This window comes from Onthophagus taurus, chromosome 6, assembly GCF_036711975.1.
Source record: "Onthophagus taurus isolate NC chromosome 6, IU_Otau_3.0, whole genome shotgun sequence".
In the NCBI taxonomy this organism is placed as follows: domain Eukaryota; kingdom Metazoa; phylum Arthropoda; class Insecta; order Coleoptera; family Scarabaeidae; genus Onthophagus; species Onthophagus taurus.
This window is the reverse complement of record NC_091971.1, coordinates 20213028-20319476: the sequence shown is the minus strand read 5'-3', so window position 1 is coordinate 20319476 and position 106449 is coordinate 20213028. Positions and strand designations below refer to the sequence as shown.

The following is a 106449-nucleotide window of genomic DNA, read 5'->3' as shown; positions in this document are numbered from 1 at the left end:
CTTGAACACTAAAAAGGGTCACAAAAGAAGAGAATTTCAATCAGCTAGCAAAAGAAGTGATTAGCACTGAAAATCGTTGAGAAAAAGCGTCCATGTCACAAAAGTATCTTCAAGAAAACCGTTGCTCAAAATGAGGTAGATGTTGGAATTGCCGAAGGGTAACAGACAGAAAGTATTTAATGGCATGTAAAAATTATAATCGGTTTGTTTGTAATAATCATTAACTAATTACTTAATTGTTATAGAATATAATTATTAATCATTATAATTACATTTATAATATGTATTGTTATTAAATGTAAATTAATTATTCACAATAAAATTGTAAATTTCTAGTAAGTATAATATTATCATATCTCCTATACTAGAATATACGAAGAAATTTATGGCATAATAAGTCACAAAAAATGTCCATAGGTGGCAAAACCAATATTCCTCGGGTGATACTGATTTATGGATTTTTATAGTAATCATCACTACGTCTTTAAGATTTAACTTTTCATTAAACCAGAAAATTTAAGAGTTACTACATTACAACTGAATCGTTTGGTAAATAATAAAATTGAAAAAAAAATGTTAGTACTGTCTTGTCCTACAACTCTAGGTGTTTCCCGACCAATGAAGGTTGTTTTGATAATATCCTATCCAAAAAAAATATAACTGATTCAGATATGAAGAATATGGTGAAAGATAGAGGTCATTTAACACCAAACATATCATTCTCGCAACTAAATAGCAGGGTTTCGTCTTGGTTGCAACTGTTTTACTAGACATCTGAATCTCACTAATCACTAAGGACAGTAGATGAGGGATGTGTCACTGCACTTACCTTATTGGACTTTACAAAAACATTTCGTTACAAAACTATTATTTTTGTAATTGGTTTCAATACGTGAACTATAATGGTTCATTCTCACTTAATTTATACGTCCAATCTTTGTTCCTACTTAAATTAGTGTCATTTTATTGCGATATAGAAATGCATGAGTTTAAAACGCATTTACTCGATCGACTAAGCGGAGTTTCCCGCAAACAACCATAATTTGTATGAACCATGGCTCTATGTTGTTGAAATCATCTGCAACCTCGTTTATTGGAGGGTTTCAGATTCAGGACAGAATAAAGTTCATCGGTCAGAATTCACAGTAAGTATATGTTCGTTTTCTTCGAAAAATAAAGATCTATACTCGCTTCTACGGTACATAGATAAACTGAAGAAGAAGATGCATGTCAAAACGTTCATATATTTTACTTTTATTATGCATAAAACGTATTCAGTCAGTTCTTGCATGGCCAACTTATTTCTATACAAGAAGAATTTGCCTTATAAATGACCAGAAGCTATTGGTATTTACACTTCCTGGCATATCTTCGAATCAAGTTAGCCCCATCTTCTGCCTAACACATCTCACTCGTCCTTTACGACTTCCTGTTCAAATTAGTATCGTTTACAGCACCTTATCCTCAAGTAACCATGGCTGAGATGTATTGGGATATAACTAGAGATTATTTATATGCCAAATATTAAATATACAAGTAAAAGAAAAGTAACTCTGAATGTCGAAGTTTTATGTTAGCTGTGCAAAAAATCGCATGGGATGTGACGTCATGCTAACAACTTATCTGGAGCCATAACACTTTCAAGTAACGTCCGTATTTCACAATCGAAGGCTTTTTCTAGGTCGAGGTATAGTAGGGCGGTGTGAGAGTTCGAGTTAAAAGTTGTTAGTATATATAATAATACGAAGAAGTTTTCAACGATTTTTAATGATGAAGATTTAGATGTTAGGCAGCAGCTGGATAGTATGGCGAACTTTAAGCGGTCTCAGCGTAATTTAGAACGAAGATTGCATAATTTCGATTAAATTGCTACCACATACTCTGCCGCAAGTAAACTTGTGGATGCAGGTTGTGTGATTCCATCCAATCAAGTCGAGGTCGCATGATGGCTTAGTTTTTCGGGTAAAAGTTTCCAGAAATTCCAGAAATGTTTCTTGTCATTTCCCGATATATGCTCTAGAGTCTAGACAAAGTATATGAGGATTTCGTACTCCTTCAACTGTTCAAAAACTAACTGCAAGTGTGATGAGGATTGCATTTACCTCGGAGGAAGCACCTAGAATAAGTGTGCTGCAAAAAGCTTTAGCAGTTTTTAGGAAAGATTTTCTTTGAAACTCACAAAGTCCAAATTTAAAAAAAATTAAATGATTAGTAAATATTTTAATTGCATTTCATAAATCTTCTAGCAATAACATTGAACATGACGAAAACACTCATTCATCATCGCGTCACTTGTAACCTCAAGTTTACAATCAGAAAATCGCTGCTACTTTCAAAAATAATTCGGATTCTATCTTTTTTTTTGCATAATGTATATATGGAAATGTGTATATAGTTTAATGATTTGCGTGTAGATATAATTTTTCATAAATTGATCTTTACGATTTTTAATTTTTGTTTAAGAAACACCCATTTACTTTTCTAGATAATTAAGCAGAGATATTTTAAATTCCACTCGTCGCCGTAATCTGTTGTATTCAAATCTGTTTAGGTGAGTCAGTTGGGTGAGAAGTTGTGCAAACTATGCCTGAGTTAAGAAACTGTTTGCGAAGATGAATCCGAATGTGCGAATAGCACTTGCTGACATTTAAACAGAAATGTTAACCGCTTGTTTTATTAGATACTTCACCATTAGCGAGTATCCAATAAACTTCCTCTTTATAATCATTAAATCATTATCAGCTTTTTAAAATCTCATTTTTCCATATATACACATTTTTAAATTCTTCTAAAGTCAATAAGACATAGAAAATAAAAGAACGGTGAATTATAAATTTTAATTCAATCGAGTTTATTCCAGAAGGATATCGTTTCCTTCTGGTTCTTTCTTTGTACTTAAATGGCATAGCAATGGGCCGTTATTTTTAAAACTCTTTCCGTTGAACACTTACCTTACCTTTTTCAGTTTCTAACCAGTACGTTTCTAGAATTTTAATCAATTAAAATTACTAAAAGAATCTTTTTTTTTAATTAATCCAAATCTTATCTCGAAGTTTCTAAGTATTAATAATTAATAGATCAAGGTATTAACAAACCCAAGGCAAAACGTTGACGGCTTCAATGAAACATTGATATATATTAAGATGTGATTAGTTCTGCTACTGGATTTACCTTCGTATTTAATCTTACAAAACACTCCTTATAATTATTTTATTTCTTATAATTCTTAAATCTATTTTTATATAAATCATAACTTTCACTTTTCAAATAAAGACTCATCAAGCTATTTCTTTGTTAGCGTTAATAAATTTAAGTCGATTGTTGCGTTACAATCCAAATAGCCACCGGACGGTTCCAAGATCTTAAATGCAGATATTAAAATGAAGTAGAAAGCTTTACCGAACCGGATTTCACGGCTCCGTTATTTATAATGCGAGAAGTTGATTGAAGAAATAAAATAGAGATTGATCGAAATTAATTTTTGATTTTATTTATTTATATATTAATTTTGTTTTAAAATAAATTTATTTTTATTTTTGTTTAAAGTTTATGTCTAACAAATTTTTTTGGGTAATATTAAATTTGATTTAGATGCATTTTTGCTCTAATCGAAAAAATGAAAGTAGAAAAATCGTCAAAAAGTGAAAGTAAACGGAGAAAGTTGCTTACATACCCGTTTTAAGTTAAAAAAAAGATCGGAGACGTCTTCAGTTTCGTAATTGTGAAAAAGATTTAAATAAAACGCTAAAAGTTTTGTATTAAATATATTTCTTTATTTAATATTTAATATCGTAGGGGTTTTCTTACAAAAAAAGAGTGTTTTTCTACTTACTATTATATCTGCACAACCTAAAAGATAAAGTACTAATTTCAAAAAATCAAATAACTACATAGTAACTTTCTATTTTGAGGCATAAATTTTTTTAAAGGATTTTTTTTTATAAAACAGTCTGGTTGATGGTCTTTTTTTTAAAAAAGAACGTTTATTACACAAAAATTAACAATTAAAATCACGCACACAGTCGATGATATTGATAATAAATACATTAAGACATAGTTGGTAGCTGATTTTTCGTCTACTCAACAGCGCTTTTAATTAATTGAGTGAAAAGATAAGACCTTTTCGTATAAAAGGTAATAAAAAAAAAATTTAATCGCAGTCCGATATAATTCACTTATTTACACTTGTACATGACTTAGAAGAAACCATCTCCGGTAGGATCATTTACCCACGGATAGTTATTGGGGCACCTCACGCACGTTTGCAAATTAATGGTTTCCCCGGGCACTTCTTTCGATGTCAATTTACAAGAATGTGGTACCCAACAAGCAGGAATACCATCGACGACGCACTTTTCCCTCCATGGTTCGAAATTTTTCGCTTCAGAAATTGTCCTTGGATTTTGAATCCATTGAATTACTTGGGTCATCGTTACAAAATAAACGTCGTTGTGATTGCTTAAAATTTCGTCAATCCAATAAAGGAAAGCGTCCAAAAATTCGGGATTATTTTTTAACCAAGCCGCATGGAAATATAATCCAAGAGGGGCGCGATTTTCTTCGTAATGCCTATCGAAATTGTGATTCAAGAAGTTATAAAATTGATCTCCGGTTAAAATGTTTGAGCAAGAATCAACCATAGCACAACCGGGGAGATATTCATCGTTGGTTGGATCTTCTCTTCGATCTAATTCATTTAAAATCATCTCCCAAACTGCGTGACTTCTTGTTGGGCAACTTTGAAGATTACCGTGACATCTATGCGGCATTCTGAAATACATGGTGTAAGGCCATAATGGTGGGTTACTTAATGGTGCGGTAATTGTTGAATCATATAAGAAAGCTTGTTCTTCCATCATCGTAAATTGATTATTTCCACCAACTCTTAAATAAGGAGCTCTTACTCCTACAACGCTGTTATCGGTTAAATTCGCGAATTTCTCGGTTATTATTCTCATTCCAGCCATTTCTTTCGCCCAATCATCAACGGTTGCATTACTCCAGAAACGCTCCTCATCGTTATGACTGTAAAAGAATAGTTATAAAGAATAGATACAAAGATAAAATAAATTAATTAAGCTTATTTGGTATTTTAACCTTCATTAATGTTTACTTGTGGTTACTTCAAGGAAATTATTTAAGATTGCAGCATTCTAATACGTAACGTGATTTAACGACTTCCTTGTTAGCGTTGAAAATGTTTAAAAGGTATTAAAAAGTTTGTTGATTCAAATCAAAAGAAATCTTCATTGATTATGTAATTAATGAACTTTTGATTTAGGAAATGATGGTTATGATTTTTTTTTAATTAATTTATTCCCTTTTCTTGTTAATTTTAGATTCGTAATGCTTTCAATTATAGCCTTGATAAATAAAATTTGTTTTAACCTTGTTTTTAAATTGTACATTTTTAAGAAAATAATTAAGGTCATTAAAATTTCACTTTTGAAATAATAATTAACTCTAATTATCCTTTAATTTATAAAATAACTAAAGATAATCAATTTTTATCACTTACGTAATCGAATGGACAGCAATTTCGTGTCCTTTTCTATGCATTTCTTGAACCGCGGAATAATTAGTGTATTTATGAGAAACGAAGAAGGTCGATTTGATATCACAACCGTTCGGGTTTTTGCGATTTCCATTAAAAATTTCTTTGTATAACTCAATGTTATTGTTGTTGATAGCATCGTCGAAAGTAATCGTAATCATTTGAGGAACTTCTTTAGCGGGTAAATCCCCGGGAACTTGGGTTCCATCTTCGGAACAGAAACAATCCGGTAGTACACAAACGGCTGGATCACAAGGTGGCGCTCTATTCGGGTCATTATCAATATCTAAATAATTACAAAAACAGAAAAAAAAATTGTTGATAAAAATCTTTTCGAATTGAAATCTCGTTATGTAACAACTTCTCGGCAGAGAGGTTATATTGAGAGAAGTGAGAGTTGCTTTCCCCGATTCGAGACGAGGAAAGTGAAACCGAGGTCGAGACTTGAAAAACCAGCAGAAGGTTTTAGGGCTCCGCAAGGTCACATTCCGCGAACGCCAGAATTTAACCGTGCACGTTGAATCTCTTTTATATAATGTAACATTTTTTTAACACTTACCACAAGTGTTTTCATCTGAACCATCGGCACAATCCTTTTCTCCGTTACAAAATAGACCCCTATCTATACAGCTACCATCTCCACAAGCTAATTGGCCATCTTGACAAAGAGGTTCATCGGTGAAAAGTAAAGGCTTTACTTTTCGCTCTTTATTTTTCAACTTGCAATTTTTTACGGAATCTTTCCAATCACAAGTTTGTTTTTCAATATCAAAGTAAAGACCGGCTGGGCAACGAATTGCTTGAAGACCCTGAAGATGAGATGAGTTGAAAATTTAAGTTTCATTATTTTTTTTTTGATGGAATAAACTTACTGAGGATGTACATTGGATAACATCTCTGCAATTATCTCCTTCACCCGCTACTAATCTAAACCATTCTCCCGCATCTTTATCTTTACAAAGTTCCGTTTCAAAACTATCCTCTTTTTTTGCTGCCGTTTCTTCCTGGGCGCCTTAAAAAAGTTTTTATTCATACATAATTATGTAATTAAATTTCCTTGATACATTTAATCCGATTCTGATTCAAGTATCAATTTCAATTAGTATTGAAAATTATTCACATAATAGCTACAAGGTAAGAATATCTAGAAATTGGTCACTCCAAGTGTTATAGGCGCGTAGGTATGCTCGTGAAAGTGGTTTACCTTGCAATTTTCACTTGTGGCTATGTGGTCACGTGCGATTATCAGACATTTGACAAGTTCTTTAGAAGACATAAATTTTTATTGAAAACAAGAATTTATTATTATTTTTATCGTTAAATTAAGCAATACCGATACATTAAATTAACCACAAAAAGCTTCGAATTCAATCTTTTAATTTAAAACAAAAGTAAACAATATTAAAAAGAAAGTTTCTTTCTTAACTGCTTATTGATATCGCCTTAAATTAAAACCGACAAATTAATTTTAAAATTAATTAATAACCACAAGAAAAATCTAATAAACAAATCTAAATTTCTCTCGAGTAAAACTAACGTTGATATAAAAGTGAATGGTAACTTTCAATTTTAAACATATGTTGCACGATATCCAATACGAAAACGTTAAATAACCAAAAATGTTTAATCCATTTTAAAAAAAATTAATATTACATTTCCGATTGATTAAAAAAGGTTAATATATTTCTTTTAGTAACTTACCGGTAATGGCGGCCAGTGAAATTAAAAATAGCGCACTGTAAAAGCGCGCCATCACAAAGAACTTAACAACGGCACAGCTTCGCACTTGACAGGCTTTCTTGGATGTGGCAGTCGGCTTTTATAGTCGTCCTACATCGGCTGGTAAGTCGTACGTAGTACGAAAGAAACGACGTGGGTCTCTATGGCAGGTGACCCAATGTTCATTTGAAAACGAATCGGCCGAAGGTACCCGAAGAAACGATCTTCACCAACTCTACCAAAAAATCGTTGAGGTGCTCTCTGCTGCTTCTTATTCGAAGAGAGACGGTAGAGTATTGGAATGGATTTTCTTCGGCACACTGGTTTTGATACTATTCAGTTTAAGAAAAAATGTCTCACGGTGTTGAAAATTTCAATTCTCTTATAACCACCTCACTTGAATAACTCGAAAGAATTAAATTCTTTTTAAGAAATTTTCATTAAACGTAAATTACAAAATAACTTTCTCTTTGACTCATCATTTTACAAGAATAATTAAGTATTAGAAAATAAATTCGAAATCTTTTCAACATTACTTATTTTTTATCACAAAAAAAATTCAACAAAGACTATCCCATTTTCTAGTACCTGTTCATGTAAAACTCTTCGAGATGCTTCGAGTCTTCGACCACCTTGAACTTTGGATTAATACGCCTCCTGTTGCACACAATAAATTCCGCGTATTTAAATCACGCCGGTTGTTTTTCAAGCGAACGTTCCCTTTTCATTGTAAATTTTAATTTGAAAAACGTTATTATACGATGGAAATGAAAAATCTTTGTGATATAAATGATTTAAATCGTTACAATCTCCACACATCATGAATTGGCAAAATATTCTGCATGCAACCTCAAGAAAATTTGAATTAATAAGAAAATTGATTAAACAACTTAGATAACTGTAGAGGATTTCATTGAAAAGGTGAAGAATTCTTTCATCATCAGATTTAATTATATAGAAATGATGGGAAATAACAAAATTCAATGTCAACATTATATAAATGAATCAAATGAATAAACAATTTAATTAATATTATTGATTATTACTCAATGCAACGAATATTATTATATAGCTTGTGGAATATAAGCTTCAGTGTTGAATAATCAGAAATAAGAATTCAACAAGATATCGAGTCTAAATATTGTACCTTGAAAAGTAAAAAATGGTTGCCATTTAACGCAAAAAAAAAGCTACAAATCCTATACAACAATTATGAGCAATTATGAACTTTAGCTTAGGTAAAAATTAAGTAATTTAGTGCACTAGTAATATGTTAAATGCTACGTGATGTTGACATTCAAACTTGAGTTTCCAAGGTACAATAAATCATTATCAGAATTTCTTGTGAACGATTCCAACAATAATTATGTTATTTATAAGATCGAATACATTTTCAAATCATTTAAATTACTAGTAGAGTAAATAATGGAACCGTCAAAAATCTCTTCTTTTTGTGAATAAGATCTTGAAAAATTACCAGTACTTACAATAAAGGTTAAGATACAAAACTTAAAATGCGCGTGAAGACAACCAACAATAACACAAAACTGTAATTAATAAATTTAAGAATCAGAAAAGATGATAAAAACCATAGCGAAACCAAAGCTCAGGGGTATATTGCTAATTCAGAGCCACCAACATAATAATAATAATGTTTATTGCCTCAAAAACAAAAATTTACATAAATATATACATTCATAACAAATATAGACATCAAGGCAAACGGATCAATTTATCGCAATAAGCGATATCTTCCAAAAGACCCAACTGGTAACAGTGTATATGTAATTTTAAATAAATAATTATGGCTACCAAAAAAGTAATACTAAATGATGTGCTAATAAGGCTGAGCGAATGAGCATATTTGAGTTATGTAACGGATCGACAGTCAGTTACTACAGGGAAGGAAATAGACACAAAAAAAGTGCAGTAAAAGATAGATGATAGGCAGACTAGAGAAGAAAACAAACACGTATAAATCAAGAAGAAGATAGTTGAAGAGATAGCAGATGGCGCCTCAAGGCATTTTTAAAACTTATTAAACTAGCTGCATTGCGAACAACGGCAGGCAAGTGTAAAAGATCTGTGGTAGATTTCAGTACTATGGACTGGAAACATGAGTGTAGAGTCCGACATTGATCGAATGGGCAAGTCATGTGATGCTAAAAAGTGAAAGGCATCAAACAAATAAGCAGAAGTGCGGGTATGGACAGTTTTGTACAACATAGTAAGCATACGAAATGATGTACGACTCTGGCAAGTCATCATCTGCATGTTGCTACGATATGAAGTAATGTGCTGAAACTTTCCTAAGTGAAAAATTTACTGTATACAGTTGTTCTGAAGTCTTTCCAGTTTACCCCGAAGGGCTGCGGACAGGTCTGGATACGCAGCATCGGCATAATCAATGAGTGGGAAAATGAGAGAATAACAAAGATTACGACGTACAACAGGAGGAAGGTAGCAGCAAAGTTTTTTCAAAGTATGGAACAGAAGTAAACCCTCTTACAGACTCCCTGAACTTGTGGCCGCCAAGACATTGCCGAATCCATTACCACGCCAAGATTTTTGACCATATTAGAAAACGGAATAACGGTATCGCCAAGCCTCAAGTGAAGGGTAGTTAAGGAATTAAATTGTGCCAACAAGGAGCGAGTGCCAAATGCAATGGCTTGCGTTTTACCTGGATTCAGGTTAATATACCAGTCAAGCACGCTAGAGAGATCGTTGTCAAGATGCAACAACGCATCTGGGAGGTCATCTGCATACAAATGTTAGTTACACGAGATACCATCACTAATACTATTTATGAAAATTGAGAAGAGTGAAGGACCCAGCACACTGCCCTTAGGAACGGAACTTCACAGTTGATCTCAACAGGAGAAGAGAGTACAGATTTCACGCAGACCCGTAAAGACCGATAGGAAAGGTAGGACTGGAACCAAGATACACAAGAAGAGGTAAAACCAATAGCAAAAAGCCTAGTTAACAGGAGGGCATGGTCCATAGAATCAAAGGCCTTACTAAAATCAAGTAACACTAGCAAGGTAACACAACGCTTATCACAAGCAGATCTAATATCATCGGTGATCTTAATCAGTGCTGTAGTAGTACCATGCCCTTCACGAAAACCAGACTAGAACTTGTTAATCAGATTAAACTCCTCAAGATATTAAATAATTAACGAGGGTTAGAAAAAAAACCATTAACCGAAACAAGCAGGCATATCTCCTTCAGATAGGAAGCAAGCCATTGCAAAAGTTTCTCCTGAACACCAAACTTCATTAGTTTAAACAGAAGTAAGTTGTGATCTACCATGTAGAAAGCTTTACTACAATCCGTATAAACTGAATCAACGTGACAAGAATCATCCAGAGAAGATAAGATATACTGGATATATTCAAGCAAGTTACTCTCAATCGAGCGACCAGCAAAAAAAAACATGTTGTCTACAATTGATTTTAGACTTAAGGGCAAAGAATAGACGTGCATGAACTACTTTCTCAAACACTTTCCCAAATGCTGGCAAAATATATATGGGGTGGTAATCCGATATAACACCACGGTCCCCAGATTTAAAAATGGGAAGAACAAAAGCCCGCTTCCACAATAAAGGAGAGACTTAATGAAGCATTAAATAAAATAGTTAAATTAAGGATGGATTGATGGAATACCATCAGTACTAATACTGTCTGTAACCCTGACGCCCGTCAGGCCCTCCTCAACCTCAATTCTGTCAAACTGCATCTGACTCAAAGGAAGGGCATCCAATTTTACACAATCCATATTTTGCTGGATTGGAGCAGGATCAACAAAAACCGAAGAAAAGAAATCAGCGAACAATGAGCATACTCCGACACCGTTGCTGACAACAGTTCCATTCCATGACATCGTAGAAGGAATGACATCCGCACGCTTGTTAGACTTAGTAAAAGCCCAAAACACCTTTGGGTCAGATTGGATATTGCTTTCAGCTCTTCTAACATACACCATGTAATTGTGATGGATTAGATACTTTACACGACTCCTTAGAATTGAAAAAGTGAGGTAGTCAAGTCGGTTGCCAAAACGCTTCCATTTACAGTGCGCACTCCTTTTCTTTCGAATTACTTTAATGGTATTATATCAAAACCAAGTGGGAAAACCCTTGATAGCTTTGCGTTTTAAAGGGACAAATTCACGTCTAGCAGTATTAACATATAAGCACGAAGGCTTTCACAGCCGGTGTTAATTGAAACAAAAGTAATAACATAGTTATAAAAAAATTGAACAGCGTCGTTGATATCTCGACCAGCGAGTTTTGATTCGCAGTCGATTTCATTAAAGTACTCATTTAATTCAGGAACCCGGGTTTTTCCAAAACAAAAGACATCACCATCAAAAAATGAATTGAGCAGGAAAACTTTAAAGTGGAGTGCGCACTGTCCTCAGGAAGCAATGGATAGCTACAATGGATAACTACAAAGACAGATTTGATATACATCGGTAGAATTAGTAATAACAAGATAAAGTGTGTTTAAAGAAGAATTTTTATGATAATTTAGTTGGTTAAGTCCGCAAAGGGAATGAACATCCAGAAATTGACTGGAGCGTGGTAAATAATTTGCGTTCATTGTTTACTCGAGTGAATACTTCTTTATTTATTAAACTTGCAGTCCAAGAGAGTATACTTTTCATTGCACTTGTTTTGAAGGTCCACCCATGCACTCCATACTGAAACGCTGACCATTCGTAACATGTTGCCAACCTCAATCTCCAGTTTAGGTCGAGGTCTGAGCAGCTGAATTCGCTTCTAAATTTTTGAAATGTTTGCACAGCTAGTTCTATATGACTTTTAATTTCGTAATCCGAGCTACGTCCCCAGCTATTTGGATTTGTCTACTCTTTCTATTCGTGTATTATTGCTTGTTAGTTAGGCATCTTCGAATGCGCTCAGGTTCCTTACTATTACCATGAATTTCGTCTTCTATTCTATTAGATTTTCATTATGTTTATATTCATGCCCATTGATCTACTGGTTTCTCCCACTACATCGATTAACCGTTGTAATCCTTCCAAGTTGTTCCAAGGAATCAAGATCGTGTCATCGGCGTATCGGGTGTTGTTAATCTAAATCACATGACTTTAATACCAATCTCAGCATCATTAAATGCTTCTCGATATACTGCCTCTGAATGGAGATTAAACAGGACATCCTTTGCGTACTCCCATTCTAATCGAAATGCTGTTGGAAAGATTATGGTCAAATTTTACCCGGGTAATCTGATGCCAATAAAGGTTTTCTATGCATCTAATGTCCTTCTGGTGTATGTCCAGATTCTTGAGAAGCTGTATGAATTTGTGATGTTTTACTCACAAACGGTGAAATGCTTTTTTGTAGTCGAGGAAACCGTTCGCAATGTTAACTTGCGCATCAAACCGTGTGAACTATATTATTGTGTGCCACAATTTATGGAAGTATCGATATGTACATGAGGTGGTATAATCATATGTTCTTCCATTCCTTCAGCAGTTGGAAGATCCACTTTTCCAGCAGGCTAATGCCCGTTCTCAAATTGCAAGACTAAGAAGAGAACTAAAGAACTTGATCTATTCAAGTTGATCAGAAGAGGAAACCTGCTAGACACGAATGTGTAACCTATAAAATTACGTTTATATTTTGTTCTTCTTCTTTCAAATTTTAATAGTGTAAATTGCTTAGTGTTGCTATGTTCTATGTCATTATGTATACAATTAACATTTGCTTAACCTTTGAAATTTTTGCTGTCCCCGAAAGATTTAATTTATCGAGATTAAAATAGAAATAACCAAAAAGCTTTACACATTTTCTAAAAAGAAACTCGATAATCTATAGTTGCTAAAAATGTAAAGCCGTAAATTTTAGTAATAGCCTAAGAATAACTGTCTCCTATAAATACATTAAACTATATATTACTCTAATCAGTACATTTTTTCGCATTAATAGTCTATTAAATGGATTAATAGACTATTAATGATGCATTCTGATTCCAATCACAAATAATTTGAAATTATATTGATAGGGAATGAATTAGTAATAATGACACATATTCATTATTTCTTGTGTCTAACATTACTTAATATTCATATAATTATAAATTTTTCTCGAGAAAACCTCACTTGATTGAAAAAGTAAAGAACTCAAATAACAGTAATTTCATCTTGTGGAAAATTTTAAAAGAAAACGTGTCTGAAAGCTTTCTTCTTCACATTTATAGAGAGCCAATTAGAAATTCTTGGAAACATTCCAAAGTATTGTTGTTGGCGTGGTTCGAATTCCGATAATATGCTTCTCTTCTCCTCTCATCTTTGTCGTTTTACCGCTATATCGTTATTGTTGTTGTTATTGCGACGTCTTAAGAACTTTAAACGTTGAATGTCAGCTGCTTGGTTATCCCATTTAGAAGAGGGCACAGGCGTGACCAACCCGTGACACAATCTTTAAACGATTATTCCAGCATATAGGTGTGCGTGGAGTATTTGTTTAAACAAATCAAAAGAGACGATTTATTTAATTTTTGTTCTTTTGAGCTTTTATGGTTTGTCGTAACAGTTTCCGCACAGTATCACATCTATGTCAATTGCACACCACATAATTTACTTCCAACGCAGAAAACAATGCGTTGCAGCAATCTGGATAATAGCGCGTACTTAATCGGTATTTACACGCAAGGTGACTACTTCCATGGACGTTTATTGTAAAGTCTCTCTAATTTTTATTTTTAACTAAAAAGAGTAATAAAAAATTTCTATTTCTGGAAATTTGTTTGAAAAAAGTAGGATTTATGTACAAATAAGGAAAGTATTATTCACTAAACGTAGTCATAATATACGCATTCCGATCACATACAAAGCGGAACTACCCACAACCAAAGCCAAAGAAAGAGTCAAGTTTATTGAACTCAAAAGAAACATTCATATACAGAGACTTGAATAATTTGTTTGTCAGGTGCAAAGTGAAGAAGAGATGTGTTTGAACTTTCATGAGTTTATTTTAAAAATTATTAAGAACCTAAATACAACCCATTAAAATCATTTTAATAAAAAGAAAATAATTATAAAATTTTTCTTATAATATTAATAAACTTTAATGGATTACAATTTAAAATACTAACGAATACGAATACAATGTGTGCCTCTTTAAGTTGGGTTTTTTTCAAGTCCTGTTGAAAACAGTAATAAAAAAGTAAAAGGTCTTCTTCTTCGGCGGTCGTTCAAGGAGAACCGCAACGTTTATATTTAGAAAATGCAGATGCGTTAAATGGTACTTTTAACATATATGGGCATTTTTATTGAACTGATTATGTAATTAATTACCTCGGAAGTAAAATAACAGATTTATTTATTAAGATATTTATTAGTATTCAATATTTAATCCGTCGATATAAAAATCTACATCGAATTTGACTTTTGGCAAATTTACATTCATAATTATGCCCTAGTAGATTAATTAAGAGATTGAGAGTGCTTTTCGTGCATCCACTCTTGTATAGGTTTAATGTATCGATCTCTCGAGGCCACTCCAGCCAGTTTGTCAGCTTTATCATTGCCATTCTATGTTCTGGTGACCTGGCACCCGTGATAAAGCAACTTTATTTTTGTTAACCAGTTTCGCAAGGTTTTGATAGCATTCCTAAGTAGACTGGAATTAAATTTATTGTTATTAAGAACTCTTAAATTGCTTTACTGCCGCAGTAAATTAAAATGTGTGTCCCTGGGTAGTATTAGTGCGACAAGTCCATAATTTTATCTAATCAAGTAGAGTTATGTTTATTTGTCATTATATCACATTTTATATAGTTAAGATATTTATATTTTAGCATACAGTATAGCATATAGCTCTTCTAGATCAGTTACTCGAAAATATATTGACGAGATCATTGAAAATATATCTGATTTAGACGTTAAATTAGATATTTAAGAAGAAGAAGCAGTAATAGGAGACTTTAGAAATTATTGTGATAGCGATTCAGACAACAAAGAAGATTTTAATTTGCTCCAAAAACTAGAAGCATAATGTCGAAGTGATACAGTTGGAACAACAGTTTAATAATGTGAACATTAAACGGATTCAAGTGAAGTGGTAATCCAGGAGAAATGACATTTCGAATTATTGCTCGAAACTAAGTTTAACATCGTCCTGGAAATAAAGGGTATGCTCGTGATGTATCTAGTGGACTAGAAGTATGGTCTTCAGATTAATCTGGTATAAAAGTTTTTAGATGCGAAAACCTTACCTTTTAAATGCTGAGGTGTATGATTGTAAGGCTCAATTCCAGAAAGAATTCCTTTTGCTGAATATTATTCATTTAATCTTACTAAAACTATTTATGATACTGCAATGCTGCCATGAATAATTGGTTCACATCAACCGATACTGTTAGAAAGCTTGATGATCAACATTCTACAACCATAGTTATAGAATAGAACCTTATAGAAGAAAAATAAAACTGACATGTCACAGTCATTCGTTCAGGTTAACACAAGGATTGAGAATTGGGCTATGTTTGCTTTTAGAAGATTTAATGCTATACTTTCTTACTGTCATCCAAAACCAAAGAAAAAAAGAGGTTGTTCTGCTGTTATCTACGATGTACCACGAAGGTGATAAACGTAATTCGTCACATCTTAAGTTACAATAAGACTCATCGTTATATCGTTGCAATCAAAACAGTGTCTTGATGAGCGAGATGTTTTACAACTTTTTAGATTTAGTTGGAATTAATAACATAGTCTTTGTAAATGTTCTAGTGCTAAAGTACACGAAAACACATCGATCAGAACAATGTATTTGAAGAAATTGGAAATATGAGTGTTACTGAAACCTAACATATCTAAACTGCCATCGTCTGGTAGATATTAATTCTGTCCTAAAAAAAATTGATTGCTAATGGGGGTTTCACATATCTTTAGAGTATGGAACTAAAGTTTGCTATTTTTTGATAGGTAGTATTCCTTGGTTTCTATCACTATGATGGAATAGGTGTGAGTGTACGACCTCTTCGTCAAGGTTCATTTGTATGTCGATGTTGTTTATCGATCATTGTTGATTGTTTTGCATGAAAACTATTGAGATTTTGTGGGCGGTGTTATTAAGATCGTCATCGTTGTGGTTGGTGACTTCAAAATCGTTACCTTCTTTCAACAACCTCCTTTTCTGAACTAAGGTTAGAATTACATTACATTTGACTTGTATAGTTTCAGCATTTATATCATATTCTTTTAAATTGATGTATAGAATATCACATTTGCTCAATTTTTGTAGAAACAGTTGACCAAGACAGTTGTCCAAGATCAGTAGTCCAAGACAACACAGGACAGAAAGGAATTTATCTTGGGTAATGTTGTGTCTATTGCGATGGTTTGAACCTTAAATTTCCTTCCGGCGTTTAAGAATGCTGACGATTTATCCTTTGATCGATGTTTATCTCCATAAAAACACTCAATCGATTAGGTTGACTTACGATGTGTAGAGCGATATCGGTCTTTGATAAATGTACAAATCATCTAAGAGATCCTGAAAAACATGACCAGTACATTGCGTCCCATTATCAGTAATTACAGTTTTATGGCAACCAAACTTCGCGATAACGTCTTTATATACTACGCCAAAGTAGCCATTTCTCAGTTTGATATCCTTAACACAATGCTTTGAAAACAGATTTGAGATTTTCTCGACATCTTTTCTTTTCCGGTTATCATTTATATTTTGCGTCTGGATTCATGATGCGTAAGTACAGACATTGTTTGTACATAATGGTGTTTTTGACAAATTATCTACAACTTTGTTTCACTTCGAAATATTGTGGTACAAATAGTGGAGGAGCAGATGTTAGGTCATCTTCGATAATGAAAGAGGATTTGCAGCAGATTTTGATAAAAGATTCGGTTAAATGAACAGCAAATATCAATACTTTACAACACTAGAGAAGTCTAATAGAGTGATTTCTCTATTTCAGGAGTTGCTGATTCAGAATGAGATGAATTGAGTAGATGGAGAAACTGAAATATAAAGTGAATTGTTTGCTCAGAGGGCACCATGTTTATCTTATGCGTGGGTGATGGTTTTTAGGATAAATCCTCATAAAGAAGATCGGAAGAAATGAATAATTGCGACTTTTAATGATATATGATAACAATTAAGATGATGGGTTTAAGGAAGATTATGGATAACGAAGTCTAAAAACGGGCTGTTGTTTATGATGTTGACAAGTATGTAAGTACCGAGGAATCTAAGGAGGAATTGCAAAAGGGGAGCTTGGGGGGAATTGGGAACGAAGTTAGAGGAGGTCAATGACAAAGGAGAGATATGAGACGAAATGTGAATAGGGATAGGAGTAACGTGGTTTTGGAGATGTAAAAAGGATTTGAAGGGAAGTTGGATGATATTGTAAGAAGAAAGGTGTAATACGGATTTGTCCTTTGTCAGCATTGCAATGATTAGTAAAGAAGAAGCAATATGTAGTAGGTTTTGCCGGCATGTGCCTCAGCATTTTAAAAGGGAACACTGGGCACAGTCGCCATCAAATTGTACAGTTCTTAACAGAAGGAGTAGACACTCGGTCCTGGATGTGGATTACCCGGAGTTCTAAAAATGTATAAAAACATTGATAATGAACAGGTGGACGGCTATAGAGGTGAATTGTAGAGAAGCGAGGATGGTGATGTGTGAGGTGTTGAGAGGTTAAGGAACCACTTGTGGGTGAGGGAAGGTTAGGAAGTTATGGATATGTTGGATCAGCGCTGGTCATGTTTGATCGAAAGTGGACGGCAGGATAAATAAAAGCTGTTTATGCGTTAACTCAACACCTATATCCTGCTGTGTTCGATAGGTCGAACCTGCAACAACTAGGTGGAAGCATTAGGGAAGTCGCAATTCATTTATCGCGAGAATACGGCCTTACAGTGGTCGGAGCGTAATAGCAAAAAAGACAACTACTTGTTTGATCTGGCATAAGTAACAAAATGCAATAAAAATGTCATGTAAGCAGGCTTAAGATATGAAACGCATATGGTAATGAAACCTTGTTGTTTTCGAATATCAACATCAATAAAAGTACTCATCAAAAGTACTTTTGGATCGTCCAATAGCCGTAAGGACAGAGGTTTCTGATTGTATCTACGACCAGATCTCTGCTTCGCCTATAGCAGAAAGAGAAAATCCGTTTAAATTAGCGTAATGAATAAATTGGTGGTTTAATATTATTAATGAATGAGTTATACAGAACGGTTTCGATCAATTCCCTGAAACAAAACAATGGAAAATATACTAGACGAAGAAGATCCTGAAGTGGCAGACTCACCAAGACAACTTGAAGAGGGAAAGAACTAAGCATCCAAACTGAATTAGGTTGGAAAATATGTGCAGAAGAAGTTAAGTGAGCTATACAAATTTATTCAACTGGAAGGTGCTTGGACTCAAAAACTGCAAATATCGGATTAAATAATTTGTTATTGTATGTGTATGCATAGCAAGACAGTACACATGCTTGTTTGAGAATCCTGCAAAAAAATTAGTCACATTCTGTCTTTGTCATAACGATTCATAAGAAGATCGAGAGAAAATCTACAAACACATAGAAATAAACAAATTACTAGATAAAAAGTACTAAGTGCATAAGAAGGCATGAAGAGGATATCGGTACCTACCAATTCATTAGTGAATCAATAGTTTTAGTTTAATTTTTAACAACACCGTCCGAGAAACTAAGAACTTAATTACCAATAGATTTATTACAATCTACATGAAAAGAATGAACAATTCTCTACATTGCATAATTAGAAGGCCACATTTTACCCAATTTCTACCGTACATGATGATGTTATTGAGCACAAATTTGGTGTCGTGAAGTTGACATTCAGAAGTCAAAAGCCAGAAAATTTAACATTTGTGTAGGAACACATCGATAGTAACTTAACAATGGAATCCTTCTGGATTACCTAAAGGTATAAAACCTCAGTGTTATAGGGATACCAAAACTAATATAGAATTAAAAAAGATTACCAATCAGACATTCTCTGACGATACGGCATTGTCTAGATACCGCAGTTATCTTATATAAGATGTTCAAAACTTTAATTCGTCTTCAAATTAGATAAGGGAGAATATTTATGACGCCCAATGAATATATTTCTTGCAAACTATATAAAATGTATCAAAAACATGTCAATTAGGAGACAAATTTTGGAACTGTGTTTGTAGTAGTAGTAAAGTGGAAATGAAGTGAGTGAAAAGACGAAGGTTACTCATTCATCCCGCTTAAAATTCGAACGGGTGATGGATGTCAAGAGGGTGAAACTGAGATGGGTTGCAAGAAATGACATTGGAATGAGAAAAGTGGACAAAACGGATGAGAATAGAGGGGAAAATAGGAAATAATTGAATGTTAGCAAAGCAAGGGGACTTGTTAGGAGAATGGGGTGATGTGTTAAGGAGGAATTGTACATAGATTGAGAGGTAGGAATATGTTTTGTTATAGTATAGTTATAAGGACGAGTAAGAGTATAATATGATTTTTACTTGCATAATGATGGGAGTATCATTTGGTTAACCGCGTCCATTTTAAAAACTGTTAGAAATATCTACTTAATTATAAAAGCAAAAATTATTGGAAATTTCTTCATCTAAGTATTACTTCCTTGAAAAAAACAAATATTGTACATCACAACGACGATTGGTAATGGTATTATTTGTTGTATAATGCATTTGTTACATCTTAAGTATCCTTAATTAATGTGGTAAAACATTTTTTCCTAAGTCAGTTTCGTTGACGAAAAAGCGGTTTAGAGCACTTAGTCAGCTATAAGTGGTTTTCTGAGTTTGGTGTCCCAACAGCACCGTATTCAAGAATAGTGCACATTGTAGATTCTTATAAAAGACTTCACTTCCATTTGCGTCGCTGAAAATAACCTATTGTGTTGAAATACAGCACATATTTTAGTATATGTGTAATGATAAATATTAATGGAGAAAAGGTTAATAGAAAGGTAACGTGTTCCATTAAAACTCTACAGTTAATAAGTTACTAAGTAGATAGATAGATTTTCCATTAATTACTATTCATTATACCGTGTAATAAAGACTTCCATTTAATATTACGTTTTCTACGGACAAAATATGTGGGCTTTAGCAACTCTTTCTTCATGTAAGAGTCATACCCAGCTGCGTTGTACAGATAACATGGTTTTTTTTCAACACCCCTTTGGAGTTTAATTAAAACTTCGATCACTTTAAAGTCCCTCAATTGCCCACTTATACTTTTCGTATTTCAAGAGGTTTTATACGAAAAAGTGCTCGAAATACGCTATTGGAAAAGACGGATGTAAGCTGTGTAGTAAAGTTTTTTTAGGGTTTATGAACCAGCTGTTGGTGAAAAGGCGCCACTTTTCTGGATTAAACCTATTTATTTTACGTCTATTCTAAGTATTTTACATCATGGCAGTACCAGATACTATTTTGTAATATCAAAATATCAGGTTTTAATCTTTAATTGTGCCTTTTTGATTGCTACTTTTCTATACCGCATATAATTTATTGTTTAATGGTTGGAGAGAATTAAAAAACATTTATACTTTAACAGATATCTATTCATTAATTATGCTCTCTGTCTCTTGCACACTCGACTGTCATTGCATTTCTTTTTTTATGTTATGCGCTTTTAACTTATTATTAGGACATGATTTCAGTGTCCCCGTTTTAGTGGCGCGTCGTGATTATAATTTTGTTCAGCAATTAGACCAAGTTTTCTTTATATTCGTATTATTATAACTACTACATTTCCATTTAAGTTTTCATGGAATACTTGTAAGATATGTACTTCTTTCTAACAGATTTTCTGATAATATTAAACTGTTGTACAAAATATTATAGAGTGTTCTGCAAAAATTCCAATATGGTTGAATTCATTCTATAACTATTTTGCTAGATACAGATGGACGCTGCCAATTCAAAATGCCATAAATGGCATTTACTTGATTTTTCAGGTAACACAAAAAACTGTCATCACATTTTATTCAAATAGGCAATTGCACAAACTTTAAACCAATATAGTAGCGATTGAAGTTTGATTGCGAGTATGTCGCTTTAGCTGTTGGATGCAGATTTAAAAATCCTGTTTAACGGTGTAGCTAAGTAAAAAGTGACCAATTTGGCTTTTATGCCGTTTTGGCTTGGCAGTGTTGAGATGTTATTTATAGGTAAATGTTTTGTAAACTTATTGCAAGCATTGACACCATTGCGATGCCTCTTATTGTGTATATATATTACAGGTAAAACCTGTCTTGTAAATAATGTATTTAAGTCTATTTTGTACATTCAGTATAATCATTTCAAATTTTTTGGCGTTATTATCAAATCTAGCTAATTTTGAATCCATCTAACTAATATTTTCATATAGAGAGAGTGGAGAACACAGAGTTTACAAACGTAGGTTTCAGTGTCAGCACTTCCCCACTGTTTTTGGCAACGTGTCAAAAAAATTGCAACACCGAAAAAGATGAGTCACCAAATTGGAATCTTAACAAAACAACTGGATGAATGTAAAAAGTCGGTGATAAACACATCGTTGTGTATGGTATTTTGCTGTGAAACCATCGATCTCTAACAGGAAAGTTAGAAACTGCATCAGGAAGTAAATGCCTTTTGGTGGGTGAACTTCTTCGATTGTTAACAATGCGTAGAAGGGGTAAACGGACAATTATCTGACTTTGAAAGAGGGCGAATTGTCTGCACGAGACAGTTGCAACATCATCATCCTGGAAGCGGATGTCCACGAGCGATTAACGAACGTGAAGACCATCGCCTTAGGCCAAAGAGTCTTAGAGACAGATTTCGTTCTTCGGCTGTAGTTGGTGTTAACTGGATGAGAGATCTGATTCAGATAGTGTTGCGGAGAACTGTGTAGCGACGAATTTCATCTTTTAATCTCCACTCATACCGACAGTTACGACGTCTTCCTTTGACACAACTTCACAAAAGAGCCAGACTTCTATAGTACCAAGAAAAAGACAACGTTGAATAAATCACAACACATCTGTCAGAACTTCCTACACGAAGAAGGAGTAGGAATTCTCCCCTTTCCTGCTCGCTCTACGCATTAAATCCGATCGAATATGTGATGGGTCGCTATACAAGGCGTTTACCACAAGCAGCAAACACGTTGCAGGAACTTTGTTGTCATCTACAGTAAGCTTGGAATGAGATTCTACAAGACACCATTGATCATCTCATTCCAAGCATGCCTCGCAGAGTTAGCTAGTAGAGGGTATGTCAAGAAGAGTTGAGTCTATATATATATGGCAAACAACTGGCACTATTTTTGTGAAAATTTGCATACATGGGTTGTCTGAGGAGCTTGTTTCAGCTAAAATATTTTCAGTTTTCTACAACTTTCGGTTATACCGGAAATGGACCAATTTTTATTGAATTTTAAATAGCAGCCCCACTTTTTTTCTTTCACCAGCGTATTGTATGCTGAAAAATAAGGAAACTTTGTCATTACATCCCTATATTTAAAATGTATGGTTTTTGTAGAAACTTGGGAAAAACGAAATATCGTAGTTATTGAAAAATTTTAAATTAGCAGTTGCCTTTGGTTTGAAGGAAGTGATATAAAACAGAAACTATTCTACGCTGGAAAGTAAGGAGACTTTGTGATTAACAAAATAACAATATGATGTTTTTATAATTAAAGTTGGTGGATGCGGAATTCGTATATTTCTGAATACGGATGTTTTCCGCCAATTGTTCCTAAACTGTTTGGCAAGTGCAAAAAAAATATTTGCTATTTGTTTCCATCTATCCTTATTAGTAACATCATATACTGACTAGGTAAAATACATTTTAAAATCGATTGGTTTGCGGAACTTTAGGCGTATAAGAAGCGTCGCTGCATGACACTTATAATACGCGTCTATGACTAGTCTATGTCTTCGTATACAGAAGGCCTAAGGGAACTCCAGAATCAGTATTTAACCATTGTTCTTCATTAGAGTTCATTTTTGCAATCTACACAGCATTCAAGAGAAACAAACCTGTTTCTCTTTAATGAGATTTATTATGTTTTAATTATACTATAACAAAATTTAAGAATATTCTGTTCGTATTGCCCCTCACAGTGTTACAAGCTGGTCCCACTATTTGCGGTGAATTTTCTTGTAAGACAGTTATTTTGAAATCGAAAGAGATAACTTTTTATAACTTTTTGGAGAGAATATGTATGACCACATAGTTACTAATGTATTTGTGCTGAAATTAGAGTGAACTTGCCGAATACTAAAATAACTTTATAATGGGCCAGTCCAAGGGATTTTACCCACACCGCAATATACATAACACACCTGCATACAAACAACAAAGAATCTAAAGTCCATAACAGACTACACAATAACAAGACAAATCTAAATTTACTGAACGTGAGAGTGCATACATTAACAACCACCATACGGTGGACACCATCTGTTAAGTGCAAATATAGTATTCTGAAGAAATTCGAAATTTGGACAGCTTAGTTGATGAAAGTATCAAAAAACTTAGACGAAAACAACGAAGAGCACTAAAACCTTATAAAGATGTGCAATAAGAAACAAAAGAAAAAAAAACATAACACTTGCGATCAAAATCAATGAAAACATGGGGAAAGAAATGCAGTATAATATATATATATATATATATATATATAAGCGGACAAAAAAATAATGAAAAATCCCAGCGATCCTGAAATTTCTAAGACATAGCAAGGTAGGAGACATAATATCATCAATAACTTACTAACAGAAGATAAATCGAACTTCCTAAAGCAGTAAGAGAAGGAAGAAAGTATACGTATAACTGCATTTCCAATCTGAATAACCATGAAGGTTCTAACAAAAGCTTGTAACTATTTGAAAAATTAGTGCTTATAAAATGTGTATTTGAGACACTAGTCCAGAACTGAATTAACGGTAAACCAATTCCAGAAGTTTCATTCTAGTCAGCCTTTATATCCACCACACATAAAAAGGGAGAGAGATAAAACTGTGATAATGACAGAGTATAGCATGGTATATGACAAAATGTATAAGCTATATGGCTGTACGGTATATGGCAAAATCTTGGTCAGCAAAATAGACCTAGAGTACAGAGATATGGAAGCAGAGGAGTAAGCAGAAATCCGGGGTGGAAGAGCAACAGACCACTTCTTTTTGTGTCTCCCAGTTAGTGAAAAAAAGCAGGGCTGCTTAAGCCCATCAAATTAACGAACATCAGTGCGATCATAATAAAGACAGTAAAAAATTTATGCAACAGCTAAAATCAAGATGTGATATGTCTGTCCACAACCGTTTTCAAAATATATCTACATACTATGTTTCGCCAACAACCAGATAGTAGTTGCAGAGAACCAGCATTTTAGGGAATATATGAATAACAAGCTCATAGAGGAATACAGTTAATGGGGACTGGAAGTTGATATACAAAAAACGGCGAAGCGATGAAGTCCATAAAATATACCAGTTAATGCCAATATTTGGGAGCACAAATAACCAACAAATAACTCTACAGTGCACCATAAAGGTTAAAAACAAACAAAGTAGAAGAGCAATAATTGTGGGATCATTTCGAACAAGAATAAGTATCAAATCTATAACACTCTAGTAAAGAGCGTTATTATTATTATTGCTGCCTCTATTATTGCTCGTCACCGCGACCTATAATATCTATTGTAACTTTATGCCGGTAGAGTTAAGCGAACTTTATCGAAAATTTTGTGCCTTAGGCGGTCTCTGGCGACGCATTCGCACAGTATATGTTCAGCAGTTTCTGACTCGTCATTGCAAAGTCGACAAGTTTGATCCTCAACTTGTCCAATGTGGAGGAGGTGGTATTTTAGTAGTTTTTAGTAGTGGTATTGTTGTCCAATGCCTGAGAGCCACCTTAGATCCAATTTGGTGAGGCTCTTTGGTTTTGGTTTGTGGCAGAGTTATCATATTCTTCACCTGTCTGTGACCTTGATGTTTTTTTCAGCGTAAGGCTACTTTGAAGCCTCCCAAGTATTGGTTACTTGTTTTAAGTGGCTTTCTTGTAGTCCACAGCCTGGTTGGGGTCCAATAAAGGGCGTCCTTTTTGCCTCTTTGGCCAGCTTGTCTACCTTTTCATTGCCCTCAATGTCTTTGTGACCTGGAACTCTCTCTGATCAGTGTATTCACACGTGTAGCCCTGAATTGCCTTTAGGGTGGCCCGAATGTCCGTGAAAATGTTTATTGATGCACCTTTCTGTCTTTTTTCTAGGTTCCAACGAGCATAATAACGTATAGTAGCAATGTATGACACAACATACATGTTGCGCTGATTCAGGAGCCATATGTATATGGAGGAATAGTCAGAAGACTATCAACAAAAGCAGGTAAGTTATTTTATCGCAGAGGAGAGTGCCCTGCGAGAGCAGCGATACTCGCTAAATCCTCTTTAAACTGCCTACCTTTAACCCAGTTTATCTCTAGGGACCTGGTTGCAATGTCAGCGGTACTGCCGACGCCGGGAGGTAAGCAAGAGGCGATTATAGCCTCGGCATACTTCCCCGGTGAATCGGACGATCCACCGCCACAAGAGGTGAAAGACCTCATCCGCTATTGCAATAAGGGGGGGAAACAACTCTTCCTGGGCTGCGATGCGAACCCACATCATCTCGCATGGAACAGTTCAGACAAAAACAAAAGGGGTGAGTATCTTTACCAATACCTTCAAACTACAAATTTAGATATCCTCAACAGAGGTAACGAACCGACTTTTGTTACCAAGAGTCGACAAGAGGTGCTAGACATAAGCCTAGCCACGCCTCGCCTTAGTTCGCAAATCGCAAACTGGCATGTTTCACGTGAAATCACTTTAGCGGATCACAAGCATATTCGCTTTGTCATTGTAGCAGACATGACAAAACAAACAGAATTCAGAATCCCCTCACTCACTGATTGGTGCTCTTTTTGTAGACACATCAGCGAAGAGGTTGATGAAATCAAAACAAAGATTGAAAGCAGAGAGGATCTCGAAATAGCCTCTTTTCAACTAAACAATCTCATACATAGTGCGTATGAATCAAGCTGTCCAATAAAACACAAAAGAGCACAATCCAATGTGCCTTGGTGGAATAAGGACCTTGAAAACTAGCGAGTCATGGTTAGAAGACTATATAATAAAGTCAGGAATTCCAAACTCGAGCAAACATGGGATCTCTATAGAAAAGCCCTAACGGAATATAACTTGGCTATCCGCAAAGCCAAAAGAAAAACCTGGCGCAGCTTCTGTGAAGGCATAGACAATACGCCTACAGTTGCTCGTCTGCATAAGATCCTGGCAAAAGATCACAACACTGATCTAGGCCACCTATGCAAACAAGATGGTAAATATACAGAGGATGCTAAGGAATCGTTGGAGCTCCTACTAAGTACACACTTTCCTTCCTCAAAAGTCTGCCCCCATGCAGATGCCGACCCTGAAGTAATGGACATAACCCGTCCATCAGGTAGGGTTCGCAGCACAGCTGGGAATATTTTCACACCCAACAGAGTAAGGTGGGCTATCTTGAATTTCAAGCCCCAAAAATCGCCTGGAGGAAACGGAATTCTGCCTATCTTTCTGCAAAAAGGCTTAGAAGACCTTCTCCCAATAATAATATCCCTATATATAGCTAAGCTTTAGCTATATACCCACTCTATGGAGGAAAGTAAAGGTGGTCTTCATACATAAAGGTGGTAGGCGTTCAAACGCGGACCCCAAGGCGTACAGACCAATTAGCCTAACTTCATTTCTCCTCAAAGGGATGGAAAAGGTAATCGATCAATACCTAAGGAATGGAGTGCTTGTCACAAATCCACTCCACCCTAGCCAACATGCTTACCAGAAAGCAAAATCAACAATTACCGCTCTCCATGCTTTGACTAACACCTTAGAGGAGGCAATTGCAACCATAGGCCTTTGTGCTTTCATAGATATAGAGGGTGCGTTTGATAACACCTCATATGAATCCATAGAGAAGGCTCTAAACGTAAAAGACGACAATCAAGTGGTGTATAGCCATGTTGAAAAGTCGGCAGATCACAGCCAGTCTGGGAGGCGAGTCGCTGACTATAAAGGCGCTAAGAGGATGTCCCCAAGGGGGAGTGCTATCACCTCTATTATGGTGCCTGGTAGTTGATGACTTGATGAACACCCTATCTAAAAACGGATTTAAGATACAAGGGTATGCTGATTACCTCGGATTGGTAATCGCAATCCGAGGTAAATATGATTCAATCATAAGTCAGCTAATGCAGAAAGCCCTACTACTCACCAGTACTTGGTGCAGAAGCAATGGGCTCAGCATCAATCCCAATAAAATCGAAATAGTCCCTTTCACTCGGAGAAGGAAGCTACAAATAAAAGCACCCTCCATTGAAAGCAGAACTATTAACCTCAAAACAGAAACTAAATACCTAGGGGTAATACTTGACAGTAAACTAAACTGGAACTCACACTTAGATAAGGTGAGGAAAAAGGCCATCATGGCAAACCAGATCTGCCGCAGGCTCCTAGGAAGGAACTGGGGTCTCAAACCACGAATGGCTCATTGGGCCTACGTAGCAATAATCAGACCCATGGTCGCCTACGCCTCATTGGTTTGGTGGCCAAAAACAAAACATAAGACAGCTCAACAACAGCTGGCACAAATCCAGCGGTTAGCATGTCTTAACATAACTGGTGCAATGAGATCCTGTCCGACGGCTGCTTTGGAAGCCCTACTCGGTCTCACACCGCTCCACATATATATACAAAAGGAGGCAGCCTTAAGTGCCTTATCACTGAAAACAGTTTCTTCACTCAAGTTGAGCAGGGTAACCTCAGAGGACACCTCGATATCCTCAAGGACCCATGTCTAAATCACCTGATTGAAATTAAAACGGACCTCATACCGACGGAATACAATTTCAACCAACCGTATAAGGTCATATTTAGTAGCAGGGATGATAGGGCGAAGGGAGGGCCTCAACTAAAAAGAGGAGCCCTAGCCTGGTACACCAATGCTTCAAAGACAGTAAGATCTGGAGTAGGCATGGGCATCAGTGGATCAAATAGCCACATCAAATTGCCCCTCAGCTCGGACTTAACAATTTTCCAAGCAGAAGTTCTTGCTATAAACTTCTGCACCGCTTTGAACCTACAGAAGGGACAAAAAGGTGCATCCATAAACATTTTCACAGACAGTCGGGCCGCCTTAAAGGCAATTCAGGCCTACACGTGTAGCTCCGCACTGATCAGAGAGTGTACCAACAACCTGAGAGAACTCGCTAGGGACAATGATGTTACCCTATGGTGGGTTCCAGATCACAGCAACATTGAGGGCAATGAGAAGGCCGACAAGCTGGCCAAAGAGGCAGCAAACACACCCTTCATTGGACGCCAACCTGTATGTGGACTACAAAAAAGCCACCTAAAACAAATAATCAACAACTGGGAGGCTTCAAAGATAGCCTTAGCTGGAAAGAACTTCCAGGTCACAGACAAGCGAAGAGTATGATAACTCCGTCGCAAAATAAAACCAAAGAGGTTTTATGCCTCAGCAAAGGGGATCTAAGAACGCTCTCAGGCTACCTAACCGGCCATGTGCCCCTAAAATACCACCTCTTCCACATTGGACAAGCTGAGGATCAAACTTGTCGACTATGCAACGACGAGTCAGAAACTACTGAACATATACTGTGCAATTGCGTCGCCAGGGGCCGTCTAAGGCACAACGTCTTCGGTAAAACTCCCCTGTTACCTACCGACATAAAGGTTCAAGACCTCAGGACAATACTAAGGTTCATTAAGGACCTACATTTGCTCTAAACCTTTGGAGGGCTAAAGTTACAATAGATCTTATAGGTCGCGGTAACGAGAGGGGCCGCTCTCTTCAGCCCGGCAGCAATAATAATAATAATGACACTTAAAGGAATAACACAAAAAAATTGTGACGACAACAGAAATGGATTACAAGTGAAGAGAGCACGCTAAATCATAAATGGATACAATCACCAATGGCAGAATACGCGATATTATGGAAGTAACATACACCATAATAGAAGACATAATAGTAAACCACCTATGAGTAAGGATGCGATGGACGCCCAAAGGAAGAAGAAGACCAAGAATAAGTTGGAGAAAAGGAATAGATAAAGAACTTGATGAAATGGAAATAGAAGTACATCTTTGGGTGGAAAGAGAAAACTGACATATGTATACGTACAAAGCAATGGATAGGGCAAACAGCCATTGAACGAGTCCAGTTAAGAAAAATATTTGAGTTAGTTAATACGCGTAGCGTGAAACGACGTAGTAGATCTTCATATAATAGATAATCTAAGGTTAAAACAATCACGACTTTGAACGATTAATATTTCACCTAGAGTAGTAAAACCGCTACAATAATAAAGTGCCGTTGGAAAATGTTGATAAAGTTCTAATTTTATTAGAACTAATGTCACAAAACAAGTTACCCTTGGTGTTTTCAAACCCTACCTATAAATAAAATTACAAAGTATCCCTGTAGCTATAAGTTTCTTCAGAGGACATCGGTTGCTCGTTAGGAATGTTGAAGGTTAATTTGTGCTACCTTTAACATTGTTTCCACCAAGTTGCCGCTTGAACCGACAGCCTTGAATCTTACATGTTGGAAAGCAAGGTGGCGTTTAATCCGATGCCAATGTATTTGATGCACACTATAGGTAGAGAATGAGGATAAAAGTATTTTGAAATTTTTTTTTACAATATGGAGAATTTTTTTGGCGTAATTAAAATAAGTTAAATATGATAAGGTAATTGTTTAAGCATAGTCATCAATTTTAAGAGTGGCGCTATACTCAAAACTTTCTAAATTTAACATTACCAAGACGACAGGAAAGGAATTTGAAAATGAAAGTTCATTTTTTAACGGTTTGACTTTTAGGATATGACCTTTCACATATGAGACGCGTTACATAAAATCGACAGTGAGGCGTCAAGGTATGCTAATTGAAGTTCTTGGCAAAAAAAATGAAAGTTATCTACTTTATTAACAATCAAACGAAAAGCGGAATTCGCAATTTAAGCACCAAGTTAAGTTTGATATCCAAATAAAAATTATTAAAAAATCGTTGTTTAATTCAAAATTTGTAATTTAAGTTACATTAAATTGTTTTGAAGATAAAAATTTAAATAAAATTGTTTATTTAATGATTAATATATAACCAAATTCGTTTTGTTGCAGATTGAGTTGCCTATGAAACATTTTTTTAAACTTAAAAATTTTTTATTAATAAAAACGGGTAAAAATAAAAAAAATATTATTAATAATATATTTTTAAGTCCCCCTATAAATATTTATTATTATAAAATCTCTCATATATAATAAAATTTTATCTCCCCATGAAATCATTTTAAATAATAATTTTATATCTAGTTGTAAAATCGAAATTTAACCACCCCGTTGCGATGTGCATCACGTGACGGCATTTAACATTGAACCTTGACCCGTGCGGAAGAGAGGGTCATGCTACAACATGCGCGCGACGCCTACTCACCCAGCACCAGCAACGTACTATTAGGCGTCGCGACGCTCTGCGTTTTCAACTCACCTCAGTTAACAACTGTTGCTGGTCGCGAAAACTCGTCGGAGAAATTCAAATCGCGCGTTTTACAATCAAATTTAATTGTGTGCGCACATCGAATACTTTTATTTTCAATATTAATCCAAAAACAACCCCTCTCAAATCATTGCAAAAATAAAACTTTCTCTTTGCATTGTCCTTCCACTGATATCTTTTTTACAAATTGTTATAAACGACGACGAAAATCTATTGATCTACAAAGCTTTAAACGCAGCGTTGAGGTGAAAAATTAATTAACAAAATAAATTTTTGTTGTTAATTGTTGTAAAGAAACGTGAGGGTGATTATTATTATTTTTTTGTTATTTCTGTATGTTTTTAATTTTTTAGATTGAATGAGATTGAAAGAGTATGTGAATGAGAGCATTTAAATAAGAAATGTGGGAGGTAAGACGTGTTTTATTAAAATATAGCCGCAATTTCCAAAATTAAACTTTTGCCGCAATGAACACCTGTTGTCTCTGGTTTTAATAACAGCCGCAGTATTCACGATAGGCTGCCGCATCAAATAAATTCTCATCAACTACAACTTTTTTTAACTTAATATCTGTTTGAAAAGAACATGTCTTTGTTCTCATAAAAATCGATAACATTTCTTTTTTAAGACAAACTCAACAGGTAGTTTAAAACTATTCAATTAAAACTAATCTAGTTCAAAACTCCTTTAAAAATCATGAAACATTTTTGTGAATTATAATTACACCGAACACTCTCCCTTATGGTTACCCCCAGGTGTAAGGGAGATCTATCGATTTCATTAATTATTCATCATGAATGTGAGTGGGTTTTATTGACAAATCCAGTTTGCAACAAAAAATTCAAAAAAGATTAACAGTATTTGTTCATGTTATTTTATTTTATTTAACTATAAAATCTTTTTCTAAACTTTTAATCACCCTCTTCGTTTGGTAATCTAAAAGTTTACTTAATGACAATTAATTTGTTCTAGGATCGATTCAAAAACGATTACGTAATTAAAAGCTTCCATTAGAGAAACGATAATTTATCGGCCACTTCTGAAACCCTTCAATTAATAAAGAAGTTGATTGGTTGATAAAAATTCCTACTTGTAAGGGTGGGTTTAAAAAGGGAATGTACCCAAACCATGCAGGTAAGTTAATTATCTTTTTTTTTTGCACATAAAATTTTTAAATCAAGTTAAGTTAGTTAAAGTGTTAAATCATTTGTGGTTTATATGAAAAAGTGTGACTTGGAATTAATTGGTACATATCAAATATTATGAATGCATATAATAAATTAAAAAAAATTGAATTTCACATCATGTTTTTTCGTAAACAATTTTTTTTTGCGATTAGATTACATCGTCATATAATACCTTGAAAAATTTATAACTTAACGAGTTTACTGTGTAGGAAATCTTAAAGCAGACAAGTAATGTCTTTACATCATTTTCCTGTCACGCCTCCATAGCGATGCTGAGAACTAGTGGTTGAAGGTTCAATGTGGTTACACAGAAAAGTCTTAACAAGATAAATCGACAAGCACAATGTGGGTATTTCCTGGCTCATTTAATTTAACACAAGTTACATACGAATTCTCCATATACATTTATAATAATGTTCGCTACATACACCCACAACATTTATGTCTTCCTTTATTCGTATGATCTAATTTAATACACCTAAAACAACATGCGTACTTCATAACAATTTACTCATTTCAATCATTCAGAAAATCAGCAAAAACAAATCTTCCAATGGATTCATTTTTATCTCCAATCGCATTGTCCGATTAATATTACATCCGAAAAAAATTTCGTGGCTTAACCCGAAAGTTTCTAGTTCTACTTAATTAACACCGGCCGTGAAAGCCTTCATACTTTAATTATTATTCTGTTATTGTTATATATCCCCAAGACATTTTATAACCATTCCAAAAATGTTGTCATCTACATACACTTAGCGCATTTTTTGGAATTACCTTGTTTTCAATAACATGATTTATTTGATAAAGTTACATTGTGGGTTTGTGATAGGTGTCTTGACATTGAATTGCGTTCCATAATAAGTAATATGATCGAGAACGTTACTTAATTTTTAGTGTGATCTACACTTTTTCTTCTTTCTAATATGGAAATCCTTATTGGTAGGCTACCGCCTGTTCATTGCCAACACGTCTTCTCCAGGAGGTGAGGTATAGCATGCTCGCTATCCGTTTTGTGGTCTTCCCTATGATCTTTTTCCTACTGGGTTATTAATTTTTGCGTTTTTAACGAATCTGTCCCAGAATCTTTGTCTCTCTCACCCATCTTCCTAAGTCCTTTATTGCGCATTGTCATCTACTCTCTTCGTTCCGTATTTTGTCATATAGAGTTTTGCCATGTATATTTCTTGGTTTTTTCATCTCGTCTATTCTCATCATTTGTAAGTCCTGAAAGTATTTGGTCTTGTCTATGTCGCGTATGCTATGATGGGTTTTGTTGTCGTTTTATATATCTTGATTTTGCTTTCGGTATCAGTCTCGCAGAAATCCAAAAATGTAAGCTGCTTTCATTGTTTGCTCTCTCACTTGGCTAAAAAGATTTCCGTGACTCGTTATTTTAGCAGTCCTATATTTCAAACGTCTCCAAGTTTTGAAACTAGGCTAGAAAATTTTGTCTCATATCTGGCACAAATCAAATACCGAGCTGAAAAAAGAAAATTTAAAAGCGACAGTCAAGTATGGTGGCGGCTGCGTGATGATTTTGGCCTGTATGTCCTCAACAGTGACTATCGTCGGAATTACAAATAAAAATATATATTTCCAAATTCTACATCAAACTTTACTTGAAAATGTTGATAATCACGGCATGACAAGTAATTTACACTTTTATTAAGATAACGTATTGAATCACGTCATGAATCGTGCAGTGTTAGCTTATTTGAAACTGTACTCACTTGCGGACAGACACCTAACATGAATCCAGTTGAAAATTGATGGGCATTGTATCAAAATGTATGCAAGTTTAAGGTATAAAACAAAGAACATTTTAAAAAGATGTTGTTCAAAAACTAGCAGAAAATTTCGCCGCGGCTAACAAAAAGCACTTGTAGACTCGATACTAAAGTGGCTCAAGGTAGTTATAAACGCTACAGCCATACTAAATACTAAAATAATTAAAAATTATAAGTATATGTATCAAATAAGCTTTGACGTAAGAGTTAACCAGTATTTTTAGTTTTCTAATTTATGTGTTTATGTGTCCCTAGAATTCAAAACGTGTAGTATATTAAATAAGCTGTCAATACTCACGAGTAGAAACCTACAATCTATAGACTTTATTTTATATAATATATATCTATATTATGTATACAGTGTCCCAAAATTTGGTGGACATGATAAGACTAAAATAAATCGATGGAATATAACTTTCTCATTATATCAAATTGCTTTCTTTAGCTGCTATTACCCTTTAGTATTGAACAAATAAAATACTTATTCCGAATTTCCTCAAAAGATTTAAATCAAACCATACATAATAATAATAATGGTACCACATAAAATGTCATAGCTAATAGAATATATCATAACTCATAGATAAATGATAATAAAGAAATGTGTGTGTTCTATTATATGTGTTATGATTAAACAAACTTGTATAACCTGTATAGCCTTTTTGTACAGTAATTGTTTTATTGATTATTAATTATGTTCCATAATTTTGTCCGATTAGATATACACTAATTGTGAGTCCTACATGGAAAGCATCAATAAAATAAATCATTGATTATTTAGTACACTCATTTGTGGTGGATTTTTAGAGAAATATGTTAAGATGTAAAGACCTAATTAACATTAATCCCTAGAAAGTAATAATGCTAAATTATGAAATATAATTTTTATTTCATAAAATAACCGTGGTCAATGTCGTACTTGTTTTATTGAGTTTACTGAACTTTTAATGCATATAAGTCCTGTAAACTTGTTTCATCATAGTTGAAAACGTTGCAAGCTGATAGCTTAATATTTGTCGCGACATTTTGGCTTATCTTGTTATCATCATTCCTAACATGTATAGGACTCTCTCTTTACTTGGAAAATTTGAACTAAATTTATCTATAATCTCGTCTTGTCTATAACAAGATTTAATTCTGTACAGCATTTCACTTTTACACAACTCAATAATTAAAAATATTATTTTTTAATGAAGGGCAGCGAAATAACTTTAGAATGCGAATTCGTGAAAGTTCTCGTGATTTGTTAAATTAAAGAGTATTTGCTCATTATCTTCAATCAGCTAAAAACCAAAGGATTAAATATTGTTCTCACTACAAGTTGCGCTGCCGTCAGTTTCAATATTTTTCAATGCTTTGATAATTTTTTCCATCTTTAGAATAGATGATCAAATCACTACAAGTTGAATGTCATGAGTAAAACATAGTTATTGTAGTGAGTGGATTAATTTTCTCAATTTCACCATTATGCTTGCTGCATCCATTGTGACTGAAACAAAACTTTAAATTAGTTAATCATGTATTTATTTATTTCATATTGTATTTATTCCACGTGTTTCTTTTAATGTTATTAATTGACCACAAGTAGTTGAAGGGGCCACAAGTAGTTGAAGGTCGCCACAAACAAGCACAGACCACAAGCTAGTAACAACTCAAAGCATCACAGGACATATATTTATTAACTCAAGAATAGATAAATTCAACGATCTGATAAATAATGCAAGTTACGACTTCTAACTCGTTCTAAAACCGGTGGATAGTGATTCCCGTATCAATTTAAGTATTTCACCGGGAACGAGAACTGTTTCGTCTCGAGGTTAATGATTTAGCTTATGACATGTTAGTTATGGTCGTTGTTAATATTGTTCTAATTATATTTTCGGAATTTCGAGAATTTTTATATCCCCCTTTCCTACATTTTCTACGCACAACCCCGGGACCATTCCGGAGCCAAATATTGTTACTGGACACCCTAGGACTAGGGATTGCAATTCCAGGCAAGTTTTACAATCCCGAGATTTTGGAATTATACATATAGGTTGTGTGATTTACGAATACATTAAATGTTAGTCCGTGTAAATCTGTTATACGGGCCAGTGTTTCGTCTAATGTGGATTTTTTTTTCAATATAAAATAATTGTCAATTTTCATTTCATAGGAGGCTGATAATTATGTTCTTGACTAGCGCTAGGCAAATTTTGGTCAGCTGAATGTACTTTTAAATTGTGCTTTGTTAATAAATGCGTATGAAGGCCTTTTGTAGAACCACCCACTTTTGTAGATTTAGGATAGATCCACATTTCTTACATTTTACAGTTTTATTGCCACTCGACTTCATCTTTATTATGTAAAATAAAAGATGGTTCTTTTTCAGGCACGTTTCCAAGGATATTTTTTTAAACACAAGTGCAATCAAATTAATTTGACTAAATATACAGGCAGAATGAACTCAGAACACATGTTGCCAAATGTGTTTTTCATGAAGATATGATAATGAAAAAATTTTAAAAACGAACTTTAAAGCTAAAGAAAATAACGTTAACAAAAGAACTAGTTTTTTATTCTAAATTACAGCTTATTTATCAACAGATACTGAATATTTTCGCTTTAGAATCGAACGAAGAATGTCGCTACGTGTAGATTATCCGCCAATTTCTGAACATTCTGTATATCAATTAATATTACTTTTAAAATGCATTTAAACACCATTTCATGTAGTGAATATCGTGTCGGTTCACGTACTGATACTGACTGATACGACTCGTGTGTCAGACTCTAACACACGAGTCGTATCAGTCAGTATATAGGCCACTACGTGGCTGAAAGAAACTGATTGATTTTTACAGAATAAGTTAATTATTTCAATCTTCTTATAATCTCGAAAATCCCGGGATTCAGCTTTAAAAATTCCGGGATTTTCGAGTCCAAAAATCATCCGGGATCCCGGGAATGCATTCCCTATCTAGGACTGGTATCATTGTCCGTCATGAAAGATTGTTTTTTCTAAAAAAAAAGGTACGGGAGTAATGGATTTATCATCTAAAATTTATCGCATTTTTCTACATTTTAATATTCCATTATCTATCTATGGACGTTAACGTTGTTAGTCTGTCAGCGGTATATAATAATGAGAGGAAGCTGACTGAAGACCTCTATAGTTATTTTAACAACCCAACATTAACAACCATAAAACGACAGGGCTGCAGGTCGTTTTAATTATCACCGCAGGACCTTTTCACCTCATAATTATTGGAAAAATAATAAGAAAGAATATGATATTAAAAACTTAAATAAATAGGAAAAAGGTAGTTTTAATTTCTTGATATGATGGGAATAATTCTCGAAAAGTTATCAAAAATCCAGTGAGGTTTAATAACTAATAAACGATTAATGTTTTTGTTTAACCACTACTATAAGAAAAATAATCTCCATTTACCAATCACTAATCGTATCTTTAAGAATTTAGTTCGATTATTTAAAAAAATCTATTTTTATGTATTATATTTACGCGAGAATTTACCTTGAGATTTTGATGGATCTACACAAATTTGAACCTTATTTTGCAATGAATCGTAGCGGGTGTTAGTGACATGGATCAAATTGTGTGAAATCACGCATATTTTTTTAATTTCTTTTTTAATCAGCAGCGTTTGCATATAAAATGAGCATTAATTTTAAACAAACAAAAACATTTTTACCTGTTTGTTCACGATATCTTTAGCCATTTTCCAGATATTTGCCATTGTATGTTGTAATGCATGACATATCAATAATCTCATAAAAATAATGCTTTAGAAAAAGGTCTGACGGTTCCTAAGCAGTACATTAAAAATACTTTTCATTTAAAAGTTGTAATTTAAATTATACATTTCGATAGAAGATATTACGACTTAAATCGTTACATTTTGTTATCTACCATTTCACTCTCTAATGCAAAGATTCTGATACGAAAATCAAAATAAAACATATCGCTAGTCTAGTGTTAACCTGCCAAGTCAATTTTCAACATAATTTTAAATTATTGGGCCATTTGAAAGCTGGAGGCGCATTTCACAGTTCTGTTCACCAGCCAAGTCACATTAAACAAAAAAACCATAATCTCGCGTGATTTGAAAAATTGCTATCTAAGCGAACTCAAGTCGTAAAGGTAAATGCTGCTGAATACTTAGCGACACGTGTAGATGTGTTTAGACTTCAGACGGCCTCAGATTGTTTTTGAGATTAATGTTTAATAATAAATTTTTGAATAAATCGTTCAATGTGAAACATATTTAACAATAATTACGTTAAAGCATATTTTTACATCTTTCCTTTAAATAAAATAAAATATAAAGTGGTAAAATCGGTTAGTTCTCTTGATTGTAGGACATTTAATGATCTTTGCGAAAATCAGCCGACACTAGATGATCAAAGTTTATTATTTCATGAAGCAAGAAATTATGAAAATAGTTCTCGTCTTTGTTGATCCACTCTTCGCAAAAGATATTGTCCCCAACTGAGACACGGTGTCGAATCATTAGTTTTTAATAATATTTGAATAAAAATATATCTGATGGAAGTGACTTCGATATTGATATTGATTCCTGCCACTCCACTAAATATCTAACAAAAAGTAAAATAGAAAGAAACGTTTCCAAGTTGCAGAATTGATATAATTTACTCATAGAAATAAAAAAAAATTCGAGAAACTGGAAAAGAATCTTGGAAGAGGGAGAAAAGAAGGAAATAGAACTATGAAGGACAACGAAAAGCTCGCATTATGAAATCTAATGCAAGAAAACAACAGGAATGATAAAATGTTTTTCGTTAGAAGAAGATGACAGACAGTAGATATTTGAAGGATTATGGAGAATTATGTATGTAAATAGTCATGTGGTTTCTCTATTCAGTGAAAGAGCCAAAAATCGGCTCTGCAGAAACTTAATGAAAAGTTAATGACAAAAAAAAATGTGTTCACAGTAGATTTATAAGCGGTACTAAGGCCCCGAAATCTAATGTGAGCATTCTTTATTATAGAACAAAACATCAATTGCATAACCTTTGTTTTTATAATACAGAGTTACTACAAAAGATTCATTCTATGATTTGACTAAGGCTTTCGATTGTGTTTCTCATGATCTGTTGTCAAACAAACTTCATAAACTAAAATTTTGGAATTAAAGCGTAAATCTCATTAAACCCTATTTATCTGACTATTAACTTTATCATTTAATGATAAAGTTTCCAACTCAGTCTTCAATAAACATGGGGTATCTCAAGGTTCTGTATTGCGTCCCATATTATTCTTAATCTTTATCAATGATCTATCAAAAAGTATGCCAACGTAGATAAAAAGTATTCTTTTTGCTGATGATACTAGGACTATATAGCATTTGAAAAATGGTTTTCCATGAATCAACTTATCTCTCTTTGTCAACTTGATTCAAATTATCAATCTGAACCTATTAAATACCTCGGTATCTATTTAGATTCGAAGCTAACATGGCATGAACACGTTTTTCGCATAATATAAAAATTAAACAAGAGCATTGAGGTAATAATATATGCCTATTATGGCTGTTTTTATCCTCAGTTGTCTTATGCGATCCTGTGCTGGGGGCATTCTGCTCATGCGGTACGATTATTCCGAACTCAGAGGGGATGTGTCAGGGTGATGGCTGGCATAGGTTTTGCTGAGTGTTGAGGAGGAAGTTTGTTGATTACAAACTTTTGACACTGCCTTGCCTGTATATCTATACTCACTTGTGTGATGCACGTTAGGAAAAATCTGCCTTCTTACTTAAAAACAATGACTGTCACAATTACAATACCCGAAATAAGAATGATCTTATTATAAATTACAGCCAAACGGCTAGGGCGAGAGATGGACTGAATTATTATGGTATTAAATTTTGCAATGTGTTACCTTCTAACATTCAAACAATACCAACTCTACCTTTTAGACGTACGGTTGCAGCATTCTTGACCGCCAGTGCCTTTTATAATTTTGACGAATTTTTTAGTGCTGATTTTAGTTCTATTGGCCAGACTGCTACGTAGACCATTATCGATCGTTCACCTACCAGCAAGTCTTCTTGTCCAGTATTTTTTCTTTTTTGTATTTATTTAGTACTTGTGTTTACTTTTTTGTAAAGAAATATGTAATTGTATCCTTTTATGACATGTGAAAATACTTAATGTATGAAAATCACGAATAAATTATTATTATTATTCGTTTTTAAAACGCTATATACTCAAAACTAGGTAGAATAGTTTTAAGTACAGACATGACCGGTATATCAAAATAATCGTAAACTCTCCAAATATTGATTTGTCTCTGGTGATATTATCTGAGATCACTATCTGTCAGTATTTTCCAATATGACAAGAAAGCATAAAAAATGTGTTTGTATCTTACACTATGCAAGTTATTCGTCTATATCATAACCGTCATAATTAAACTAAAACTAGCACTAGACCTAAAAACATTCGCGTTAAGCCATGCATATTTTGAAAAATTGTTTGATGTTTCGTACGCCATGTTGCAATCTTCTTCAGAAACAGGTTTGAAGTGACGAAATGGATTAAAGTTTGACAATAAATACATGAAAAGATATCAATAACTAATTAATGTCTTATTGTCAACTAAGTTGTTTTTGTCAAATCATTGTGGAGAAGGTTTTGTTGAGTTAACTAGCATTTTCCATGTGTGGCTGAGTTCCCAGGCGTCTTCTTTAGTTCATGTTATTCACATGTCGATGAATCTCAATCCAACCCATCATTCTTTGGAAATAATGTCCGGTTCTTGCTGGTACTTTGGTTTTCTCGAACTCTCTGGTCTGTTCTCCTTTGTGGCAATGCATAATGTCGTCATAATGCCGTCATACTGTTATTTATTGCGATTCTGAGATACTGAAAATCCATATGATACCACAGTTGATGATTTGCCAAAATCGAATGTTTCTTGTGCTGTTTCTAATACAAAAGTGTATGGTTCATATTTCTTCTGCAACAGCATAGTGACATAGTACAAGTTACTTGGATATGTTGTGGTGGTGATTGCTTCCACAAATGACTGCAGATTCTAGAGATTTTGTAATCCAGCAGGACGGGACACTGCCTCATTGGAGTATGCAAGTTTGCAGATTCTTGAATGACGCACTTCTGCATGATCCACCTTTATTTCATTGTTCACCTAGGTCACCTGACTTAACGCCCTTTAATTCCATTTCTTAGGGGACATTAAGGACACATCTTATATACAAGCCCCTACTACTAAACATATTAAAAGAACTCAACGAAAAAATTAATGCTGTAGTGATGACAATTGATCGGATGAAGCTACACAATGTGTGGAACGAATTGTCGTGTGCTCCGGGCGGCCCACATTGAAATTGTGTCATTGCCAATACTTTATTCAGTTTAACAATAAGCTATAATGTAATTCAAGAACAACAATTTCTGGAAGTTGGCCATACACAGTAGATTTAGTTAATTCCGCAATAGAAAAATTAAAATATAAAACATGCCGATTTTATTGACGTACGTCGGCGAGTAAGAAAGAATAAATCTCTATTTGTTGTAACTTACTTGATGTTTGACTTATTCAAAAAATTTGATTCAGTTCAGTTTTATAAAATTGATATTCGGCCAGAACAAACAAAGGAAGGGTGATGCAAAAGTTACCGACATTCGTGCCATTCAATATACATAGACTAGACGGAAATATTTACTGTATAATGAATTTTGGAGAGGAATGGAATGGCCTCCTCGAAGAAAATCATTAAACGCGCATGAAATAAATGTAAAAAGTAAACTTCTCCATGAATAAATTTGAAAAATCTAACAAATCATCAATTCTACAAATTATATATTTTAAATTTCATAGTGTACTGAATATGTAAATATTTCTGAATGCCATGCAGACAATTGTAGTTGCTTTTTTTCAACATTATTCAAAATGGATTATAATTTGGGCTAACTATTTCATAACACCGTATATATGACAATCAATATTGAAATTGTTAATATTCCTATAATGACGTGCAATTGTTCTCTAAATGTATAGGCGTATTTAACGTACAAAACAAAGGGATGTAACTGTATTATTTGTGATAAAACGAGACCATTTGTTACTTGTTACATTTGTCACTTGCAAAAACTTATACTTGTGTCTGTATCCGGATGTTCTTGCATGTGTTAACACAGGAATACAAATTATGCTCCTTTAACGTGCGGAAAGTAGTTGCTTTGAATAAATCCAATTATACCACTAATTAACCTACTTTACCTCTTTATCCAAATGTGGTTGTGTATTAAAATTTTAAATGTATCACACGCAGTATACATTTATTAATTAGAAGAATATTTGTAAAGGATTTTTTTTAATAATGCGTATTATATTCTGGTGAACCATGACCAATGAGTAACTCAAACCTAACTTAACATACTAAAGATGATAAAAATCAAGGTATACTCATTATACTCCAGACTTTTATTTTTAACGTGTGCTTTACAGTGGATTAAATAAAATCCAAAAATGTTTTTACTACTGATTTTATTTTTAAAATTCTTTTAATTTAACCTGACATGTGCTGACATGTGAAAATGTAAATAAATCCCTTTATGCAAGCAAAGTAAAGGGATTTATATTTAGATTCTACTCACAATAAATACAGTTTAATATTTAATATGCTCGTATATTTATTTGTTTGACGATACCTCCGATGATGATCTTTAGATCAAAATATGTCAGGTTAAATCAAAAGAATTTGAAAAATAAAACCAGTAGTAAAAACATTTTTAAATTTTATCTAATCGTTATACTGGTTAAACTATGGATCTACATTTTCTACTTTACAGTGGAGCTTTGCATTAACCGTATATATACCTAGGTATTTCGCAATGTACATTTTGTTTCATATAATCTGATTTTCCATTTTTTAGTTCAGTTATCTTGCCTATTTCGTCCTGGCGCTAATATAGCTGTGATATCAGCTATTGTTTTCTATTTGTGGTATATTTCCAGAGGTTTTAGTTCCCAGTAACCATCTTCTTGCTTTATTGTGTAATATGTCTTAGATATTCTAGAACACGCTGATTTTTCTTCTAATATTCTCTCTATTACGTTTATCGTTCTGTGCACCTGGTCAATAGAAGAGTGTTTATTACTATAACAAAATTGATGATTTGGGATTAATGCCTGATCTTCAATTATGTAACGATATCGATCTGTAAGATATTACTTCGAGAGGACGCTTTCCTGGATAGAGTATCGTTATGACTTCAGTCCTCTTCCATAATTTGGGAACACATCTTTATCTAATTACACAATTAATTTAATATGTTAACTTTCGTATGGAGCCATCTTTGGTCTGCCGAATCTCTCTTTCTAAATACTTAGTCACTTTAATTATATAGACTTATCTTCGGGATTTCTTGACTGTTGCCATTTCCTTCTAAGTTTTCTTTGTTCTATGATTAATTAGAACTATTTCCTTTAGAGTGGTTATTTCCTGCTACTATAAGGTGTAGTCCAGAAGCGCATTCCCATGCCGCGGTTTCAATATGCTTACCTAATATCTCTTCTTCTTCTACTAATCGCATTGCATTATTGAATAGTACTGCTAGGTTTATTTTCTCCTCGAAGCTAAACTTGAATCTTTTCCAAGGTGTTAATTTGTTTATCAACTAGGTGGTATCACACAGGTTTTCTATTATTTTCGTTAGTTTTTGTGGTACCATTAATTATTGTTCTACACACTTCCATATAATACTACGGTTAACCTTGTCAAAAGCTGCTTTTAGGTCCAAGAATATTAGGTATAGTTCATTGCCCGTCTCTATTTTCCTTTCAATGTTATTTCGGATTATATGTATATTCATTCGTTTGTTTGCTTGCTCTGTATGCTGCTTGTGCATCTTCCAGTTTATTTTCCACTACTTTTCTTAGTCTTTTTTCTATTATATTTGTGTATAATTGGTAACTTGTAGATGATAGGCTACAAGTAATGACTCTATAATTTTCACAACTCGAGTAGCTTCTTTTTTTATGTATTGGTAAGATGATATTATCTTCCCAATCTTTCGGGATTGTTTCCGACTCCCATGCGATTTTATATGTATATACTTAGAAACCACTCCTTCCCTTTTATTTCCAAGTATTTTATCATCCCCGAATCTATGTTGTCTTTGCCGCAAGCCTTGTCTGTTTTCATCTTCATCATTGCCGCTCCGAATTCTTGTATTATTATCTCTTCAGTTGCTATGGCTGTAGTGCATCCCTTATTTCATCTTCTCTTCCCTCTTCCACTGTTTGTGTTCGTCTTCCATCCCTGAACTTCTCTGCAAACAAATCCACCCATATGTCCAGAATTTCCCTTGTGGTCTTTATTTCGTTGTTTTTATCTTTGACGGCTTTTATTTGTTTCCTTTGATCTCCCTTCAGTTTTCTTATTTGATTCCACAATTTCCTGTTATTCGATCCGTAAGTTTAACTTAAGCTTGTTCCGAACTCTTCCCAACTTTTCTTTTTCGCCTCCCTTACCATATTATTAGCTGCATCTCTGTTCGTTCTGTAGTTTGGTCTGTCCTCTTCCGAATTCGCTGACACTCATTCTTCCCTGACTTTTCCTTCTTCTTGATTATCTGTCGGACCTCTTCTATCCACCAGTGTGTTTTCTTTGTCTGGTTATTATATTTTTTCATTCCACACATGTCCATAGCTTTATTTCGTATTATCTCTTTAAACATTCCCCATCTCTCCTCCCGTGTTAAATTCTCTGTTTGTCTTAGTTTATGAATGTTTATTTTCCTGTAGGTTGTCATTTGTTGGCTATGTTATTAGTTATTATACAGTTACTGTGGTTGGTTCCCATTTCTGCTTCTGCTGCAGTCTTTACCTCCTCGATTCTGTTTTGGAGATTTCGGGTATATGTGATGTAATCAATAATACTCTTAGCATTTCTTTCTTCCGCCACAAACGTATTTATCTTGCCTCCTCTGACTCCACATCGTGTTTCCAATAAATAAATCGTTTATCTGACAAAATTCCAGCATTCTTTGCCTATTTCCATTCATCACTGCTTCTTCCTGATCCCCATATTCTCCTGTACTTCCTCCCCCTTGCGTATATCATTACCTATTCTCGCATTTCAGTCTCCCATTATAATTACTTGCTCTCCTTGTTCTCTAGATTTATCGAAGGTTTTCTGCAGGTTTGAGTAAAAATTTAGTATATCTACCTTCTTCTTCTGTTCTTTCCATTGGTCCTGAAAAGTATAGACTATATTTGTTTGATAATTGTCTCCCGTTCCCTTCTTTTTCGCATCACTAATTCCCATTATTTCTATCCCAAACCTCTCTATCTCCTCCATTATTTCCCTTTCCTTTCCTGTTAAAGTTATAATATTCCACGTCCCCATCTTTATAACTTCCTTATTTTCTCCTTGCTTTTCCTTGTGCTTATCCAACTTCTTGCCATTTTCATCCTCAGTAAAGTCTCCTCCTCTTTCTACCCTTAGTTTTTTGAATTTATCGGGCGTTTCCTTTTTTCTTGTTCCATATCGTCCGGTGATCTTTCCGAAACTGAACGTTTATTATTCCTGCCAGTCTACTCATCCACTATCTTCCCTTCGTCATTTGCTTCACCCTTTACAATTATTTTGTTGTATTGTAAATGAGCTTTAACTCCTTTCCTCCTGAGTTTCCTTAGTTCAGTCATCAAATCATATCTCTCTCTCTGAATTTTCTCGGAGTAGTCTCCATCTATATATTCGCTCATTTTAGCTCTTTAGCTTTTTTTATATTATCACGTAATGTTATTAATATTGGTAAGAGATCAGAATTTATATCCCAATCTTCTTCAATTTTATAATATCTGTAAGATATTTTTTTGATACTATAAAAGTCGATAAGATTCAATAGTTTGTTTTGGTCTGTTGCCTACTAGGTGGGTTTGGAAATTAATAAATGTTCGCATTTATTTTCTTTGATTGCTTCTGGTAATTCCTTTTCTTTGGTTGTGGTTAATCTTGAACTCCAGTTGAGATGTTTCGCATTACTCTGAAAATGTAAATACCGATGTTTCTTGAAGAACAAAGTTGACAAAGTTTTATGAAAAATTAGCACACATAAAATAAAGTGTCTAAGAAGAGATAGGATCTAACTCAGAGGCATAGATCATAAAGCAACAGTAGATAAGCTAATAGTATGGATCCGTAGGGGAAAATGCATAGCCTAGGATCATAGCCATAACAACATAGAAAAAATGTCGATATGAGGTGAAATGACATGAAAAAATCATCCAGGAAGTCAGCATATTGACAAGACAGAGGGATAAATACAGGAATATGAACATTAGGAAGAAAAATCGGTCAATTTACTCCAACTTATTCAAATCTCAAAAGAACATACATTTATTATCAACCGTGCTATATTCGTGCTTTATACTCAATAAATATAAGCTTTAGTGGTGTACCATCAAAATATAGGTTACAAAATTGTCATGAACTAAAGTCTACTATTGTAATTAAAAGTCGATAAAACACAAAGAAGAACTTTCTGTTGCTCGTCATCCCACCCATACTCTCATGCCACATCATATCACATTTTGGGATTTTCGTGAAATCGGCAAACCGCTATAGTGCAGTTAATGTCTAATAATCAGTGATTATTCTGCTATATGGAACATTTCATTCCAATGTACAAACAATGAATCACAATCTTTGTAGACGCCGTTATGGAGATCTAATAAGCTTTTATTTGTACGCATCCTGATGTAGCTTTTATCTCCTCAGTCTTATATTTAAGTTCTTGACGATGCAAAATATTGTCTAAAATGATGACAGTACTACCTTCTTTCACAGCGATATCAGCGTGCATACTATGATATAGCCTTTAAATTTGATACATGATTGATTGATAAAAAGAGTTTTTGGTATTAAGCACACGCCAATCTAATCGTCTCATGTTTAGGGCTGATGTTTGCAGGTTTTGAACATTTATGTTTATTCATTTAGCTACCAGAGACTACTTGACCGTAGCCTTAGTATAACTTTTATCTGTAATCTTAGTCTTAAATGATCCAATCTTATACGATTTCTGAGTGCTTACTTGTTGATTGTTGGTTCTTGTTGGTTTCATAGGTAAACTATAGGTAACTTCATGGCAGCTCAGCTTTGCATAGTTTTTTAGCTACAATACATCTACGATAACTGATGATAACGGATGATTTTTATCTCAGTTAACACATTTTAGTTACACATTCTGTGGCTTCTTACATTCTTTTGTAAGATAATTTGCGGCAAGCTTTATCGATCTGGTCTCTTTAGCACAATAACCTTGTGTGTAACCAAATGCTTGACAGCATTGCATTGTGGGATTGGCTTTGATCATTTAAGCGACTGAATTGCCACTTTACTTTCCAAAATGTTAGTTCTAAACATTTAAACTTTTCTAAATATTCGATATTTCTAACTCTACTTTCAACTTGAATCCTATTGTTGTAAAGTGTCTGTTTATTATTTGATCTTACAAAATTTTCTTGAAATAAGACATTGCTTTGTTGCACATCATTTTCATTATTCTAATGTTTTATTTATTTTTATTTAGGATAAATTTCTTTTGCCAACGATCAAATAAAAACAACTCCTATGTTTATATTAACACTTTAAACGTTTCTTAAGTTACTTAACAAAATCTCACTCTAAATTTGTAAGTTAAACATTTTTTTAACCAATATTTTCAGGACCATTTATTATCTTTAAAAATGTATTTTAGATCAATTTTTTTCTTAAAATATTCTTTCTCAATCCAGTTTTCAAATAAATTGTTTATTCACACTTTCGATATTCGTGAAAATATAAAGATATTGACGTTGTCTTTAACAAAAATATTTACACAACCGGGAATAGTTGTGAGGGAATTTTATTGAAAGATCTCAAAATAGAATCGTTTAATGGAATAGTTGTTGTCTTGAATAGAAACACAATCTGAAATTAAAAGATTTGTTTTTCTTTTCCATTTCCGCAACGAAATCACGTTTACTTAAATTCATTTTAGGAATTATTTCAATTTTTGTGTTTTCCCCTTCGTTGCATTTTTAACGTTTCAATTCGAACGAACACGGTTCAAAATATTCCGCGTTTATTCATAAGGGAGCGATTTCGCACCGGTTTTTAGCTGAAGGGGTACGGTTTGAATTGTTGTTTAATAAAAAAATACTAGTGCAAAATTGGTTTTCTTTGTTATAAAATCAATAGACGTTTAATGAAAATTTAATGTATAATGTAAATGTAAAGGAAGTTTGGATGAGGGAAAATTTACGAAGATTCTCGAAACCTAGAGAAACCTTCTATCTCGGAGTAGACTAGAGGAGGTAAATGGAACTTCACCTATTTCCCTTCTACTCTAATCCTAATTAAAGATAACACTAACAGTTGACTTAGGTCAATTTGATTTACCAAATTAAATTTCTAGTAGACGAGAAATTCTCTTGTACAAATATAATTTGATTAAAAGCGCCTTTTTTTAGGATTTACCATTTCGCTACAATGAATAATCATAGCACATACGGACACATAAATATCAATTAATCTTGCTAAGTAGGTACGTTATAATGCAGAGTTTCGTGGCTTGGAATTCAAGCGTAAACCCATAAATTTAAAATTATGAACAGCTCGTTGAGAGAAGGGTAGGCAATGGGGAATTTCATCGTATTGATTTAATAATTTATCATCCACAAACAACCATTTCTACAAGATTTTTAGATTTTATATAAGGGAAAGATGAACTTTTCTGTTTTTCTTTCTTTAACGCCCGGTTTCGTTCTTTTAAATGGAGCGGGGTCGAGAAAACAACAAAACGGAAAAAGCTTTCGGATCTATTAATTCTTACTTACCCTTGAGATTTGATAAAGTATCACGTAACAAATTGTCCGGTCCCGAAGGCCTCCGGTGAGGTCAACAATACCGCCTTCGATCGGTCTCAGGGTAAATAACGATTACACGCGATATTGAAAAATCCATCCTTGACCTCACACTTCTTCACCATTCTCCAGGGTTTTTTGATAAAATAGTCGCTTAAAGTTTTACAAAGAATCCTATAAAAGAAGTAGATACAAAGAGAAAATTTCAGTTGAAAGGAAATTTAATCAATTTTGTAATAAACTTCAAACAATTTTTAAATAATTTTAAATGTTGTATTTCTTTTTATACAATATTTGACATGGTTCAGATTATTCACTGTGTTTTAATGAACATGTATAAGTTTTAAATAATTATTCATTCCTCATTTTTGTGTATATGTTGTAAAATTTTTACTTACAACGCGTTGTGGGTAAGCTTAACTGATTACAACGCGTTCTGAGCAATTTCTTCGGTCATTGAGTAGACTCCAAAAAGTATCCACAACGCGATGTGAGTATTTGACGGTTACTCACAACACGTTGTGGCTATTCAATGTTTACTCAATTTGTAAAAGTGGTCTTTCTGATCTCTTATTGAATTATAGCGATATGTCAAATTTCTATTTCTCTAAGAAAAGAAAATTTTAAATGTTCTGATGAGGCTACTCCTTGAAGAGTTAGCTCCACAAGAAAAAATAAGAAGATTACAAAGAAAAGGTTTATCGCTACAAAAGCTTCTACAAAAATATGTTAGTAAATCTTATTATTAGTGAAATGGTTATGAAAAAGAATTTTTGATGAAAATAGATTATATGGAGGAGTGAACCTTAGCAGTAATTATAATAGTGACCACATTTCATTGGCAAAGAATGCTTTGATTTTTATAGAACGGCAGCTGGAAAGTACCAGTTGCTTATTTTCTTATTAAAAACCTGACAGGCGCAAAAAGTGTCAATTTATTAAAAACAGCATTGAAACTATTGCATGATAGTTAATCAATTCTGTTATATTCATTAATTTGAACAATTTTTAATTTTTCGAACAGTTTATGTTTAGTAATCTATAACAAGGAAGTATATTTATTTTTTGACGCGTTGTCATTTAAGCATCATTTAAGCTTACCCACAACGCGTTGTAGGTAAAAATTTCGGACAATGCCCGAATTCGGATATTGCGAGTTACATATACATATATTAGGTCACCTTTCAAAACTATTTTTTCTCCTGGTTTTTAATTTTTGACTTTTTGTGCAGAGCTTGCTGGAAGTCGTTCTGGCGCTTTTGAGTGTTCGTTTGCAATATCTGGCAATCCTTGGTAGTCTATTCCGTGTTCATTCAAGAGTCTCCTTCATTTTGCGCCCATTCATTTTACCACATCTTCTGTTTTGCATTCTTTCTGAATTTCCTTCTTACTTCTTTTTTAATCTCAGAGCGTGTTTTCAGTACTTTCAAAATTGCCATCTCGTTGGTAAGCACCATCCTGTATAGATTGTCTTTTCCCATTTTGTCTCCGTGTTTTAACTTACGCACTTGTTCTATGATCTCGTCCATTAAGATGTTAAAGAACACCAGGCTGAGTATGTCATGCTCCTTCACGCAGTGTACTTGTCTCTGTTATGTATGCGTTACTCCCTTAAGATTCAACTCTCTTATAAACTCCGATACTCGTATCCTGTCGAAAGCTTTTCAAATCTATAGAGCATAACAATGCTGGTTTGTAATATTTTCTTGCTTTCTCCCCTTATACGCGATAGGAAAATCGCGGTTTAGTATAATACGGTTATGTCGAAAACGGATGGGTTGGGTGGATTTATGGTTTTAATCAAAATATGTCAAATAATTACATTTATCGAATTCCGTTATTTGTTTATCAAAGTTATGTCTCTCTATTTTTTTTAGAGCGATTTACGTGAATTGCAAATTAAAAAGAAACAGTAATAAGACGTGCGCGGAGAGAGGGGTTCCATTCAATCGGAAAAGATGGCACTGGTGTGTGTTCCAGACACGACGGCGCGCCTTTATTTCTTTATGTAGATAAAATAAAGGCGCGACGTCCTGTCTGGAACGCACTATCTTTTTTTGAAAAAAAATCGCTAAGTGGACAAAGAACTACTAAAAATCAAGTACCTGTTTCATTTACCTCGGTATAAAAAGAAAACTGCGGAGCCGAAAATTTTCAAATTCATATGTTGCGTAGAAATGTACAGTAATTACAACAAACTTTACGGCAATTTTTTTTATTGAGCGGTTGCGAAGATATCGTTCTCTAAATTAAGGGGCCTTGACTTTTGGTACGGATAGTATAGTCTTTGTACATCTGCGGAGGTACATTAAGTTTTCTGATACAGACATTGAGTGGCTGGTTTACTTGTCTGCTCATATATTATTTAGATCCATTAACATAGAACCTCCTAATGTTCTCTCTTTATCTCCCTTATTCTGTTGCTTGCTCAGTTCCTTGTGTTTATGTAGTTTTTTGCTACCTTGTTGGACGGGTCTCTTTTTTCTTGGACTAGTAGTTTAACTTCTAAAGGTTTGTTTTTCCTATAAGCAGTATCAGCATTGCTTCTTGTGCCTTGCGCCCAGTGTTTCCGCTGCAGCTTGATTTATGTAATTTTTTAATACTTTCTAAGCATTATTTACTGTGTTATACTCCTGGATTAGTGTACCTTTATTGTTTTGGGGAAATACGCCAATTATATAACTCCCGTAGTCAGAGCAGTTCGGAGCGAGTCGATGTTGTGCTTTTTAAGGGATATTTTGGTTATTTGTTTATATTAATGGTCTTCTCATTGTAATTTTTCCGAACTCTAGATTGTGGTCTGATCCATTTGTTTGACCCTTTTTCGACTCAATTATTGCATAAATGCCTAACTTGTGATTAAGAAAATTTTCTGATCCATCGCACTAAATCACCAGCATCGCAGTCTCAACTCGTTCTCCCGTCGGTTTCCTCTAAAGCTTCCTTGCCTTTACTTGTTTCGTTATCGTTAGCTCTATTTGAATTATGTGCTCTAATATACTCTATTACGAAGGAAAGCAGATTTTTACGTGTTCTATACTCAGAGTTTAGGGACAAGAACCTCAAATCTCTGTCGGAAATCTTTCACAATAATTGATTTTCACGTTTACCTTTTAGTAGAGTTAATTTGTCTACTAAATACTTTCCATTCGACTTGTTCTTTCCCAATTGGATTGGTCTGTGACATCCAGATGATGAAGATCCTCCTACTTTATCAAGGGTTATGAAGCTTTCTTTCATACCAGATCTAACTGATTATCCCATTTAGATGTTCTAAGATGACTCTGAAATTTGCAAAATATTGCTTAACACATGTACAGGATTTAACTAGTGCGGCTAGTGTGTTTCAACTAGTGCGTTCTCTATCTTCAATCAAACTTTCTATTCCAAGTTCGATTGAAGATTTGGTTGCAGATGACCAGATTATGTACACTGAGTACACTTGACACTTTTTTGTGTCAAAAAATTCATTCTTGCGTCAATAATTTATAATACTCAAATGAAGAATTATACAAGATTGTTGTTACATGAATAAGCTTTCTAAAAAGAAAGACACGTTATTCTTGACTTAAGAAATCTATTCTCGATATGAAAATGGGATTGTTGACGGAACACTAAGATACTCTTTTTCAAGATTATTGATTTACTTTCACTAAGAATTCGTTTTCTTGAGAATCAAGAATATTTGTATACTTGCTTTGAAAGTATGCGGTTTTTCTTCACTCAACAAAATGATCTTCTTGTTGATATACAAGAATATAATAAGCTTGAGCCAAGAGTAATAATCTTCGTTCAAGAATATATTTCATTCAGTGTAGATACAATTTTCTAGTATCATTTTTAATGAAGATATATCATATTTATCCCCTCTATTTTATATAACGAACTGAATAATATTTATGTTTTATTTAATTAAGTTGTCCAGAAAAAATTTAATGATTTATGTGTTATTGACCAGTCCTTTGGAACAATTTGGTTCTGATGATTTCGGATTGCTGCATTGTCGGCTTCTGCCGTTATCGACGTTACTACATATCCTTTTTATTAGGTTTAAATATTTTTCAGCTGGCATTTTGCGACCATTTTCTTTGACCTTATAATTTTATTTTGAAAATTATTTTTGCTATTTCTATGGCATAGTATTTAAGCAACAATATTTAAAACTTGCGCAGGCCTTCTACATCTATTATGTTTCATATAAATTGTAATAATTTTTCTAATGAGAATTATCATAATCATTATGTTAGCATCTCTCCCTCCTGTCCAATCATTTGATGATTTATTCTATGTTTGAGGTATGTTACTTATTCACTTTTAATAACGGCTTCTCTTTTAATTTGCGGCATGATGAAGATTATAAATAAATAATCAATTTATGTTTAGGTTTTAACGCTTTTCTTATTCTTTTTACCATTGCTATTTTTAATATTTTAATAATCGATTGGATCAAAATTTGTAACAATTACAACGTTGACTACGTTTCCAGTATTAGATTAATCTCGGAATTTGAATCTAATGCATCATATTTAGAGTTATCTAAATAAATCTTTAAAAAAAAACTACTTATTTAATTTTTCCAAATTATGGATCACATGGTAACTTATACAATTAATTCTATTTATGGAAATAGTAAGTTTATGAATTGTGAATTCGATTACTAACGTCATTATTATTGAATATTCAACGAATTGTGTCCACAACATTTGCAAAAGTGTTACAAGCCTTCTTTCCACTGCGTATTGTGCTTAAAAGTTTGGAGAACCATTTGAGTTAATTCGAGAATATAATCCTCTATAACAGTAGATACTTCAGATGATATTTATTTGTAGTCTGGTTATAAGCAAGACTGGTTTTCACCATCCGTTTTTTAATGGTCTAAATATTGAAACATCGAATGGCTGCAAAAAGATTGTAGCCTTTGGCAAGAGGTAATATAAGTTGATTTGATTGTTTTGAAAGTTAAACAATTTGATGTGGTGTTTATGTCATTCGAAACCTCATTCTTATAAATATTAGACTCGTTATAAATTAGACTTCACTAATTTATGCTTTTGACATTACTTCAGTTAATTTGTTTTGACCTCAAATTTTCTGTATAACATTTTTTTTTCAATTTGTCAATTATGGTAAATGTTTTTTGGTATAACGGATTTGTATTTTATTATAAAGTACAAAAACAAAAAATTGTTTTAGTTCTTTATATTTTTATCAACATCGACGTAACATTTGTTGGTTTATTAAACGCATTGGTTGTTGCAACTCCTACGTGCCTGAAACACAAGCCATTTTATGCAATAAAAGCAGACTAAATATTATGTCTGGTGGGCGTTTAATGGAATGTATGCAAAATTATGAAACACACGTAATAGTTTGACATTTAAATTGACAAATTGTCAAGTTCTGAACCCACGTTACTTCAACTGAAATATAACTTCATTTTCACTTTCATTCAATTTTAACGTATTTTATTTACAAAAAAAATGAAGTCTGCAATTTGATTTCTCTATAAAACAGAATTTCACAAAAACATGTGATTTTACAAAATAACAAAATTGTAACGCTTTGTTTCTTTGTCAGGGCAAAGTTTAACCAACTGAAATTTTTACAGCTAAAAATAATTTAATAATAAATGAATTACGGTGATAGTGTGGATAAAATTTTGCTGAAAGCTAATCTTTTCGTATGTCCTTATATCGAAAATAACATAACAGCCGTTTAGGGTTTGACACAAAATAATAAATCTCCAGGCGATCACCAACCTTTTAAGATAATTTATGTGATACGTTTCTGGATTTAGTAACAACACCGCCACAATCAGTTTTCGCGCACGTATAAAAGACTTTTCTAGGTCAGAGCGAAGTAATTGAAGATTTTGCTCAGGATGTTAGGATATAAAATCCGGAATTATATATTGATCTTCGTGAAATCACTGTGATGATATTGCGACAAACTCTATAGTAGCTTGTTCACTACAGAGAGCCTCACTTTGTCGTAATTAACTGCTTGAACGAGTTTTGGTGCTCCATGATCGGGTGATCCTCGAAATGAAAGCAGTTTGAATCGTGTAAATCATTCTTCTCTTAGGATGGTACAGGGAGGTAGAGAAGTAACTACAAAAAATTCGTCTTCCAACTGGATATTCTGGATCCGATTGAATTACAATGTCGACTTGGAGCTTTTATTAGTTTGCTTCCATGAAAACTATTCGACATACATACAACCAGCATCGAACACTTTATGTACTTCAAGAACCACATCTACTACTCCTTCTGAACACAATTTTCTTTCAGATACGCCGTCCCCAAGAACCAAATATCTGATCCAGTATCCTACTACCTAATACTTTTATTAAATCTCTTCTCCGATATTTAGCTTTGCTTGGAAAGCTTGGTCACATACAAAATCTACTTCTCAATTTAGTATACATTCTTATATTAGAATCAATACAAATAATTGCAGCAGAAGCTGATTTTCTTCGTCACTCGTTTTCAGGTATAACTGAAAGTAAATGGAATCGCGTATAAACGCAATAATTTTTACAAAGCCAGTCAGCTTTTCCGATCGGTATAACCAATATGCTCTTTAAGTCACAATTTGTCACATATATGAGGTCTTTTTTATTCTCTCGTGTACGAAGTGTATAAAAGAGAAAGTATTGGAATCGTGCAATAATTTCATTTCGATATTTTGTAATTATTCTTTTGTGATTATGTCTGTGTCTAAGTTATAACCGTCAGTTATATATCTACACCAATCTCGGTTTAGATTCTAGACTATTGTTTTTCTTTTAATATTACGTTGGTTATGATCACCACCATTTATTATTCGTTTAGCTTTTATGTAATTATGGATATGTAATGGTTTATGTCATATTTGATATGATTAATTGATTCGCAGAGATTGACTTCGAACAAAAAACCAACCTAAGTGTTTTTTTATTTCTTAACAAAAAGTACTTTATTTATAGGGTCATCTTGCACAATATAATTCACACAAATTACAATTTTTCGGTGAAAAATTAGCAGGTAACGTAGAACATTACAGATTCAACAGTTCAAACGGCCATTGTTTAAAATAGTAGAGTTAGGTTGAGTTATCTTTAGGCGTGAGTTTTTTCGTTTTAAACAAACTTGATTTCTAGACGTAGATGGATTCCGTCGATATTTATAACAGTTGCAACATTGAAAAGAAATAGAAAACTTCTTCGATGAATTTAAATAACTAATATTTTGATTCCGTGATTTAATTTCAGAAACGTTTAATTGATATTTTCTTTTCCTGAAGCGATAAGACCCACTAACTAATATCTTAGCAAATCATTTGAAATTCGCATAACGAGAGCTGTTACCTCTATAATCCGATAATCCGATTTGAGTTTCGAGAGGACTTACAAGGATACCATATGTTACAGAGATAAATGCACCTTAATTTATGTAACATGAAAAACAAGAGTTTGTAGTAGTAGTAACGAAATTATTAAAATTAAAATAATTTCTATTACAATTACTGCATCTTAAATAAGAATTTATAAAAAAAATAAGATTTCGCAATTGTTTACTTTCCATTGCTAATTATGGACGAAAACAGTTTTAAATATATATCTAACCAACACGTCAATAAGCAGATGCTACATCATGTAATAGTTCAACTCCGTTAATTTTTTTCTCAGTGCAACCATTATATGTGCGTTATACTGTGCGTGAATTACACTTGCATGTGCTAGTTTTCTCTTATCGATTTTCGGTCCCTTTTCTCTCTATTTATCAGGGCGAAGATATGATGAAACATGGTTCCCTGATAACAAAACTATATTTAGGCTTTACTTAAAAAAGAATTCTGAATTACTGCCATAAACAGAATAATTCAAAGCAGCTATTACTGTTTCTTTCTATTTCTGCACTCAAAAAAGTTCCTTCTTTCCCGTGTTCAGCGTAATAAGAAATTACATTATTTGATGTGGACAGTGTCTATCACACGCTATTCAATTTGTAGATATTGGGATGTATGTTGTGAAAAATTAAATTGTAGAGCTACTTGTTTCGATTACGCTCCTTCAGACGTTATTTTCAGAAGATGAGGCAAAGAGAAGACCATTAAGCTGCAAAGATCCTAAACTACTTTTTCAGTCTATCAAACACTTGCCCATCGTATTAAATATAACAAATCGCGACTGATTTTTCACTGCAGATGCTCTTTATCAAAAATTCTATTACAGTTCAGAATCTTCTATCATCTAATTTGATGTTACCATTAAAGATAGCATTCAGTGTGTGTTCATTTCATCTAACAGATAAACAAATCTTATCTAAAGTATTTTTTGATATGAGAAATCACATCGAGTTACTTTGAATAGAACAAAAATATCAACCTCATCCCCTCATATCTCACGAATAAGAGAATTATTGACGTTATGCAATCAATTACTACAAATATTGAATCAAACACGCGAGGTTCACCGATGAGGTGGTTTTAGTTACCATCATTATTTCCAGCAACGAAAATGCTCTACATCCAATTTTAGAATAATTTCCACTGCCCATTAAGCAATTTGAATAAAATTCTATACAAGAATGTTTATCATGATTATAAAGGTTTATGCAATATTTGAATAATTTGTCTTAACAAAAAACTCTTTTATTTGTACATACTCTTTTCCTGTTCTTGTTGCAAGATTGTCTGTTTCTTTAACATTTATTTATTTTGTCAAGTGGGTACAGAAACAGGTCGAACCCAATAATACTGTACCACAAAGAACCAGTTGTTTACAATAATAATGAGAAACTAATAATAACGGTACAAAAGTGAGTTGAATAAAAAACTAAGACTAGGTGATGTACACATCAAATATCAAAAGAACGGATCTAGCCATTCTCAATAAAGGAGAGTTTTAGGAAGAGTTGGTTCTAGGAATAGGTGTTATAAATAGTGACAAGTTCACAAAAATATAACATATCTCCACAAAAGCGACGCTGGCTGAGTTTTAGCATACGAAAAGAGGTGCAGGTTGAATCGTAATCAATGTATTGAACGGAAAATTTAAAACAAAGGTTCTTGAGGAATTTAGATTGAATACGCTCAATTCCAGATTTATACGAGCGATACGAGGATTCCAAACGACGCTGCAAATGTTAAGTGTGCTATAGACAAAAGCAAAATAGAAATTTCTAATTAAATCAATGTTAGAAAAAGGTACCGTGGATCTCATCTATCAATATGTTTAACAAATAATAATTTGCAATCAAATGCAACTTCCATCAGCGAGACACGTTGCAACTTCTCGCCAGCGCAGCGACACTATAATTGTAGTGGATTATGTTTACCCTCCTAGAGAAGGAGATAAGATTACACTTTGATTAGTTTAATGATAGGTGATTAGTTAAGCAAAATGCATGAAGATTATTTAAATCAGATTGCAATCTAAAATAATCGAAGGTGAGGAAATACGGAGAAAGAGTTTTAAATCATCAGCATATATTAAATATTGGGCATAATAAACGACGTCAAATAGGAGCCCGCTTCCACAATGAAGGATAGACGCCCATTACACTGGTCTACAGTGGTTTTGTTGCTCTAGATATAAGATTGATTTTGGATATATTTATGCACACAATTCATGAAACTATTAATGATTTTGTAAGATTTGCTCTCGTTTTTTTTTAAACCTTTATTTTCATTTTACATTACAAAAATCGGAAACAAGAAACAAAATAACAAATATATTTATAATGCCAGTTTTGTTTTGAAAAATAAGGATACATCGAAGTAAATAGAGAGGAAAATGTTGAAAACATATTTCCATAAAACACCTTTTATGAGCTTTTCTTTTATAATTTTTCAGGGGACAATCTCTTTTTAAAGACCAGCAGTAATATCCCATCATGTGACAATCCCATCGGCCCTGATACCTTTCCTCCATCACTTTTAGATCCTGGTGGAACCGCTCTCTCTGTTCCTCACTATAACTTCCTAAATTATCTGGATATTTATCCAGATGATTGCAGAGATAGTGTAACTTAATTACTCATATTTGCTCCTAGAGCCTGAAAGTTTGTCAGCATATTTTGTACAATTTCTTAATAATTTAGTGCTTTATGGTTATCTAGGAAATTTTCGACTACCAACACAAAACTTTTTCAATTGCCGTATTTGAGAACCATCAAATATTCCACCTCTCAACTTTTCCATACTAATCTTCAGAAATTTTCTACAAATGTAATTAAAACAATCTCCTTCCTTGTCCAACGCTTTTACAAATTGCTTTATCATTCCTAACTTAATATGTAATGGTGGAAGTATGATTTTGTCTCTGCTCACCAACGGCTCCCTTATTACATTGGCTTTACCGACAGTTAAAGAATTTCTTACGGGCCAAACAACTTGTTCCCAATGAAGTTGCTTTGCTCTAATGTCTCACATACAAATGAAGCAAGGGTATTTCGTGTATCCACTTTGTTGACCAAGTAAAAAATTAACCCTTTTCAAATGCACACAGATCGGCCATTGATGCCCCGAGTAATTAATTTTTTCTAAAATTAATTTTACATTTTCATATTCTTCTTTCAATGTGGCAATTGGAATTGATGCAAATTTATTTCCATTGTGCAGTAAGACGTATTTTAAACTTCTTTTACAACTGTCAATAAAGAGGCGCCACTCAGTAGGTTTGTATTCTTTTAAATCAATGTCTAGAAGCAGCTTCGCGATATCATTACAGTACACCAGTCCTTCATTTTCACTAAAAAATTGTAATAACTCACTTTCTCGCGTTCTGTATGCTGTAATTGTTACTGTTGGAGCCAATACATTTTTTTCTGTCAATCTTGAGGCTAACAGTTCTGATCCTTGTTTTGATAAATTGAGATCACGTATTAAATCACTGAATCATTTTGAGAAAATAACTTCGACGTAGATGTTTCACCCTCCCATTCATTTTCACTGGTAGAGTGTCCCGATTTTTGTGAATTTGGCAACATCATTGTTTCCGAGGGCATGCGAATTACTTTTGAAACGTAAATAGGCCGAGGGAGATTTTCACTGTGTAGAACAGGACATTTTGTAGTCTGTAAGCCTGGATATCTCCACGTTTGATTTAGATTAAAACCTTTAGCATCTAAGTAACAATCATCGAAATGATTGTTAGGCTCCATCTAGATCATAGGAATACCAAAGTCTAATCCAGCACGTTCTCCTTTTTTCCACAACCGTAAAGATTCAACACAGGACTTACAAACATTATGAGGAACCCATGATTTATCTAATTTGTCCAATTTAAAACCGAAATATTCAACATATGTCTCGTCGGTAAAGTCTGTAATATTTCTTTTTTGTTATATAACAAAATAAATCACTACTATATTTACACTTTCTTCGTGACGAACTCATGTTTTAAAAGACAAGACAAATATATTAGAATGGACATTCAGTAATTGAAACAAAATATTAACCCATGACAACTTATACAGATTCACGTGTAAGTACTTCAATATTGTCAAATAACTGAGATCTCAGCTGTTCTGCGGAGCAAGGGGTCTGAGAGTGGAGATCACGTGATGTTTGTATGCGTGAAAAAGTTACGCAGAAGCCTAATCATGACGAGAAAAATAAATTTTATTACTAACAAGCCGATAATTGTTCAAAATATAAGATATGTAAAAATCATAAAAAACAAAAGAGCACATTCAGTACTTTAATGAATATATTCGTAATCTGGGCACTTGAAAACATAAAAATTTGCAAAGATATCAGGGCAACAAAAAAAATTTGTTTTGTTTTAGAGCTGTGTTATCAATGAGGTATTCAATAAAATGGTTAAAAGAAAGGCCAGAGAGTATGAACATTCTTTGATTAAAATTGATGGAAACCTGATACTTATCAGGATCTCCTCATTTTCAATCCAGTCGAATTGCATCTGACTCAAAGGAAACTGGATCCCCCCACTACCACAGTCTACATTGCTGGATTGAAGAAGGATCAACAAAATCCAAAGAAAAAAAATCTATGACCAACAGCTATAAACTAGAGCGGTCGATATTTCTCTACTGTGATCGATATTATAATAATGGCATTCCCTTTCTACAGATGACAAGTTTAAAATTTATTCGGAAAAGCAAACGTTCTGCATAGTCGGAAGACAACATGCAACGCGTCATAGAATTTGTCAAAAACAAAACCTTATCAATACGAAAATCTGCGCAAATGCTTGATGTGCTTTACGGAATCTTGCAAGATCGCTTAAGAGGTCGTTTTTCTGTAAAAAAGTACAAGCTAGAAAGAAAACCAGTTTTTAGTGTAGAACATGAGTCAGAGCTAGCAAGTCACATTATTAATCTTTCTAAAGTATTTTATGGATTAACTGCTAAATTAATCCGGGAACTCTGGAATCCAACTTTAACCTTTCGTAAACCTAAGGCTACCAGTCTAAACCGCATCTTAGCTTTCAACAAAAAAGAGGAGACTATTTTTTACGACAATTTGGATAAACTTTACAGCTAACATAAATTTGGAGCTCATGGTATTTTTAATGTTGATGAGACAGGGATAAGTAATGTGCACAATCCTAGCCTCATTGTTGCCAATAAAGGGCAGAAGTAAGTGGGCGCAGTTACAAGTGGAGAAAGAGATCAGTTAGTGACTGTCGTTACCGCTATGAGCGCTGCTAGCTTCTTCATTCCCCCAATGTTTATTTTCAAAAGGGAGAGAATGAAAGAAGCGCTAGAAAGAAATTGACCAACAAGAGTGTTTTCACTGAATTGATCAAGCATTTTGCTAGGTTCACAAAACGTACCAAAGAAGATCCAGTTTTACTAGTTTTGGAAAATCATTCTACTCATTCTAACTTAGCTACATACAATTTCTGCAGAGATTGAGGTTGTTTCAATTCCGCCCCACACATCTCACAAACTTCAGCCACTAGACGTTTTTCTCTTTTGGCCCACTAAAGGTTGAAGAATGTGATAGGTATATAAAAGCCAAGCAACACAAAAAAATCTTGCAAACTGCGGGGCTAATGCTTTGATAGTAGCAAGAGGAAAACCAAATGTCTTCAACAACAAAATTTTATTTACAATAAGGAAAACAATAATAACAAAAGTGCAGAGGCGTGTCGAAAAGGGTTGCCGATCAAAACTACAACGCGAACGGTAAGACGGTACTGATCTCTTCGAGCCGATCCTTGTTCCTTTTATCTCCGAATCTAGTAACATCCCCGGTGAAAGTTTTTTGGGAGTCCTTGTCTGCACCAAAAGGATCTGCGGCCCAGATGGCCGCAGAGAGTTCTTCTGAATAGTTTCGATAGCTTTCTGGCGTCCAGATGTTCGCCACGAGGAGCGTCCAGTAACATCTCCGGTGAAAGCTTTCCGGGAACCCTTTGCCTGGACCAAAAGGGTACCTTGCCCAGATGGCCGGAGAGAGTTTTTTTTTTGAAAGGTTTGGGAAATTCTCTGGCGTCCAGATGTTCGCCACACAAACCAACATCGCAGAATTATACAGGAATACTAATAATAGAGTAGCAACGGTGGAGAAAAGAGTAAAGGCTTTCCAAGTGACCGGAATATTCTCTTTCAATCGTTTTGTATTTAGTGATGATGAATTTACTGATATCCCAGCCATAGAAATTTCATTTTGTACGACACATCCTACATCGGTTGCAGACACATAAAGCAATAATAATGTTCAGCCACACAAAAATTTGGACAGATCACCTTCTTCTATCCTTGAGCCATCCACTTCTGAACTAAATTCACAAGAGTTTCTTTCTAAACCTAAACGCCTTCGAAAGTCGACAGACTGAGAATCTTCCTCAGATTTAGATTCAGAAGAAGTTTTAGAGGATGAGATGACAAGACTGTGCAATCCAAGAAAGACAACGTAAGTTTTATAGATCTTTTACTATTCCCGACAGTGAACACTAGTACAATGAAACATTCTTCAGTTATACTGACATCAACGCCAGTCAAAGAAGAACTTGAAAAGAAGGAAAAAACAAGGAAAATGAAGAAAAAGCCCGCGAAGAGAGTTATGCGGTGTCTAGGTCAACAAAAGAAGATTTCCAATGAAGATGAAACGTGAAGGATATGTCAAGATTTTGGAAGAAACAATGAATTATGCTGGAGACACACGCTGATTGTACCTACGTTAAGAAGGTGCAACTATATTTGCAACAAATGTTAATTGTTTTCAGTTTCCTTTTTTAAAATAAAAAATATTCTTTACATTCCAAAGCGTTTCCATTTACAGTACGCCTTCCTTTTCTCTTGAATTACTTTAATGGTATTATATAAAAACCATATAAGAAAACCCTTGTTAGCTTTGCGTTTTACAAATTCGCCTTATTCAATACATGCCTCTTCCTTTTTAGTTTATTGAACCTCTATACATCTTACCTGATTACAAAATGATGACCCAAATCAGCAAAATACCACAAAAGACTACGAATTATATCACCTGTTGCTGAAATAGTATCGTATTGTTTACATTGTCCCATATGCACTACTCAATGCGAACATTCCTTTTCGGCAACCCATTCAGTACATCGACTCACCAGTGGATGGAGGATCACATTTACGGAATATTATTGTTCTTCCACTCAACAATATTTTAAATATCCGCTTAAGCTTGATATAGCAGAATATTATCGTTCATGCGCTCAAAGATGGCTATTTCATTTTAAAATGGCGTATACTTTGAAATCTTATTTTCCTTCTCACCCATTCATCGTATATGTAAGAACCTAGATCTATTGAAATTATTTTGGGTGGGTCGCTCATCTTTGTAATTTTGAAAAATTCAGAAAATGTACATTCGAATCGATCAATTCAACCCTCCACAAAGACTGCATATACATCCATCTCAACTTAACACTTTCAACGGAAACTTTGCATCCAATACTTCTACAGTATTTCAAATGTTCGATTGCATCAAGAATTCCATTGGGAATTACCGCAACGATCCAGAAGCTTTTAAGTTGTTTCCACTCGCAGTTTGATATTCAACTATTACCCTAAAAGTAATATTATATGGTTGCCAAGAATTTTGTTCTTACTGTTCTCATATATCCTATTATAATGCATTTCAATTCAATTAATTCTCAACAAAGCATATATTTTCTGTCCAAGTTATATTCTTATTTTGTATTTTGAAAGTATGAGTTAATAATAAATTCGTATTTATTTAATGAATTTTATTTTTACCAATTTTAAACAATTTAATTGCATTAAATACTTTTTTAAATTGAAAATGAACACAAAATATTACATTTCCCCAACGGGTATTCTACTTAATATGATACTTCCTGTCTCAATTATGTCAAAATGTTCTAAAAATAACGTCTATCTAAAGAATATAAACTTCTTTATTCTATAACAAGGTAGTACACGTAATGTGATAGTGAACAGCACCAGGTGGCTCCGGGAAGCTTACAAAGCGGGTTATCGCACAGCTTGCTAAAAGGCTGTAAATAGAAACTTCATACCTTACTTTTTATTTTCTTTATCTTTATTATAACTTATTTTTGACCAAAAAAAATTTAAATATCTTTTTTTTGTTTCAGAAATCACTTCGGGAATCCGGTTTAAAACGTTTCTGGTCGGCTGTGAAATCTTCAACCACGAACAGTTCAAGTTCTCAATGCGACCAAGACACCACCGAATCATCTGTGGAAGAAGCAAAACCTCTATCAAATTGTTCCTTACCACTTCTTCAGGTTAAAAAAATCATTTAATTACGTAAAAAATATCAATTAAATTATTTTTTAGGTTTGGCCTAGTTCCGATTCTCCGCGAGGTGAAGCAGACGGCCAAAGCTTTGTTTTTCCACCTTGTGCAGATGATGCATTATCTCAACATTCAATTTGTTGTGAAAATGGCCTTCGAACGCATCACAGCGATTCCGGAATCGAATCTAGTCAGGTAAACAATTAAATAAAAAAAATAAAATGCATTCGTAACGTGATTTTATTTCTTTTAATAGGTTTCACCTTCACCTTGTACAACTTATCCACGTGCCCCATCTCCCATAACGTCCTCTCCAACAACAAGCGTTCGAAGACCAAGCAGTGCCCTTCTCCATCCAGATCATGCAAGAATTTTCCGACCATCTCAACCCATCCCATCACCGGATCAAACTTCAATCGAAGATGTCTCCGATAATGGTCATGGTTCACCTTCATCCAGTACAACATCTTCATTAACTTCAATAGCAGCTCCTCCAACGGGGTCTAGATCGTCAAGATCAGATCCTTCTGATAGTAGAAGACGTTCGTCGAGCGTAACTGTAAGATATTCACTTTTCGACGCGTTAGATTTAGAATACGCCCTCTTAAGAGCTGCTGCTAGAGGGAGTGTAGGACCTTATTCATTAAGTGAAAGTCTGCATAAATTAACGTTCACTCAAAGTTTAGCTTTTCCCGCATTGGCCAGAGGATTAGCAAATAAACGGAGTAGATCTCAACAAAATAATAGTAGCAGACCTTTGAATCCGTCTGAAAGCGGTTTAAACACGTTCGCTAAAGTGGTAACGGCTTTAGTGTTGGTGTTGGTTAGTGTATTGGTTTTTGCGGTCGTTTACAAGTTTGTGAGGACGTGAGGATTACTTTTGGCTCCATGGGGAGCTGGTTATGGTAATAGGTTTTTAGTGTCGAAAGGATTAACGTCGTATAAAAATGTAAACAGTACGTGAAATTAAAAAAATGTTTAAAAAAAAATTATAAAAAAAATATCATCATGCTACTGCCATGTAGATGTTTTTTTGAAAAAAAGTATAATTGTAAATCGCCTGATTAGAAATGAGAATAATATTTTTCTATAAACGTAAAAGTTTAATAGAAATACAGGATGTTTCTAAAGTGCTATGCTTTTAATTCTCAACTTAATTAGAAAATTGAATTAGAATTGTTAACTGTATGAGTTTGGCAGGAAACTTTGAAACATTCTCTATTCCTACTTCATCAAATAGGGGTGATAAATGAATATATTTATAATAAAATAAATAAAAATTATCTAATCGATTTAAAATTAAAGACAACGTATACATTCAAAAACAAAGAATAATTCGCTTTTTTGTGATATTGCTAACCTATATTAGGTTACGCTTAAATAAATAACTTTTATTGCTAAAATTATTTAATAAAGAAAATATGTTATTTAAGTAGAGTAAAAGAGATCGCTAAGAATTTACTTCTACTAACATAAGAAAGTTACATAAGGTAACTAATTTTTAAATATTTAAGAAGAAACTTTTAATAGAAACGCTATAAATTTTTATTAATAAAAATGAGATATATCAAAAATAAGATATTATTCTTGTTACATGACAATCAACCGAAAGTGTATAACGTTAAGAACAATAGGAAAAAGCTTATTATTACAAGAAATTAAGAATAAAATAAAATAAATCAAACAACTTTACTCTCTATAGGCGTATATTTTCTTTTCATACCTTTTACAAAGAAAAAATAATCTATTTAAACAAATTCAACCTAAAACTAAAACCAATCCATTAATAACTTTTAAAATATATATATATCTGTATACATATTGTTTTGTAAGTAAGAGGCCTGAAAATCCTGAAATAGACAAATACCTAAAATTAATCTACTAAAATAATCTAAGAATTATTTTTTTTATTGATCCCGTTCCAACTATAAGTTACTTTTTCCCATTTTTTTCTTAAATTTGAAATATACAATCATCCAAAAATTACCACGTTCCATTTATTTATGAAAGAATTTCTTTTTGTTACTAAATAGGGGTTTTAGTTTCACTCGGCAAGTTTAAAACGTCGATCTCTAAGTTACTTTTACTAAAAAAACGACACGATCGTTAAATTACAAGCGTATTCTTTCAGATAAAGTCAAAAAAGAGAGTCTTTCTTTATGGTGTTCCGCATTGAGTTTCAAATTAAAATATCAAAACCTAAGAAAATTATTAATTATAACACATGTTTACAAACACGTTTTTGGACACGAAAAGGTTTTTTTATTTTTTGTTATTAATAAATTATTTAATCGTTGTAAACTAATCCAATAAATGTGCACGTTTTAATATTTCGTTGTGTATATTAAGTACTGATTTCTAGTTGATCAATTTTTTATTAATTTTAATGCAGAAAATGATATTTCCACAGTCACGTCTTTATAGAATTTTAATCTTTGTAAGTTGTTTGGGGCGCATACACTATTTCACGCAATGTCGTAGCTGAATTCCCAACACAATACAACAAATTCGGTCGTTTTTAACGAAAGAATTTTCTATATATCATGATTTTGGTGCTGACCCTCCATTTGGAATCTGTGAGACATGCAAGTACTGTGGAGATGTTTTATTATATCGACATTCTGTCGATATGAAATTCTTTTGTGTGTCCATCATTTCATTGTAAAAAGAAATTTTTGTACATAGCAGGGAGTAAAAATGTAACCAAAAGCAATTTGCTGTCAAAGGAGCGGATAAAGATGAAGTTTTGCCTAAAAGTCAACGAAGTAATACGCAAAAACTAGATAAAAGTTTGAGGAATTTAGGTGTTTATTGAAAACAACAATGTTACTAGTGCTTCATTACACATATTTTTGTGTGATCGTGTAATATGTGAAGCAAAAGATAAGGAAAGTCGTGAAATTAGTGAAGTACAGAGAAAAAACATATTCAGTGATTTTATTGCACTCGTGACTGTCACATGGAACGTAAATTTCTAATAAAACATATTAAAGTTTCAAATAAGTCTCGAACAACTATGCAAATAAACATGCACTTAGTTGCTCACTTCATCATAGTTGCATTCAGTGACTCGTTCAGGTCGAGATACATCATGTGATAACATCAATATAATGATATACAACGATGTCTTATCGCATAGATATCTTATGCGAAATAGCTTCGAATATTAAATGTTAAAATATCACAAAATTAAACATGATAATATATTTATTTTAATTATTCACCTTGCATAAGCTTACGGCTGCATTCACTTGAAACGTTTACTCCATGACTCTATAGAATTCTTTGTAGCTGCTCTGAACAAATATTTTAACAAAGAAATTTGATGATTTTGTTGCGATGTGTAGAGTATCATTTGTGTATATTTCTGAACATGACAAGAAAAGAAATCTATTTATACATTGTATGGAGACCAACAAAGAAAGTAATTCATTCAAACAACAACGTGACGTAATTCAAAACTCTTCCAAAAAGTTGTTTGATGAATTCAGTTTGAATATCGAAAAGATGTCATATCGTGGTACAATAATAAAAACGGTTATAAGATGTTATAATGGACTACAACCAAATGTTTCTTTAGAATCAGTTTTGGCCTTGACGATTAGTACTAACTTAAGAACTTATTACCATAATATAAAACATCGGCAGACTGGCACAGGATTGCAAAAACTATTGTGGTGTTTATTGCTAAGCACTGCTATGAAAGTATTGGAGAAAATAATAGAAAAACAATTGACAGACAAAGTAGAGAAAAAGCAAGAGGAGCACAAATCCTGTTTAGGATCGGAAGGTATGCGCAAGATCACATGTTTACGATAACACAAAACACATAGAAGACAATTTGTGGTATAAAGGAAAGTATTTGTAGCGTTTCTAGATTATGAAAAGGCTTTCTATAGTAATCCCAGGAAAAGACTATGGAAAATTTTAATGGAAAGAGGAGTTGAGAAACCGTTGCTGTTCATCAAAGAAAGTAGGATTGGAAAAGAGTGGTATGACAGTGAATAGAGTAAGAGCACAACTAAGGTAATGATGATTGGGGAAGAGAATAACTAGTGGATTATTTTTAATACCTAGTATATCACCGAATATTTAAAGGCAATAATCTATACTACGCAATGAAGAGTAAATTTATAAACAACGGATATTACCAGGGATACCAAAAAGATAATTTATTAAATAGTGTACCGACCAATACTCACATTTGGCTGCGAAACTTGGGCTTTAACAGAACAACTGAAGAGTTGTTCTGTTAAAGCAGTAACAGTAAGAGGAGTAACGAAGAGCAATAAAATGAGGAATGTGGATATCAGGTGTAATCTGGCAATACAATCTATATTGGTATACATTGAAAGAGACCCTTGCAGAGGATGCGTGAGGAAGTAGTAGTTAAAAAAGTATAGGAGGGTAAAAATATAAAAAGACAGTAGGAAAGCCAGACCAAGGAAAACGTGGGATATGGAAATAAATAGGAAAGATTTATTAAATGGTAGAAGGGTTCTTAGATTATATATTAACAATATATGAAATTAAGATAGATAGATGAAGTATAAAAAACCTGAACATGATAAAATGATAATGTTTGGATGGTACCGATTTTGAGTATTAAATATCCATCATCAGCGGAATTGTTAAGTTCGAATACAACACGGCTAAAATAGTATTAACGGAGACGTTGATATTCGTGATGTAAGAAACTGACCACAAAATTATTGCTCCAGTGAGACGGAATATACTGGAGCTTATTCACGAACTATTCTATGATCAGAAACGTGATCACTGTAGGTGTGTGTCCACCCGTTTGGAAAGCCAAGCTTGCCGCTTTACAAGATATGAAAATCTTCCTCCTGTGGTAGAAAATTTTAAATGGTATTGCCGGATTATCTACATTTTTTTAGAGGAAATGAGAAAGGCTTTCCGAATACGACAGTTCTTGTCCATAGCATCCACCCACATAATTGAACAAAGATTCGGAAAGCAACCAAACAGCGGAGCAGCTCAAATCGATAATGTATGGTTTTTTGTATGTCATGGCAGCCCACAAAATCATCAACTTGCATGGAAATGGATACCCGCACTCGGATTTTAATTCTACAAATACCAAATTTAGTTCAACGTTAAATTATACAGTATAAGAATCAAGAGGTTGGTTTACTTAATTTTCTTGGTCAACGACTCATCAAAAAGAAATCTTATTATAACCCGAAAATCCCGGAATACGTTAAAGTTATGTTGAACGAGATGCTGTATCGGATATAGATGTATGCTTTGCCATGCTGCAGTAATAAGATTTTTTATTTCGTGAACGATCCATAAAAACCATTAGCAATCACATCATCATCTACAAGAACCACCGTTTTCATCGTTTTCAGTTGATATAATGAGATAATTTTGCCGAAGTCGTTCTCAACAGTTTCTATTGAATGAAAAGTAATCAACGAGGCGATGAAGGAGATCTAGCAGAATCCCTGGCCTTTTAGCTCCATATTTTGCAGACTTATATGGTACACAAAATAAAAACAAAGGATGTTCTCAAGACCAAAAATTTTAAAATAAGACTGCGAATTATACGATTAGATCGCATTCTAACGATGATAGTACACTAAAGAAAGTTAAAAAAATTAAAGAGATTCATTGACTTGGAAAAAGCGTTTGATATGGTACTGAGACAAAAACTATGGGAAATATTACGAGAAAGACGTATTAATGGGAAGATTTTTGAATATTTTAAAAGTGGTGTATGAGAACACTGTTAATACAGTGATTTATAAAAACTGAAAGTCAAATGAATTCATGATTAAAGTAGGTTTCAGACAAGGCAGAGCATTGAACTCAACCTTATTCAAAACGTACATGGACGAGATAATAAAAAAGTTTAAAATGGGGGTAAAGAAATTCCTTGTCTGTTATAGAAATACGCAAACGGCCGAAGTACTACAAGGAACATTCGCGGATGACGTGGTTATTACAGCTAGAGCCGAAAAAGAGCTAAATGTTACTTTAAGTAAATGGAATGAGACTAGAAAGGAGTATGGAATGAAGATGAACAAGTCAAAAACTAAAGTAATTATTGAAAGAGTTATCCATGTTGCAAGATTAATGATCAAATAAAAATCATGTAAAAACTTCTAACTTGTAGACTGGAAATCAAATGAAAGTAAAGCATTTTAATATCTGGTGGATAAACAAAATGAAGATAAAAGATGAAATAGGAATGGCGACGTTAAAAGGTGTGGGATGTTAAAAAATTAGAAAATCGAGTAAATCTGAGATGAGACGAGACAGTCTCGCCTCATCTCATCCCACCAACACATCTTTAATACGATCTTAAAGATTTACTCGATTTTCTAATTTTTAACTTTCATTTGATTTCCAGTCTACACCTATTTAGTTGTAGACCCTATATGATCATATATGACCCTATATGATCATAAGGTCATTAGTTACCCTATATGATAGGGTAACCCGAAAGTACTACGACTTTATATAAATAAATGCAAGTTAGAAGTTTTTACATGGTTTTTATTTAAAGTAATTATGATAGGTAGTAATGAATGGTTAAAAATTAGTGATTGGTGGAACGGATATTGAACAAGTTAAGCATTTCAAGTACGTCAGGATCGAAATAAATAACCACGGAAACCAAGAATAACAGAAATACAAGAATAGATAAGATGCTGAAAGAAATAACAAAAAAGAATTAACGAGGAAGACGAAAATAAACATATACAAAGAGATTTACAGACCTATCTTAACTTTCGGTTGTGAAACGTGGTTGCTAACGAAAACGAAAAAGAGCAGATTACAGGCTGTAGAGATGAAAGACCTGAGAAGAATAAAGGGAGGCAAGATTAGGAATGATGACAAAAGGAAGGAGGTAAAAATTGAGGGTTTGGTCGATGTTATAGAAAAAATTAAACTCAATTTTTGTACTTTTCAATGAATTTTTATTTTGTATTTTAGGTTCGACCGGTTTCGATTTAATTTAAATCAACTTCAGGAACCACGTCATAATGACACAACCATGAATACAATACAATTTTCTTCATTTCAATGTTGTGTTAAAATATGCAACTGAAAAACTTTACTTCTGGTTATTACAACTCTAAATAACTTTAACAAATTAATGTGGTTCAATGGCTGTTATTATCTTCAGCCGCCATTTTAAATGGAAACACAAATAAATGTATTTGTTAAATCGAAACCGGTCGAACCTAAAATACAAAATAAAAATCCATTGAAAAGTGCAAAAATTGAGTTTCTTTGAAAGCAAGGGATTAGAAAGAGAGAAAGACCGTGAGACACTTGGAATAAGGCAATAAATAAGATAATCATCAAAAGCGGAGAAACTGTACAAGAAGCAAATCAAATGTTAACATTTGACGGTATTTAACATCTTGTAATATTTAAGTCAATTATTGTAATTTATTCCTTAAATTTTTTTAGTCGTGCCTGAAGGCAGCATCGATATTTGAAATAAATTGTCATCGTTTTATGCAAACACTTGTGTTTTATTCTTTATATACGAAAAACGATGACCTCCAAGTTCAAATAAGTATCGCTAAGAAGCCAGAAGTTTTGCGAGAAAGAAGAAAATATGGGCAAAATTCGTGCACGGCGAAAGATGACCAGAAAACATTTAATTGTAAAAACTAGATAGGGGCGTACGCATACACTGAAAGGCAAATCCTTTGAAAGAACAAACCTTTGAAAGTAATTGCAACTATTATAACTAAATTTAAAACAAGAAACATTTCTTTGAAAATTATTAAAGTTACTGTTAGCCTCCATAATATATCTTCGATCATTTAAATTAATTTTCTCAACTTGTTATCCACACCAATCCGGCTTTTATTATTGTCATTAGACGTGCATTATTATAAATTTTATTTTTTAACTATCATTACATTTACAGTTTAATTTTAGTCGTGCATCAAGACCGGCAGTAAATAGCCAAAAAAATGAAATCATCGTTTGTAGTTTTTACTGTAATGTTTGTTATAAACTTAAACGTTGAATTTAGATCTTTTTATTGGGATATATGCGTGGTCTACCCGTGTACATATATCACCCCTTTGAGGATAGCATTTTTATTAGCATTTTGTACACTTCATTTAACCAATATTCAATTTGAAAATCTCCTACATAGTCCACACAATATACACGGTCTCCGCTTTTTACATTGGTACTCTTTTGATATACAAATACATTGAGCCAAAGAATGTATATTTCTGTTAGTTGCAATTTCATTTTATTTTCTTTTTGTTCAATGCTCCATTATAACTTCACAAAATCGTTACTAAAAAATTGCAAAAAATTGTTTGTCGATTTCTTGATATCCATTCCTAAAGCAATTTTTATCATTTACTCTATGTTTGCAAATTCAAATCTCATAACAAAAATCTATCGAAGATTCGTAATTATAATTTTGCATAAATTTATAACAAGCTTTTTCGTGTCCAAAACACGGCCAATATTTTGTATTATTTGTAAACCAGTGTTATTACTCGAATGTGCGTTTTAATAATAATAATTTTTTGTAACTTCTTCAATTATCACTATTTCTTTCTACAATTTTTTTAAATTTTTAGTTATTTTAACTCTATATTGTTCTTATATTTGTATTTTCTCTCACATCACTACTTACAATAATAAGTATGTATTTATTTTAGTTGCTAGCGTTTTTATTTGAAGAAGAATGATGGAACAAGTACCGTTCGAATTATTTATTTTGTTTATTTAGATGTGAAATTAAAAAATAGTGATTGCTTTCACGATATAGAAAAAACTATTTCTTTAAGTTATTTCTTGCATTATTTCTTTAGTTCGTTTTGATATGGCGTATAAAAAAAGTAGAAGATAACTTTAGATCATTTTTTTTAGTTTTGTGTATTAGTAACATTGATTGTAATTAATTTATTTTCTCTGGTTTAATTTTTTTTTGTTATTTTTAATTTTTTTACGAATCACTTAATAAAAGTGTGTTTTCACACGACTCCTTTATTAAAATCTCATCGATTATTAAAGGTTGCGTCCCCTGAACGACATCCATATCGTTCACAAAAACATCGTCATCACTTCTATTTCCATTTGAACATTCAATAACCGTTTTTTCGTCACTTTTGGATATTGGGCTACCATTACTTTCTTCTTCTTCGGTTACTGTTTCCATTGTATTAAGAATTCCACCTATTGGTGAAACAGGAACTGTGGGTGGTGTTATTTTTCCAGCTTTCCCAAGGAGATAATAAGTCATTAATTGCCCTTTTCCTTTTACAGCAACTAATCCACGTTGTTCAAATTGATAACCAAAGTGTTGTAAAATTTCACAAGTTTCTTCGGTTACCTTAATTTTAGAAAATTAAATTAAATTAATTGAACTAACACAGATATAATGGACCTCGTTAGAACGAACAAAATATTTTTGAGTCATACTATTGGTATTATCTATTTAATAGATTAGTATATTTAAATATGAATGTTAACGCACATAGATAGAATCCAACTTAGGTTATTCCTTAAGTTGTTGTATTCCATGTTCATAGATAAACTCGGGGAATCCCCCGAGTTTTCTGTACGATGTATAGGAGGGTAGTTCTAATTTTAATTGTTATATTACTCTACCGATTGAAATTGACTGTTTCTAGTTAGTTCTACCTGTTAGTTCTAGTTTTAGTTATTATTCAGCACTAGATTGTTGTATACCTATTTTTCCATGAACTAAATCTGTAACTAACACAAAATCTAGAACTAGAAACATTCTGGTTTAGACGTACGTCTCTTATGGCGGCTAAAGACGAATGTTTCTAGTTCTAGGTTTAGTGTTAGTTCTAGTTTTAATTGTTGTTCAGCGTTAGATTGTTGTATATTTTTATTGAACTAAAAATATACAACATATATTAGTTCTGTTTACACTAATTGTCTCATGACTTGGTCGTTGTACTAGCAGAACGTGCATGGCTTATAATCAAAGACTTCACGGAAATTTATCTTAACGATTCTGTCTACAATGAAGAGTTTCTTTGCGACAAGTATGTTATATATCGACGTAGATAGATCTTCTTCAATTTCACTCAAAGCTGATAGAGGTGAAGTCCTGGTGGCTGCGAGGAGGGATCTTCCTGTGTTTCTACTTCCCGATTTATCAACTGGGGCCGAAGATCTGTGGTTACGGCATCAAATGCGATAAATAATTTTTTTTCTCCAGCTTTAGAATATCTCCGATTGCTATCTGGATGATGTTTTTGTGCTGGTTGGTGACTTCAACTAACCCGAGGTGTCGTGGCAACCATCTACTGCTGAAGAACTTTTGCCTACGGAGAATATTTCGTCCAATTCAACTCAATTTTGGCATACCATCTCTTATTGTAATCTGTCACAATGGTTAATGGCTGAATTTTTGGTTTAATTTTGTGTAATCAATTTGTAGTAATATCCGTACTTGTCCTAACCCTCTAGATATTCCTGATCACTATCATTCTGCTTTAGAGTTGAGTCTCCAATTTGTTTCAAATTTTGAGCTGAATGATGGTGGTTGTCATAAATATTTTTTCATTCACTCTGATTACAATATGATTAAATCTGCACTAGGCTCTGCAGGTAGTCTACACACATTTCCACAGAATTATTCACTTTTATATACCGCGTAGGGTTCCAAGTAGAGCTTGCAATACCGGGATCCCGGGATCCCAAAAACCGGGATCCCGGACAATTCTTGTCCGGTATTATAAACCGGTATTGATGGCAAAATACCGGTATTTCGGTATTATTTTTATTTAGCGCCCTCGATTGCCGGGGGAGGTCGATGTCTTCGAAAACCGCCGTGCTAGTTTGATGTTGTGCTGGAAAATGACGTAGAGGACTCGTGTTTGTTATCTATTTTCTGTCCGTTCTTAGTTTACATTTTCAAGTGACATTTTTTGACGTTTCATTAAAAAAATGCTAGCCGGAAGCGACCGATTGAAAACGACCGTGTTTGTTTAAAGCTGTGCTGGAAAATGATGTTGACCAAACAAAAAATTGTTATCTATCTTATGTCCGTACTAACCTCATTTTTTCAAGTGACATTCTTTGATCAGTGGGAATACCTTCTACAAGAAATATCATTTTGTACTCTGACAGAATATTGAAGATAACGAAGACTCAACCTTCGATGACGACAACTTAATGTTCGTGTACAATAAATTTGTCATACCTAACCAACAATAAAATAGTCTCTGTCAACTATTTTTGGAGTTTTTACTCCATAATGGTGTTTCAGGTCAGTTTGATTTGTGTAATGTCCCACCAAGTATAACAGTAGTATGATAAATCTGACAAACTACCAAGGGCCATTATGTTAAAGTTTCTTTCTTGAATCTGCACCTTTCCAGAAAATTCCAAAACAGGAATTCGAAAGAATTCCACAGAGCTTCAGATGACGAAGTGTAATTTCATTTTTTGACGCGGTAGTGAAGTTGAACCTTTAGACCAAGTGAAAGACAACAAAACAATAATGGTATCCAGACCTTTAAGTTTATTGGTACTCTGTACAGATTCCTAATATCTTTCCATTTTTTGATTATCTTCTCAGATTCTGTATCTTATGCTTTGTTGCCAATTTAAAAATATAGTAGGAATTAACCTGTTGTTAGTAGAGATGACGCCGCAGAAGGGAAAAATTCTTACAATTAGATATATTTAGTGATTGTAATTTAGTGAGTAAACTTTTTTATAGTAATACCGGTATTAATACCGGTATCCCGGTTTTAAAAATTTTGAATACCGAATACCGGTATTGAGATTTTGGTCCGGTGTTGCAAGCCCTAGTTCCAAGGAACTCTAATCGCTTTCCGCAGTGGTATGCTCCATCCTCTATTAAACTTATTAAGGAAAAACTTAAAAATCATAGAAAATGGAATAATCATGGTAACCAAGACGACTATTTATGTTTTTCTTTATTGCGCAAAAGATCTGAGAATCTTATTTTGTCAGATTACCATAACTACCTCTACCTCTTTAGCGAAGTTTTTATTGACGGCTGTCTTGACCAAAAAATCATTCCTTTATTGGTGTTTATATATGTTCACTATGCCACAGGTTGTGAGAAACTAAAGCGAGAACTTAACTTTCTAGCAAAAAAATACAGAGACAAGATGGATTCTAAAGGATGCTAAAGATAGATATAATTTAGATATTAAAACAAAAAAATATTCATGTAAGTATATGTGGAAAATAATGAACAGTCATCGAATAAGCAAGAAAAGTATCCAAATGAAGTAAATGATTAATTTAAAATTCGGCTGGATAACTTGAAAACTAACTTTAATGAGCTGCTATCGAATATCACTGTACTACTTGGGAAATTCTGCCTTTAGCTGGTCGGTTTAATTGAGGTTCGTAATATATTCTGTTTTTTTAAAAATACTTCTTTAGGCATTACGGATTAAATGTTGTAATATTAAAACTGATAAAAGGTGTAATATCATCTCCTTTAACAAAATTAACCAACTGCTTTAAAGTTAGCATTGGTAACTCCTGTCTTTAAGAAAGGCGATTCTCTTGTAATAGAAAATTATCGACCAATCAGTCACTCCTGCCAGTATTCTCAAAAAATTTTGAAAAAGTCATAAATAAAAGAATTGTCGATTTTTTTTAAATAATAACTTGTTCGATTCATGTCAATACGGATTTCGGCAGAATCGTACCACGGGAGACTCGATTATGGATTTTGTACAACACGCAACAGACTATTATGAGAGAGGCGAGTATATGACAACTACGTTCTACCATTATTTATTAATAAAGAACCTGAGTAGATATAAATTTGGTGACAGTAGTATTAAGATGATTCCATCGTACCTTGGTGGCAGAAGACAAATAGTCTGTTGTATAGATAGCTATTCTACACCAGAGTGCATTTCTATTGGAGTGTCACAAGGGTCAGTATTGGGGCCTTTGCTTTTTCTCATTTACATAAATGACTTGCCCGCTTCAATATCTAAGTCTTCAATCATATTCTATACTGACGACACTACTTTAATCAGCGGACATAAAATCCTCATTGATGCTGTTGCAGTAAATCGGGCGTCGCGCTGTGAGGCTGGGGAGTGGTTTACGTGTAACGGCCTAAATCTGAATTCCAACAAAACACCTGCAGCTGTCTTTACACTGAAAGGCGTTCAGCCAGATCTGATGGGTGAGCAATTCATAGATTTTTTGGGTGTTCGCTTGGACACCACATTGAAATGGGATCAGCATGTAAGTATACTTTACGGAAGGCTGAAAACAACATTTTTGTGTTGCACTTTTTGGGTGGCAAAGTGTCGGGACCGATTATCATATTTTCTGTTAGCCTAGTGGAACTGCTCGGTTGGTCTAGGGTTTTTCGAGTGCAGCGACGTGTCATATGTGGTCTGAAGTATCGACACGAGTTCCGTGAAGCCTTTATAGATCAGAGAATACTAACATTTCCCTTGCTATTTATATTTGAGTATCTGTTGTACTTGCACAACAATGTAGATAAATATACTGCCCACAGAGATATACAGAACCCGTAACAATCGTAAGCTAAAACCTAAATTTTGCAGACTCTCTAAGTAACAGAAAGGTGTAGATTTTACTGCGCTCAAGTTTTACAATAAATTACCTTTAACGGTTATACTTTTACCTGTGAGCAAGTTTGCAACATTGATAAAGCAATTTCTGCTGTTGAAAGGTTTTTATTCTTATTCGGAGTTCCTTGTATATGAATTTTTTGAAAGGGCTTTTATGGCATTGGGCTGGAAATGGATGGAAATGGAAGGAAAGAATAGCAGAAGTTGGGAAGAAGAGAGGGAAGACTGTAGCAGGTATAAGGGAATTATCCAGAAACCGGAGGGGTGGAAGAGATGGATGGAGGAATAGGAAAAAGATATATCCGACGCGGATGAAGGATCAAGAGAAGAAGAAGAAGTATATTTTTCATTGAAATAAAACTAGAACTAACACTAAACCTGGAACTAGAATGTTTCGGGTTTAGCTGTCCCTCTTCAGAGTCTTTAAAGTGCAAATTTAGAATTTTTCATATAACAGACTTTTGACTATAACGGACACTCCCTTCCCCGTATTAGTCCGTTATATCGAGGTTTTACTATATTTTAAAATAAGTAGTAAGTTTTACTTGAATACATCCAGCTTTTCCTGTACTTTCCATCCTTGATGCAACATTTACAGTGTTTCCCCAAATATCGTAATGTGGTTTTCTTGCGCCGATAACCCCGGCGGTTATAGGACCATGATTTATACCAAGTTTTAAAACAAAATGATTGAAACTTTGTTCGTTAATGCTTTGTAGTGCTTTTTTTAATTCTAAAGCGAATTCGACCAAAAGGGCTAAATGCGCCCAACGAATTGTTATTGGATCATCAACCTTAAAATTAATAAATTACATAGGAATAAAAAAAAATTATTCATAATTACTTTAACGTATCTCGTTGGGTTTAACCCACTTGCAGCCATATAAGTAGAACCGATCGTTTTTATTTTAATAATATCTTGAAATTGTGGCCATTCTAATAACTAAAAAATAATTTATTATTTGATTATTGTTTTGTATAAAAAGCTTTACCGCATCAAAATCTGAAATAACTTCGTTCAAAAAACGAAGACATTCTAATCCTTGATTATTAACGGTCTCTTCTGAATAAAAGTCTTAAATCCAACAAAAATTAATCCAAGTGTAATAAAAATAATTTTTATTACCAGAAAAGTTTGGCATCGAAGCAAATAATACTCCAACTTCAGCATAACTTTGCGAATACAACTCATTGTGTTGCCTCTTTCTGTTCCCCATGAAATGTTCAGCAACATGAGGTGGCAAAATATTATAAACCAAAGCTTCATTTCTCCTTCTCATATCAGCTGCACATTCTCTTTGGGTATCAACTTCCGATCGCCATAAAAATAAAACTCTCCCTATCCTCTCCATCTAAAAAATTAATTAATTCAAATTTACTCATAAAATCAAACCATAAAATTACATGTCTTGTTAAAATTCCAAGCGCCACAGCAGCTGTAAGTAACAACAAAGATAAAGCACATTTTGCTTGAACTAAATTTTTCCAGTACATCTTAGTTTCTTCGCAATACAAAGCTTTTCCCAAAAGCAGAAAGTTAACGAGACAATGAACGGTTGCTATAAGAACCATTAAAATAGTCCTACAAATGTAAGACAGTGATGCGGGTAAAGATGCCACAACCAAGATTAAAACGGCGAAAAAACTGAAGTAAGACGGATATAAACAGCTTGAATTCATTTCTTCAATAATTATCGAAGTGCAATTTTCGTAAATTTGTGGTTGTGGAACACAAGATATCTAAAAAGATTAATTAATTTAAATTTTTAAATAATTATTGATAATAAAAACTTACCGCGTCTAAAACATTAACCAATGTTAAAACAATAATGCAAACTACTGCTAAAGTTCTTCTAAACCAAAATGATCTAATGATGAGGGAATCAAAACACGAAGAAAATTTCTGAAAAAAATTTTTTTTAATTAATTAATTCAATAAGATTAACGTAATTTTTACCGTAGGAATAGCTTCTACTAAACTTATTAATGAGATTACAAGAAATAATAAAGTTCCAACGATAAATGTTAACATATTCAATAATCTTCTAGGTAAAATGAGAAATTGGGAAATTCCTACTGCCAATCTAACAACTAAAAAAGCTTGAAGGGTTATACTAGAAAACGACTCGGTGTACTCATGATAAGATTTTTCAACATCTTCACCAGTAAAGGCCAACGTAAAATAATTAGTACTTTTTCCAAGTTCCTTATGACCATCTCTATTTACAAGTTCTTTTCTTAACCTATTTTTAAAATCTTCTGAATCTTGTCTTTGTCTCGTTACGCCTATTTGATTCGATTCCTCCTCTTCTTTTTCTGATGCTAAATCAACGCAACTATCTTCTTCTTGGATTATTCCACCACCGTTTTGAACATCTTGATTTATTTCAGGAACAAACTGATAAGAAATGAAACATCATTAATAACCAAAAATTAAATGAATTAATTTATTTACTGGTTTTAAAACTTTAACTATAAAATAAGTTTTTAACCCAGCAATTCTTAAAGATTCATCTCGTTTTTCTCCATAAGCTGGTTCAACTTCGAATTCTCCACTGAGAAATGATAAAGTTGTAGCTGAGATATGAACTCGCCTAAAATTATTAAAAAAAAAATATTTTTATTTTCTTTATTTTAATTTTTTTACCCAGCCATTCCAGAACTTTCCATTTTATTTGCTAATTCAACATCTTTCGAATATACATCGAATTGCCACTGGCGTTGACCCAAAACCCCCGCTAATACAGCACCTGTATGGATTCCAACTCTCATATCGACTGGCGAATTTGTCGTTTGTTGCACGTATCTAAAAATGTTATAAACATTACAAAAAAAATTACTTGGAAATACTTGATTACTTTATGGCTTTAACCATTGATAAACCCATATGAACACAAAGGACTGCATGGTCTGGTCTTTCTTCGGGCGCTCCACTTATACAATAATAACAATCACCCAAGATTTTTATTCTTAATTGATGGTATTTCTTAAAAATAAAATGTTTTTGATGAAAAATTTTTATAGAGATTTGTTTCGATTTTTACCTCGGCTAATTTATCGAATCTTGCGAATAATTCGTTGAGCATTTTAACAAGTTCTTGTGCGGAATATGTTGAAGATATTGCAGTAAATCCAACGATGTCAGCATACAAAATACTTTAAAAATTAAAAAATTATTTAATGAGATGTTATACAGTTGGATTTGATTGTTAAATAAAATTAAAAATTTGTCATTTACATATTAATAAAGATAGAAGTGTTAATTTGGTGGTTTTAACTTTGCCTGAGGCCGCTTATCGCTCTATTGAATAGCTCATCAGGCGTCACTGCTGGTCCAAAGCCCAGATAAAGGAAATTGGGTTACTGTTAACTGTTAATAATAAATTGAAACACGGATGAATCTTATGTATCTGCTGGAATGTATTTTCATATGCCATCAGAGAGCAGGAAACCATTATTGAATTAAGTAAGCACAAAATTAAATTAATGGGCAAGATAACAAAGCGTAAACAAGGTCAACGCAAAAGGATAACCACCTTCTATGAATCCTCTGTTATACAGACGATGCTATACTAATAGCGGAGAACCACGACAACCTACATCGAATTCTGCACAGATTTACAAAAACAGCCAAAAAATTTAATATGGAAATAGCGAGCGAAAGACCAAATTGATGGTAATTGCAAAGATCTCATCAGATGCAAATAAGTTGTCAATGAACGTTTAATAGGTCAAGTAATGACGGTTAGGTATCTAGGGATGGATACATCGAGCAACAGGCGGCTAATGGATGAAGTGAGGAATCAAGTAAATAAGGCAGCAAGAATATCAGGCTACCTAAGAGATGTAATATGATGCAACAAATAGAAGAGTGTAGAAAGCAAAGTCCGAATATACAAGACCTGTGCCTGACCTCTACTCACCTATACAATCCAGACTAGCGCTGAAACATCCCACATAAAAGCCATAATGAGGACTACAGAAAGAACACTTTAAATAGTATAAAAGTTATTACACTCCAGATTAATACCAAGACAGAGTAGGTGATATGTACATAATATCTCTCATTGTGGGAGTGTAGGACGTGATGAGTCAAACGAGAGCGTGACAACTTGCTAAATGGGTAAAAACACAAACACCAGAAACCAAACGTTCAGAAACCGCCAAAATGCTGGATGGAAAGCTAGAATTCCAGCCATGGAATGGTGGAAAACATCCTTAACACAAGAACTAATAAAACAAATCAGACAGGACTAGGTTCTATAGCAAGAAGAAGAAGAAAAGAAGCTTTATCGGAATTAAAGAAAACAGACGAAGTAGGTACCAAAAGCGGAAAAGAAAAAAACCAAAGCGCCCATGTTGGTGTAGGAATACTTTACACAAAGATTTGTGTAATGTATCGACGCTGCCAAGCCAAAACGTCATAAACAACATTTACTTGATTTGCCAAAAAACACAAAAACTTTCATAACGTGATATTCAAGAAGGTTAATTTGAGCAAACTTTAAATCAATATTGAGCGATTGAAGTTTTTTTTGCGGATATGTCGCTTTAATTGTTGGATGCAGATTTAAATATCCTATTCAAAGGTGCCTTGATAAGGATAAAGTATATTTGATTAGTATACTAGTTTCATAAGATGCTATAATTTTTGCAAATGCCAGCAAATGACCTTTGTGAAGTAAACATACACAAAATACACGTCAACAAGACATGGATCGCTATACTACTAAGAACGCGGAATAATTGTTTCGATTTTTTTAACGAATAATTCATCGGTAATGTTGGTGCAACATGAATTTCGGCGCAGATTACCCAGTCGGACACCAACTGGGCAAACATTACGGCGCTTAGCCGCTCGCTTTGAAGAGTATGGTACAACACGAGATGGTGCTAGGTGTAGCCGACCCTGAAGCAGCCGTTCTACTGAGAATATCATTTCTGTGGCCAAACAACGCTATATAGTCATGATCAACACTTCCTCAATTGGAGAAATTGGAACTAGAAAACATGTGGTTCCAACAGGATGGACCAACGGAACACCCTATATATTTTTGCAAATTCGACGAGAGCATAAAATTTCCTTTCCAAAAATATAGCACATTTTATATCTCGTTTAAGTCTTCTTTGAAATATACAATTTGGAAGCTTTTAAGATTTTCAATTGCGTACTTGTAGGCTAGTGAGTTTTGACGGCGTTTCGATAAAACAAATGTATTATTTATGAGTTGTAAGTGTTAGTGCTTATCGTTAGAGTATTACTTAATTGTCATCAACTTTCAAAGTAATGTCATATAAAAATTATGAAAAATGGGACATGATAGTATATTTTATACAATCTGGGGAGAATGCAGAGACTGAAGGAAATGTATATCATGAACGATATCCAGAGAGGCAGCAGCCTTTTAATGATATTTTTAGAAGATTGTGATATAATCTACAAACTACGTACACGCTATACATACTACTACCATACATACTATACAAGACGGGGAATTAGAAGAAGTAGTAGTTTTAGGGGCAATGGAAAATAATCCACAGATATCAACGCGGCAATTGAGTGTGACCACGAGAATTCCAAAATCCAAAGCTAGGCGGATTTTGAAAAAATCAGATTTAAGCCATACAGAACTAGCAAAATCCATTACCTGAGACCAGGAGATCTTGAACGGCGCATGAATTTTTGCCAATGGCTCTTGGGAAAATGTGACGAAGCACACAATTTTCCTTTAAATTGTATTTGGACAGATGAAGCGTTGTTGCCATATATTTATTCTTGTTTTATAATAAGATACGTTTTATTAATTTAATTTAACCAACTATTTTGATGCTACATATAAATATAATCTCGTTTTTCTTTTATTTCCAAAGCCTACTTTTTCAAAATCTGTACATATAAGTCTTAAAGTTGTATATTTCAAAGAAATTTTATGCTCTCGTCGAATTAGCAAAAATATATAGGATGTTCCATTTAAAATAATCATTTTTGTGTCAATAACTGCTAAAATATTACTTTGAGGGAAAGCTAACTTATTCCATCGAATTCTACTTAAAAAGTTGCTTTGGAAATGTTTTCACAGAAAGGAAAAAGTTATGACGACTTTTCGAAAATGCACTTTTTTGAGAAACAGCCATTAAGTTTCTTATAAAAATCGAGCCTCAGACACTGATATCATTTTTCCAGTATCTCTTACAGAAATAGAGTTCCCCTTAAAAGTGCCCAAATTGGCCCAGCCTGTACATACGTACAACTAAACTCAAAGAAGAACTATCTTTCTCTGAAGAATTACGAGACAACCTGGACAGAACACTCAAAAAAGCGAGTCTTTATAACGGGGTTTATATTCTAGACTTTCCCAGTCTAGAATTTCATTCTAGATTTCATTCTAGACTGGGAAATACTCGAACCCTAGATATAATGCAACGATTTACATAATACACATTTGAAAACACAGGAATCCAGAATTCAACCATCGATTTTACTATTACTAATTAAGATAGACGTCAGAACATTAACCTATGCCAATGTAGAGACCCAACATGGTTTAGTACTCTGTAAATAACGATTTAAAGCTAATCTACAAAGAAGAAAACCGTGTATTATCGATACAAAATTAAACATAGAAAGATTTGGACAATATCGAATGAACGGAAAAGTATCTCAAGACCCATAATAGAAGGTAATGACGTAAATAAAACCTGAACAAAGAGAAAAACATGTATAACGAAATGTTTAAATGAAGCACTTGGAACCAGAAAAGTTAAGGTAAGACGATTACTCAGCACTGAAAAAGTGAAGGTAACAATGGAAAAAATAAAAAATATAACGAAATCTGAAATAGAGTAATTATATTTTGCATTTTTCCATCTCTACCTTTTCATTGCCAAAATAATTTTACGATTATATTCGGTGCTCAATATGTACATTGATTACACATGTTTTACGGTGTTGGGCAAAGTTTCATAGATTAGTAAATGTGATACTCACCAAATTTCTGTTATTAAAGATATAAAAATATCGTGTTGATGGCATAGACACCATACGCAGAGATGCGAAAGGCATAACTCGGTTCTACTCGCTCGACCCGAAGCAGGTAGAGAACATTTCGCATCTATGTCCATACTGCATGATATGTGCAGACGATAGTATAGCTTTTTAGATAATTTGCAAAGCATAATTTGGATAGCCTAACACAAACCACTAATTGACAATATTGGTGCGCTCTTATATAGACGTCGTTGAAGTTAGATACGAATTCAAATTCATATCAGATACATTCGAAATAGTAAAAAAAATTATTCGAAATGACATTAGATAATGTATTTTTCCAATCTCTACTAGTAGCGCCCTTCTTTAAAGCACAACTCCACATTTAGAAATGAGTTCTTGGGCGTGAATATTTAAGGAAACCCATTTATTACCCAAGAGTCAACGCAGGTAATTCAATTAAGCCACATAGTACCCCTTTAGAAAGTACAAAGAAGCTAATCATAATATAGCCCAAATGTTCTTGAATTTTACTTATACGCAATCTTTTACGCCATGTTGCACAACATTTGATTACAAATCGAAATTCTATGATATCTTCATGCAATATTTGCCGTTGAAAGGAAAGTAAGAATTTTTCAAAAATAAAACCAGTGTTGAAAAACCTCTATTAGTTTTAGTGATAATAATTATTAAATTTTCATCAAAGTTTTTCCACAATTTTTTCTAATAAAGTTCAAAAATCGCATAAAATCGAATTATTATAGATATTTTGATGAATTATTCTCTATTTATAAAGGAAGGGATTGAAATTTATAAAGGTTAGCGTATTTGAAAGTCTATTAGTTTGTGAAATATAAATTTTTTGACTAGTCCAAGATTTTCACGATTTCCTAAAATTAACAATTTTTTTCAATTATTCTCAAAAAATTCAAAAAATCGAATTCTTAGGATATCATAATTAAATATTACCGATTTATAGAAGATAATATGTACTCATTTATGAACAGAACGGTAGTGAAAAATTTCTACTTGTTTTGGAGATAATCATTTTTAAACTCATCCGGAAATTATATGATATTAGAAAGTTAAGAATATTTTGGTATCGTTTTTAAAATAAATTGTAAAAAATAAAATTCTTAAGATATCTTGAAGTAATATGCGATATGTATAGAGTATAATGTATACGTTTTCATGAACAATACCATACTTATAAATCTCTATTTGTTTTGGAGATAATATAATTGTAAAATCATCCAGAATTTTTATGATTTTAAAGATAACAATTTTTTTTCATCGAAATTCAAAAATCGTGTAAAATTAAATTATAGATATATGTTGATATATTCGCAATTTATAGACGATAGTATGTACTTTTTCGTGAACAATAAGGTACTTAATAATCAATATTGGCTTTTGAGATAATAATTTTTAAACTGAACTTGAATTTTTATGACTATATGAAGTTGAGAATTTTCTATAATTAGTTTTAATAATTGCGGTGACCCATATTTAAGAGTATTATATAATGATATAGTGGCATATCTTTGCTCTATAGCGCATGAATTATAATATTATTGATATACATATTTCTGGATTCTAAAATCGACCGGATCCAATACACTTCCCTGGGGTGTAGCTTTTATTCTGAAATATCTGTCTGAAAGATAGGATTCTAATATTTCAGAAAACTATTTCGGTAGGTATGTTCTTAATTTATAAACTAAACCTTCAAACCACACCTGTTGGTCATTACGTTGGTTAGCCGGTTGGTAATTCCGATTGATAATAAAGATATGCTTCCAGTAACTCCTTTCCTTTGGTTGTAAATCTATTACTTTACTTGCTTAGAAAATGTAAATACTGATATTTTTTGATTGAATGTGTCGGAGGGTTACTCAGCATCGTTATAGAGACCTGATAAATTTTTATTTTCATAGTTACAGATATAGCTTGAATCACTTTGTGATGGTAGGTATGCTAGTTCTTTATGAAGCCAAATATTTTCTTTAATGATGACAACACTTCCTTCTTTGACAGCGTTATATATTATTTATGGATTTAGACAAAAAATTTTTCTTGGGTCCATCTATCAGGTTCCATATTAAAGTTATTACCTATAAGTTTAGCCCGCCAAAGATTGTGCCAAACCTGATTAAAAAAGGGTGAGAAATCGAGGAGTAATACCTTGCTAAAAAACCAGTGTTCATCTGGCCCGGATAATAGCACCCAGCAACCGTTCCTGCCAGGATACGACGAAGCTGCTACCTTGTAGTTGTTGGCCCATCAAAGGCTAGAGGAGGGAAACCTTGATAAAAATTACTTGCTCTACAAGGTTGGGGTTTGAAACAAAAGGTCTGCTTTCAATATATTCCAAGAAAACTCAGTATTAGTCTTGGAACATAAGGATAAAAACTGCATTGACATAAGGAAACGATTTTTAGAACATGGAACATTCAAAGACTAAGAACAAGATTAGAGAACGTCGAGAAAATTATGAAAGTTGGAAAGTCGATATTGCTGCTTTTATGGAAAGAAGAAGAAAGGAAGAAGAAACTGTATTAAGAATGTGGGAAATTATAGCCATATTCATAGTGACGTTTGTAAAAGTAACCGAGCAAGTAACGAAATGCCCCTATTAACCAGTAGAAACCTACAAAACAAATTATCCGGGAAATTGTAAATGAAAGAGTAGTGACTGCAAATGTAAATATGAAAGAGGAGTCATCTCATGGTATCTATGTTTCAAACGAAGTCGTCAATGCCCTAGAAAAAGAGAAGTTTTATGAATAACTTGAATATTTACTTATAAAAGCCGATGATCAACGAGAATACATTCTTATGAACGACTTTAATGTCCGTATAGGAGGAAGGATAAATGATGAAATGGGTCAGTGGAAGGCATGGAGAACATATCCTAAATAATAATGTATAAAGCCTGATGTAAATTTGCAAACAACAATATCTACAAATTTTAAATGGGTGTTATAAATACAAAAATATACACAAATACATATGGCAACAACAAATTGGAGACTTTACGATCTATAATCGAAAATGTGACTGTAAAACAAAATACCAACTGGAAAGCCCAAGACATGAGTATGTAGAGGAGCAGATTGTGGGTCGGATAACTATTTGCTAAGGTCCATGTTCGTATACTCTTCAAATATGTTAAAGAGCAACGTTACACAATCATAAAGAAAAAAAAACGAAGGAATTTAAAAACAACTTGGATGGACTATATCATAAAAGCACTAAGATACTTGATCAAAACCGTTTCGACCAAAAACTGAACGTAAACTTACTACGAGAAGTATTAGGTATTAAGTACATTATGTATATTACTTACAACAAAGATAATAATAATAGCTTGCTGAATTGGAGTGCCGAAATAAAACCAAAAAAGTAAAGAAACATATGATAAATGATGTGTGATAAGATAATACACATAATGAGACAAGCAAGGTTTAAACGAATCGTGACGCAAAATAAAAATGAAACATAGGAAGGAAGTATCAGGAAATAAAGTCATAGAAATTAATTGAAGCTTACGAACTAAAAGCTGAAACAGGGTAAATTAAAATCCAATTAAATTGGAAGAATGGCGACAAAACTATGCAGAAGAGTTCAACGAAAATAGACAACAATACTTGACACAATTGACCACAACTTGACCAACTAACTATTACTTTCAGAAGGATATAGAACAGTTGTAGACACGAAAACTTAGTTGACCTCTATCATGAAATCAGCTCTGTAAATATTCAGCGAAAAATTTTATTTCGGTTTATAGATTTAATCAAATTTATTATTATTAACTATATTATTGTCAAAAAAATGACATTGTAGTATTTGCCCAAATCTATTCTGGGTTACTATTTTACCAAAAATTAGTGTCTTCATACGCAGATCAGTACACCAATTGTTCAGACTATATTTCCTCACTTGTCCCATTAATAAACTGACCGGCAAAAAAAAAAACCGGCCACTATACATTTGCCGCAACTTCAAAGCTGGCTTTCTGGCGAACCGCGCATTCGATTTTGATGATTCTTTTTTTGATGGAAAAATTGATTCTTCTGTAATAATCCTGCGATAGAAATTTTCGTTCAGATTTTAATTTGAGCATATACGGGGTGAGAAAAATGAGAAAAACTTTTATTCTCGAAATTTGTAACTCCCTGTGTGGTGCAGCTGATACAGCAGAGGGTATTACCTGGAATCAAACAGTAGCCCAATCCTTTCTGAGCATTTTCTTTTTTTATTCACTCTATTATCTCTGTTACTAACGAAGATGCAGTATTTTAAAGCGATCGCCTGTGAAAACAAGATCAGTGACAATAGTAGCTGATGACCGTTTTATTGTTCTAAGCAATCGTAGAACGACAGCTGTAGAGCCTCGGCATCATCTTCAAATGGTGCGTGTTGTTGATGTCACTGAGAGAACCATTCGCTGAAAACTTGCTAGAACTGGTCTGGCTGCAAGAAGGCTGCCAAAGGGCCGAGGCTGCTTCCTAGATATCGACGTGCGCGTCTTCAATCTACGCGCTTACATGTGAATTGGGAGATGGAGCAATGGAGGAATGAGTCCGTCCTTTTTACGGATGAGTAGTGGTTTTGTCTACTATCACCCGATAGTCAGGAGCGAATATGAAGACGTTGAAATGAAAGATTTGTGGACTATGTCTGGTTCTGTAATGGTGTGGCCGGGAATTTCCAAAGAAGCCTATACAGATTTTTAATCATTGTTAAAAGTGGCGCCTTAAATCACTGACCTTGAAAACTAAAACTGGGCACCCGAAACAGTTTTGCAGAAGCATTTACATTTCTTAGAATTACAGAATTGCGGACGTCCTTCATTATTGTAAACATCTGTTCTTAGTTCTAATATGCGGTAAAAACGAAGATAAATAAACAAGAAAACAAATTTAATTTAATGTAATAATTAATAATAACACGAGAGTTAAACGCGTGTGTGCCCCCCACGAGCCAAAATAACGTCATGTAATCGACGCGGCATCGAACTGATTAAGTTCGTAATTGATTCCTGAGGCATTGCGGTAAACTCTTCGTCAAGAGCAATTCGTAACTCCTGAAGGTTGTCCGGTAGGACAGGACGACGACGAATGCGTCTCTGAAGTTGGTCCCAAAGATGTTCGATAGGGTTAAGGTCCGGGCTGCACGCTGGCCACTCTATCCGTTCAATACCCACCTCATCAAGATATTCGCTAACCACACGTGCTACGTGCGGTCGCGCATTGTCATGCATTAGCATGAATCCGTCACCAATAAAATGGGAATAGCGCACGACAGCTTCTGGCAGAATATCTTGGATATAACGGTGGGCATTTAGCGTGCCATTTTCAACACAGATGAGCGTCGAAATACCGAACCTCCATGGAAAGGTACTCTTTCAGAAATTGTGCAGGTCGCAAACCTTTCATTACGACGTCTCCACACTCGTTCTCGACCATCAGGTGACCGGAGACAAAATTGGGACTCGTCAGTGAAGAGCACCTTACCCCATTGTTCCGTTTCCCAATTCGTATGTAGGCGCCCATATTGAAGACGTGCTCGCCGATGTCTCTGGAGCAACCGCTGTCTTTTGGCAGGTCTTCTTGCAGTTAGATCACTTTCAGCAAGTCTTCGACGAATGGTTCTTTCACTTACGTCAACCCCACGCACCATTTGAAGACGATGCCGAGTTTCTACAGCAATCGTTCTACGATTCCTCAGAGTGTTTAGCACAATAAATCGATCATCAACTGCTGTTGTTACTCGTCTTCCAGGCATCCTGAACTGTTGTTCGGGGTATACCCAACGTATGGGTAACGTACCGCTGACTTTTGCCATCTTCAATTAAACTAATAATACGCGCAACATCAGTTATTGACAACGGCATCTTTGACAACTGTCAATTTACTATTCGAAACAACTGACATACGCTACCTAGCGCGCCATCTTAGATTTTGTATGCTTGTTTGTCTTGTTTTCACAGGCGTTCGCTTTAAAACACTGCATCTTCGTTAGTAACAGAGATAATAGAGTGAATAAAAAAACAAAATGTTCAGAAAAGATTGGTTTACCGTTTGATTCCAGTTAACACCCTCTGCTGTAGTATCTGCACCCCACAGGGTATTACAAATTTCGAGAAAAAATGCTTTTCTCATTCTTGCACCCCGTATATGCTCAAATTAATATCCGAATAAAAATTTCTATCGCAGGATTATTACAGAAGAATCAACCTTTCGATCAAAAAAGGAATCATCAAAATCGAATGAGTGGTTCGCGAGAAACCCAGCTTTGAAATTGTGGCAAAATTTTAGTGGCCGGTTTTTTTTGCCGGTCAGTTTATATTCAAAATTAAAAATTTGATGACTCCGGTTATCCATGTATCTTTCCACTGTTTAATGTTTTTTACACATTTCTATTTGTGTACATTTTGCCAATAAATAAATCCACCTCTTATGAAATATTTACTTTAACACCAGAATTTCCAAAACATAAATTTACAGTAATCATTTTAGGACCTCTTTCTGTTACTTGAGAAGGCTTAATCGTTGATTTCCGTTTTTAAGGGTTTGATCTGTTGTTAAGATATTTACTTCGTGCTCAAAGTGTTCAATAAATTCAATGATGGGGTAGACATGAATTTTTTTTCCTCCCCTCTCCAAAGTAGTGGAAAGAGTGATCCTTGAACGCCTAACCATTCAGGTCACCGAAAACAATTCCACCCCTAATCGCCAGTTTGGCTTTTAGTTATCACATTCCATCACCCACTAAACATCTCGCATAATGAATAACACAGCCGAGAAACTCATCTTCAGTTTCCATATAAGCATAGTTCCCCCCAATCTCGAAAAAACCTTTGACATGCTTTAAATAAATGTCTTCATCTTCAAACTTAATAAATCCAACTGCGCCCCTACCAAACTCACACACGACTACCTCTCATCCCGCAAGATTCAAGTCAAGCAAACTATCTTATCAACAACCAAACCGTTCGACTGTTACGTCATATTCCACCGACCACCCCCATATTCCTCAAACAAAAACAGCAACGTTCGCCGAACATACCACTATTTACCTTGCAATTCAAATTTACCTTCGACACCTGGAAAAGTACTACACCAATCGAACGTTATCTCATAAACCTTGCCAGTGGTTAAAGGCCTTAGACATGACTGATGCTTGTCCCCAATACTCTTTAACATTTATCCAAACGAAGCACTAAAGAGGTTGAGAAGATCATGCCAATGGGAATATAGCTCACAAATGACATAACACTCTATACGCTTCACACTGCTGATGACCCTTTATAGTGATTGCAAGTATTTATAGTAGTAAAGAGTATCTGGAATTTATGTAAAGAAATTTGTTATGAATATGAAAACTAGGGCTTTACAGTAAATTTTAAGAAGATGAAATAAATATGCATTGGAGGAGAGCAAGAAAAGCTGATCTGAACACAGATAGGGTATCGAGAATAGATAGAGTAAGAAACTAAATAAAATAATGAAGGTGAACATAACAATAATAGAAAACACTCAACAAAACAGCTAATATTGAGAAAATGGCAGAACAAAGAATTCCAAAACGTGCTTTCCAGTGGATTTCGACAGAAAAGAGAATATTTTGTAAAACGTTGTCTTCACCATAAAATCTCGCTTAGATTTGATGTGTAAGTACAACATAAGTACATAAGTAAATTTTGATCAGATTGAATAGATTCTAAAGAACACAAAACTTTACTAGACCGAAATTGCAATTTTAAAATTGTAAAATTGAGGTTTTCACCTTAAAAATACATACTCACCATGTAGTTATGTAACTTTACGTCATTTCTTAGATGAATATTTTACACAGTATATTTGTCATAACGACCTTCATCACCTGGCACTTTTGCAAGCTTAATAACTATTTCTGTTCAATATCGTACAATGTTGTAGCTTACTTTTAATTCGCAAACCGCATTAAGGTCCATTACTACCACGTTTTAGTTAAATTTATCTTATAGATAAACCCCTCTACTAGCCAAGCAGAGCGCGTAAAATAGCCATAACCGAGGTAATAATCTCTTAGATAGCTTAATCAGAAGATGGTAGTAGCCTTAACACGTTAATTTTAAACATTTTAGTAATTTTTATATTATTATAAAATTGGAGAATAATTTAAACTTAATAATTTTAAATACCTGACATTTTCGTGTCTACTCATATAGATTTTCTTAAATTGGCTATCCGCTCGATCAAGATCTTGACGCATTTGTACTGCTACGTGTTCAGGTAAAACTGATAATAAAAGTCTTTCCTACAAAAATTTATTTCTTAGTTAAGAATTCTCTGTAAACGATTTAATTATTTACTTGTTCTGCAGTTTGTTCCTCTATTACCAATTTAACCTCTAAAGATTGTCTAGTTTCTAAAAAAGCTCTCCTTTGTTGTTTCTCCTCAACAAAATAAGATATAAATCCTAAAGCGTTTGCAGTGAAAAGTAGGATACAATTCGCAATAAGCTAAAAAGAAACATTATGATTTCAATGAAATTTAATTCAAAAATTTTTCTCACCTGTTGTATTTGATTTAACTCAATTTTTGCCAATCCAATCACTGCCGCTAAGTACGACGCACAAGTACCAATACTTAATATAACACAATATCTCAACCGTAAAGGCAAAGTAACGTAAATAAAATAATCTAAAAGAAGTACCCAACCAAGATTATCTCTTGATGTAACATCACCTTTTTTTAAGAATAAGGAAAGAAGTAATTGTGCGTTGGCTAAATGCCAGCAAACATGTGGCAAAGCTGACCAAAGTATGGAATTTTGCGTGCCTCTTCTGCACCATAACAGCAACGAACAATTTAGTAATAGAAAAGCACTAATTATGGCAAAAATAAGGATATCTTGACCGTAAGGTACGACCAGCATGTAAATGTCGAAGAAAATTGCCATTATCAAAAAACATTCAAGTCCCGAACGTTTCTGTTTGACGCTGTAACTTTGATAAAGCTTTTCCAGAGATGGGTCTTTAAATGAACTTAATAGGAAGCAACTCGATTGCATCTTATCTAAGATTAATGAATCTTTTTGGTCAGCCATGTTACTTTTTTTCGACGATTTCTTTAATCAAAAACTGTTCTTTGTAATCGTAAACTTTTCTATGTACTAATTGTTTTAATAGAAATAATCACCATTTTTAATTCGGTCACTAAAAAAAAAATAAAGAATCAGTTTTTGATGCAATTAACTTATTGCATTAATTAAATATTCGATTTCTTTCGATAACAAAAAAAGCAAAACAACATACATTCTAAATCTTTTCGGTTATCCTTGTTAATCCCCATTTTGATTCGATTTTCACATTAATTACAACGAAATCTTTTAATTAATGTTTCTTTAATAACACTTTCTTTTTCAGTTTTAGAATTTTATTGATTTATGTAATTGAAAACAAAAACAGAAAGCTTTTAGGAAAACACGTGAAACGTTCGCGACAGGTCTTTTTAGTGGATCAATCGAAAGCTCCGAACTTTCAGGTTTTAACGCATGCGCCTTTAGGAAAGTTTGTGTGGAAACGGTCGCGTGCGGAAGCTCACTGGGGTACCGGGGGGATGGTCGACCAAACGAAAGCTTCTCGGATGAAATTAAATCCCCAAAAGTTGCGACTGCGCATATTGAAGAGAGAGAGTTTTTTTTTGGGATTGGAATTAGACGAGATTGGAATTTAATAATTAAGTTAGCCAAAATTTTTATTTTTTTTGTTTATTAACTCAAAAATTTTTCTTTTTACATTAAAATTTCATTCTAAGATTAACAGTTTTTATAAATTACAATCTTTTTTTATAGACTTTTATTCTATTTTTAACCATAAATATTTTTTTGTAGACTCGATTTCATAATAATGGTTGCGTTTTATTATTATTTTTTTGTTTGATGTCACAGCTCAAATTTGATTTTGATAAGATTTTGAAATCATTGAACTTTTAAAACAAAATTTATGAAATCGAGCTTAAGTATTACTATTTTCTTTCAATAAATATAAATATTTGCTCAAAAAATGTTTTTCTATCACATTCCGTGTTGTATTTTTTTTTTAATTTCAGCAGTTTTTGTATTAAAGCATCTGAGTTATTTATTTTATTTTTTTAATTTTTTTCTTCTAATTAAACAGAAATTATCAATCCTCACCCTCGAAGCGATACCCGAACTGATCCAAATTCTTGTAATGTTCCTCGTCGGATAATAATTCTAAATACCAAGGTTTATTGTCGAAAGGTCCTTGAAGTCCCCCGTATTCCAAAGGAAGTATTTCAGGTTTCATAAACCCATGAAGTGAAGAAACATCATTTCCATGTAAATATATCTTAAACAATTTTCTTAATTTAAAATTAAAACTTAAAATTACAGTAAAACATCGATATAACCTCGTTAGAACGGATTTCGACCTAAAACTTTCTAGTTCTAGGTCTAGTGTTAGTTCTAGCATTAGTTATTATTCAGCGTTAGATTGTTGTTATTGATCATTGAACTAAAACTAGAAATAACACTAGACCTAGAACTAGAAACATTCAGGTTTAGCCGTCTTAAAAGACGTGCGGCTAAACCCGAATGTTTTTAGTTCTAGGTCTAGTGTTAGTTCTAATACTAGTGTTAGTTCTAGCTTTAGTTGTCATTCAACGTTATATTGTTGTATGTTTTTCATTGAAGTAAAACTAGAACTAACACTAGACCTAGAACTAGAAACATTCGGGTTTAGCCGCACGTCTTTTACGACGGCTAAACCCGAATGTTTCTAGTTCTGGTCGAGTGTTAGTTCTAATAATAGTGTTAGTTCTAGCTTTAGTTGTTATTCAGCGTAAAAGTCTTGTACATTTTTCATTGAACTAAAACTAGAACTAACACTAGACCTAGAACTAGAAACATTCGGATTTAGCCGTTTTAAAAGACGTGTGGCTAAACCGGAATGTTTCTAGTTCTAGGTCTAGTATTAATTCTAACACTAGTGTTCGTGCTAGATTTAGTTGTTGTTCGGCATTATATTGTTGTATATTTTTCCTTGAAGCAAAACTAGAACTAACAGTAGACCTACAACTAGAAACATTCGGGTTTAGCCGCACGTCTTTTAAGACGGCTAAACTCGAATGTTTCTAGTTCTAGATCAAGTTTTAGTTCTAATAATAGTGTTAGTTCTAGCTTTAGTTGTTATTCAGCGTTAAATGGTTGTATATTTTTCCACACGTCTTTTAAAACGGCTAAATCCGAATGTTTCTAGTTCTAGGTCTAGTATTAATTCTAATACTAGTGTTTGTGCTAGATTTAGTTGTTGTTCGGCGTTATATTGTTGTATATTTTTCATTGAAGCAAAACTAGAACTAACACTAGACCTAGAACTAGAAACATTCGGGTTTAGCCACACGTCTTTTAAAACGGCTAAATCCGAATGTTTCTAGTTCTAGGTCTAGTATTAATTCTAATACTAGTGTTCGTGCTAGATTTAGTTGTTGTTCGGCGTTATATTGTTGTATATTTTTCATTGAAGCAAAACTAGAACTAACAGTAGACCTACAACTAAAAACATTCGGGTTTAGCCGCACGTGTTTTAAGACGGCTAAACTCGAATGTTTCTAGTTCTAGGTCGAGTTTTAGTTCTAATAATAGTGCTAGTTCTAGCTTTAGTTGTTATTCAGCGTTAAATGGTTGTATATTTTTCATTGAACTAATACTAGCCGTCTTAAAAGACATGCGGCTGAACCCGAATGTTTCTAGTTCTAGGTCTAGTGTTAGTTCTAGTTTTAATTATTATTCAGCGCCAGATTGTTGTATATTTTTATTAAAGTAGTTGAAAGGTTAAGCATAAGTATTAGAAAAGTACGTATATTAGATTATGTAGTAGAGCTAAAATCATTTGGGTTTATCCTTCTTAACCCGAAACTTTCTAGTTCTAGACCTAGTGTTAGTTCTAGTTTTAATTGTTATTCAGCGTTAGATTGTTGTATATTGTTATTGAACAAAAAGTAGAACAAAGAGTAGACTTACCACTAGAAGCATTCAGCTTTAGCCATACGTCTCTCAATACAGCTAAACTCGAATATTTCTAGTTCTAGGTCTAGTGTTAGTTCTAATAATAGTATTAGTTCTAGATATATTTCATTGAACTAAAACTAGAACTAACACTAGACCTAGAACTAGAAATATTCGAGTTTAGCTGCACGTCTTTTAAGATTTCTAAACCCGAATGTTTCTAGTACTTGGTCTACTATTAGTTCTAATACTAGTGTTAATTCTAGCTTTTACTATATTTTAATAATTACCCTTTTTTTCATTTTTTCTTTTAAAAACGGTTTAATCACAGCCATGACAGCGTCGAAATAAAACGGTTCATTAACAATGTGAAATCCTTTAAATCGTAATGGAAATGTTTCTTGAACTAGTTCAACGGTTTTTTTTGCATAATACGGTGTAAAAAATTTGGCGTGATTCAAACTTAATCCGGCCATATCCAATACGACAACTATACCGCAAATTTGTGTCTGTTCCTCTTTGACGACTTGTTCCAATGCTAAAACATTGGCGCGGAAAATTTCGTCGATGGATGCTTTTGATGCATCGAAATTGTCCACTCGTATTATGTAAATTCTTCGGCCGAGTTGATCACGATTCGGTAACATAAATTGCGCTTGAAGGTCGAATACGTTTTCGCATTCGGACGGAAGAGGACATCGAAATAATTCGGGACATTTTAGTTTCATTAAATAGTACCTTTGGATCATTTGGAACGCTTTTTTGCTATCAAATTTTCTAGCGCGTAGGAATCTTAAAAGGAAGTTATCTTCGTTTGGAATGGAAATGTTTGGATCATCTAAAAATGTATAATTAACAAATAAATTGGATTTATAAAGAATCCTTGACATTTTTTTTATTGACTCACTCATTATCATTAATTTTACTGCGGCTATTTCCTGTTTACGTTTTTCTGGATTTTCACCTAATTCTTCGGCGGCTATTTTTAACCATTCTTCCTCTAAATTCGTTTCTGTTGAACTTTCTGAGAGGCATCTTAAAGCTTTTGTTGTAAAATTCTTACTCATTTTTATTTCCTTATAAAGTTATTATTTTAAACTAAAGCTTTACTTAGAAAGCTTTTAATTAGATTGTTTTATTATTGAACTTTTTGTTCCTTTTTTCTTGTTGAAAACCTTGTAACAAAATCTTGATTAATCACCCCCGATAAAGAAAAAAAACACTGATTATTTTGATTCGTCCGGAAAATATCTCATTTTATCACGATCTCGAGTCAATCCGGTAAAAATAGTAACTGTTCAACCCTGTTTGTATGCTTCTCACTTCAGCGTGGTGAAATTAAAATCAATACAAGTTTCTATGGTTACTCTAAAAGGAACTCAAAAGATTTTAATTTTAAATGGATTTTATCATTTTATGTGATTTTAATGGATTTCTTGTTAAATTCCAAGCAACTTCAACCGATTTTAAATAATCTTTAAACAATTATTCTTTGCGTTTTAACATATAAGAAATAAGAGAAAATAGGATTCAACCCTTAAAAACAAATACTTAACAAAAGAAGGATTTTATGCAGATTACAAATCGTAGAGTAAAATTAAAGAAAAAGTTAGGGATTAAAAATAGTACCTCCCAAATTTTCAATTACTGCATACTTATGTTTTTCCTGTTCATTTCGAATTTGTCATTTTCCAATATTTAACTAATATGAGCGATTTAATAGTTTTTCCAGATGCTTTCAAATGAGTTTCAAGCTCCATTTAGCTTTAAGTGTATATACTGGAAGAGGCAATCGCTAGTGGAGAGGCTTTGAAATACATTTCCTTAGAAGCGACATTAAATGTTAATTAATATCAGACAATAAAAGTGCTCTGTTGGCATTGAGGAATATTAAAGACTTTTTAAAACAACATGCTGTTTTACTTGATATTTGGCAAAGAGAGATCTAATAGGCAGTTGTTGGGAAGGGGTAGCAGAAATATTGGAAAGTTCAAATACATTTTGAAAGTTTCCATCATTAATTTTTTGACTGTAATTTGAGGTATAAGTCATATCTGCTCTAAGAATGTATGTATCTATATTGTTTAATCTAGTGGATGTTGCACCACACAAATAACATCTCTGTTTAGATGCTGTAAATATCACGGCATTACATACTTTACCGCCTTTTTTTTATTATTAATAGAACTATTCATATTTACATTAATATAACGGCTAAATTCACTAAAGAAACAAAGTAACTTTCCGAGGGAATCTAATTTAAGCTAAATTTACAATAAATCTTGAGGCATTTTTCATTTAAGTCGCTGATGCAAATTTTTGAAATCCAAATTAAAGTTAGTAGCACTGGAACACTTATTGATGTTTTCATAATTTTTTTTCTTATAAAACATTCAATAGTCATTATGTTTAGTTCAGTGAAGTTGTTCACTGCGAATAAACCATGGCACATCTACTGCCGTCCGTAGAATTTTTTTTGTAGAGATTGTATTTTTTGGATATTTGTTGCGGAAGCATTTCTAGTTTTCAGATGATTTGTTCTATTTATCAGAGGAAATAGTATTTGATAGCTTTGTCTTTAGGATTCCAATGAAGTTCTGTGTTATTGATTACAATGCGTGTTGGATTTCGGTAACGTCGTATCGTAAAGATTCACATTTGTCTTCATTCAGGTGTAAGGACCATTTTGTAAGCCATTTCTGCACGTCGTTAATTGCATCTTTTAGCTGTTCCAAATCACTTCCTTGGGTCATAATCAACATATTGTCAGCAAACAGAGCTTTTTTCATTGCATCTTTGGCACGGTATATCATGCAAAAATATATTAAATAAGGTTGGTGACAATATACCTCCTTGAGAAAGTCCTGCTCTAATACATCTTGTATCTGAATAGGTCCCATTTATTCTTACACAAAAAGTTCGTTCTTGAAGATATGACATAAATATTGCGGTAATATAGTCATCTAGCTTTAGCTACATCTAAAAAGGCGACAGTGGTGTATTGCTTATTTTCAAAACCTTTCTCAATAAATTCTGTAACACGCACCAATTGGTGAATTGCTGCATGACCCGTTCGAAAATCAAACTGTAGCAAACTTTCCAGCAGCTGATCTTGAATCTTGACGTCCTCGCATTATAACTTTTTCAAACAATTTTGAGAGAGTTGCTAAAAGGCTTATAGGACGGTAATTAGATATAACATTGCTCTGTTTCCTGGCTTAGGAAAGATTAGTATCTCAGCTTTTTTCAAGTCACCGGAAAGTAATCAATTTTTAAGCTAGAATTGAAGATATCAGTTAAGTGGCTAGTACTATTCGAATTAATAATGTTTTAGAATTATATTTGGTATAAGGCCATGCCCTGGGGCCTTTCTATTGCATAGATTTTGTTAATTAAATATCTGATTTCTTCATTTGTTACTTCTTCATCTACTCTTTCTATTCGCGGAAGATGAGTTTCATTATATGTTTGAATAGTAACAGAAGAAAACATGCTTTCTTGAGGTATATGACGAGTAAATGTTAATTCAAAATAATCAGCAAAGGCTTGAGTTTTTCCTTCATCAGTGGAGAACTGATTCCCTTCATGGGTATTGTAAGAATTTCTTCTGTCTTCTCAGTATTTTTCTTGTTGTTATAAACATTCCTGAATCTTTATTATCCATATTGCTTAGAAGACTCTGATAATTTGCAATTTGATGGGATTCTAAAGCTTTAGCAATGGTGTGAGACAGTTTATTTAATTTCTGCTTTAAGTGAGGATCACGTACTCATACAGGATTACTCATTTGTACATACATGTTCCAAATGAAAAGAACATGCTCGAATTATTGCATTTAATCACGATGGGTAAAAGAATCAACTTCAATGTTAGGAATCCGTAGTTCCTTTGGATAGTGTGAGGTTAGATTAACGTCATATTGAGATTTATATTGGATCGGGTAAAGTTCTTATTGAAGATACTCTGGACAAGTAGAATAGAGTTCGATTTTATGTTCTGAACATATTTTGTGTTGAGTTTGGTTATGACGAGCTAAAGTGGTTTCACTTTGATGGGTTCTTTTGTGGCAATTTGTGATTATTCTGAGGGACTTGTCCTCGGCTATTTGTAGTTTTTGAAGGTTTGATCTTGTTCTATATTGGAGTGACGCATGCAAAGCATTGTTAGTTAAGGAAGAAAGGTGACTTTTATAGGTGACTATTCTTTAAATTTCTAAAAGTTATTATGGGTTTTAAGTTTTAAGGAGGGTATTGACTTTTCTAATGGTAGTCCAGATGATGTGGTCAATAAGTGTTATACTTGTTCTTGTGGATCATGTTTCAGAGGTGATATTTTGTGCGAATTTATGAATTTAGTGTAATGTGTCCAAACTTAGCATGTAGATTTCGTGTTCTTTAAAAGAATTTATTATTTATATTAGAAAGAGTGGTTTATTATTTCGTGAGCATTTTGCAAATTGCAAATTTTGACGTTTTATACGATTGAGGTTACTTTGTTTAGTTACATATTTGTTGATGAGGGTTTTGAAGATGGTCAAATTGGTGAAACAATAATTGGGTGATATCATTCGCAGGATAAGTTACAAGAGAAAGTACCGCATTATTTTGGTCATAATTCCATGTGAGATACAATCTACTGCATTGTATCCTTTCAGATGACTACTGAAGTTACGCCGATTGAAGTTCGTGATCTGCTTTGCAGTTTAAAATCTAGTAACTCTAAAAACATTTATGGCATTTCTGCAAACTTTGTGAGAAGTAACACCGGTCTATATGTGGCGCCCTTTACACGATTGGTGAACCTTTCCTTTCATCTGGCGTATTTCCTGACTTATTAAAAATAGCTAATATAATTCCAATATTTAAAGGCGGAGATAAGAACAATAATGCTAATTTTCGTCCTATAAGTATTCTGCCCACCTTTTCCAAAATATTTGAAAGGGCCCTTTTCAATATAATCATCGCATACTTGAACCAAAATAATGTATTGCACCCTTATCAGTTTGGCTTTCGAAGGAGTAGGTGTACCTCTGACGCGGAACTTAAATATGTGAATATCTGTCTTGACAGCTTTAAAAAGCGTGAATACTCTATGTAATTGTTTTTGGACTTGTCTCGTGCATTCGATACAGTTTCTCATCCAATTCTTCTTGATAAACTTGTGATCAAACAACAGGTGACTTGTGGTCAAGTGACATCAGAAAGAGTCACTTCGACTAGGGGTGTTCCACAGGGTTCTATCGTTGGTCCTCTTTTATTGTTGATGTTTTTCAATAACTTTCCGTATTATTTTAGGGACATTGACTGTTTATTATATGCTGACGATGCCACTTTGATTATCTGCAGCAATGAAGCTGAAGAGGTCATTCAAAGATTAGAATTGGTTCTAGATAGAGCACGTAAATGGTGCATCGCGAATGAGTTGTGTTTGAATGATGGGAAAACAGTCAGAATGATATTAAGTCAGAGAAATTTTAATTTTACTAATGTTAGTAAACCGTCGTTTGGTAAATTCTTGGGAGTTCACATAACTACTCCAATATTGAAGTTCGATCATCGTGTTGACGCTATAAGTAAGAAAATTTTAAAAAAACATCTTTTTGCTACAAAATCTTATTGTCAAAGTGGAACTAGAAGTAGTAAAAACCGCTTACTTCGCGCTTATACAAAGCTATATATCTTATGCTATTTTAGCGTGGGGAAACACTCCCGCTAGCAAACGGGTCTTTAACTTACAGCGTAGGGCTCTAAAAGTTGTGGGAGGCCTGGGATACAGTGAGGACACATGCCATCTATTTATATACTAAATTGTATATTGTATGCTCTGAACAATTTCGATGAGCTTTGAAATCATGCTGATGTTCACAGATGCAACTCGTAATCGTTGTAATGTGTATCTTGATATGAAGATCAACACTAGATATGTATATATCTAGTATATATATACTAGATATATGTAGATTAATGTCAGAGGTCTTCCGTCGATGAATTTTTAAAATGTAATATTGATATTTCTTATTGTTCGTAAGTAAATGTGAACCTGTAAATTGTACTGACGAGTGTAAGAGAACTATCTTATAGTACAATAAAGATTGTGATTATGATTATGACTGAAGGGATGGTGGTTTTGTATTACAACGTCTATAATGTATTTTTGTGGGAATTCGCGGATTTTAGGGGCGTTGAAGATTGCTGTTGGTATTAAGTTATGCAATGTTTAATTTTGGTTTGAGATAGATGTTTGAGGAAATTAGTTTTTGACAGCATATACAGGCTGTCTCCGAAATGCGTGTACATAGATTTCTTGGCTCAAAATAGGTCGATTTAAGTTATCTATATCCAAATTTGCTTTGTTTTGACACTAAAGGACTTCAAAGTTAGGAAATTAAATTCTTTTATTTTTTATTCGAAAAGCGTAAATCAATTTAAACCATTTTTCAGAAGTGAGTTCCTAGGTTCAATTAAATTTTTTTATGCTTTCCGATACAATTTTAGAAACACAGAAATGATGGAATAGTAATATTTAGTTTTGAAACTTTTTTGTCTTTCATAAGATTTTGATTACGTAAGTGGATATGCCAGAAAAAATGTATTTAAAATATCTGCAAGCCTTGTTTACGTCATTACAATTATAAAACCTCATCGTAGTTGGCACGTAGTTTGTTTTGAGCAAAAGAATCTGTGATCATCCGTTGTACATGAATTTTGGAGACAGCTGTTTAACATTTCTCTCATTGTACAGCCAGTCACCTGTTCTCCTTACATTTTTACACAATTTTTAATTCTTGAATCATTCCTCCACCTCTCTTAATCCTACTCAGCAGCTATCGCCTTATCCAACACATTACCAACTATTGAAGCCAGACAATTTCACTCGGCTTCAGCAACCATCCCATCCTCACTAACAGACTTTTCTTCAGACTTCCACAGCTCCAGATGGAGCATACTTTTAAACAAAGCATCTCTCTTCATTCTTCCTTAAATCTTTTCCACGTCTTATTTATCGTCTTCACTATACTAGATCTGAACCCATTCAATTCATCCCCCATTGATTCCTGTTCCTTCTATACTCATCCATCCACCTGTCCCCGTCCTTGTTCAACATCAGCCTTTCGGAATACTTTCCTTCCACATGTTAGACTGATGGCTTGAGAGGCAAACAAAATAACGATTAAAGAACTAAAATTGAGAATTCTCACAAATATAACTAATTTACGATCGACGGGAAAGATGTTATGCTATGCAGGAATAATTTATTTTGGCACCACTATTCCTCATCACAATGCTACGCGGAAAGTATGTCTTATGAGTGTGTAAAGTTTAAGAAATTTGCTTGTTATGGTGCCAAGTTGTATTATCCCCATTCGTCTACTGTTTTGACTAAAGACTTCTTTTCTCTCAGAGTTATTGTTATTATTGCTGCCGAGAGCCGCCGTTCTCGTCACCGCGATCTATAAGAACTATTGTAACTTAAGCTCTAAAAGGTTTAGGGCAAATGTAGGTCCTTGATGAACCTTAATGTTGCTCCAAGGTCTTGTTCCTTTATGTCAGTAGGTATTAGCCGAACTTTGTGTCTTAGGCGGCCTCTGGTGACGCGTTCACGGTGTATTTTCAATAGTCTCCGACTTGCCGTTGCAAAGTCGACAAGTTTGATCCTCAGTTTCTCCAATATAGAAGAGGTGGTATTTTAGGGGCGCATGGCCGGTTATAAAGTGGAAATAGTCTTCGCCTGTATGTGACCTGGAAGTTCATTCCAGCGTAAGGCTACCTTTGAGGCCTCCCAACCAATGATTGCTTGCGTTAAGTGACTTTTTTGTAGTCCACAGCCGGATTGGGGTGCAATAAAGGGCGTTTTCGCTGCCTCTTTGGCCAGCTTATCCGCCTTTTCATTACCCCAATGTTTTTGTGACCTGGAAAACACCATAAAGTAACATCATTGCCCCAAGCGAATTCACTCAGGTTGTCTGAGTTACTCGTGTAGGCCTGAAGTGCTTTTAGAGAATGCTTATCGATGCACCTTTCTGTCGCTTTTCTAGGGTCAAAACGATGCAGAAGTTTTTAGCAAGAACGAAGCGAAGAAAAATTAAATCCTAAAGCAAATGATTGCAGACGTTCGAACAGCAATGCGAAGCTCTTTCACCACAACTAGTTTTGCACTTATGCTTGAAAAAGATTGCAACATGTCATCCAAAACGTAAATAATGTCTTAATAGACGCAAATCATAACCCGGAAGTTTCCAGACTTACATTAGTTATAGCACTAGTCGTGAAAACGTAGTTTTTAATAAAATAACCTCTTGTAACCTCCTGGCGTAAGTGCTTCAACATGTTCCTTTACTGATAATTACCGGTAATCATTTGTGACATATTATAATATAATAATAATAGTACTTTATTGACCGCAACAACCAACATAAAAAAGTTAAACAATAACATAAAAGAAAAAAAATAAATGAAAAATTCATTCTATATGTGAAACTAATTACACTCTGCGGCCAATAGGCGGAGTCCAGATTGGCATCCATCGCGATGGAGGCCATCTGTTCAACTCAACCTAGAGTTGAGAACGAATAATAATTACATATTCAATTGTTTTCCGCAATTAAATTAATCAATTCAAATGATTCCCTATATAACCAATAAATAGATAACAACCCAATGTCAGAGCACTGAGGCAGCATAAGGATTATGTTGACCCATCTGAAGCCGAAACAAGGTGTTACGCAAGTTAACTTTAAAAACGGATAGACTTTTATTTTTAAATTCAGGAGGACAGGAATTATACTCCTTGGCCACATTATATGAAAAAGAGCGCCTAAAAAGAGCTTTCCTGTGAGCAGGAACGGCGATAGTATTTTTGTGTCTAAGATTCAAGTTATGAACATCGGTCCTATAAGTGATTTTATTATATAAGTAAGGTGGAGTCCCCGTAGTAATTAACCTGTGCACAAGACACAAGAACTGATGTTTGAATTTGTTTCTGATATTTAACCATTTTGCAGTGACCAATTTTCACGCTTGCGAACGCCATACATAAAACGAAGACAGCTATTTTGAACCCTTTGAATACGATGAAGTTCATACCCAGTTAAACATGGACCATACATGGCAGCACAATGCACAAAATTTGACAGAACAAGTGTTTCGCACAAACGTTTCTTTGCAATTATATTTAAAATGTGTCGGTGTTGATAGAGGCATCTAAGAACACCATATGCCTTTATCACGCAAGCAGTGACATGACTGCTGAATCGCAGATTGCTGTCGACAAGCACACCCAGATTTTTTGACTCAGGGTACACTACCAGCCTTGTATGTATGTAGAGAGAGGGGTGCGTAATTTTTAC

General features: G+C 33.6%; 4 protein-coding genes across 4 annotated transcripts; 1 reads left to right on the top strand and 3 right to left on the bottom strand.

The window, feature by feature from the left end:
* Window positions 1–3751: 3751 nt before the first annotated feature.
* LOC111419684 (chitin deacetylase-like protein serp) lies at window positions 3752–7386 on the bottom strand. Its single transcript, XM_023052538.2, has 5 exons — window positions 7256–7386; window positions 6427–6566; window positions 6114–6363; window positions 5519–5840; window positions 3752–5025 (listed from the first exon to the last, which is right to left on the bottom strand). The coding sequence occupies exons 1-5, from the start codon at window positions 7305–7307 to the stop codon at window positions 4197–4199; spliced, it is 1593 nt and encodes a 530-aa protein (XP_022908306.1). The 5' UTR covers window positions 7308–7386; the 3' UTR covers window positions 3752–4196.
* Window positions 7387–30907: 23521 nt separating this feature from the next.
* LOC111419652 (uncharacterized) lies at window positions 30908–66192 on the top strand. The gene is made up of 5 exons (XM_023052496.2): window positions 30908–31146; window positions 31874–32035; window positions 64331–64483; window positions 64536–64688; window positions 64750–66192. Exons 2-5 carry the CDS (start codon window positions 32030–32032, stop codon window positions 65362–65364), a joined length of 927 nt encoding a protein of 308 aa, XP_022908264.1. The 5' UTR covers window positions 30908–31146; window positions 31874–32029; the 3' UTR covers window positions 65365–66192.
* LOC111419645 (Adenylate cyclase 3) lies at window positions 66182–94665 on the bottom strand. Its single transcript, XM_023052486.2, has 16 exons — window positions 94390–94665; window positions 93648–94290; window positions 93445–93594; window positions 93274–93389; window positions 81133–81244; window positions 80947–81074; window positions 80736–80894; window positions 80544–80682; window positions 80046–80486; window positions 79884–79991; window positions 79493–79828; window positions 79215–79440; window positions 79081–79163; window positions 78933–79031; window positions 78634–78882; window positions 66182–73839 (listed from the first exon to the last, which is right to left on the bottom strand). Exons 2-16 carry the CDS (start codon window positions 94179–94181, stop codon window positions 73453–73455), a joined length of 3267 nt encoding a protein of 1088 aa, XP_022908254.1. The 5' UTR covers window positions 94182–94290; window positions 94390–94665; the 3' UTR covers window positions 66182–73452.
* Window positions 94666–95111: 446 nt separating this feature from the next.
* LOC111419714 (alpha-tocopherol transfer protein-like) lies at window positions 95112–98354 on the bottom strand. Its single transcript, XM_023052576.2, has 3 exons — window positions 98011–98354; window positions 97394–97941; window positions 95112–95445 (listed from the first exon to the last, which is right to left on the bottom strand). The coding sequence occupies exons 1-3, from the start codon at window positions 98168–98170 to the stop codon at window positions 95260–95262; spliced, it is 894 nt and encodes a 297-aa protein (XP_022908344.1). The 5' UTR covers window positions 98171–98354; the 3' UTR covers window positions 95112–95259.
* Window positions 98355–106449: the final 8095 nt, after the last annotated feature.

Coding starts and splice junctions, on each gene's coding strand:
- LOC111419684 (XM_023052538.2), bottom strand. CDS start 7,307: ATGGCGCGCTTTTACAGTGCGCTATTTTTAATTTCACTGGCCGCCATT. Junction 5,841..6,113: donor TTCAGATGAAAACACTTGTG/GTAAGTGTTAAA, acceptor GTAATTATTTAG/ATATTGATAATGACCCGAAT. Junction 5,026..5,518: donor ATTGCTGTCCATTCGATTAC/GTAAGTGATAAA, acceptor ATTCTTTTACAG/TCATAACGATGAGGAGCGTT.
- LOC111419652 (XM_023052496.2), top strand. Junction 64,484..64,535: donor GTTCCTTACCACTTCTTCAG/GTTAAAAAAATC, acceptor ATTATTTTTTAG/GTTTGGCCTAGTTCCGATTC. Junction 64,689..64,749: donor CCGGAATCGAATCTAGTCAG/GTAAACAATTAA, acceptor TTCTTTTAATAG/GTTTCACCTTCACCTTGTAC.
- LOC111419645 (XM_023052486.2), bottom strand. CDS start 94,181: ATGGCTGACCAAAAAGATTCATTAATCTTAGATAAGATGCAATCGAGT. Junction 80,683..80,735: donor GAAAGTTCTGGAATGGCTGG/GTAAAAAAATTA, acceptor TAATAATTTTAG/GCGAGTTCATATCTCAGCTA. Junction 79,992..80,045: donor TAGTAGAAGCTATTCCTACG/GTAAAAATTACG, acceptor AATTTTTTTCAG/AAATTTTCTTCGTGTTTTGA.
- LOC111419714 (XM_023052576.2), bottom strand. CDS start 98,170: ATGAGTAAGAATTTTACAACAAAAGCTTTAAGATGCCTCTCAGAAAGT. Junction 97,942..98,010: donor AGTAAAATTAATGATAATGA/GTGAGTCAATAA, acceptor ATACATTTTTAG/ATGATCCAAACATTTCCATT. Junction 95,446..97,393: donor AAGAAAAAATGAAAAAAAGG/GTAATTATTAAA, acceptor AAATTGTTTAAG/ATATATTTACATGGAAATGA.